This window comes from Artibeus jamaicensis, unplaced genomic scaffold (genome assembly GCF_021234435.1).
Source record: "Artibeus jamaicensis isolate MK-2021 breed Jamaican fruit bat unplaced genomic scaffold, CSHL_Jam_final contig_484, whole genome shotgun sequence".
Classification (NCBI taxonomy): Eukaryota; Metazoa; Chordata; class Mammalia; order Chiroptera; family Phyllostomidae; genus Artibeus; species Artibeus jamaicensis.
The window spans coordinates 7909304-8031199 of NW_026521859.1; the positions used below are offsets into that span (position 1 = coordinate 7909304).

The 121896-nt window shown below is 41.1% G+C and overlaps 1 protein-coding gene, 1 non-coding gene and 1 pseudogene across 7 annotated transcripts; 1 reads left to right on the forward strand and 2 right to left on the reverse strand.

The window, feature by feature from the left end:
* Positions 1-50909: 50909 nt before the first annotated feature.
* On the reverse strand, positions 50910-61179 carry LOC119047209 (40S ribosomal protein S5-like; annotated as a pseudogene).
* Positions 61180-64237: 3058 nt separating this feature from the next.
* ADGRF1 (adhesion G protein-coupled receptor F1) lies at positions 64238-112280 on the forward strand. 6 transcript variants are annotated; one of them, XM_037142552.2, is made up of 16 exons: positions 64238-64637; positions 66117-66164; positions 74480-74572; positions 76118-76175; positions 77228-77377; positions 78020-78193; positions 79837-79937; positions 80772-80830; positions 86120-86271; positions 87427-87590; positions 89209-89397; positions 92005-93378; positions 94967-95008; positions 96015-96074; positions 100867-100924; positions 111007-112280. In XM_037142552.2, exons 3-16 carry the CDS (start codon positions 74504-74506, stop codon positions 111087-111089), a joined length of 2733 nt encoding a protein of 910 aa, XP_036998447.2. In that variant the 5' UTR covers positions 64238-64637; positions 66117-66164; positions 74480-74503; the 3' UTR covers positions 111090-112280. The 6 variants fall into 6 exon arrangements, with proteins under 6 accessions (XP_036998447.2, XP_036998446.2, XP_036998448.2 ...); XM_037142551.2 differs by lacking the exon at positions 66117-66164; XM_037142553.2 differs by lacking the exons at positions 66117-66164; positions 111007-112280 and adding an exon at positions 102171-103493.
* Positions 112281-117140: 4860 nt separating this feature from the next.
* Positions 117141-117211, reverse strand: LOC119047225 (small nucleolar RNA SNORD56). The gene has a single exon (XR_005082106.1). It is a non-coding gene; the product is annotated as a small nucleolar RNA SNORD56 (small nucleolar RNA).
* Between the last annotated feature and the right edge of the window lie 4685 nt (positions 117212-121896).

A 121896-nucleotide genomic window follows, 5' to 3' on the forward strand; every position in this document is an offset into this window, starting at 1 on the left:
ATGGCAACACATACAAACCCCAAACCATAAGCAGACAAAATGGGACCGTGTGAACAAAACTTGGATTCATAATTCCACTTGTTCAAATGAGGCTCACATGTGCTCACAAGCAAGTTGAGCATCTTAACTCCTGCCAACTGATACAGCAAGTGGTCCTGACTGGCCCCAGATGTCATGGAGCCCATGTGGCACAGAGCCCATTTGGCATGAAGCCCAGGGGGCAGGGATAACCTACCAACTGGTACCACAAATGGCTCTAACCGGACCCAAGTGACACAAAGCCCAACTGGCATGAAGCCCAAGTGGCATGAAGCCAAGTGGCATGAAGCCCAAAGTCAGGGATGGCTGGCTAATCAAAACTTTGCCAGCAGCTGTCCATGATCTCTCAGCTGCAGCAATTTATAAAAGTTAGCAGTGTCCAAGCCATTAATTTCTCATGGCCAGCTCATCAAAATCTTCTGGCAGCTGCCAGTGGCACGAAGCCCAAGCAGTAGGGATAGAGGACCCCTGCTGTGCAGGCCCGTTGGACTTACTCATCCTTGGGGTCTGTCTACTACCCAGAAACCTGTTTCCTTTCCTGAGCCACGCATTTCAGGAGGCTGGCACCTTGAGAAGGAGTACAGGGAAATCTCCCAAGAAAAGCTCTTAGCTGCTGCTGGGAAATCCCCACGGTCCTGCTCCCTGGGTTGTCATGCCACAGGCAGCTGGGACCTGAGGCCAGGCCCTCTGGGACTTACCAAGGTCCATGACCTCTTGGCTGGCTTGCCAAAACCTGAAACTGAACAAATGGGTTCAGCTGCCTGCTGCTACAAAAGCCAAACTTGTGAGACTGGTGCTGGTGCAAGAGGAAAGAAGTTTTTTCAGGTTCCACACCTGTGAGAATGGTGAACTTCCATCTCAAAGATTATCTCCTCTCTCTGCTCAAGCCCATGGTTCTTAAAGGGATATGGAGAGGAGGGCTTCTTCTTCTTCTTCTTTTAAAAAAAAAAAATCCATCTATCTTGCTAGCTTTGGGGCCCTATTCACTGATCTTTCTAGCTTTCAGCAACCTCAGTATAAGAACTTCCCCTTGTGCCACCTTGGCCAATGGGGGAGACTCCTGGGCCCTCCCTGACTGTCTTCAGTATCAGGGTTAGTGGGGAGGGACAGACTGTAAGACCCACCATCAGTCTGGAGCCTGGAGATGCCACAGCCCTCAGTCCATCTCCCGGTGGTGGACATGGTACCTGTACATTCAGGGGAGCCCATTGGAGTTTGCATCCCTAGATTCTGGCATGACTGCATCCTCTGCATAGCCCCTGTGCAGCCAGCCCATCAAAATGACTGTCTATGGTAAAATGAGAAGTCTGTTCTTCATCAGGTTATTTAAACAGCCAGATTTCCTCGTGTTCTTCCATTTCCTAGGATATTGTATTCATTAGCATGGTCAAAACTGGCTCATTCCACATACTCACATATTCCAGCCCAGAGGAAGTGGGGGAGAAGAAGCAGAGGACAAGCAAATACCTTTTTTAAAAATATATCCCGGAAGTTGGCACATTGGTCAAAACTTAGTCACAAGGCCATATTTAGGTTCAAGAAAACATGAGGGGACATGTGCTCAGCTAAAACGCAGAGGAGATCAGAGTCCTAGTCCTAAAAGGATGACTGGGTTCATGGGAGACAATTTTTAGTTCTTGCCACAGCCTCAGTGGAACTCAACAGAGCGTGAGATGTAAGGGTTTTTTTAGCAGCATATTTTCCAAATTTACAGCAACTAAACATGCTACCTGTTCCTTCAGCCTGAAATATCCTCCCCACTCATCTCATTTTTGGCAAATTCCTCCTTCTCCTTCAGATCTCAATCTAGATGTCACTTTCTTAACTCTAAAGATAGTTACGCTACTTCCTAAGGTGTCCATTAGCATTTTTGACAACTAAAATCATGCCCTTACTTCACTGTAGTGCAGTTGCTGGTTTGTCTTTCTTGTTTATTGGCCTGTAGATTGTGTCAGAGCTGGAACTGAGTTATATTCACCAATGTATTTCTAGCACTTGGCACAGTGCTTGGAGCTGACAAAGAATGATCATAGAGAGTGTGTTTATAGCAAAGATCTAACAAAGATCAGCACATATCTGCTGGATTACCAAAAATAGAAATGATAGCAGATGTTAGGTACTACTGGTCAGTCCTGTGCCACTGTCTATTATAAGTCGGTTCTCACAACATATGAGGTTGGTCCTATTCTCATTCCTGTTTCATAAATAAGAAGATGAGACAACAGAGAGATTAAGAATAATTCTTAACATGGGATTTGCACTCAGGCAGTCTAAGGTCAGAGTCTATGTTCCCACCCACTGTGTTATATGGCTCATTTGATAATAGATCATAATAAACCACTAATCCTAAACACCATCAGGATTCTATCGAAAGGGGTTGAATTCAACACTCTGTGCTTTGACAAACAGGTTTTCTTTTCCCATAATGGTTTGTATTTTAGGGTTAATTAAGAGAAGAAATGTGGGACTTGGAAGAACCTCTATAATCTTTCTGTCCAGTGTGTATATATGAGAGTGACCAGCTCATTCTTTTTCGCCTGGAACTTCCCTAATTTTAGTATGGAATGTCCCACGTCCCAAACAACTTCTTAGTCCCCGGCAAGTGGGGATGGTTAGTAACCATAGTGTGAGGTTTCTGTGCATAAATCTGAAGCATTCCTGCTATACCCAGGCCAGGTGGACCCCAGAAAAGAGGAGAAGACACCTGCATTAGGTTCTCTACCGAGCCCTATGCCCCCTTTCTGCGCCTGTGTTTAACTTTCTTACTGATCTTCCCAGGGCAGGTGGCTCCTGATGCCCTGCCTGTAAGAGGACCTCGCCATAAGCCCACTGGCCTGGGAAGGCCATAAAAAGGCTGGAATACACATCAGCTTCAGCAAGTCAAATCTTGGGATTGCAAACAAGCCTGTTTCTTCTATGGAAACTAGAAGAGATAAGGGTGTGGGTTAAGCTGGAGATTGTTCCACTGAGGAAGTGTGGTTATCCTTCAGGAATCCATAGCTAGGAAGAAACTCAATTTAATTCACTTGAGAAATTTATTAGGTGAATATCAACGTATTTACAAAGGTTTCCTTCTTCTTCTTTTATCATCATGCCAAATATTCTACTCAATTACTCCAGTTCTTTAGCTTATGTTCAATGAGAAATAACATTTTAAGAGAAAAATGGTATTTCAAATGGCCTCTTTTTATTACTCTGTTTATACCAAGGACATCTTAGGCAACCATAAAATAATCAGAAATTTCATTGAGTAATTACAATGTCACCACACTGTTAAAGTTTGAGTAGGAACCTCCTCTAGCCAACTGTCAACATCCACTTTATAGATTCTCAGCTCTCCCTTTAGCCTTAGTCTTTGATCTGGGGCTAGAAAGTTATTCTGTAATGAACCCAAGTGGGAGCCTAAAGTTAAATACTTTATTATTTTTGTATTCCACTTGTTAACATAGACATTTTTCTATAATGAAATAGCTATTTATATACTTCTTCAACTCAATGAAGTTCATTAAACAGGCATTAGGAAAATAGTTTATAAAACTTTTCATTATTTATATAGTAAAATGGTTTATTTTCTAAGTAAATAAAGTATACATTAACAATATAATCCTGAAGAAGCCAGTTGACAAGAAAGAAAATAATATTATATGCCACAGTGACGTTGGTTTCTCACCACCTCCAGTTCAATACTTTTGTCCAACATTTGAGAGGAATTTTAAGTGGCCTGATTATGAATTTGGTAATGATACAAAGCTGGGAAGATTGGCTAACAAAAAGTCAGAATCCAGATTCAAAGTAGTTTCATTAAGCTCTATTGACAGGTGTCTACAATTTATGTAATATAATTCAACTAGGGAAAAATTTCACCTTTAATTAGATAAAAACTACATAAGACAAAACAACTAAATAAGAATAACAAAAACTTTTTGGGGGAAAAAGATAAGTTGAAATCAACTGATGAAGAGACAGTACCAGTGGGCCATATTGCTGCTTACAATCCAGTGTGCCGTCATGTGGTGTTATGGGGACATGTGGCCGGTACAAGGTGGCTGAGAGGCCTGCCGCTTTTTTTAGATCATCCTGGATTTAGAGAGTTAAAAAAAAATTCTAGATGCTACATTTTCAGAGGCACGCTGGCAAGCTAAAATGTATTCAAGGGAGACTGAGTGTTAAGGATTTGGGGACCAATCATGTATGAGATGTTTGATGGAACTGGGGCTGTTCTGCTCAAAAACAGGCTTTGGGGAGATTCGGAAACTAGTTTCAACTATTGAGATTAGTTGAGAATTCAGGTTTGACTTTGGGAGAGGGAGTATCGTTAGTTTTTCTATAAACTCCCTCATAATTTCCCTTTTCTTTGGAGACTACACTGGAAGTAGAAGAAGGATATTTGACTTTATGTGTAAATCTTAAGAAAATTTTGGTGTTCTCCTGTAGTATTTCCTTCCTATTCTTCTAATTATTTCCTATGACAAATCATAGCTTCCATAGCAGAGCAGTCTCCCCAACCTCATCTTCAGAAATAGTTTTATTTGTCTAATGAGTTCATTCTTCCTGGATTTAGAATTAAGTTCTAAATGCTTTAAAAAAAAATGACTCCTTGCTGAAGGAACCAACAAATCTGCTCTCATTTCATTCCCACACCCTCAAAATTCTTCAACTTCTTGACTTGCTTATACTATGCTTCAGTCATCCCAGCTCAAAACCAAAAAGTCACCTTTAAAGGATTTATAAAATAATCTTTGTTTATTGATGAAAAAAGTGGGAGAGGGAGAGAGAGAGATCAATTTGCTGTTCCACATATTCGTGCACTCACTGAGCCCTGCCCTGCAGATGGAACCTGCAACCTTGGTATAGCTGGACAATGCTCTAACCAGCTGAACTATCTGGCCAGGGCTACACAAAGAGAACATTAACTCATCTTCTGCCTCATACCTATGATATCATAAAGCTCCAAGTTCTGAGATGCAAGCAGCTTTCTTTGATCACACAGTGGCCTGGGCAACCCAGGAATATTGCCTGGAAACTTGTGCTTTCTGTAGTATGTGGCCACGGTTTATGTATTAGCGAAGGCTCTTATTACAAGGAGATCAGAGATTGTGCATGTGAGAGGGAGGCTGGGGAAAATTTGACAGGGAGCGCCTTTCTTCTGATTCTATGTCAGAATGTCCTACTCTGTTTGTTATCTATAAAAGCTTGGTCCTGGAAAGGGTCTGGAAGATGTGTCAGGAAAGTCAAACTCACAAAGTCATGAGTGTGTCTCATGATCTGAGTGTAGTTCCTTTGAGGTAGGGGGTGGCCTGGATGATCCCCAGAGTCCTTCCCAGTCTGAGAGATGTGACTGTGAAGCCCTGGCATAGAGACCAGCTGCAGATGTGACAGGAAATTGTAGGACATGGGAATTCAGCATGAGACAAAAATGTCTTGTTTTGCTGTTCTCAGACTCCTGGGTCCCCAGGGCTTAAGGCCAAATGTTCTGAAAAAGAATGTTGTGGTATGTGTCTGCAGCTCTAATTACTCAGATTGGGGCTTAAATAATCAGTTTTTAATATTTATATTGTGAAAACTTTTTCTAGATAAGTCTGTTGGGGTTAGAGAGTAGCCAGATGTCACTCTTTGCTTTATGTGTCCCTCTGAGGGCTGAGGTTCAGCCCAAGATATTTGAAAATTGCATAAAATTGGCCTCAGAGATATCCAAAGTTTTCTTCCTCCTCATTATAGGTGGTCTACCTTGAGCATATCAGCTAAAAAGTTATCTTTTCAACAGTCTTGCTGAATTTGGAGCTGATCTTCGTACCTCCTTAAGGGCCTATAAGAAGTTCCCAGACACTAAGAAGCCTGGCAGGAAATTCTGGGAGTTGGGGACATGTGTAATCTCTTGCTCCCAGTTCATGTGCTCCCAGCTTGTGATTCAAGGACATAAGGTCAAAGTTGTGGAGCCTAGGGAAGTCTGGGTAATGTGAAATGCAAACTGCAGCCCCATCTTCCTCATCCTGCCTCAGATTATCTGCTCTTGATAACGATGTTGCAGGAAACTTTCCCCAAAATGTGGGGAATCTTCAGAGATGCTTCTCCATTCAGCCTCATTCCATCACTGACAGTATGCTTTTCAGGAATTGTCAAGAAGAGCAGGTGAACTTCTATGACCCTTTTGGCCCTGGGGAATCTATTTGGAGTAACTGGCTAATCACAGCTGAAGACTTTGCGGATCCATTATAGGACGTTTGCTAAGTCACATCCTCTTAGAGGTCTTTCCCGTAGCTTCTGGTCACAGGACTGGCTGTTCTTTGGTGGGAAATCCTTGGTGAGACTAGAAGTGAAGTTTGCCTTTGTTAAGCTGCTGGAGTCCTCTTTCTCTACCCAGGACTACATAGGTCCTGGTTTTTGTGGGCCTCTTTTTTTTTTTGCCACTTCTGTTTAATCATATATTCTTTTAAAACATATTTATTAATAACATTATTTAGTTCCTAATAGACACAGATATTACTGAAGCTGGAAAAGCTGGCATTCATGCTGCTTGTCACACAAGAACCAATAAGCAGTGACAAGGATTGAATCTTTATGGGTGTTTTATTCAGATGGCTGATGATCTGAGAAGACAGTGGGTTATGTACCCTGAAAGACCGTCTTACATCTCATCTCAAGCCAACCTTAGGACTGCTCTTCTGGCACTCAACATCTAGCTATTACTCTGTGTATAGCTTTAGAAATTCCAGGACCTGTGAGCCACAGTTTAATATAGGCGGTTAATGAATGCTTTCCATGTTGAGTGTCCTCATGTAAATGTTTCATGACTGGCTCTACTAAATGTTTAGAAATAGTATAACTTTTTTCTTATTCTTTCTCTCCTATTGGGACCTTCTTTATCAAAAACCCCAATTCTTAGTTTTCTCTAAGTCTGTAGTTGAATATTCAGGGTCAAATTGTGACAAGTCTACAACAGGAACCAAAGGCCTATAAATGTTCCTTTAGCAGCCTCTTTCACTGTTTGGTCAGCCAGACCGTTGCCTTAACCACTGCAATGTCCTCTTTCTGATGTCTGGAGTAGTGAATAACTGCCACTTGTAAAGGCAGCTGGACAGCTTCTAATACTTTTAAATTTTCTGCTGCATGCTTAATTGTCTTTTTATTAGAGGTTCATAGTCCTCTTCCCTTCCAGATGGAACCATATGCGTGCAAAATTAGAAAAGTCTACCTCGAGTCAGTGTATACACTCTCTTTTCGTGCAAAAATTCCAGCGCTCTCATCAATGCAATCAGTTCAGCTTTCTGAGCAGTGGTTCCCGACAGTAAGACTGTGGCCTCTGCTATTCCTTCAAGAGTCACAGCTGCATACCCAGCCATTCTGTTTCCTTTGTTCATATAACTGCTTCCATTTGCAGATAGAGCCCAGTCTGCCTCCTCCAAGAAACGGTTCTCTAAATCAACTTTTTGGCCAACCCAATGCTATATTATCAGACTCATTTTTCTGATAAAAAAGCTAAGGCTTCAGTAGGGTGAAGCACCTTTATAGAGTCACACAGCTACAAAATAACAAAGGGAGGAAGTACCAGAACACAGGTTATCTTCCATTTAGGTGCTGCCCTACAAATCATGTTGTCTTGATCTTGCTTTTAATACTTAGTTCCGAAGACACCAGCTACAGTGAATTCTTCTACACAAGTTCCTTGCAATTTTGAGACAGAAATTTTAATTTTTCTTTTTTAATTTTAATTTTTTTCTTAGGCAATTTTTTTATATCATTCATCTCAAAATTCATGAAAAAAAGGTATGGAATTCAGCAAATTAGAAGGAAGAAAGGGATGAAGGAAGGAAGGAAGGAAGGAAGGCAGGAAAGAAGGAAGAAGGAAGGAGGAAATGGGCCTTGGCTGGTGTGGCTCAGTGGACTGAATGCCAGCCTGAGAACCAAAGGGTTGCCAGTTTGATTACCAGTCAGGGCAAAACATGCCTGGGTTGCAGGCCAGGTCCCCGGTTGGGAGTGTGTGAGAGGCAACCAATGGATGTCTCTGACACAACGATGTTTCTCTCCCACTCTCTCCCTCTTTTCCCTCATTTCTAAAGACAAATAGATAAAATCTTAAAAAAAAGAATAAAAGGAAGGAAGAAAGGAATGGAGGGATGAAGGAGGGGAGAAAGGAAGGGAGGAAGGTAAGGGAGAGAGTCAACTTTAAACCACTAATATTTTGAATCCTTTTTTTTTTTGTAGTATTTAGCTAAGGCACACTGTTTGAAGGATAAAAAGAACCAAGTAAAAATCTAAAAACTTGAATCTTTATTTGAAACTCAAATACCTTCCCTAACCTGGCTGAGCATATACAGCTTGTTTAGAAATTCCAAAGAAGGCAAAGCTCAACAGGTTACAGGGACTAAGATTAGAAAACATGTATGAAATAGAAGTCTGGGGGTCTGGAATTATGCAAGCTAGTATCATCTGGCTAGGGACTGTGAGCTGCTGAATGTACTGAAAACACAAGTGTGGCTCTGGAATGCAGGTGGATTCCTGAAGCTGGAGTTTGCATTGGAGTCTTGGCATTTCTTCCTCGGATCTCACAGTTCTGATCGTCACACGGGCAAGAACAGGGGATATCGGTTGTTTTGCTCAGTGACAGAGGGAATCATAATTTAGAAGGTTCCAGTGTGTAGTTAGAGAGAGAAGAGTCAGGACAGGACAGAAAATCTTAAAATACTTGATGATAAATCATTGGCATCCAGCCCTTTAGCAGTTTTCATTAGCAATGTTGTTTGGGGGTTGGGTGGAAGTAAGAACTGGTAGGACTGCCTGTTTTTTTTCTTTTATAGTTTGCACAATATTTCGTCTTTGAGAAACTTCCACATTTTGGTGTAGACCTCCATGGACAATTTTGGCATCTGGTTATCTTCTATAATTTGCTTTATGAAATTTCCTTTAAAAAACACAACAATCTGTTCCTTAAATTTTCTGCAACTATAAATTCAATTACACCTAAAACAATTTTTGAGAGCTCTTTAGTTTCCACCATTCTAGTAGGAAATTAAGCAAAAAATTTAAAAAGCATACAAGTTTTTAAAAAGATTTTATTTATTTATTTTTAGAAATAGGGGAAGGGAAGGAGAAAGAGAGGGAGAGAAACATTGATCGGTTGCCTGAAACACTGGTCAAGAATACCCCCAACTGGGAACCTGTCCTGGAGATCTTTTGGTTTGCAGAACAATGCCAATCCGCTGAGCCACATCAGTCAGGGCACAATTTTATTTTGACTTCAAAAGATACAATTAAGAATGCAAGACATAAAACAAATAATAATTGAATGTGTTATAGGTCTCAAAATTCAAAGAACTGTTGAGATAAGAGACACTATGCATCAGAAATTCCAATTTGATGGCCCCATGGTGCATGTTTTTCAAACTGTGAATTTCTGCCCTTTAGTGGGTTGTAAAATTAATTGAGTAGGTAATGTTGTGGACAAAAATGGGCCACATACTAAACCTGATGAGTTCGGAGAAGGACAGCATGGGGACCTTAAAAACTCAGAGACTGAAAGTAACCACATAGGATGGCCTGAAATTAAAAGTTTCTAACTAAAAGTGGTTCATGTCCTAGGGCAGTATTTTTTCCTAATGAAGGTCAACTTTCATCTTAACAGAGCCTTTCTGTTGTCTTCTTGCATCTAAGGTAACATACCTGTCTTGGCAGGGATGCTCAGTAGGTTGGAGCTTCAACCCTACATCAAAAGACTGAGCATTTGATCCCTGGCCCAGGTCAGGGCACTTACCTAGGTTGTGGATTTGATCCCTGGTCAAGGTGTGTAGGACAAGCAGCCAATCCATGTTTTTCTCTCACATTGATGTTTCTTTCTCTCTCTCTTTCCCTTCCTCTCTCTCTAAAATTAATTTAAAAAAACCATAACCTTGGTTGAAGATTAAAAAAAAAAGAAAGAAAGATAACATACCTTTGGAAAGTCAAAGTAATCCCCTCCCCACCCCTCAAAGCACAATGACCACACCAGGCCAGAAATCACAAATCCCCTCATTGTTATTATTATCGTGTTAATTTTTACTAACTATCCTATACTCACAAATGTAAAAGAAGTATGTGTCTATAGGCTTACTTTTAGCCAACCCCAAAGATCCCCCCACTTTGCTTTTTCCGGCCTCCCTAATCTATTACCAGTGAATTTCCTGTAACCCCTTTTTATATCTTCCCCTTTGATTCTGTTGTATAAAATCAGTGGTAAAACACCTATTTTTTGGAGCGTTTTCTCAATCTATTGAGATTTTGCTTCCTGGCCATTGTCGTCAATTTGGCTCAAATAAACTCATAAAAATTCTTACAGGTTTGGACAATTCTTACATTGACAATATCCACCATTTAAAAATATAGTAGAAAATATTAAAGTGCTCTACATGTAGGAAGATTATGCATTATTTCCTGAACAATTGCTTTCAGTTATAAGCCTACATGCAGGTATACATGATGGGTTCATTATAAAATGTAGTCCTTCTTATGGACTCAGTTAAGCAAGTTTCAAAGTTGCCTCCAATAGCCAAAGTAATCTAAAACCCAGATATTTATTACCACCACTTATCAAATGCCTAACAACTTCCAGGCCTGTTAATAGCAATGTTTAACAAACTTCTCAGGGAGTTATGATGACAGGACTCTTAATATGTGAGGTTGGCCAGAAGTCTCCTCTGTAATTACAGCTAACACTTACTGAACACCATTCATGTGTTAGGCATTGTGCTAAATGTTTTTCATACATTATTCAATCTACTTCTCATAACAACCCTATGAGCTGGCTACTATTACTCTTTCTGCTTTTCATACAATAAACTTGAAATCACAAGAGTAAAGTAAAGCAGAGTAAGTAAAGATCACTCAGCTGGTAGAACCCAGCTTTGTAGTTTGGCTACAAAGACAAAATATTTCACCACCAGACTATACTATTTTTCAAGAACAAATCCTTAATGGAAAGCCTGGTGATTTGTGGAACCTCATTTTGCTGTCTACCTGTTTGGAAATGTTCCTCAGTGAACAGCACTAGGATAATTCAACCCCTTTGATCCCTGCAGTAGATCGCTAAGGGATGTTGCTGTAGTTAGGGGTGTAGAAGGTGAGGTGATACTAGAAAGAGTTGACTCCCGACCTCATTCTAAGGAACCTTTTCCCTCCATTCCCTATGGACTCTGTCCAGACAGGCCCAGATTCTTAGATTTTGAATAGTGGGATTCCTTCCACCAAGAACAAAGTTTTCTCCCTACCAGAAAACAACAACAGTCCAAATTTGGGAGTTTCTGGAACTAGAATAAATTTCTTTGGGTTAGAGATCAGCAAATTTTTCTACAAAGGACCAGGTAGTAAATATTTTAGGATTTGAAAACCATATAGACTCTGACACAACTATTTAATTTAGCCACTGTACTGGGCAAATGATATGGCCAACACATAAAACAAATGAGTGTGACTGGATTTAGCCCCTGGGTTGCTGACTCTTCTCTTATGGCCAGGTCAGGGAAGAAGCATAATTTTGTTCCTTTTTTTCATTTTAAATTCACCTGGAACATTTTCACTGTGCCCTTATCTTGCAATATTCAACAGCCCCCTACCAGCCATTCTGCAACAAGTCCTAGTAATCTTCAGTGTATGGAATATATCTGGGTTTTGTTCAAGAGATACTCACGTCTTTGTAGGTTCACCTGTCACTGGATGTGTAAATGTGGGGGACGCTGCCCATTCAGTTCCAAAAAAGGACCCCTGTGGGGCACTGTGTCCTTAGGATTTCATCCTCATTTACTCAAGAACAGAGCTTCAGAATAGTCCTCACCAAACAAAATCAACATCTTCTACAAATAACTGGTAGTAAAAATGATTGCTCATACTCACTGGTAAAGTCCGTGTTAAATGAAGCCTGTGCTCTCACACAGAAAGTGTCCTTCAACTTGGAGAGTCCTTTGCACCTCAAAGCCCACAAACACCAGGGGGCTGCTGTTACATTTTTACTGTCTGTGATCCCATGCCTTTAACTTTCAATTAGCTTCCAATTAAAAAGAGAATAGCTATCCTAATATAGTGTTAAGCTTACAAATAAGAATTAAAAATTTAGGTAATGTGTCCTAATGGTTTTCTAAAATTACGTGCATTTATCTTTTTCCTTTTCTCCTTCCTTCCTTCCTTCCTTCCTTCCTTCCTTCCTTCCTTCCTTCCTTCCTTCCTTCCTCCCTCCCTCCCTTCCTTCCTTCCTTTCTTCCTTCCTCTTTGCCCCTTTCTTTTTTGTACTAACATATTAATAATCTTCTACTACTTTCTAAAATGATCTAGCCCAGGAACCAGAGGGTCCTTTTCCCACCTAATTAGAGGATAGGTGTGGGAATATGACCTTGAGGGAATAAAAAGTAAGTTAAATTGCTCTGCCAGGACAGGAAACACAGAACAGCTGGGAGAAAGATCTGGGCACGGGGAGGTTGTTCCCAGGGGAAATGAAGTTGAGTAGAGCTGAGAAGGAGACCGAGGCCAGGAGACATATTGAGGTGGGAGCAATGATGGTGAGAGCTCTGGGTGAGCAAGGTGAGACCCCTCTTCCCTCTCCTCTTTAGAATCTTCAGGAACATTTTCAGGTTAATGCATTGTGGGGTTGACTTTTTATTCTTAGAGTATATAAAGAAGTAAGTTAGTGCAGTGTGAAGACAGTTCTCTCTACCATGAGACAGTCCATATGTGCTTTCTTATCATTCTTTCTGCCCCCCCCCACCATAAGGTATGTGTACTCACGAAAACATTTTTCTTATACAGGTATGTAACAAATGACAATACATGTGAAAATCTTAACAGTTGTTAATCCTTCATGTAGAATCACCAATCGTTTTTATTTTTAATGCCCCCCTTTTCTTGGTATTGTCTGAATTTTGTATGACACATGTATTAATTTTATCAGAGAAGTTAAAGCAAATGGGCCTTTATCAGGTATTTTTATCTTAGTATTCATATAGATGGAGAAGAGAGGGAGAAAGACTTCTGAGAACACTGAGCATATGAGAAGAGTTACGTGGGGACAGCAGAAGGGGACACTGTGGATTCAGAAACTCCCCGTACTCCGATTCTGCTGGGGAAGGTTGGGGAGGAACAGCAGAAAAGTGTAAATATAGCACCGCGTTTCCTTTTTGAAACTCCTCATGGGAAAAGGCAGGGAGTGGGCGCAGAGAGGTGTCAGGCTGCCGAGGCTTTCCCACGTTCTGTGTTCAGGGGAAAAAAGATTGCTTTACATATTAGAAGGCAGAAAAGTGGATATTTAAAATAAGCCCCTTTTGCATTTTTGTTTTACCTTCTTTAAAAATGCCATTAACATACTGCCACATCCCCTAGCCTGTGCTGATTTTCGGTAGTCAAATTCTCTAACCCTCACACTGGCATTTTACAAAGGGTTTGATTCATGGTATGTTTTCTCTTTGAGAAGAGGAGATATTACATGAGAAGACATTCGGAGAAAAGTAGACAGACAGAGGGCCTGGGGTCCTTCACCCAGTTCGGCGAACATTTGGTAAGTGCTTACTTGAGGCTAGCCACTGTTCAGGGGAGGGCAGATCAAGGCCTGAGGTGGAAACCCAATCCTTTGGGAGCATCGTATAATCCAGTGGTTCTCATCCTTAGGAGCATGTTAGAATCACCTGAAGGTCTATTGAAAAACACTGACGCCAGAGCGCTACCCCAGACTACCTGATCAGAATTTTAGGGGTAGGGTCTGAGCATCAGTACTTTAAAAAATCACACCTGGTGACTCGAATATGCAGCAGAGACTGAGCACGTCAGCATAAAAGTAAAGGCGGGGCAGGCAGGTGGTTGCGACTAACATGCTGTGTGCCGTGAGAGGAATGTGTGTGTCCCACGTGGTCATGGCCGAGGAGAAAGATTAATTTTGCCCGGGGAAAGGATGTTCCATGAAAGAGTCACAGAAGAAGGGACATTCAAGCTAAATCTTAAAGGTCAAATAGGAGTTTGTCAACTCAGATAAAGGGGGTGGGGTCTTTGTCATTCACGCAAAGACATCAGCATGGAGGTATGAAATGTGGGGTGCATCCTGGAGCTATGTAGGGAGGGATGAGCAGTGTCTTAGTTTGCTGGGGCTGCAGTGACATAATAGCACAACTGGGTGGCTTAAACAATGAAAGCTTCTTGTCTCAGGTGCAGTAAGCATGCGCATGCATGGATGAAGGTGCAGAGAAGGGGGAGAAGGGGCCCACGGGCAGTGGATTATTCTCTGGCACTATAGGCCTAAGATGCGGGCCGTGAAAGAAAGACTTGATAAGACCTGGAGACCAACTGACATGCCAGGTGGGAGTGGGAAAGGAGAACTGGATCAAGAAGAAGCTCAGAATAGTAGTGGTTTTGTGTGTGTGTGTGCGTGTGCACGTGTGTGTGTGTTTAAACAGAAATGGAGAAGTCCATCTCTCAGGGAGAAGAATGAGTTCAGTTTCAGGTTTGGTGAATATGAAGAGACAGAGGACATCCAAGTGGAAACAGAAGCAGACAACCTAGAGTTAGGGCTGGAGACCTAGGGAGGCAGCCAACCACCAAGGGAGAATGGCTGGAACTTTGAGGTGTTCACAGCCCAGAAGCAACCATAACAATGACACAAAGGGGAAAGGGCACTCCTCCATTTCATTTTTCTTACCCTCACCCTTAAACTTACCCTCTCCTGCCTGGTCAGTGCACAGGGACCAGTTCTGGAGGCCAGAGGTAAATGGCATCTTGGCTTCTCCTGGGCCAGCTAGGATGGCTGTGACCACCGAGGCACTGGCTCTCCTGAAGGCTACAGTGGACTCTGCAAGTTGGGAACCAGTATAGCTGGGCTCTCACCTGTGCTGTTATTGGGGGACTGGAAGTTTGGGCTGCCACCAAAAGCATGGCCATTTAGTTACCCCAAAATCTACTCCAATATTCTGCTGGGCCTCTAAGAGAAGACGAATATGGCCTCTGGAAGTGCTGGGTTCCCCATGGGGGCAGAATCACTCTGAGGCTTTCTTGGGAGTTTTCTATAAATACTGTCATTTTACTGTTCCCCTTTTTTCCCCCGGTGGATTTAGCCTAAAGCCTGTGCTCCACAATTTGGGACATTAGGCCATAGAACAAACAAACCCTGAATGACATGTGATACTGAATTAGCTATTGGGAGACCCCAGTTCTAATTCTGGCTTGGTTTCTGAGACATTCAGCAGGTCACTCAAGACACTGATGATGAAAGCAGTAGATGATGTCATCTGTAAAGCTCCTGGAAGCTCCAAAAGTCCACAGTTTTGTGTCAGGACTGGAGCTCAGAGCAAGGATTTTTAGCACATGCTGAATACCTAGGTGAGACCAGCGGACTCATCTGAAAGCAGTGTATTTTGTGAGAATGTTGCAATGAGTTGGTTTGCTTTTTATCCTTTCTTGCCTCTTTTGGCCCTAAAGCTGGTTTTCTTCCCTGCTGTCTTCTGCCACTTAATGTTTACTCAGAGAACTGTAATCAACAAAAATTGCTCAATGCAAGCAGTTTTGGCCTCATTGACTTCTTAGCAATTAAACCAAACAGTTGCTCTAAGGCTATGTTTGCCCTTCCCAGCCACTGAGTGGCACCACGGACAGGCTTCTCCTGCACCATTGGGCCCCATCCAGCAGTTCACACAGATAACAAGCTGTCCTTTGCCTTGGCAATGGAGGTTTTCCAGTTACAGAACGAAAGGAAGGCATGGTCCATTTTGTTATTATTTCTTAATGAAAATGTTTTGAATCACTTGTTTTATGACTTCTCTTCCAGAGCTGGGTGTGAGTTGGGGGCGTTGATGTGAAGTTAAGAGAAGGCCCTATAGGGCAAGCAAGGCCTTTGCTAGTCATGGGGAAACTTTTTTTTTTTTTTTTTTTTTTTTTTAGCAGCAAATAGGTTTTATTTGCTTGACAAATTCTGGGCATCCAAGGGACAATCGTTTCATGTTCCCCTGCTTGAATTTTGGTTCTTGAGATATGAACATGACATCAGAGAATAATAGACCCATGTTTTGTAGAAGGAAGTACAACACTGAGTGAAATAATGTGCCAAGAACATCTTACAGTTTGTGATAAAAGAGATAAGATTAGAACCTCAGGGGCCCAAACTGGACTCAAGATGCCGTACTTTTTCACATGTGAACACATGCATTTGGAATCTTGTAGAAGATGCTGAGAACCTGGCCATACCCTGGTTTTTAGCATGGTTTTCCTCCTAATTTTTCATACTTCCTCACTGTATAAAGCAAAGGAGTGTCTCAAGAGATAGTACCAGAGTAACTGAGTCAGGGTGTTTCAGGGTGCAAGTACTTCCAAAGTCCAGAAATAATACTATATTTTTAAAACACTGAATTCCATTTTTCCTATTTCTCCTAGACAGTAGATGGTTTCACATCTCCACAGCACTCCAACAAAACACAAGCCATGAAAGAGATTGGACCTAATTGTGAGCCTATGGACAACATACCTTCAACATGCGTAAAGTTGTAAGAGGAAGACAAGGAAATACCGTGTTTCTTAATCCTGAGGTCAGATAGAAATTTGAGAACGCACAGCATTCATCGCTCTGTTCTTAGACAGGAGTACACGTAACTTTGCTACATCGTGCCAACTGTGGAGGTCACAGGACTGGTTATTCCATAATTCCCTCGAAGGGCTTTGTGAGTAACCTTCTTTGTCATTTTTTTCTTTACCTGTCTTAAATCTCATTTTCTCTAATCAGAGCTGTATAGTCTCCAAAAACTAACAAATATTTGAAAAACAAGATCTAATCATTCATCAGGCTTATTTCTAAGTTAAAGAGCACACATTCTTAATCTTTTTATAAATCTTCAAAAGTATTTTTAGACATCAGTTTATGGCTAATTCCTAGAAATTTCTCATTGCACAACATCCTTCAGATTGTGAAGATTCCTGTCAGATCAGCTTCTGCATAACTCAGGGCATAAGGATACATTTGTATGGAAGCCCCAAGTGGCCCCCGCCCTCGTCAGAGAGGTCTTTGTTTGGCAGCTGCACCTTTGGGATCCAGCATCCTGATAGCAGCCAGCCACAGTCAGTCATGGATGTGACAGAAGAGCCATAAAGAGCAGGCAAAGGACCCAACAAATGCATCAGACCTGCGCTTAGTTATAAAAGAAGCAAGTTGCTCTCTCTCCTTTCTTGGTTCCTAGGCAGCCATTGGGTTTAGAGTATAAAATCAGCAATGATTTTCATAATAATAATCAGGAGTCATTTGGAAAAGATGCTATTCACAGAGGGTATGAGCCATACACTCTGTTTCAAGAGTCGGAGAAGTGTTTTTCTTAAACTAGAATGCATTTCAACCAAATTTATTCAAGTAAATTTAGTCTTGGCATACAGAGAGGTAAATCGGATAGAAATTTTTACCTGTATATACTGTCAGAAAAATGTGAGCCAAGAGATTTTTACGTTAGCAACTCAAACAATAGGGATAGTGGGGCACTAAGGGGAAGAACAAGTCTCTTTAGGCAAATAGGAACTGCTGAGAAGGTATGAGGACCAGGTAGAGGGTAGAAAGGACCTGTCCGGCTACAGGCTTTTCATTTGCATGGAAATATATTTTGAACACTGAGTTTGTAAAGTACAGCAACCTCTGGGTTAAAAACGGCACCCTGAGTGCTTGGACTGCGTGTAATAGTGTGGAGTAGGGGAAGTTCTGATTGGGGTTTTGTATCGCCAATGGCCTTGATGGATGTCTACATCTGCTTCCTGGCTTGTAGCAAAGATACCCTGTCTGGTGCCAGGTACACCAGGCCTTGAAGCGCAGGTGAGGAGATATTCCAGGAAAGCCACTAGTTTGAAAATTTACCTATATTCAGCAACTAACCTAGCTTGGCTGAGCAATCCATCTTCCTCTGTCAGGACCACTTTTTGTTTGTTTAGATCTTAGGTATTGGTTCCTGGAGGTCACAGACTTGAGCAGATCTAAGCTTTGTAATGTTCTGCAAATGTTCTTAGTAAATTATTGATTCGACCTTCATTCGAATATCTATTGAGTGCCAACTATATATGCCAGGCAATGCTTTAGACCTGAAAAAAATAGACCAAAATTTCTGTCTGTGTAGAAATCAGCTTTATGGAGGATATACATATTTTTGTATGTGCTGTATTATTATTTTTTGTCTTTAACTAAAATGAAATGGAAAGCAGGGAAATGTGAAACAAGAAGAGCAAACTGGCGAGGAAAGGGGACCCCGTGGCAGCAGGGGCCCCAGCAGCAACCTCTCCTCTGATCTGGTTCTGCAGCAGAAATGCAGAGGGTGAGGTCCGGGAATCCATATTTTCAAAAAGCTCCCTAAGTGATTCTGATGTGGCCAAAACAGAACTCTTCCCAAATTTATGTTTGGAAATCACTGGTTCTCTTGATATTTGTATCTGTCAGCATTCCAGCAGAAAACAAAAGGAACATTCACTTGGATAAATTGAGGAGTTTACAAAATGATGATCTACAAATGTGTGGTCAGGCTGCTGGGAACCCCCAAAAGATGGTGCAGAACCTTGAGGTTGGTCACAGGGGGCAATCACTGACATCACTAGGCTTGAAGGAGTGGGACCTCCAAACCTAGATGGAGGAGAGGGCTGGATGGGGAGGGCCTCTTCACAGGAGCTGTGGCTGACGATGGAAAGAAGCAGCAAGCTGGTCGCACCAAATCCAGTTGAAACCCACAGGGCCAGGAATCGCATGGACCACACAGGCCAGGCTCCAAGGGTACGAAGACAGGTGAAGAAAAAGGTGGATGGGGAAAGGGGGGGAGCCCATGAAGGTATTCAGTCCATGGCCTTCTTCAGCTGCAGGAACGCGTGAAAATATAGTGGTTTTCAAAACTAATCTAAAACTATATTCCGAACATTTTATGGCAAAATTGTTTTCATGAGCTGTCTGACTCTTAGACCCTTATTAACTGTACTTGGTACCCCCCAAGACAACAGAATGCCAGGTTTTTTTCTTGCTTTTGTTTTTTTGACAGCAGTTAATATTTATTAAGTCATCATATTCCATGTACTGTTATAATTGTATTTTAATTTATAGAACAGCATTTTAAAGTAGGAATTATTTTACAGAAAAGAAAATTGATGCACAGAGAGGCTAAGAAATTTACCTTGGGTCACACAGGGTGTAAACTTAAAAACCATGACTTGAGGTCAGATCTGTCTTATATCAATGCACATGCTGTTCACCTTTATGCTTTTTTTTTCAGCCTCTCCAGGAAAAAGTAGATTCCAGTCACTCCCAGTAACTTGTAAGGCTATGCTCTAATTTTGTCAAGAACAAGAAACCACAATTTCTTATATTCTTGAATATTCTTGAAGATGCTCTCATATTCATTCATTATTTATTGGTATTTGTGTTTGTCAAATATTACCTATCTTTCCATCTATACTCAGGAAGCAACTTGGGCTTCGTGCATGGACTGAAGCACTAGGCTCAGGGCTGAAGCACTAGGTTCATGGCTCAGGGCTGAAGCACTAGGTTGGTGCACTTCTCTGAGTTCTGCTGGTTCTTCTGTGTTCAGAACAGAGCTAGGATGACCATCTGCTCCAGTGCGTCCTGGACTGAGGGGTTTTCCAGGTTGTGGGACCTTCAGTGCTAAAACTGGACAGCCCCAGACAAATCAGGATGGTTGGTAAATGAGAGTTTTGTTTTTTTAAGGTAGTTGTAGTTTTGTAATGAGAGCCTCAGAATAAATGTAAAAAACACATTTTTATTTCTTTTTACTTATTTTTTGTTGTTGTTGTTGTTATAAAATGGTCACAGTGATGCCAAATATAGCATAGGGATACAGTCAATAATGTTGTAATATGTATGTATGGTTGTCAGATGGCACTTGAACTATCAGGGGTATCACTTTGTACGTTATAAAATTTTCTAACCACTATGCATACACCAGAAACTAATACCAAATAATACTGAATGTCAAGTGTAATTGAAAAATAAAATTAAAAAAGAATGAAAAAATAGCAAAACATTTTTTAAAAACCCACATTAAAAAAATTAGTCTAATTTTGTCCCCCACATTTTCACTCTTTTCAGGTTCTGGTTAGATTCGTCCCTGCAGTATCAACTCTAGTTTTTGACCTTTCCTAAGACAAATAAGCTGAAGCACAGAAGTCACATGGTGGGACAGGGACAGGGTGTTTAAAGAAGGTTCAGCCCAGACAAGTCATTTTGGTGGCCAAAAGTGCCAAGTGGTGAGGATGTGGGTCATCCTCAATATAGCCCAGATGCCTGTGTCTTACACTTTCAGTCCTAGACATGTGATACTTGGCCACAAGCACATAGAGCTTATTGGATGATGCTGTCATCACTTGTTTATCACTTGTCTCCCTTGGTAGACAGATCACTGAGGACAAGGGCCCAGCAGTGTCAGGATTTAGAACTGGTCCTGTGACTTCCAGCCAAGATGAAGGCATAGGTAGATAATATACTTTGCCTCCTTGCACAACCAAAAAAAAGGACAACAAGAAGTTTAAAAAAAAAAACAACCAGAACTTCCAGGAAATCAAACTGTATGGAAGCCCGATAACCTAGGACTTAAAGAAACATTCATCCAGACCAGTAGAAGGGGCAGAGATGGGCAGCCAGGTCACAGAGGACCTGAGGCAAGGAGGCAGCTAGAGGACCAGGTGAGTGAGGCAGCGGCAGATGGACCACATGGTCCTACATATGTGTGTGGATAAACTGGGAAAAACAACGGGGAAACAAGATAGACCACGCAACCCAAGTTTCCAGAAAATGGAACATAAAGCCTCAAAACCTCTGGCTGTAAAATCTGTCTGGGTTATGGTGGCAGGAGAAACTCTCATCTTCACAGGAGAGTTCGTTGGGGAGACCCACAGGGTCCTAGAATGTACACAAACCCACCCACCTGGGAATCAGCACCATAAGGGCTCAATTTGCTTGTGGATAGTGGGGAAAGTGACTGAAAGCTGTCGAGACCTGAGCAAGTGGCATTGTTCTCTCTCAGACCCCTCCCCCACATACATTGCCATAGCAGCAATGCATGTTGCTACACCCTGGCAAATACCTAATGTGCCACCCCTTACAATGTAACATGTACACAGAGACAAATATGGCTCAAACGAAAAAAATAGATCAAAACTGCAGAAAAATAAGTAATCGGTGAAGAGATAGCCAACCTATCAGATGCATAGTTCAAAACACTGGTAATCAGGATGCTCACAGAATTGGTTGAGTATGGTTGCAAAGTAGAGGAAAAAGTAAAGGCTATGAAAAGTGAAATAAAGGAAAATGCACAGGGAACCAACAGCGAAGGGAAGAAAACTGGGACTGAAATCAACAGTTTGGACCAGAAGGAAGAAATAAACATTCAGCCAGAACAGAGTGAAGAAACAAGAATTCAAAAAAATTAGGAGAGGCTTAGGAACCTCCAGGACAACTTTAAATGTCCCCGCATCCAAATCAGAGGGGTGCCATAAGGAAAAGAACAAGAGCAAGAAATAGAAAACTTATTTGAAAAAATAATGAAGGAGAACGTCCCCAATCTGGCAAAGGAAATAGACTTCCAGAAAGTTGAGGAAGCTCAGAGAGTCCCAGAGAAGTTGGACCCAAGGAAGCACACACCAAGGAACATTATAATTATATTACCCAAAATTGAAGATAAGGAGAGAATCTAAAAAGCAGCAAGAAAAAAGGAGACAGTCATCTATGGAAGAGTTCACACAAAACTATCAGTTTCTTACTCAAAGGAACCTTACAGGAAAGAAGGGGCTGGAAAGAAATGTCTGAAGTAGTGAAAGGCAAGGACCTACACCCAAGATTACTCTATCTGGCAAAGCTATTGTTTAGAATGGGAGGGCAGATAAAGTACTTCCTAGATAAGGTCAAGTTAAAAGAGTTCATCATCACCAAGCCCTTATTATATGAAATGTTAAAGAGATTTATTTAAGAAAAAGAAGATCAAAACTACGAACAGTAAAATGACAACAAGCACAACTGTTAACAGCCAAACCTAAAAACAAACTAAGCAAACAACTAGAACAGCAACAGAATCACAGAAATGGAGATCATATGCAGGGTTATCAGCAGGGAGGGGTTGGGGGAAAATGGGGGCAAAGGTAGAGGGAATAAGAAGCATAAATGGTAGGTAGAAAATAGACAGGAGGAAGTTAAGAATAGTGTAGGAAATGTAGAAGCCAAAGAACTTATATGTATGACCCATGGACATAAGGCGGGGAAGCAGGGAATGCTGGTGGGAAGGCGGTGCAGGGTGAAGGGGAATAAAGGAGAGAGAAAAAAATGGGACAACTGTGATAGCACAATCAATAAAATATACTTAAAAAAAAGAAGAAAGAAAGAAAGAGAAAGAAAAAGAAAGAAAGAAAGAAAGAGAGAAAGAAAGAAAGAAAGAAAGAAAGAAAGAAAGAAAGAAAGAAAGAAAGAAAGAAAGAAAGAAAGAAAGAAAGAAAGAAAGAAAGAGCAGGGCCTGCCCCATGGCAGCCATTCAGTGACATGTTGCGGTCATCTGGAATACAAGGGGGAGGTAATGATACTCAAGATTTGTTTCTAAACTCCCTCTGTTCATCACAGAACTTACAAAGCACTTGAAGTAGGGACCATCATCCTTGAAACATATAAGGCGCTTCAGGTAGGGAAAAAAGAGCAAGATGCCTCATATTACTGGAGTATTTCCTGCTATGTATGGTTTCCAATCTCATTCCCCCAAGATGGATCTGTCCTGGGGATTCTGCCAACTTTCCCTAACACCGCAGGCATCTGGGTACAGAGGCAAAGACAGCCCAGGGCCACTGGCTTAGCTGGCTTTCTGACTCTCCCATGGCCTTCCTCTCCCTGCTTGTTTGGGGGATACCAGACAATGAAAAAAACATTTATTTTTTTTAAGAGGGCAAGAGTTGAGTTCATTTAAGTGACTGAGGCTTTTCTAGGAAAACTTGCAAAAATTTGGCCATCCCGTATGGTATTATTAAAGGTTGAAAGAGGAAGGATGGCGGAGAAGGAACTAATCATTACAAAGCACTTATTTTGTGTCAGGCACAGTGCTAGCTTTTTACATGTCCAAAAGAATTTATTCCATGACAAAAAATTAGGAAATTAATGATCATTTCCATTTACAGTTCTTGCTAAGATGTGGTTGTGTAAGTTATCCAAAGTCACAGAGCTAGTAAGGGGCAGAGGTGGGATCTGAAACCAGGTCTGCTGAACTCTCAAACAGCCTTGAAGCATTACAGCTGCCTCCTGGTGGCCCTGACGATCTCTGGACTGGCTCCTGGGCCACCAGGTCTCTTCCAGTTTCTGATCTCTATACATGACCAGGAAATGTCGGGTGATTGCCAGAGAGAGCCTACCAGACACATGGAGCTGATAATGGAGACTAAAAGGAAGACAGAGAGCAGCAGAAATCATGGGTTTGGGACCTCCTTATATTATCTGGGGGGAAGACACACAATTTATAAGTGTAAGTCTCTGGTTTAATTTCACCAGGCTCAATCATTCACAGAGGACAGACAGCTGCTGAGAATCTCTTTCCTGCAAGGTAAACAGCACGAGACCTGCAGGGCTGCTCTTGCTATTTGGATGCAGTCTTTTGAAATCAGTGCCCTCTGGAGGTTGAAGTCAGAGAAGCAAATGTAGGAGAAAGAAAGGACAGAAAAATTTCCACCTCCGTTTCTTCTTGTCGAAGTCCCTGCCTCAAAGAACATTAGAACCAAGGCGGGCGACATTGGAGGACCATTTTTTCTTTTTAAATGTGATCTCGTGCGTGAAATATCATGGCACCACTGCGCTAGTGATAAGAAACTCACATGGTTCCTCAAATCTATGCCCATGGTTTTGGTGTCCCATGGTGAATCTTCAGGCACTATTTTAACTCACTAATTTTCCTAAAAAGAGGATCACTATCCTTTGGTTTTCTTTAAGTCCTTGACTGAGTTTATTTTAAATGACTGACCTGTCCCCTAAACAGATTGGCCCTCAGTAGAAGGAGCTGCTTCAGGTGAGAGCCAGCAGCAAAGGAAGGGAGTGGGAGCCCAGTCCCAGCACCGTGAGCCAGTGAAACCTGTGCCTGTGGTTCGGGCTGAAAGGCAGGGGAGGGAACCCGCATCACCAAACCGCTTCCCTTTTCTTCCCAGCAAGAGTGATTTGGGAAGCTGAGACTTAACATCAGGTCTAGGAAGCCTCTGTTACTAGTCTGGCCCTGACTTCGGTGCCTGTTTGGATAGCTGTGCTTGGATTTTGCTCCTAAGTCTCAATTGCCATCTTGTAGCCATAATACTGATGAGTGGATCTCTGTCTTCCTCCTGTGTCTGAGGCCTTGGCTTGCTAACTGAAGCAAACACTTGGTGTCCCCACCCATATCCTCTCAGCCAATGTCATTTCCGAGCTCAGCAGTTCTCCTTGCAAACACCAGCACCTGTGTCCACTTGCCTGAGGGCTTTCTCTGAGGCAGGAACCCACTCTGGCCCTGGGTTGCCAGGGAGTTGATGTTTACTTCTCTAGCAGCCTTTAACCCACAACTAATGGGAAGTTCAACAAACATTGCCTGCAAAAGTAAGGACAATGGGAAACCCAGGATGTTTGTAAGTTCAGGCTCAGAAGCAATGCTTGGAAGCCGTGTTTCTTTAGAATGCCCACAGTGTTTTAAAGCACTTCAAAATCCAATGCCAATGTCAGGCAATAGTCCTCTAAAAATCATTGGTATGGTATTGGGCAAGATGGTATAGTCTTCCTGGAAATCTAGTTTCAAGCCTGGTGGGCTCAGCAGACTATAGTCTCTTCCATTCAATCCTCAGAATAGGTTTGTATTGGTTATCTCTTGCCATGCAAAATATTATCCCCAACTTGGTGCTTAAAACAATAGTCGTTTATTATCTCTCACAGCTAGCATGAGTCACAAATTCAGGAGTGACTTTCCTAGGATTCTCAGCATCTCTCAGTAGGTTGTAGTCACATGTTGGCCAGTGCTGCAATCATTGGAAGGCTTGGCTGGGGCTGAGGATCCACTTCCAAGGATGCTTGTTTACATGCCTGGCTATAGGTGAGATGCCCCAACTGCCCTTCATGTGAGCCTTTCTGCAGAGATCCTTGAGTGTCCTTAGGGTGTGTGGCTTACTTTCCCCTACCAGAGAGCAGTCCAAGAGGTCAAGGTGGAAGCTGCAATTCCTTTTCTTACATAGCCTCCAAAGTCACGTTTCTGTTCTATGCTATTGCTCACACAAATCAACCCTGGTTCAGTGTGGAGGGGACACCCAACAGCAGGAAGAGCGTGAGCTGAGGATCACTAGGGACCACCTCAGAGGCCGGTTACCACAGATTGCTAAGGAAAAGCTCATTCTGTATAGGTTTTAGGTGAGAAGAACACTAGATTCAAATTACATTGGAAAGTTGTCTGTTGGATGGGCAACTGGAAATATAGGTTTGGCAGAAGTAACACCTGCTTGAGTGTGGTTGGTAGGGTAATAATATGGGTGTAATAACTTATAGGTTTAATCTGAACATTTCACCTAAAATGTCATATGGTATGTTTGAGTGTGATATTGTGATGTTACAGAATTATATGCTTATGATTTTGTAATAAAAGATCTTCTAGTAAAAAGGCGTGTTACTTGTGCTAGACCCTGTATTTAAAATGATTTTCTTATTCTATACTTTCCCATAAAGCTATTTATCACAATGATCCATAACTTTTTTGTCCAATATTCTCTAACCCACAGTAAAGCTTTGTGCTGATATCCAGGAGAAAACTTCTTAGAAACATGTATGTTGGTCACAATTGAGTGAAACAGAGAGTTTTGCTTCTGCTGAGGCCAAGTCAGCTCTCCGATGACTGGCTCTCTTCTAAAACCCTAAAACCCATAGCCTCCCAGAGATGTAAGTCAGGATTTTGCACCCAAGTGTCAGGCTGGGGCATGGTCTGGGCACTGCTACCTGCGGGTGTTTTTCTGGGCTGGGATGTGGCTGCACAGTGGAGCCCTTTGTTGGGCTCAGGGCGGAGGGAGTCCGCTGGACTGATGGTTTCAGGGCTCATTTCCTGAGCGGGAAGGTTCCACCACCTGGTGATTGGATCTCTCCAAAACAAACAGGCCTCAGGCCTCTAGGGCTTGAGCTCAGTGCTGAGCCCCTTGTACTGGGGAACAGAGACAAACCATGAAGTCTTCATCTGTGACATCAAATACCAGTGCTTCCAAGAAGTTTTTATATTTATTAAGTTCCTGCTACCACAAGTCAAGTCCCTACTGCAGAATCAGGGGAAGCAGGATTGAAAACCTGAGAAGTCAGCATTGAAAGAAACCAGGGAATATGAAATGACAGAGTTGGTGCGCTGAGATTTATTCTATATTTTAAATCTTCACCTGAGGAGATTTCATTATTGACTTTAGAAAGGGATTAAGAGATTCATCCATGTGAGACAGAAACATCAATCAATTGCCTCCTGTATGCTTTCTAACTGGGGATCAAACCTGCAAACTTGGTACGTGCCCTGACAGGAGATGGAGCCCGAAGTCTTTTGGTGTACAGGATGACGCTCTAACCAACGAGCCACTCAGCCAGGGCACACTGAGCTTTATTTCCCAGTCTTGGGAGTAGCTCGAAAACTCCCCTTTTATCTTATGGGAAATAGTCCTTTTAGCCATTCAAACCCAGCAATAACAACAATAGGAAGAAAACCAACAGTGCCATGGGACTTTGCTTCCTGATATAAAACGTTAAAGTACATTATCTTTTACCTTTCTTACAATAACTTTTTGAGGTTGATATTACTTGCTTCTGGCCGTTCTATCTAAAACACGAGCCCTCTTTCTTGGGCTTTCCTGCTTTCTTCCTTTCATCGTAGAGCTTGCTGCTGTCTGACATTACATCCCTTGTCGACATATGTGTTTAGTTTCTTATCATCTGTCTCCCTTTCTAACAGGTAAGGGCCATAAGAGCAGGGATTTGTTGGGTTTTGCTCTTTGCCACATTCCCAGAACCTAGTAAACGCTCCATAAATATTTGCTGAAAAATAACTTTTGTATTGAGTCAGCTATGAGAGGTTAACTATGTGCCTGCAGGCCTTTTGAGTCCCAATTTGATGCAGTTTTCATTATGATGTGCTGCCCTGCTGTTTTCTGTATTAAGAGCCCCAAAGCCCAGATTTTGGAAACTGAGGCCACAGGGTTGTAAAGCTGAATGATGGAAGAGCTCACATTACAACCCAAGTCTTCTGGTAATTAGCTACTTGGCCTGGTTTTGCTGCCATGGACAACCTACGGATTTTGCTCCAGTTTGTCAAGTCAGTGCTTCTGTGAGAAACTGTCCTTTTGCTTTTTTTCATTGCGGTGGTTGGCCTCTCGGTTTGTGGTTCTACGAATGCACTTCGCCTGTAACTCAGCATTTCTACGTTCCACCCTTATGCCCACTGCACCTGCACTATCAGCAGGGCGTACAAAGCAGTAGCCTGCCAGCAGTTACACATAGCTGCTCAGATGTACATATCTAAGTTTCTACGGGAGTAGAGCTTATGACTAAAGCTGTAGCAAATCATCATTTGAATCGGTATAGGGGTTAAGTCCCATGAAAGTTCAAAACAGATCTCGTTTGTCTTATTTATGTATTTTCAGGGTCACCTGATAATTCCTTACCCATCTGTGTTTGGCTTGACCTAGGTTTTCTTCTTCATCCACCACCTGGCTTCCTTCCTTGCCTCTTTTGCCTTTGTCTCTCCTGAGAGCCCAGAGCAGCTGTCAGGATTGAACGCGCCCAGTAAACACCCAGAAGCTTTGATTGCCAAGTTGAGGAAGACACAGCAGTCATTCACTTATGGTCATTTGCTTATAATGCCAAGAACAACCGAAATACGTCAGCTGGGAGTCGACCCTCACGAGCAAACAGACTGGTCCAGCTTGTATCTCTGAAATAGCTCATTGGAGGGGGTCTGCTATTGAGATGAAACACATGTTTACACCCAAACGACTCAGTTTGGCATGTTCCTCCTGAAAACAGCGTTGGAGCCCACGAGTCTTTGGCACTCTTGTGGACCCACCTTGTCCGTCCCAGCTGGGTGACCGCCTCTTCAAGCCCTCCCTTCACTCTGCACCTTGGGGCTACACAACACCAGCCCTGCCTTAGAAACTGCTTGCAAATGGCAGCAATCAGGCAGAAAACAAACAGGGACTTCTTGTCCCCTGAATACATTGCATCAAGAAATTGTACAGTGTAATTTTTTTCCAATAATTTGTCACATTTCTATGCTATTTTTTTTCTTTTGGAAAGATAGCCTGAAGGGTAAAGAGTCAATCGAAAGAGACTGTGTCTTGGAATGTGGGTTCAAATCCTAGATTAGCCGTTTACTGATTGTGAGCCCGCTGAATTGGCTAACTTTTCAAACTAGCCTTCTTTTTGTTTTGTTTTCATGTGTAAATCAGGTGCAATAGCTATCTAACAGAGTAGTTGTTAGTGTTTGCATAATGTGAGCATAGAAACGGACAGTGCCCAGCAGGTAGCAGGGTCTTCCTACATGACAGGGAATATCAGTATTATTATTTGTTAAGTGTCTGCTGTGTGGTTTAGGATTAGGGCAGCCGCAGTCTAACCAGAGGCACAGGAGAGGAAGGTGGGGGGAAAACTTTTATCAGCGTCAGTTTTTCTGCTTCTTGGACAAGTCTACCCGACTGGGCCTTAGGTCTCACATCTTATAAAATAGGCAAATGTGCCATTCTCCCCCTCACTTAAAGACCAGTGAGTGAGTGTTTTGGAGAGAACACCGGAACAGACTCTGTAGAGTAGTCCCTCCTTGTCTGCAGAGGACATGCAGATAGTACTGAACCCCATAGACACCATATATTTTTCTATACATATGTGACTATCATGGGGTTTGATCTATAAATTAGGCACAGTAAGAGATTTAACAACAATAAAATAAAACAATTAGGGCAATATACTGTAATACAAGTTGTAGTCTCTCTCCCCCATCCTCTCTCAAAATGTCTTACTGCGTTACACCTATAAGGTAGGTGTGTTGCACAGACAGACGATTCACGTCCTGGGTGGGACAGAGCAGGACGACTCACAAGTTTATAACGCTACTTCGTTGCAGTTTAAAACTTATGAATTGTTTATTTCTGAAATTTTCCATTTAATATTTTTGGACCGCGGTTGACCACAGGTAACAGAAAGTGCCGGAAGAGAAACTGTGGATAAGGGCGGACTGCCGTGCTAGGTTTTTCCTGAACCGTAACCGCACTTCTCACAACCCTGGCTTTTTGCTCAGGATGTATCTACGGGAAAGCTGAACCCCAGGGAGGTTAAGTAATTTGGACAAACTCGTGAATGGCAGGGCTGGAATCTGAACCTGGATTTTTCAACATTTGTTTATAGACCATTTATAAGATGAGATATTATATTAAAACTTAATAAATAGTGTGTTGTCATTTCTGTCAAGTGCCAATTATGTTATAAATACAGGGCCAGATGATTGGGATACATAGAAAATAAGAAACAATTCCTAACATCGAGGGACTGAGAATCTCTGAGGGTTCTTGTGTTCTTTGGCACATAAAGTTGCATTTCTATGATAGCGATAATATTCTGGTTTTAAAAAAAGACACTTAAAAATGTAATTAGTGTTTCATTTGGAGAAGGAGAATGGAAGATGATGGGCAACCCCAAAGTGTTGCACAGATCACATGAAATAATGACTAAAAATAAGCTTGAGAAACAAAAGGCCTGCTTTAGAAAGGGGCGTTGTTGTTATTGTTTATTATTACTGAATTTATTATTATTCGACAGCAGTGCTTCATCTAAGGGCTGCAGTTTTTGCAGAGAGACTGACAGGTCACATGTACACTCGAAGGCAGTCAGTAAGATATGCTGAGTAAGGGCTAGAATGAGAGGAGCCACTGGAGTTCAGAGAAACTTGTACCCAAAGTAACATTTGCAGTTTGCACGAAACTCCGAGGTTTCTAAATCAAGGCAGAAGACTCTAGAAGTGATTCGTCCTTTGTGTTCTCAGTATACACCTGAAGTGTTTGAAGGGTCCTTAAATCATCTGGTCTATCATGGAAGGGTGGGGTTGGGTCATTACCTTTACAACAAGAAATTTTAAGTTTCCTGATATGTTCAGAATCAGATAGGAAGGGTTAGGTAGAGACAAGGTATTTCCAAGTTTGGTTAATGGAAATCAAAAGAAACCAGAGTTTAGAACCAGTCGCTCCCTTTCTTTACTGGCAATATGACTTCAAACAAGTTGCGCTGAACAGTTCAGAGCCTCATTTTTCCCATCTGTAAAAGGGTGAAGAACAGAACATCGATGAGAGTATTGGGTTGGCGTGGGGGAGAAGTGAAATAGCACGAGCAAGGGTATACTTGGGAGAGAACTGTTTCTTCTTACCTATCTCTGTGAGATGTGGTCATGAATTTAACCCCTTCTTTTCCCAGCTGAAGCCAATAAAGTGACCACATTTTGCAGAAAGGAAGGAAGGAAGGATTTTCTATTTCTCTTAACTGGAATGAAAGTGTAAACTGTTTGAAAGGAAGGGCTGATGGACTTTATCTTTGTATTCTCAGTAAGTGTCACAGGGCCTAAAATTTAGAAGACCCTCCAAAAATATTTACGAGGCTGAAAATATCACCAGATTGTTAATAAAACTTCAAATTATCCCCTCCCACCTCCCCCTCCCATCTTGACATTAGAAGAAATATCAGATCGATAGAGTTGAGGGAGTTCAGGACTGGTCAGGAAGCATCTATCGGGCCAACTCTTATATAGGTAAAAACTATGAACTCTGAACAAAACATATCTAAAAACCCCAAATTTCTTGAAAGGACTAGAGAGTGAACAAAAGCTCCCAAATACTGGAAAATAACTGATGTATGTATCCTGGACACTGAGTACATCCTCCCTTCTTTTCTTTTTTTTATACATTTTCAGCCTGAGGGTAGGCCCCAATCTCTGGCTCGTGGGGGTGGATAAAGCCACTAAAAAATGATATCTTACTGGCTTGAAGAACCAAAAGACAATTCAGGGCAACCCAAACTGTTGGAAAGGGGAAGGAAAATCCTGAAAAGAAAAAAACCAGAGACAGAAAGTCCCAGATTCTTTCTAAACTCTGCTTAAATCTCTGAATGATTTCTGAATCATACATAAAAAATTAACAAAAAAATCAATATTTTTCAGAGGAACATAATGGAATCCAAAGCTTGTATAAATTATTTTTTCATAATGTCTGGGATATAATTCATAATGAATTGATATGTAAAGAAAGAGAAACACATCATCTATACAAAAAAATTATAATACTATAACAGATTTTATAATGTATAAGTAGTAATATGTGAGTATATTAGGACTATAGCATAAATGATGTGGATAGCTATATATCACTTGTAGTGGTACAATATTAACTCTAAACTGTCTGTGAAATAGTAAGATTGTATATTATAATTCGCAGAGCAAACATTAAAACCATAATGCAGTAGGTACGACTAAAAAGTTAATAAATACATTGTAACGGAATGCCAAATCATCTTCATTTGATTCAGATATAGATCCCACTACAGATTTTCAGGTTCACCCACAGCAGTCTCAGATTATAGTCACAGAACAGAGGGTAGCCACTCCAGATGTGAGCATCCCAAACGGCTCCCCAGTGACCCCTCTGGCCTTAATGAGAACAAGAAGAAAGGAAACAGAATTCAGAAGGGACTTCCCTAATTTAGGGATGGGAGAAAGAGTGGGGAGATAAGTAAACAGAAATGGGCCAAGTCCCTGGAGTGGAAGCATGGGAAATAATTGAGAAGCTCAGGGGCCTGTGTGTTAGACATACTTCCTGCATCTCACTGCCCCAGCCCTGAGAAGAGGCTGGTAAGGCTGAGGGTTGGGAGTGCCTGCCACAACCAACCACATCCAGCACTTTGGACTAATTTGGGTAAACAAGTGGTTAAGCATGTTGCTAACTACACTTCCCAGATATTGCAGAAGGAAGGAAAAGAGCAAAACAACACTCCTGTCCCTTTTCAACCCAGTGTTTTGCACTAGTATTGGTGTGTCACAACACAAGGGAAGTTGTGTAACGAACTGCCGTCAATCCTGGTGTTTCACCTGCCACCTACTCCCCGAGGGAGTCAGTGTTGACTAAGTCAAAAGCAAGAGCTGTGAGGGAATGGAGGTGCCTGAAAAGTCCCTTCTGTCAGCCCCAAATCCACATTATTTTTTTATGAATAAAAACTTGCAAAGACTGAAGAAATTTTAGGGATACTTTAGGGATGCAAATTAAGTTGGGAACCCCAAATCATCTATGTACATGATGGAAATGACTTCATGCAGTTTTCTGGCATCTGCATACCTGACTCAGTCTTAAAGGTAAAGTTCTGTTTCAGCACCCACGGAAGGAGAGATTTCTAGGGGGAGTAAGAACATATCACTTTCCAAGAGGAATTGTGATTTGAGGGAGCACACCTAATTTGGAGCTGGGTGAGGGACAAGGGCTGAGATAAGTAATAAAATAGCAATCGGGGCCTTCAGGGTTTTGAAGGATGAACAAGAGGTAAAACACTGGCTGGCTCTCTGAGCTATTATTGTATCTGTGGCTTCTATAAATGACTAGAGGGTCTGGGAAACTCTACTGTAGCAGCAGCAGCACTGGGAATAGGGGCCAGTGGGTGAGGCATGAAATTTAAGGGAGTGCCCCAAAATACTCAGTAACCTAGAATTTTTTAGATAAAAAATCCACATGTGCCCTGGCAGGGTGGCTCAGTTTGCTGGAGCATTGTCCTGCACACCAAGTGTTTTGGGTTTGATTCCTGGTTGGCGCACATGCCTAGGTTATGGGTTCGATTGATGTTTCTCTACCACATACATTTTTTTCTTTCTCTTTTCCTCTCCCTTCTCCTCTCTCTTCTAAAAAGTCAATAAACATATCCTCGGGAGAGGATTAGCACAATGAAAAATTCATGATGAATAAAATGTAAAAATTTCACATAAAAGCAAGCTCTTGCCATTGGCTTACAACCCCGTGCTATTGTGCGGAGGGACAGCTGCTTCCCCATCAGTCCTTGGTTCTGGGGGCTGCTCTGCCATGTAGCCCCTGGAGGACTGGGTGTATGAGGGGTGACAACAGTGGGCCAACATTCTAGACATCACAGGAGTTACATACAGATAAGTTTGTTTGTTTTTAATGGTAGACTCTTCACGATGTTTCCACTTGGTTCAAAATCTGGGAGGCTGCTTTGGTAAGTGTACCAAGGTACATATGTTTATCCTCTATCTCAGGCTCCAATAAGGCTCAGCCCAGCATGCTGCTGAGTAGGAAGTGCTGTGTGAGTCAGGCGGAGTAGGGGAAAGCCAGGAACACATACTGAAAGCTTATTTCATAGAGGGGCTTTTGAGAATTCAGGGTGAGTTAATTCACAACTAGGATCTGAGGCATAACTGGTTGCAAATTCAAATAAGAATAAGGGTCTGGAACAAAGGAAACAGCAGGACTGGGTGTGGTGATGGAACCCAAATAGTGGAGAGACATTTGATCCAGGGGCTACTAATCTGAGTCCTCCCACTAACTTCCCATGTAATCTGGCTAATCAAATTCTTTCTCAGCTTCTGTTCCCACTCCAGTAAAATGAAGTGGTTCTCAGACTTGTTCTCTCCAGGAGCCCTTTCTCCCAACACGTCTCATGTGGAAGCCATAGGTAGAAGTACCGCTGATTTGGTTGAACTTGGAGTATGAAACCAAGACCTGATCCCTTGCAGGTGCCCCTCTGGAAACCTCCTCCACAATCACAGGGCTCCTCAGAGCACAATTTGAAAACTGGATTAGGAACCCTCTGATGTCAGTTTTAGTTCTGGCATTCTATTCTAGCCCAGAAGAAAGCCCTGCCTGTATTTGTATGTTGACAATTCGACAATGAAGTGTTTACTCATGTCCAAAAGCCGGAGGAGCCTCCAGCCTTTGGATTGCACTTTTGGGTGTGCCCTGTTCTGTTTCCGGGCCCTTCTAGCCTGCAGGGCCCATGGAATTAGCAGAAGCATCAAAAGGATTTAGTCAGCCTTACTTACTATGACCAGTGCAATTATACAGTGGAATGAGGCGCACCGCCAGAATTTTAACGTGAAGCAGGCACCACTGGGGAACATTGACAAACGACCAGGGATTGTCTATATGTGGCCAGGAGCCAGTGGCAGCCAGCTGGGCCTCGCTTCCTGATGAATGTGACAGTTCAAGACCTGTGAATATTCTGGGACATGGTGGTATGCACAACAACAACGATGTCTTCTTCATCTTTATTAGGGTTATTGGCCTCTCAGTTATGGTGGCTGTTATTCAATTGTTATGGATCTTTAAGGACCTAAGAGCCTGTTCTTAAAACACAGGTGGAAGCAAAAAGCCAAGCAATAGGAGCAATAGAAAGGGTAGGGACTCCAGGGTCTGACAGGTCCAAGGTGGAACCCCAGTCTGCATCTTCACTCATCCAGTGATCTCAGTCTGGGTTTTAAACTTGTCTGAGCGTCAAGTTTCTTAGCTACACAATGGAAATTGCCTGGCAGAGCAGCTGTGAGGACCAGACATGTGATCATGTGAATGAAACGCAGGTAGCAGGTACTCAGTCAGCGTTCCTTTCCTTACTTTTTCTGCAACTCTCATGTCTTATAAGAAATAGATAAAAAAAAAGTTTTATCCTTAAGTTAGCATTGAGGTCTCTTCTGTGAGATTACATTCATTATTCTTTCTTTTTCCATTTTCTGAGCTTTTTATAGTAAACCTGTATCAGAATATTTGAAATAGTCTAATCTCTGAACAAAATTGGGATTTAGAAGCAGAACGAGGCTCATATATGTTCAACGAAGGGTTAATTTTTCTAACATATAAATGGCTCCCAGGAACTAATAAAAAGGCCAATCATCAAATAGAATTATGAGTAAAGAAAACGAATAGGCAGTCAGAAGACAGGAAATGCAAATATCTCTTAAACATGTAAAATGTTGTTCATCATTCCAAATATATTTAAATATATAAATGTAAATTCAAATTACACAAGATAACATTTTTTTACCAATCTGATCTGCAAAAATACTGAAGTGTGGAACATGTTCTGTGTGCAAGGCTCTATGGAGAGCAATCCAATATGTTTAAATGTATCACAGATATATCCGTATCTGTGAACTGATGTGGAAAGATCTCTAAGGTATAAAGTAATAGAGATAAGGTGTGTAAAAGAGTGTGGAAAGTTAACTACCTTATCTTTTGTAAAAAGGAGACAGAAAGGAATATCCGTATTTGTTTTTGCTTGATATGTAATACATTTGGGAAATTATGCTAAGAAAAGTGATGGGAACTTGCAGATGACAGAGGGTGGAATATGTATATTGCTCTATACATATTTTGTACTTTATTCTTTTAAATGTAGTCCTGATTTTAAAATACTTCTAATAAAAAATAAAGTATCCTTGAAAAGAAAAGGTAGAGAATTTTGTGGAGGCAATAATGACTGCTGTAGCATATACTAATTTCTAATCAGGTAAAAACAATAAAAATTTTTTTAAGGTAACCATCTTCCAACATAGGGAACTTTATTTTTGGCTAGAGTGGGTAGAGCAATCTTTTAATCTGTTACAATTCAGATTCTGTTTGAGAGTTTAAGCATTATTTTACCAATGCCAGATTCTATCAGAGCATCTTATTTATTTACTCACTTATTTATTTTTTTATCCTCATCCAAGGACATTTTTTTTTCATTGCTTTTAGAGAAAGAGGAAGGGAGAAAGGAAAGGAGGGAGAGAGGAACATCAATGTGAGAGAAAAGCATCATTTGGTTGCCTCCTGCACCCACTTGGCCCAGGGATCAAACCTACAACCCAAGTATGTGCCCCAACTGGGAATCAAACCTGCAACCCTTTGATTATGGGATGATGCTTCAACCAACTGAGTCACATTGGCCAGGGTAGTGCATTATTTTTAGAATATGGTTGTTCTAAATCTGTGCACTCCATATAACACATAAATACTCATAAGACTTCCTATCATTATTAAAATTAATAATGAATTCATAACTCCATCACCCAAAGATAGTGGTGGCTTCAGAATTTCTGTGTAAAAAGAGCTTAAGGACAGCAAACTAGTTGAAAGATGACAACTAGGGAGAGGTGTTAAAGTTTCATTTGCAAAAATTTTATTTAAATTGAGATTTGTGCTTCTTGAAGATCAAGGGTAGAACACTGAAGTAGACATTAGTGCCCAAGGCAGACCGTACTTTCCAAAGATGGTTCCACAATGTATCCCAGCCCACACTCTCTCACTACGACATGTCATTGTTCCCTGGTCCATTGATGGTGGTTTCTGTGTCCCCCTGCCTGTTACGGATTGAGTCATTCCCCCCGGCCCCCACCAATTCGGATGTTGAAGTCCTAACACCCAGTACCTCAGAATGTAACCTTATTGGAGACACAGTCTTCAGAGAGGTGATTAATTTAAAATAAATTCTTTAGGATGGGCCCTGACCTCAGATGACTTACAAGAAAAGGGAATGTTGACACAAGCACACACACACACACACACACACACACACACACACACACAGCCATGGGAGGGCGCTGTGAGAAGGGTCACCTGCAACCAAGGAAAGAGACCGTAGGAGGAAACAACCGGCCAGCATCTTGATCCTGGACTTCCAGCCTCCAGAACTGTGAGACAATGAATGTTTGTTGTTTAAGCCATTCAGTTTACAGTATTTTGTTACGGGAACAATCTAATGCATCTCCCATTTCAGTTCAGACTGCTATAACAAATTACCGTAGACGGGGTAGCTTAAATAACAGACTTTGTTTTTTCACACTTTTAGAGACTGAGAAGTCCAAGACCAGGGTGCCAGTATTGTGGGGTTCTGATGAGAGCTCTCTTCCCAGCTTGCAGACAGCTGCCTTTTTTATGTATTCTCACATAAGGATATGTGTGGGAGAGAGAGAGAGAGAGAGAGAGAGAGAGACATTGGCATTCTTCTAATAAGGCACTAATCCCATTATAGGGCTCCATCCTCTTGATATCATCTAAACCCAAGTCTCTTCCAAAGCCCCCACCTCCAAACATTATCACACTGGGGATTGAGGCTTCAATGTTCAGCCCATGGTACGTCCCTTTAAACTAGAGTGGACCTCAATGAGCACCTCAGTGAATAGATGAATAGAATATGGCAGAACTGATAATTTGTGATTTGCAAGGCCAGGTCATAAAAATGCCAAGTCTTTCTTCTCCTGAAATGCTTGCTGTTGGAATCCAGAGCCATGGGGAAGCCCAGTAGTTCCACGGAGAAGCCAGGTGTAGGTGTGCTAGCGGACAGCCACCACCAACGGCCAGCTACGAGTCTTCAGATGGTTCCGGAACCTAGTCAAGGCACCCTTTGTTTTTAAGCTACTCCATGTAACACATAAACAAACTACCCAGATAAACCTTGCTCAAATTGTACATTACAAAGGAAAATGATTGTTACTGTTTCTCACCACCAAGTTTGGAGTGGCTCATTAGGTAGAGCCTGAATTCCTTTTACCAAGTCAGGGTGTCCATCCTGCAGCTGCTGTGAGTGTGGGCTGCTAATAGATGGCTCACAGCTGCTCCCTGCCCTGGGCTGGCTGGAGTCACAAGGGATGCTGTGTCCACCACCCGGCCCAAGGGCAGCCTGCAGCCAATGACTGATGGACATAAAAATATGGGTTCCTTTCCCAGAGCAGAATCAACTCTGGTACAATTCACAGCCCTGTGCTCCCATGAGCTTAGGCTAAAGCTACGTCCCCAGTGAGACCACATCCTTATCTAGCTCTTTTCCTGCTACACCCCCCTCTCACAGTTTCTTTCTCCTGATAACTCCCTGTGCTGGAATCCCTGTCTCAAGCTCTGCATGTAGGTGGCTGACCTGGAGCAGGCACTAATGAAAGTTGGGGGCAGTGTCAGGGAAAAAATTTCCCAAGTCATCTCTTAATGTCTCTACTACCTGGAGATATCTGTGTTAATATTCTGGTGTACATAAAATTATCTGATGCTTATAGACCACTTAGTACATTTCCTGCAAAATAGTAAGCAGTCCATAAGTATTAGGCATTATTATCACATCCCCCAGTACTTCTTTCTATATTTAATAATTATATCTAGTTATTGAGCACATACTGTATATCAGGTACTGTTCTAACACAGCTCATGTAGCACTCACTTGGTCCTCACAACAATTCTGTGTAGTGGGCACTATCATTACAAATGAGACAACTGAGGCTTGGAGGAGTTAAATAACTGATCCAAGGATACAGAGCTGTAGAGGTTCAGAACAAGTCACCCCAAGATGTGCCTCTGTGGTATGCATATTATTTTGAGCTAAAGGCAACCAAGACCCTGCAGGCTTAAGATAATGCTTCTTACCCATCCCTTTGACTACTTAGAAAAATACAAATTAGGTTATCAGAGATAACCTTATGTTGGCCCACCTACAATGGCAGGGTAAACTCCTCACTACTGGACATCTGCTCTTCTTACACCCTGCAGTGACCCACTGAAGGCCCAAGGTGCCTTGCCTCATACTTAGCTCAGAATGTCATACATACTTCATTTTCCTTTTCTGTCTCTGACCTGCTCATGTGTGTGGGTGTTCTGTGTGCATGACATTAAATTTGATTGTCTCCTGTCAACCTTTCTCATGTAGATTTGATTATTCAACCAGTCAAAAAGAACCAGAAGAGGGAAGGGAGATTTTTTTCCCTTTCCTTATAGAGAAAATAAGGGACAGATCTGGAAAAATTATGTGTATATCTACATTATATTTTAATCATCATTTAGCCTCTTTGTAGCAGATTGGTTTAGTGTGGGGCTGGATACTTTGCTGCACTCTGAAGAGCTGTGAGTTTGCACAGCAATGCACTCCAGCCTCTTCCCTGTCCTGGGAATCTTCAGTGGGTCTTTCTTCCTGGAATGACCTCACCTCTTTCCTCTAATTAGAGGAATCCCAACCATTGTTGAAAAGCACATCAAATCTTTTCTCCCCAATGTAGTTTTCCCTGGTCTCTACTGCACTTGTTCATCTCTTCTACAATGAACTCCTACAGCATTTATTGAACTTACAAATCACTTCTGCTCCTAACCCTGACCCTGATGTGTTCCCTATCAGTAGAGCCTGTGTTTACTGATGGGTCTGTTTCCCTCTGCCAGACTGCAAGCTTTTTAAGGCTAGGTCTAAGCCTTATTTATTTGTTATTTATCCAGTATCTTGTATAGTACCTGGCACAAAGGAGATATTTTTTAAAAATTGTTGATTGAATCAATCAATCCGCCAACTGTTTCATGGGTGTGTGTATTTTCTGTCTTTTGCCTGGATTGTGAAGTCCTTGAAGCCCATTCCTGGTTTTTAGTTTCTTTTGTGACCCTAATGTTTAGAAAATGGTAGGTCCAAGGACAAGTTTTCATGGAGCTGCACTGAAATTCTCTGCCCTAAAGCACTGCTCAAAAATTGGTCTTGCTCTGGGAAAAGCACAGCTTTCTGTCAAAGGGGAGCAGTCCCATGTGAAATCCTACACAGAATCGGAGGAATTTTTAATCTCTGAGTTTGTTGCATGGTTGGTCCTACATGTGCTGTTTCCATAACTCTGCGTGTGACCAAATGTCCTTGACTTGACCTTGTGGGAATATGTAAACCACAAGACTCAAGGAGGGACGTGTGTGGGAGGAGAGGATCACGTGATGTGGAGCAAACTTTATTTGCAATGCCCTGACTCAGGAGTGATTTCTGGGAAGTGGCAAGAGGTGACCCCACAAAGAGCCTTGCTGGCTTCTACAAAGACAAGTCTTTTTATGGGGATGGCACTCTGCCAGCCTGACAAGAAGTGGAAAACAAAGGGAGAGCTGGCTCCAGGTCCCATCCTGACTAGTACCAACTTTTTTTCAGGCTAGGTTTTAGCATAAAGCTTCTCTTTCAGGAGCTGAAAATTTAGCTAAAGGAATACTGGTATGCCCTTTTGTACTAGAAGAACAAATTCATTTATTTCTATAAATAAAAACTAATTTTATATTATATATATAACTAATATATTAAGAAGCTTGTAATTAAGAGTATCCCAATGCATACTTTTTCAATGTGAACTATCTGACTTCCCCTTGCTCAGTTTATCTATTTTGTAAACATACATGATCCATATTGGAGTTCGTTCAAAGAAATACATATTTATCTTCAAAGAATAGGAAAAATGCTGCGACATGCAAGAAGTTTAGGGAACCCCTTGCTTTTATGTTTTTAAGAATATTTTAATAATTGTTTTAATATTTACTCTCAAAGGGGGCACCCAGATAGCTTCAAGTTCAACCTCAAGGTCACTATGTGTACTCGCTGCTTTAAGCCAGAAAGGACGAGGGATCCTTGGGTTGGGGTCAGTGTTGGGATAGGGTAGGGAGAAATTCTGGGCATCCACAGCTGTAGGAAGTGCTTGTTCTTTCTTAATTTTGTTTACTTAGGAAGAGAAAAAAGGAGTCCACATGTCTCTTTGAAGCCCTGTGGGACTGTTTTCACAGTGAGCACACAGAAAGCCTGTGATTGTTCCTGGAATGCTGGGCTCACCATTTATTGTCCTTGGATTTAATGCCTGCTTTGCATTAGGGATAAAGATCTATTCATTCTTGTGCCCCCAAATAAATAAATAAATAAATAGCCCTATTGTCTTCCCGCCCAAACTGTTCCAGGACCATCTTTTTTTTTCCCCCTGAGGCTGACAAGTGCAGATAGCATCTGTATGGTGACTGTGGTCTGGTCACCAAAGGAAATGTTGTGCCTTTTTGTCAGAACTTTTCCACCACAATATGGTTACACAGAGCAGACCTGTCTGCCCAGAACCAGGAACCCTGCTCGCTTCACAGGGAGTCTTAACAACCTCTACAGTGGCAGCCCCGGAGTCACCGTAATTCTCCACTGTAAGGAGCTGTGTCCCTGGAATAGACAGGGTGCTGGTGTGACCTTGGTGTCTGCTAACTCGATCCATAGGAAGAAATGAGTGTAGCTATTTGGCATGCTGTGACATGCTTCATCCCAGAACATTCCTGAATCATTTACAAGAATATAGGACAATTTAATTAAAATGAGCACAGAAGTTGGAAAAATAAAGGGCAAAAGAAGTTCCAAGTAAGTTGGTTATCTCTTGAGAGAAAAGTCACCTCCAGGGACTGCAGCCTGAACAAATTCCTTTTCCATCCTAAACAGAATGTTCTTACTCTTTAGGGGGTTTCCTTCCAACCTTCATGACAATAGTCATGCCGTAGGTTCCACATCTGCCCTCCTGAACCCCCCTCCCCCCCGCAAGCCTTATCTGCCGCAGGCTTCTCTGGCCTCCAACCCACCAGAGGAGGTTGAGGACCCCCCACCCATTCTTCCCTCTTTTCCTCCAGTTTCAGACAAAGCCAGCCTTTCTCTAGTTGACCGCTGGACCCTTCTTGTGTGTTCTGCATCCAAATGTCTCCCCCAGGATCTCATTCCAAGTTATTTCTGTTCTGTATTGGGTCCTCCTTATTTTTATCAACTGGCTTAATTGTCACTTCCAATAAAAATGCTCGGGTCTCTCTAATCTTGAATAAACACCCTCCCTTAACCTGAGTCTTTCTCCCTTTTTTCCCCAATACTTCCCTTCTCTTCCTAGATAAGATCCTTTGAAGGATTCTTTATATTTGACATCTTCAGTTCAATCGAAACTCTGCATGCTACACTTTTTAAATTATTTATTTATTTATTTATTTATTTATTTATTTTTAGAGAGAGGGGAGGGGAGGGAGAAAGAGAGGGAGAGAAACATCAGTGTGTGGTTGTGTCTCACATGGGACTCACTGGGGGCCTGGCCTGCAACCTGAGCATGTGCCCTGACTGGGAATCGAACTGGCGACCCTTTGATTCACAGCCCGTGTTCAGTCCACTGAACTACACCAGCCAGGGAGCATGCTACACTTTTTATGACTGTGACTTCCTCTTTAATCCCTCTAGCAAGTGCTTTTAATGCTTTTTAATATTTTGAAGATAAAGTTGCAGTTTGGGGTTAGAGAACACTTTAGTGATTTGAATTTATACGTTTTGCAAATGGATTTGTGCTTGACTTTTATGTACTAACAACACAATGAATTTGGATGTGTACTCTGCTAGTTTACCTTTGGCAAGCACAACTCGCTGTTTAGTCACCGTGAGGACCATATTCTCAGGCCCACGTATGTAGAATATTCACCTAAAGGGACAGAGAAATAAGAGAGATCATTATTATTTGATGTTCTAAAAGTTCTTTGGCCATTGTTTTTTGTTGCTGCTACAACAAATTACTGCAAGTCTAGCAACTTGCATGGGTCTGGTTGGGTTAAATTCAAGGCGTTGACAGAGCTGTGGTTCTTAAAGGGAGGTCCTGGGGAAGAACCCACTTCCAAACTTACCTATGTTGTTGGTAGAATTCCGTTTCTCATGGCCACAGCCTTGGCGCTCAGCCAGAGGCTGGTGTGACAGTCTCTCTCTCGTACCTCGGTCTGCTCTCACTTCCTGTTCCACTGCGTCTCTCTTGCTTCTTAATCTGGCGAATGTTCTCTGATTGTAAGCATTTGTGTGATTAGATTGAGCCCACCCAGATAATTCGTGATACTCTCCCTATTTTAAGGTCAACTGTAAAACCGACCTTAAATGGAATTACCACTGCAAAGTTTCTTTGGTCATGTAAAAAGTAATGTACTCACAGTTTCTGGGGATTAGGGCATGGACACCTTCTGGGTGGGTGTAATTCTGCTAATCCCTGTAGTCAATTGAAAGAAAAATAGGACTCAGGTATGCCAGCTCTCAGCATTAGTGTCTGCTAATCTCTGTGGGCGTAGCTAAATAACCCCTTCAAGTTCTTTCTGCTCAAGGATTCTTAAATTTGTCCTTCTGATGTCTTCTGCCATCTCCCAGAATGACCTGCCATTAATCCCAAAGCTAAAATAAATAAATAAATAAATAAATAAAATTAAAAAGACTCTATTCTAAATACAAAGACTTTCTTCTCTGTGGCTTCCTTCCACTTTTACCTGTCCCCTGTCTTCCAGAGTATTTCTGACAGTTTAGGGAATCTGGTCATCCAGCATTTGACCATAGATTGGAAGCAAGGAAGAGGAGAAAGGGTTAGAGAGGATGAAACGGAAGGGATGGGAAAGGGGAAGAGGAAATGGAGAATGACTGGGAAGAGGGGGAGGAATAAAGGATGAAGGAAGGAGAGACAAGTCACAGTACCAGGAGGCAGGGATACAGGAGGCTCAGCTCGTTGTAAGGGTGCTCTTCTATTTGCAAAACTACCTGCATGGCCATCGGGAGGCACAGACACATGAGTGCACACAGGGCTCATGCTACCCCTTATGTGGCCTTTGTAACAACTGGAAAAGGCAGTCCCTCTGGGCAGATGTGGCACATGGCTTGGAAAGTGGAGAATGGGCTGGATTATTCAGACTGGGCTGTATTAGCCCTGACTGGCCAGATGCCCTTAAGAAGGCACAACCTGATAATGGCCTCCACGTATACCTACCTTCCCACTGTGTGGTAGAGACAGCACTGGCCTTGGGCTGCTGGTCACTCCCACCAAGGTCCTCTCCTACAATATCTAGGGGAGACCTGGAGGCAGACGGACCTTGCCTGGTTACATATTGGGTCAGGAATCTTAGATCAGAACTCTTTAATCGGAAATCTCCACCTCTTCTCCAGTTAAAAGATGTCTGCAGTCCCCTATTCTGTCTGTTTCTCATTTCTCCTTGAGATTAGTCACCAGGCCAGTACTAAAGGAAGTGGAGAAACTGGCCGTCTCATCCAGAACCCTCCCCATTTACAAGAAGTCTAAATGGCAGGGGCTATCCGGTCCTTGCTGGTTAATTCCTTTGAGACAGCGGCCAGAGGGAGGGGTGGGAGTCCAGGGAGGAAGGAAGAACACTGTTGTTGTTTAACACTGCCTGGCTCTGCAGATGACAGCCTGTAGGCCTTTGGCTGAAGATAGCACAGGAAGGGGCAGCCAGAGCCAAATTTCAATCATTCTTCATCAGTGTTGACATCAGTGAGCCCCGGGCACTGCCCTGCTGGCAGCCTGGATACTAGTAGCTATTGGATCATGACCTGATTGCAGAGAAAATCCAGATTTTGGAGGGAGTGGAGGGAAATAAGAACAACATGTCCTGTTCACCTGGAGGGAATGGAGGCCACTGGAATGGCCAGATATACAGGTGACCTGGGCTCAGGATGATGGACCTCCCCACTCCCAGGGCCACGTGTGCCAGCAGAATCTCAAAGCTGGAGTTGGAAGAGGTCTTATATTAGGATAAGGCGCATTTCTCTGACTTTAACTAGGGAAAATAGGGTCCAGCCCACTTTACAGATACACAACCAAGGCCTGGCCGTACCTTAGGTTATACAGTTAGAAAGTAGATTGATGGAAAAGGAGGTTAAGGTAGACATGCAGTCTCTGGTTCTCTCTGGTCTGCTTTTTGGGACACTCTGGCAATCCAGCCAGCCTGGACTGGCGTGAGCAACACTGTGGAAACAGTGCTTGCCCATCTGCCTCTGACCCACCTCAGCCCACCCACGTGCCACCACCTCCTTTTCAGGAGTTACTAGAGTCTAATGCCTGTAATCTAACACCGAAGTGTGAGGTGTTGATTATTTCAAGGAAGTCATTCTCAGAAGAGCTGAAACAGTCAGGGAGGAAGTAGCCCTGGGGCAGAGACCTGGATTTGAGCTTTAAAATCTTCCTAGGATTTGATGAGATGGAGATGAGGGAAATGGACATTCCAGGAAGATACTTTTTTTTTTTTTTTTAAAGAAAGCTCTCTACATACAGTTTCCCATTTAATATTCACAGCAAACCTATGAGGGAGGCATGCATTGGTCTAGGTTTATGGATGAGGTTTGAGAAGTGAAATACCTTTTTCAGTATCATCAGCTGATTAAGTGGAATTGGATCCAAACCTAACTAGTTCCTTTAGCTCTTATTCTTAATTCCTACACTATGCTGCTTCTCATGGTGGAACAGGAGAGCCAAAGGGTGTTTGGAGAAGAAATGGTAAATAGAGTTTGACTGGCAGAGTTGGTGCAATTAGTATACATTTCCTGTGGTCAAATGTGGGTTAAATGCTCAATATTCCTTGTGCATCTGCTGATCTAACACTTAGCCATTACATTAATATTAGACAAAAATTTTCTGTAATACTATAAATGGGACCTCCCAAATTCTGTTTTATATGATGTGGGGTTAAGTCATTTGGGAGCTAATGAATGACCTAAAAAAGTCTGCTTATCACTAGTCCTCTTAGACCCAAATTCTTGTTATTCTAGTTGAGAAAGTTTTACTATTGTTTATTGTCTCCTATACTAATCTGTATGTTCCTTGAGGATGGGAATTGCTAGTACCTAGCTCAGTTAAGTCCATCAGTAATAGAAGAAACTCTCTCCAGTTTCCTAGTCTACTCCATTGGACCTCAAGTTCAGTTAATTAAATCAAATTATTTTGTGGGAATCATTTCACTATATATGTATAACAAATCATCACACTCTACACCTTAAACTCACAGTGTTATATGTCAATTATATTTCAACAAAGCTGGAAAAAAATGAAAAATGAAAAATTTATTTTTAGCCTTATCACTTTGAACAAACTCACAAAGAAGCTAGACTTTAAGGCTTCCATTGTGTCCATTTCAAATAGTTGAAGTCCTTTTAATATTCTAAAGCGATAATTTAAATTTATATTCTGAAATGCAAATTAAACCTTTGAGATGACATTTCTTTTAACCAGTAGGTCCAAAAACTTTTACACATTGGGCAGGTGGTGGTGGTGGGGGACTTATTCTTTGAAAAGTCCCAAGACTTCTTATAAAGTTTGCTTTAAACCATATACTTAAGCTGATTTCTAAATGTGAAATTTAGATTTCTAAAGGTTAGAGAGGTAATAAGGCATAATTTAAAGATAGATTAACAGACCTGATTTCCAGAGTCAGTTTTTTCACTAATTACGTGACCCTGGGTGAGCTGACTAACTTTCAAAGCCTTAGCTTCATCACATACAAAATTGGGGGAGGGAAAACCTCATCAATTACTCCATAGGTAGTTCTTGTGAAAATTAATTGAGAAAATGCATGCAAAGTTCCTGGCAATACTATATATTCATAAATGTCAAGTTAAGAGGTGAAATAAATGATTGGAACTGTCTCATGTATTTTCATTCAAGGCTATTTGTGTCTCCTAGGAAGGAGTAGGTAGCAAAGCTGATGAGTGAGTGGAAAAAATTTGTGGCGTATTTGCTGTGGGACAGTGGAATGGAAAAGCTGTGTCAGCAGGTTGAATTTCAATGAGTTGGTGGCAAAATTGCACAGGTATTGTTATGCCTGAAGAAAATTCACTGGCAGCCTTTTCCCATAGTGAAAGGCGGATCTTCACATTTTCTCTGAAGGGCAGTTCTCCTTGTTTCTTAGTATAGAAACTTGTTTTGTGAATCATAACACCCCTTTCCAAAGACCACCCAAAATAGTCTACCGTTAGCAAAAATCTCCTTTTCTTTTTTTTGGATTTTCTATCTTGTAGTTAGTATGCAAGCCAACACCTGAAAGTGCCCTAATGACTAGAAGAACTTATGTAAGTGACTCTCAGTGTAGTCCCCATCCTAAGTGTTCACTCAACAGCTGCTGCCCTTGGAGACCTCATGGGGCGTTAGGTCATGTAAACACAGCCATGATGTTGGTTGTGTGAGTCTGAGGGTCCAGACATTGTTTTAGCTAGTTAGGGTTGTTGGGGGCTGTTGGACTTAGTATGGGGCTCTTCATGTGTTGTATGGCCAACTGCCTGACATCCACCAAGGACTAGGAGTTATCTGTGGGATTTGGGTAGCCAAGATGATCTAGGTGAAGTTCTAGAAATTTTTCACACTATTGAGAAAGAATGTCAGGCTTTTGATTCACTGGTAGCCTCTCTGTAATGCCTAACACCTCATTGATTTTTCTCTGTGGTTGATTAAATAGATGGGTTTCAAAAATAGTACAGTTTTATGATTTCTAAAGACAGTGGCGAGAATGATGTGGAGTCCTGAAGAGCAGCATGAAAAAAAATCTAGAACCATAGATTAGACAACTGTGGGCTGGACACTCTATGGCTAGTCAGCTTGGTGTCATGGGTAATTTAGGTGTAAAGTTTATTGGGCCACCCAGTACCCAGATATTTGGTTAGACATTATTCTGTGTGTGTCTGTGGGGTGTTTTGGATGAGACTAACATTTGAATTCATAAACTGAATAAAGCCGATTGCCCTCCCTAATGTGAGTGGCCCTCATCCAATCAGTTAAAGGCCAAAAACAGAACAAAAAAGCTGTGCAATTGAGTGCTCTGTGCAATTGAGTGCTCAGGGACACTGGTGTTTCCTGACCTTCAGATGCAGACTAAAATATCAGCTCTCCTGGTTCTTAGGCCTTCAGCCTGAAACTTACACATTGGCTCCCCTGGGTCTTTAGTTTGCCAGTTGAGGGTCTTAGGACATCTCAGTCTCCATAACCACATAAGCCAATTCCTCATAGTAAATCTCTAGCTCTATACAGATGAGATTGAGCACGTGCAGGGTGATATGGCTGTAGACTCTATCTCTATACATATGTGCATGTATCTTATTGATCTTATTTCTCTGAAGAACCCTGGCTAATACACTTTGTGGATTAAGCATATTGGTATGCTCAGACATTTGATGGGCCACTTAATTTGCTTTCCCACATTTAAGTATCTTACTCCAACCCTGACTATAAGTTGCTGTTCTGCGAGAGAACTTAAAGAAAAAAATACAGATTTAAAAAGTTAAAATTTACACCTCCCTTGAAATCCACTACATTGAAGTAGATTTTTATTTAAAAGTTTTTATGAAAAGGTTTTATGTATGGCAAATTACAAATTAGGTATCTAGCTTGCAAAATGAATGTGCTTGATCAAATTTATGAATAAAGGCTTACAGAATATGTGAAAAAAGTACTAAGTTTGATACTATCATACATAAGAGTCTGCTCTGAGGTCTGAAAATTAAAGCTAAGTCAAATTAAAGAAAGTTTTTAAAGAGAGATTAGAATAATTTACACGAGATGCTGGTACATGGTGAAGAAAAAGTAAGTTCAGCAAAGGGTTAAATATTTAATATGTGATAGCAATGTGATGGTTTATTAAGTAAGATAACCAGGAATACCAAACGTAGAACCCTAATCTCTGGCATTTGACATCACAGGACACACTGGCTGTCCCATTACGTGTCCCTTTGTGCCAATTATGAAAGTGAGAAAGGACCAGCAAGTGCGACACACCTTAAGCTTTTAATTATGTCTTTGTGGTAGTACGGTTATTCTTCTTATGTGGTTTTATTGAATGTAAGCAGGTACTAGGCATTAAAAATGTTTGTTGTAATATTTAATATTGTTCTCATTCAAACAATTCTATTATTGCTGTTTCCCATGAAAAAAATGTCAGCTCCTTACATCTGGTACCTTGTTGGGCCTCTGACAGTACTTAACTTAGTGCTAGAATGTACTTGTGGAATAGAATTGAGGTTATCATCTGCTAAAACAGCACTGAGGCACTATAACCCAAAGCAGTGAGCAATAGAGAACCTGTAGGAAGAGTACAGATTAAATCCAAGGAACTTCATACATTGCATTTGTACAACATTGTTCTTCCATAGAGCATAATGTCCTTACAGGCTCAGGCATCTCGATAAGAATAGTAGTACTACTACTCTTAGTAGTACTAGAAATAGTGCTACTACTACTACTACCTCCAGAGTAGTAGTCCACTGTATGGCTATATCTCAATTTGTTTTTCCTGCTGATGGGCATTTGGGTTCTTTCCAGATTTGGGCTATTATGAATAAATCTGCTATGAATATTGCATATACCTCTATGTGTGGATATATTATTTTTATCTCCTCTGGGAGAATATCTAGAAGTACAGTTGCTCGGTCACATGGTGTTTAATTTTATAAGAAATTGTCAAACTGCTCTCTACAGTGGCTGTACCATTTTACATCTCCACCAACAATGTAGGAATGTTCTAGTTGCTCAGCATCCATGCCAGCATGCCATATTGTTAGTCTGGAAGTTCTTGGCTACATAAGCAGAAGGCTATGCCATGTGATTAAAAATCTATAAACTAAGTACACACACATATCTTTAGAAATTTTGCTTGATCAGAATCCTAAGTATATGTATTAATAACGCATGGGTAATATTATACCTTACAGAAGTTGGCCTCTAAGTTCATTAGTCACAATTCTATACTGGATGTTTCTTGAAAAATATATATTTTTTGGTGTTACTCATTTTATTGTTTGTCCTTCTTTATCAATTATCAGTAGCAATGCTTACTCATACACTGAACATACGAGGTCTGTCCAGAAAAAGTCCAGTCATTGTTAATATAACGAGAACACTTTGCATGTCAGTTAGGTAACCTGGCAGTGAAGGAGAGTGGACTGGAATGCACATGTGTGAACAATGATGACTTCACTGTACTAGTCGGGGTGGGGAGCGGTAGATACTGTTGAGTGAGCATGTGTACTGTGTGGACCTTGCATTCAAAATGACTGTGTAAGTAGAGCAATGAATCTGCATCCAATTTTGTGTTAAGCTTGAATATTCTTCCATGAAAACTATTTGGCTATTTGGGTAATTCAAAAGGCCACAGCTATGAGCAACTGGCGATTGGCAGCTTCACCATGACGATACACCCACTTGCACATGACTTTTTTGTGAAATATTAAATCAACCAGGTGACTCAGTCCCTCTACAGCCCAGATTTGGCACCATGCAACTTCTGGCTTCCCCCAAAACTAAACTCACCGTTGAAAGGGAAGAGATTTCAGACTGTTGATGAGATTTGAGTAAATATGATGGGGCACCTGATGGTGATTGGGAGAACTGTGTGAAGTCCCAAGGTGCCTTCTTTAAAGGGGACTGAGGCGTCACTGTCCTATTTACAATGTTTCCCGTATCTTGTATCTTCTTCAATAAGTGTCTCTTTTTCATAGCACATGGCTGGATACTTTCTGCACAGGCTTTGTATATTTTTAAGGAAAGGATCTCATTCCTCATCATTTTTAGTACCCTGCCCTCAGTGTGTCCTTGCAAGGCAGAAGGACTGCCTTGGCTAGGAAGAGGTGGAAGAGAAAGGAAAAGAAAGGGCATAACAAAGATAGAGTGATAATTGAGTGTGATCTGACCCTGTTTAAATTTCATCTATGGGCAGGAAAATGGAAGCTGCTTATAAATACACACTATACCTCAAAGCTACACAGAAGGGTCAGAAACAATGGTGAGTAGCCAGAGCAGAAAAGTTAGTGCTAGAATGAGGGTATTTTATTTATCTCTCTCCTCCTCTCCCTGTCCCCATCCCGCTCCCTTTCTTTATGAAAGAAATTTATTCCTTTTTAAAGGGATATCCTTTCCCATTTGTCCTAGAAGCTCCTCTTTGCAAATTCATGGTAAACTTATAATAAAGGAACATCAACCTAAGTGAAAATGTTTCTCAGCACCTGGTTCAATTTTATGTGTAAACGATACGTGTGATCTTTGCAGTGATGCCTCACAGCTCCTGAGAGTAACTGGGAACCCTCTTCTGTGTTCTTTAGTAGCTTTGGAAAGATTACTCATAGTGATCTTGTACATTAGTTAAGATTATTCCTTAATATTTTATCCCCAAATTTATTGATACATTTAACACAATCTCAAAAAAATATATAACAATACATTTTTGGTGTGTAAGGCTGGGAAGGAAGAACCAGACAAGCTGATTTTACAGTTTATATGAAAATACTAATGAACAAAAATAGAAAGAAAAGTTCTTTGTGTGTGTGTGTGTGTGTGGTTCCATCTCGAATGGTAAACAGGTTTATTGGGATCTCAGTGGTTGGACTTGGTCACATGCTGCAGCTCGTCTTTCTTCTTGATCGTGCAGCCGTTGGAGGAGCCCTTGGCCACATTGATGAGCTCATCTGCTAGGCACTGGGCCACAGTACTGATACTCCAGAAGGCAGCCTCCCCAGTCACCCGTGCCCAGCAACCAGATTGCTATATTCGCATGGTGCAGAGGAGATGCCTGTACATCCTGTTGCCTCATTGTTCTGGCTCTCCCAAATATGGGTGGATTCCTCCCAGGGCCACTGCCGACCATGGCATTCACCGGGACCTGCAGGGGTTCTCTCCGGTGAACAGATGGATGATCTCGAGGGCATGCTTGATGAGGTCCACAGATGAGTGTTTCCTGCCATTGCTGTGGCCGTGCATCATCAAGGAGTTGGTGAGGAGCTCCGCAAAGCGGCACAGCGCTTTGTTGAAGTGCTTGGCTGTGTAGCACCCTGGGTGCTATGGGCTGGTAGTTAGCATATTTCTCTTTCACCACAATGTCATCTCTTACAAGGAAATGTCATTGATTAGCACTTCATCTGTGTTTCACTTCCAGAAGAGCTTGATGTCAGGGGTCTCATCCACCGCAGGTGCAGTGTCTCCCACTCGGTCCTCCTGAGCTTGCCACTGGGGCTTCTCGGTCACAGCGCATGGGTCACGCAGGGCCCAGACACAGACAAGAAGAGCAGAAAGGAAAGTTCTTAAAAGGAAGAATGATGAGGGATAATTATTATATTGTAAGTGAAAATGTATTCTGTTGCTACAGCAAATAGTGTCGAGCTGGTTCTTGAATAGACACAGATAAATGGAAAGAACACCATCTGTAAACAGACCCAACTAAACATGGGAATTTAATATTTAATAAAGATGACATTTCAAACCAGTGAGGAAAAAATTAATTATTCAATCAATCAGTGTTGGAACAGTTAGGTAGAAAACTGGAAAAAAAACCCCAACAACCTTTATTAGCATGCTTTTGTTGCCATTGGCTAGTTTAGACTCTGTATAGCAAGAAAAAGATGGCTGGTTCTCAGGAGTAAAAAGGGAAAAATAAAGAACAAAAATTCCAGGATCTGCCAGACAGAAGATATAAGTAACCCCTGTCTACAACTGGTAAATTATAAAACTGAGATGGCCTTTGAGTAATTAAGGTCAATTACAACTAAGCCTCATGACAAGTTAGACAAAACTGCTCACTGCAAAGAGACCGGAGGCATGGCTGTCCTACCAAAGCCAGGGACCTGCCTGGAAAAGAACTGGGAATATAACTTTCAGCCCATAGAGTTAACTAGAATAAAATAGGTAAAAAGTCAACTATGTTTTTAAGATAATTGTGCTGTCAAGAGGGCCACTAATACTAAAATGAATTTTAGTTTCTTTGTCTAAAGCTACCACTCGTTCAACGTATTATCTATTACCCGAGTTCTCCAAATGTCTCACTGCATTGCAGAGGTTGCCTCCATTCTAGTGTCCTCTAACAGGGTTCTTGCTGCCCATTGGCCTGACCAGAAGCAAATGCCACATGTTTTCATATTTCCCTTACAGAAGATTTGTCTGCTCTTGGTATCAATCTCTGCACGAGTCAGCTTAAGCTAAGGTACAGGTAGCCAAAATTTCAGAATTTCAATTGCTTAAAACAAAAAAGTTTATGTTCTGCACATATAACATGCATAATTTTAGACAGCTACAACTCACACACCTATTGATGGACTTTTACATGGCCTCCAGTCTTCACATATTGCTAATAATTCTGCATCGGATATATTTGTATAGATGACATTTTGTACATGAATGAGTATATCTGTTGGTTATATATTTAGAAAATAGAATTGCTAGGTCAAAGGATATGCACATTTTAAAATTTGATAGAGACTGACTAGCTGTATGTGAGAGTACTTCCTCCTACCTGCAACAATATTATTAACCCCTTTGACAATTCTCCACTTGAAAGGTGAAAAATAATATTTTATCCATTTGTATTCTTCATTTTTCAAGTTATACTAGATGTTTTCTTGCTTTATATAGATGCTAGAAGAATTTTATCCTTTTTTGTTGTTGTTTATTCATATCCTTTGTCCATATGTCCCTTTGGTTGTGAAGGTAAGCTTTATTTAATACTTCATGACACACAGTCTCTATTTGGAGAACTGCAAAATAGGGCAAAAGACAAGTCCCTTTTATACGCTAAAGAATAAAGAACAAGGAAGAGAAAAATAACAAACTATCTGATATGGCTGGGGCCGCATAGCTGACCATATTTGGGGCGAGAAGGAACAAGGAAATAAGCACAGAGCCAGGACTGGCTTGGTGTTTGGGAACTGGCTGACTGGCCGTACTGCATTTCTGATCAAGGGGAGCATTTACAGGGACAGTAAAGGTATCTAAGAAGTTTCTGTTGGCTGACATGGCACCAAAGCCTAGAAAGTTATTCCAAAAATAGTGTCTTTTTCTTATTGATGTGCAAATTCAATTTTCATATTTAGGAAAATAATCATGAATGACATAAATGGAAAATATTTTTCCAGGTAATTATTTGTATTTGGATATTGATTGCATTTTTTTACCACGAAGAATTTTTCCTGATTTTTATGTAGTCAATTATTTTTGTTGCAATTCTGACCAATTTCTTTCTTTTTATAATGTCTGGGTTATGGTCTTACTTTAGAAAGACTTTGTTATTAAATTAACAAATTATTTATGGAATGCAACAGCAACAACTTCCTTGTTGTTTTCTCATATCTTTATAGTTTTATATTTTATTTTTAAATTTATAATTCAGATGAAATTAATATTGGTGAGGGAGGGATACATATTTATACAATTTTTAACTGGTAACAGTGAATGCCTTTGCAGATGATGATTTGTTGGCTGTGGAACAAGAGTAGGAGGAGACTAAGTTTTCTTTCTTTTTTAAAAAATTACATTTTATTGATTATGCTATTACAGTTGTCTTGATTTTTTTCCGCTTTGCCCCCCATCCACCCAGTATCACCCACTCCCTCAGGCACTCCCCCACCATTGTTCCTGTTCATGATTCATGTGTATAAGTTGTTCGGCTATTCCATTTCCTATACTGTACTTTACATCTCCATGGCTGTTCTCTAACTGACTATTTGCACTTTAAAAATATATATATTTTATTGATTATACTATTACAGTTGTCCAATTTTCCCCCCTTCACTCCCTTCCACCCTGCATGCCCTCTCCCAACCACATTCCTTGCCTTAGTTCATCTCCATGTGTCATACTTATAAGTTCTTGGCTTCTATATTTCCCATACTATTCTGACCTTCCCCCTGTCTATTTTCTACCTACCATCTATACTACTTATTCTCTGTACCATTTCCCCCTCTCTGCTTCTCCCACTCCCCTGTTGATAACCCTCCATGTGATCTCCATTTCTGTGGTTCTGTTCCTGTTCTAGTTGTTTGCTTAGTTTGCTTTTGTTTTAGGTGTGGTTGTTGATAATTGTGAGTTTTCTGTCATTTTACTGTACATGTTTTTTATATTATTTTTCCTAGATAAGTCCCTTTAACATTTCATATAATAAGGGCTTGGTGATGATGAACTTGACCTTGTCTGAGAAGTTATTTATCTGCCCTTCCATTCTAAATGAAAGTTTTGCTGGATAGAGCAATCTTGGATGTAGGTCCTTCCCTTTCATGACTTGGAATACTTCTTTCCAGCCCCTTCTTGCCTGTAAGGTCTCTTTTCAGTGGTGTTTGGAGGCTTTATTTCCTCGAGCTGGGACCCTGGGTTGCGTGGTCCATCTTGCTCCCCAGTTTCACCTGGTTTATCTGTGCACAAATGTGGGACCGCCTAGTCCACCAGGCACCTTGTACACTGTCCCCCTCCACAATCCGCTGCCTCACTGGGTCTGCCCACTGCTGCCTTGCACACCTGGGGTCCACCAGCCACCCTGCCTCAAGCCCTCTTCACCCTGGCTCCCTGACTCTGCCCCTTCTATTGGTCTGAATGAATGTGTCTACTTTAATTCCTTGGTTGTCAGACTTCCATACAGTTCAATTTTCTGTCAGTACTGGTTGTTTTTTTGTTTCTAAATTGTTGTTGTCCTTATTTTGGTTGTGCAAGGAGGCAGTGTGTCTACCTACACCTCCATCTTGGCCAGAGGTCCTATTTGTACTTTTTAATCCCCTCGCCTCTTTACCCATTCCCCCATGTCCCCCTCCCAACTGGTCACCATCCCAATGTTCTCCATATCTATGATTCTGTTTCCATTCTACTTGTTTGCTTAGTTTGTTGATAGTCATGTATTTATTGTCATTTTAATGTTAATAGTTTTGATCTCCTTAATTTTCTTAAATTTAAGTTCCTTTGACCTTTTGTATAATAATGGTTTAGTGATGATGAACTCCTTTAGTTTTGTCTTGTCTGAGAAAGCTCTTTATGTGCCCTTTGATTCTAAATAATAGCTTTGCTGGGTAGAACAATCTCGGTTGTAGGTTCCTGCTTTTCAACACTTTGAATATTTTTTGCCAGTCCCCTCTAGCCTGCAAAGTTTCTTTTTAGAAATCAGCTGGTGGTCTTATGGGAGCTCCCCTGTAGGTAACTAACTTCTCTTCTCTTGCTGCTTTTAATATTCTCTCTTTATCTTTAACCTTTTGCATTTGAATTATGATGTGTCTTGAAGTGGGCCTCTTTGCATCCATCTTGTCTGGGACTCTCTGTGCTTTCTGGACTTGCATGTCTATTTTCTTTGCCAAATTAGGGAAGTTTCCTTTCATTATTTTTTCAAATAGATTTTCAATTTCTTGCTCTTTCTCTTCTCCTTCTGGCACCCCAATAGTGCAAATGTTGGTCCTCTTGAAGTTGTCCTAGAGGCTGTTTATCCTATCCTTGTATTTTTGGGATTTTTTTCTTCTTATTTTTTCTGTTGGTTGTTTTCAGTTCCTTATGTTCCATATCATTGATTCAATTCTTCATCCACTCTCTTGTTGTTTCCCTATAAATTGTTCTTTATTTCAATTAGTCTATCCTTTGTTTCTGATTGGATATTTTTTATGCTGTTGAAGTCCTCACTGAGTTCCTTGAGCATCCTTATAACCAGTGTTTTGAACTCTGCATCTGATAGATTGCTTATCTCCATTTTGTTTATCTCTTTTCTGGAGTTTTGATCTGTTCTTTCATTTGGGCCATGTTTCTTTATCTCTTCATTTTGGCAGCCTCCCTTTGTTTGTTTCTATGTATCAGGTAGAGCTGGTTTGACTCCATGTCTTGGTAGCATGGCCTAATGTAGTAAGTGTCCTGTAGGGTCCAGTAGCACAGCCTCCCCTGTCACCCAAGCTGGGTACTCAAGGTGCACCCTTTGTGTGGGCTGAGTATACCCTCCTGTTATAGTTGAGCCTTAGTTTCTGTTGGCAGACCAATGGGAGGGATTTATTCTGGCCAGTCAGCTATAAGGATTGTCTGTGACCACTGACCACCAACCTCTGCCCTCCATGGAGGATCAGTTGTGCATGAAAAGGGTGGTGGTACACTGACATGGTCTGTAGCTGTCTATTGGGTGCACTGGCCCTGGGGTTTCCCAGGTGGTGCAGGCCCAGGTCAGCCCCCACTTGTGTTTGCCCTAGGGCCACCCTGCCTGAGCTATAGAGCAATCTGAGATGGTTGCTACATGTGCTGGGCTTGGAGATTTCCAGCAAAGCCAAGCTGTGTATCTAGGCTGGCTGCTGCTAGTGCTGAGTCCAGGGTTCACTGAGGCCAGCACTTGTTTGATAGGATTCGGGAAGTTGTGTAGCATGAGCCAACACCAGCCATTCATGTGGAAAATCAGGTTGGGTGGGCCCATAAATTGGGTCGGATGGAATCTCTGGTGAACTTCGAGGTGAGTCAAACAGTGTTAGCCAGGTTGGTGGAGTCTCAAATATGGTAGTAGCTTGCTGGCTCTTTGGATGAAGGGTTTAGAAAAGGGACAATGGCCTTTGCTCGCCTTGATGGCAGATACTTCAGTTCCTTTCTTTATGTCACGAGTGCCTTTCAAGCTGCTACCCTGGTGCTGGAGCTCAGAGGAAGTGAGTCTGAGTAGGTGAGTCTGCGTGTAGGTTCTTTAAGGGGAACTTCGTGGGGCTCCAGCAGTTTCTTCACCAACTCAAACTCTACTCATTTTTGTAGTCAGAATTTGTAGGAACTTATCTTCCTGGCACTGGAAGTCTGGGCTGGGGGGCCTGGTGATGGGCTGGGACTCCACACTCCTGAGATATCCCTCATGAATTTTTATCCATCACACATGGGTGAGGCACCAACCTGTTTGCATTTGTGTCCCTCCTACCAGTCTAGATGGATGTAGTTTCTTTAATTTCATAGTTGTGAAATTCATTCAAGTCTATTTCTGATGGTTCTGAGTGATGGTTATTCTATATTTTAGTGTGGTTGTGCTATATATCTGTCTGCCTATACCGCCATCTTGACTGTTAGTTCTTCTAAGTTTTGAATAAATATATTTTTGTAATTTTGAGTTTTGTACCCTGTTCCTGTGAAATCTACCCCAAATTTATTGAAATAAGTAAACTTTGGGCAAGAATATGGAAACTCTTGTCAGATCCTTCCATTTTTCAAAGGAAGCCGAAATCTGGATTTTCATGTGAAATCCCCTGATGTTTAAATGTCAGGAACTAATTCAGAGTTTTGAAAACACTGCGTGGGCCAAGAAAAACACATCTGCATGCCAGATGGGACTCACAGGGTGCCTGTTTGAGACCTGTGGTTTGGACATTTCTTCCTCTCAATCTCAAAGATTCATTTATATGCCTTTGCTATGGGCTGCTATATGATAATGTGGTCAGCTCTTATCACAATGTATTTTAACTGACTGTTGGTGGCCTAGTCTTTCTATTAAACTATAAGATCCTTGAAGATAGTATTTATAGATTTTTGATGTCTCCAGACCTAGCAGTCTTGTACCTAATAGACATTTAATGAGAATGTTTGTTGAGGAAATGAGTGAATGAATGAATGAATGAATTATATTGAAAGTTGAATCCTTACCAAATAAATAGACAAAGTAGCTCAGGGTCTGGGCAGTTACCTGGTTTAGACCACTGGGGGATTTGGCAGGTAGGGTGAGTGATTTAGTCAACAGTTGGCTTCTCCCACATTGTGAATCTTGGCCACTAGATGTCTCCCTTTGCTTAAAGGACATTCTGAGTCCCTGGGGTTCATTGGTGGTTTGCTAAAAAGAAACAATACTTAAGCAAAAAAAAGTCTTAATCTCAGGCCACATCTTCAGATGTTTGTCCTCATGAGGAAGTTGAGTACAGCAACCATGTCAAAGAAAAAGTGCCCAGGGACAGAATCAAATTTATTTTGTTCTGGGAAAGCTTCTCATCCACAGGAACGTACCCCTGGGGCACCAAGTGACACAGTCTGCTGGGTTTTAGCCTCTTAGCCAGCAGACTTATGACTGTCCTTCAGAAGCCTTGTTTGTGTTACTTTTTGTTGCTGCTTTAGGCCAGCTCTGGAGAAATGCATCTCCCTGGTAAGGCACTGGGACTCTAGAGCCTGTGTAGTAAAAGCAGGTGTATCAGATGAACTTCTCCACTAAGGCTGCCCCGATCCCATGTGAATTCTGTGCATCATTTGAATGTTGAGAATGTGTTTACTTGCCTCTGGTTTTGAATTTCATGCTACCCCAGGAGGGTCTCAGGAGCTTGGAGAGGTGGGCTATTTGGTGCTTCTATATTTCTTATTTTAAAGACAGGAGGAATGAAAAAAAGGATCATTACTTTTATAGCCCACAGCTTTCTCTTCTCATTATCTCTGACATTTAAATACTGTGAATTCTGAAGTGATTAAAGGCAATGGATAGAATCCTGCCTGGCTCTGCTAAATTGATCCAGGGTATTGAATTGAGTGACATTTGAAGTTTACTTGTGGGATGAAATGGAAATGCAGATTCTATAGGTTTTTGGTGGCTCTCCAAATTATTATGAAAAGTTCAGGTGATGATAATGCTATGCCTTGTTAGTACCTGAGTCACAGCCTTGCCTTTGCCTTTTGTTTGGTTGTTTTGCATGGGCTGAATATTTCTATTTGTCTTTCTCCTCTGTCTTAGAGAAGCAATAGAGCATAGGTTAAGAACACAGACTCTAAAGTCAGGCTGTGCTGGTGCCCTGGTTCATTATTTACTTTGCTATTCTGACCTTAATTTCCCCATCTGGGGATGGGGATGACAGTTGTCCCTCTCATCCCCACTTTACAGATGTCTCACAGGTTGCTAGGAGTGTAGAGGTGCATGGGAACTTCTCAGAACAGTGCTTGGAACACAGTCAGTGCTCAGTAAATGTGAGCTGATACTAAGTGCTTGGTAGTTCATCTCTTTCTCCGACTCGCTGTCCAGGCCAGTTGTCATGTTTATGCATGGTTACATTCATCTCTGATAGGGATCAGAAAAGATTTCCTACAGTTTTGTGAAATCTTCCTTTGTTCATTTGCATGTCCTTTATTTTATTTTATTTTATTTTTTAGTGGGCTTTTTAAAAATATATTTTATTAATTATGCCATTACAGTTGTTCTATTTCCCCCCTTTATTCCCCTCCACCCTGCAAACCCCTCCCCCACCATTCCTTCCCCTTTAGTTTATGACCACGTGCCTCATGTTCTTTAGATTCTATATTTCCCATACTATTCTTGCCCTGCCCCCTATCTATTTTCTACCTACCATCTATGCTACTTATTTTCTGTACCTTCTCCCCCCTTCTCCTTATCCCACTCCCCTGTTGCTAACCCTCCATGTGATCTTCATTTCTATGGTTCTGCTTCTGATCTAGCTGTCCTCTTAGTTTGCTTTTGCTTTAGGTGTGGTTCTTAATAACTGTGAGTTTGCTGTCCTTTCACTGTTCATCTTTTTTATCTTCTTTTTCTTAGGTAAGTCCCTTTAACATTTCATATAATAAGGGCTTGGTGATGATAAACTCCTTGAATTTGATCTTATCTGAGAAGCACTTTATCTGCCCTTCCATTCTAAATGAAAGCTTTGCCGGATAGATCAATCTTGGTTGTAGGTCTTTGGTTTTCATGACTTGGAATACTTCTTTCTAGCCCCTTCTAGCCTGTAAGGTCTCTTTTGAGAAATCCACTGACAGTCTGGTGGGAATTTCTTTGTAGGTGACAATCCCCTTATCTCTTGCTGCTTCTAAGATTCTCTCCTTCATTTTAATCTTGGCTAATGTAATGATGATGTGCCTTGGTGTATTTCTTCTTGGGTCCAACTTCTTTGGGACTCTCTGAGCTTCCTGGATTTCCTGGAATTCTATTGCCTTTGCCAGATTGGGGAAGTTCTCCTTTATTATTTGTTAAAATAAGGTTTCCACTCGTGACTGTTCCTCTTCCCCTTCTGGTACTCCTAAAATCCGGATGTTGGAATGTTTAAAGATGTCCTGAAGGTTCCTAAGCCTCTCCTCATTTTTTGAATTCTTGTTTCTTCATCCTTTTCTTCAAAAAATGACAGAAAAGGTCATTTTTTTCCTCCTTCTGGTTCACTCCTTTGATTTGAGTCCCAGTTTCCTTTCCATCACTATTGGTTTCCTGTTCATTTCCATTCATTTCAATTAGTTTAGCCTTCATATGTCTCTCTAATTTGTGACTAAAATCAACCAGTTCTGTGAGCATCCTGATCACCAGTGTTTTGAACTGTGCATCTGAAAGACTGGCTATTTCTTCATCGCTTAGATTTATTGGCTCTGGGGCTCTGAATTCTTCTTGAGCCATGTTTTTATCTGTTTGTGCCTGTTATATGTGAAGAGAGGCGCCTTAGGTGTTCACCAGGGCCGGGCCACCCAGGTTGCTGTATGTGGGGGCAGGGTCAGAGAGGGACAATGGCAGTTCCCTCTGCCGCTTCCTACCACTGGGGCCTGCGTGGCCCGTCTCACTGCTAGCTCCTTCACTGGTTTATCTGCGCGTGAATCTGTGACCATGGTCAGCCCTCAGTGGGTCCACCGCCTTGCACCCTCAGTGGGTCTGCCGTCTTATGCCCTCAGTGGGTCCGCCTGCTTCTCCACACTTGGTATCTGGCCACGGCTGCTGGCACACCTGGGTTGCTCACCCAGTTCGGTCTGGTGGATCTTTCCAGCCTGACCCTGGTCTGCTGCTGGCTCTGCCCCTCTTAATGGTTTGGCTGAAGGGTTTATTGTTGTCAGACTTCCGTGTAGTTCAATTGTCTGTGGTTTGGCTACGTTTTTATTGCTAAAACTTTGTTGTTTTTAAACTTGGTTGTGTGAGAGGGTGCAGTGCTTCCACCTACACCTCCATCTTGGCGGAAGTTCCTCTGCATGTCCTTTATTTTAATGCCAAATAGCAATACAAATATTATGCAATGCCATCACTTCTCACTCCCCTAAAAGAGTTTCTATGTTACATTGACAAAGCTTTGCCCTCAAATATTCTAATTATTTTCCATCTACCTCTTTAAGTGCAAGTTAAGCCCTATGCGTTAAGAGACTATATCAGTTTTGATTGTCTTACATCAGTTAGGAAAATCTCCCTATAATTTGTTTTGTAGTTAATTCTTTCCCTCTTTACTCTTCCTTTCAAGTTTCTTAAAATTTTGACCTGAAACACTTTTTTATTGCATTTATCCATTTCACAGCTATGGAATAAAGCCATCTGAACCAGTTCAGAGCCTATCACCCTCAAATCACCATATCATTCAGGGTGGACTTTTGTTTTTGCAGCCCCTGGAATAGAGCTTCTCTAAGGCCAAGCTCAAAGAATGCCCAGCATTTCTGAGGATAGACAGTGCCACCTAGGGTCCCTCTGCCCAGGTGGGTTCATGTCCTCCCCAGGCCCACCTGCTGATCTGTCTAATCCAGACATTGCCTGACAACCAGTAGTCTCTCAGGGACGCTTGGCTGACATGAGAAGATTGAGAGAACTAGTTCCAATAACATATTTATGTTTGCATTTTTCTTACTTCTTGGGACTCAGGTTTGTTGCTGTTTATTCCTGTGACTCTACTCTTTGCTGGGAAGTCAAGCGATCAGAACTTTAAGGAATCCAACACAAACAGATGAAGTTGGAAGGTTTAAAGCTCTTCCTTAGCCCCAGACCTTCCTTCTTGTTCTTCTGTGGTATCTGTCAGATGCTGGGCCTGGCCTCACTGAGGAAGCTCTGTGGTCAGGATCACCATAGAAAGAGATGGGAAGTAGGCCAGATGGACCAAAACATGTGGATTTAGCTGCCTTCGTGTGCTCAGGTGAGCACTGTTCCCCCGCTTTACAGGTTAGTGTGTAGGAGGTTTTGTGGCAGAAGGAGCTTCACAATCTCACTTGAGGAGCAAGCGATGCTTCGTTAGCTCTGCCATGGCAGGAAGTTAGCTCTGTTTGGGCTCATTGCAAAATATCACAATGTTGCCACATGCTCAAACCAATGCTGCTTCCCTTTACTCTCTGTCCCCTGCAGTGACTGGGGAGTCCCAAAACCTAACCAGGAAGCATTAAAAAATTCAGCTTTGCGTGCATTAACAGATTATTAGGAGGAAACTAGGGGTGAGTAAGCAGCTTATAGGTGAGTCACCAGTATTACAAAAGCACACCTTATTTGTGAAACAACCTAAATATTGGACATACTATGATCTCTTTCTATTAAATATGGAATTAGCAAACTGTTAAATGCATTCACTTGTTTGGATTTAGGTTGTTACCCCCAACCAGTATACTCATTGAAAGCATTGATGTTTACTGGTTGGTTGTTCATTTTCTAGTAGCTGCTAAAGTTTTTTCAGTTTAATAAGAAACTGGAGGGATCCCTTTGGTTCTGAGGGCCATATGCCAGTTCCTAGGACACTGCTGGGCTTCCCAACACAGTGAGCTGGAGGTAAGTGACAGAGCTGCTGTCCGAGTTTCAAGCCCTGACCACCATAAACTCCACACCGATTAGCCATTTGGTCGGTCCCACTACTGCCTTTCTCCCCCTCCCCTGGGCCCCACCCCATTCCACAGCCACTTTTCTCCCTAAGTAACTAGTAAATTATTAGTCACGTTTTATAAACACATACCCACTAAGGTGTCAGTGACTTTTGTGTTCCCACAGGAACCTGCATTTTAATAGAAACGACAGGAAAGGGGCAGCACTGAACTGAAGAGATGGCATCCAATCCTAGGACTTTAAGCATTGGATCCACCAAATGAGAGTATATAGTTCAAGAAGCCCTTGGCCCTTTGTACTGAATGGAAATTTGGTCTCCACTTTCAACTGGTAGCCTCTGAAAGCAGGCAAAATCAAGCAGAAAAGGCACATGAGAAGAATGGAGTTTACTTGACTAAGCTATGGGATCAACTGTCTTCTGCCCAGGCTGGTTGATGGACAAAGGTGCAGTGGTTGATACCCATGAACAATTAGGCTTTGTCAAGTAGAGTTCGTTCTCTTGAAAACTTCCCACTGGACCAGATACAGACCTGACTGTGAAGAGTTATGATACAGACAAAATGGCCCAGCTGGTGCTGGAAACAAGAGGGTTGGGTTGTGTTTAAGGCTGCTTGGCATTCAAGGACTTCAGCGTGAAATTACAGGCTCCAGTCTTATTAGCAGTTCACTCTAAAGAAAGGAATTTCTATTAGAATTTTGTGCTCCAAGGACCATTTTCTCCTTCTTGAGAAGATGGATGCCTCCTCTTACCTGATAAGAACAATGTAGCTGATTGGCTTCCCCTTTTCTTTGACTGCTAGGAAGCTCCATTCCTAGAGTTAAGTTGCAAACACACAAAACACTATGGATAACTCACAGGTCTTTACGTGCATTCTTTTTCTTCACTGACTCTCCACTTTCATAGTTTAGTTTCCCTTTTTGTAATTTGTTATTTACCTAGAACTTTTACAGTTTGTGTTCCTTTATTTCTATTCTAATATAATTTTATTTTATGCATTAGCTTGTAAGCCACCTCAAGTCATTTCCAGAGATGGAGTGCTAATTTTCAAATTGGACAACTCCTTAGAAAGGACAGCACTTTTATTAAAGAAGTTACTCAGGTTTAGCTTGAGGTTTTCTAAGGACAAAGAACACACGGAAAACATTCATACTGGGCAAGTGTGCACGCTACTGCTCCCCTTTGCTGGCCTTCATCCCATATGAGCCCACCAGGAAGTCTGAGGTTCCTTTGTCTGGGAAAGTAGCAGGTTGATTCTTCAGCTTTGAGTGAGGAAGTTGGAAAAGGAAAAATAATATCTACCCCTACCCCCACCCTAGTGGAACTGCCTTCCTCTCCTGTTTGGAATCATGGATTAAGGGCTGCATTCCTTATGCTTTATGGGGTGTGACCCCAGGTATTGAGAGGCTTGTCATGAGACTCAACGAAATGGCATTTTGTAGAAAACTGATTGAGGACAGAAGTGTTCCTCATTCTCCTAGAGCATTTTCCTCCTGTGGTTTCAGAAATCTCTCTATGTCTGCTGGGAGAATCACCAAGTCTTGGGCTCTGAGCTGCTTCCTCTTACCAGGCTGATATTGACTCAAAGGGGGGGGGAGTCAGAGAAAGTATGCATTTCTCTTTTCCTTGTTGAAGGGGGTGTGTCCTGGGGCTGTTGGCCTGCAAGGGCATCAGCCCATGCACTAGGAATTTCTCATGAATCAGAGGACCTGTGAGCATTACAGAGAGCTGCTGTGGTTCAGATATTAAGATCGTCTTTCCAAACAGCTCAAGAAGTTATTGAGCCACAGGTACACTGGAGAAAGAGTTCCCTCAGACTGTGATGTGAAGAGAGGAAAATCACCAGGTAAGCCCAATAGATGTGATTTGATTCCTCAGAGTGTATATTACTAGCATAGGTACTACCTGCTAATCTGAGATATTTTTCCTCCTCATGGGGAAGACTCTGATTTCAAGATCTCGTTTCCTGAAGGTTAAATAAAGAAAGAGAGAGTAGAATAAGCAATGAGCAGAGACAACGATCTCTTGGTACCTGTATAAATTGAGGTATTTGGTGAGACTCAGACTCTAGCTTTTCGAACTCAAAGCTCAGCCTTCTTTCTATCCATTATAACACAGCACCCCCTATTCTTTGGATGTGTCTAGAAGGCAGAGCCACTGAGATAAAGAAGGACATTACTTGTTAAAATATCTTCAGTTCTCAGGCTGGTGACAGCTGTAAGAGACGAGGGGGGAGATAGGGACTGATAGAAAGAAGGTAAAGGGATTAGCCAAAGAACATACATGAGGGATCAATGGACGTGGACAACAGTGTGGGGACTGACCATGGGAGTGGGGGCAGGCTGGGTGGAGTGGAACAAAGGGGGTAAAATGGGACAACTGTAATAGCATAAACCAAAAAATGTGAAAAAATAAAAATAAAATATTAATCTGAAGGCTTCCACTAATTAGAAAAATATTAACCTTAGCAATCTCTTCAGAAATATGCCTGAGGGAATTAAGTTTGTTTTCACTTTAGGATGAATTTATTTAAGCTTTTATGAAACCAGTATACGTCTGGGAAGTATTTTCCAATTTAACTCCCTCCCTGGACTCTGAAAATCCCAAAATTGACCCTTATAACCATTTTCCTTGACTATTCCCTTCAAATAAATATGAAGCAATGCACTATAGTTTTTGACTGGCAGCCCTTGGAAATTAATAATTTTTCTTTTTTTTAAATGAAAAATCTATTTATGTAAACCTAACATCTTATGTAATCCACTCATGACATAAAGTAAATGATGGGAAGTTACTTAAGGTCAAGGTGGAAGAGAAGGGGAGAAAGGAAGACTGGCTTTTCCATAGAGATACCCATTAAACTAAACCCAATAACAACACACATAGGCTCGAGATCACAGACATAAGAAAACAAAAACTAGATAAAAATACATTTGACAATTTGTCAGAATATTAATGCAAACCTTTTATTATGTTCCTTGTTCTATAATAAAACCACTACTAATTATTTACAACCAAGACCAAAATTAAAAACAACTTTACAATTATGGCTACATAATACTTTATTTGGTTAAAACCATTAACAAGTAGGATAACTTTAAGCAAATTATTTTACTTTTCTTCCTGTGGTTAATTAATTTGCAACAGGCATGAAGAGATAAAATGGGAATGTATACATGTTGAGCCTTAGAGGCTTGACTTGCAAAAACTCCTATTTTGTGCACAAGCACGGTTGATGTTGAGCTGTTGCTGACAAGCCTCATAGCTATGTATGCCTTGCTTCTGAAAATAGATGGTAAATTCTTTAATTTTTCTTTTTAAACAGGAGCGGGGTCCACATGACCAAGTTTATCTCTTGCTCTGCTGAGTGAGGGTAGGGAAAGCACCATACTTTTGTCCTCTGATGTCATTCATTTCACAGTTAGATAAGTGCAAATATTGTCCTAGAAAGAAAGTGGACATATGCATTAAAACTAGTGTTCCTACTCAGTGTCAGCTGGAAAACTGAGCTCTGACAAGCTAAGAATGAAAATCCATAAGAACTAGTAAGTGTGAAAGAATTAATAAGTGTTGGCATGTCAAAGAATTATAACAAATCCCTTGTGCACAGTAGAACAAATGAGATACAAAGAGGTGAGCAGCAGCAATGAGATATGTAGCCTTACAACTGTGCAAAACATACCTCAGTCACGTTGATGAGGGTTATTAGTTCCTTGTGGGCCTCTGGGTCCTCAGTACCAATGTCAGTTTCAATCTCCAGAGGCTCACAAACTTTAGAAACTCTAGAGTTTTGATTTTGTTTTTGTTTAAGTAAAGCCTTTTAAACTAAAAGGCTTTAAATGAAATCTTCAGGATAATTCGCTTCTTCTCATAATATAAAAATTTTAAAAATCCGAGTTCCTTCATTGTTTAAGGATAAAAAAGCATTAACTATACATCTGTGGTGTTAGAACAGCCTGTCAAAATGGAACAGGCTCATACCTTCTAAGTTCTGGGTGAAGAGACTTTGTACTGAGCAGATTGTATTTTCCATGAAAACCTTTCACACTTAAGTTTGTATTTTAGCCAAATTTTGTTTGAAGACTTCCTTATGCTTAAACTCTTAGAGAATCAGGCTAATTCTTCCTAATAAGGAACTTGGTACATCTCTTAGAAAAAGAACATTCTCCTATGTTTTTGACCAAGAAACCAATTAAGCAAGTAACTAGCAAAAGAAGTGGCACAGATAACAGCAGAAATACAAAAAAGTTTTTTGAATCAGAATTTTATTATATGACAAAGTGGCCTTTAAAATGAATTAAAAAGCATCAAGATGTTCTTGATAAAGAAAGGTTCAGTAAAGAAACATAGTTGGAATAACTGGTTATTCATTGGGATAAAATGAAAGGTAAACCCTTATTTCATACCAAAACCTGAAATAACTACAGAAAGATTGAAAATTTAAATGCATTAAACAAAACAACAACTAAAAGAAGTGTCAAAAGAAAATATGAAAGAATATTTTTACCGTTTTGTTATAGAAAATTTTTTTTGAAAAATTTAATTTATTTTTAGAAAGAGAGGAAGGGCTGGAGAAAGGGAAGGAGAGAGACATCAATGTGTGGTTGCCTCTCACACGCCTCCTACTGGGGACCTGGCCCACAACTCAGACATATGTTTGGTTCACAGGCTGGCCCTCCATCCACTGAGCCACCAGCCAGGAAAAAATTTTTTAATTCACATAGAAAAATTGACAGATGTGATTTTATAAATATTTCAAGCTTTTGCGCAGAGCGAGACAACATTCTCCAAGTAATATTCCAAGAGAAATACTAGATTTAGAGGAGAAAGAAATTTAGGGAATAAATTCAAGTTTTTCCTTTCTATTTTCTGCAGGTGTAAAAAGGAAAGAATTCCTATGTAATTTACAAGATTGCCAAAATAGTAGAACCAAGACACATGAAAGCATTTTGTAAATTAGAAAGAATTATTCTTATTTCTTCTTATTATATAACTATCACCACTCTCGAGTTGCTGTTCAGTTATTTTTTTCCTGCAAACAGTTCAAAAGGAAGCTCAAATTCTCTGGGTTTTATCCACTCTAAGTAAGCAAAGTAGGTAAGGAAGATGAAAACTAAGCCTGACCTGGGAATTCCAGGAAGGCCAGGTCTGCAGTGCTAAGCTAAAGGCTTGGCTGGAAGAAAGAGCTTGGCACCTTTTCTGAAATGTCAGTAGTTATCCTTTAGGGCTTGGCAATAACTTCTGCTCTATTGAACCATGATTGACAGGAGAAAATCTTTAGCTATCAGGTGTTGGAACAGTGTCAACCCTCAAAGTTGACAGTCAGGCTTTTTAGAAAGGAGCTGAGCCAGACTTGTCCTCTGTTGAGACATAAACTAAACTCTACTAGGACACTAGAAGTAATGGGCAATTAGCTAACAACAAAAATCATCCTGGGTCACTCCTAAGCTACAAAGCACAGACTAAATAGATTTTTTAGGGGCAGGAAGAACAGACGGCTGTGCTGGGCTACCAGCACGAGCAGCAGGAGAAATGCACTCGAGCTGAAGTTCTAATGAGTGACAGGACACACAGACTTGTAAAATATGTATCTCAGGTTTTGGATTAAAAAGGATCAGATGAGGAGGTAGGGTCACAGGGAAACATCAGATAGTTTAAGGGACCCTGGAACCAAAAGATTCCAGCAACCAACACTTGTTTGCAAAAGTGAGTCTGGATCACTACTTTGGGGGTTTTCTCAGTGGGTGGAGCTACAACGAAGGACCAGCCTGCAAAACTCTGGGCCTGATGCAGAGGCTGGGGAATTGGAAGCTCTCGTTATATAGCAGTTGAACAAATTAAAGCTGAGCAAATTGGTGAAGTGTCCTGAGGAAGGGATGAGTGAGCTAAGTCATTCCTTTGGTCTCTTTCAGCCTTAAAATTCTTGAATTTTAAAAGATCATACCTGTATTCTCAAAGCAAGGACTTAATTCTTAGTAGGTTCTTAGATTATCTCAAAATGTGTTCAAATATTAGATAACCATATCCTCACAGATACAGAGAACAACAGGCTGACAATTGCCAGAAGGGAAGGGCTTTGAGGGCTGCATAAAATAGGTAAAGGGATTAAGCAAAAAAACAAAAACCCAAAACAAAGAACAAACCTCATGAACACAGACAGCAGCATGATAATACCAGAAGGGAAGGGGGGTGGGAGGAGGCAGAAGAGGGTAACTGGGGGACAAATGGTGATGGATGGAGACTCGGCTTGGGGCAGAGAACACACAATACAATATACAGATGATATATGATAGAATTGTACACCGGAAACCTGTATACTTTCATTAACCAATGTTATCCCAATAAATCCAATAAAAATACCCCAGAAAAAAAGAATGATAATAACCAATTTGAAGAGAAAACAGGAGTAAAGCCCAGGAAAACTTTTAATCTGGTCGGGCTTAGATTTGATGGCTGACCAACACTAATGAAAAGAATGATTAAATAATATATGAAGAGAAACAAAAATGGGCATATAATAATAGAATCTGAATGTGAATGGATTTGAGCTCTCCTTGTTTTATAGAGGAGGAAACTAAGTCCAGTGAGTCTTTTTTTTTTTTTTTTTAACTTTCACAAGCTCTAACAGATAAAGGACAGACAGATTTGGGGTGAGGGTCTAATTCACCTGGGTCTCTTTCTGCTCTGTTTATTTTACATAAACATACTAAAAGCATGCTAAAACATAAAATATGTATGTAAAATTTTATTGTGCACAAATGTTTATATGCACACTCACTGAGATTTTAAATAGCTTTTCATTATAGTCTTTCCAGAAGAAGTTTGTCTAGCTCATAATATTTACCAAACTTCCCAAAATTTTTTCAGATGTAAAATTGCTTATCTTTTCTGCTTTCCATCTATATTTCCACCCGTCTTCTCTGCCTACTTACAAAAAATTCTTATCAAAGGCAAATGGCCTGAAGATTTCTGTATAAAGACAGATCCCAATGTAAAGGTTACCAAAACTTAGTAACAGGTAAAATAAAACCAAGATTTTACAGGTCATCTGCCTCTGAAACAATCAGCTCTATCTGAGTCACGATTTCTTTCAGATCCTAGCTGGAGACCTGCTCTTCCCATTAGTGTATGTGTGTGTGTTATACACATTTGCACATGTGAGTTCAGGACAGAGAGGAAGGAGACAACTCTACTGGAAATCTTCTATTTATAGAGGAAGAAACATGATCCCATAAATATTGATGCCCAGGAAGTCACCCAAGAGTTCAACTGTGCCTAAGATTAGATTGTTGCTAAAAACGCTGGAAAGTGTAGGTGTGAACCATTCCAACTAAGCACCACTGTTGATAAGGAGACTGCTGTTGACATAAATAAGTGATATTTGGAGTCCATAAATGCACAACTGGAAGAAGGGGGAGATAACGTCAGCCATCTCCAGGGACTTAATACCAAATTCTAATGATTGTTCTCTGTAAACTGAAGGACAGGGATTATCAGGAGTGAATTTACTTGAATGAATTCAAGGAAGTGGGGGCGGGGGTTGGTCCTGCCAGGGCCAAGCCTTCCCAGGAAGCCAGTGCCAACTCAGCTGCAGATCAGCCATCACTGGCCTGGGGCTGCCTCGGGTGAGGTGTCGTGTAAACATGCTTACCCTGATGACTACAACAGCTCCTGTCCATGGCAAGGACACATAGATTCTGATAATTAAAAAAAAAAATTAAGGCCCAGCTTGAAAGGGAAATGCTGAAAATACCATGGGGTTTGCATCAGCCCAGAAGCAGTTTTTATTTGATAAATTAATTTGACTCAGAATTGAAGCCAAATTCTGATACAATCCAACAAGTTTCTGATAAAAACTGGTGGGGAGGTTGAAATGCTAGTAATGCTAATATTAATAGCTATCAGGTATTGTGCTGAGTACTTTATATGAACTTCATAAAAACACCAAATAATTCTGGAGGATGACTAGTATAACATTACAAAATTATTTGTTATGTATCTGAAAATCAGTCTCCCACCCCTATCCCAGAGGGAACCATAGGCAACAAGGAAGTGAAGAAAAAGTATTGATTAGTTCAGCCTTCGGTCCCAAACTCCAAATGAGAATTCAACTCATTGGATCAACTTAGGCGTAGAACTCTTTTCTCCTATCCAAGAACCAGCCTAAAATCACAACTCTCAAAGCTACCCGGAGGTCAGCATCATTTGGGTAGCTTAAGTGATGCATAAGGCTGGGCCTGGGCTAGGATTTAGTGGGTTTGGGGTGGGATGGGGCACCTGTATTTTCTAATGAGCTCTTAAATGTCTTCTTTTCTCTTCCTCCTTTCCTTCTTCTGCCTCCTCCTGGTCTATCCTTTCTGCTTCCCAAAAGTGATGGCTATTTGTCTCTAGAGCAGTATTTTTCAAATAGTTTTGACAAGGCCCCATAGAATTAAATACACATTTACACAAACACACACACAATAAAACATGCACATATCATGAAATAGTTTAGCTATTCATGATAGGCCTACAGAGCTGTACCTGGGAATCACTGGTCTGAAACCCTGGTTGTGAATTAAAGTTTCCAGTTTCTGCCCATTCTGAAGACACAGCCCAAAATATACCCTCCGGTGTGGGAGGAAGAGGGCCTAAGAGGCTGAGAGAGTGAGAGAGTTTCCTCACAATGCCCAGAGCTGTCGCCGGGCCTTCCTGAGTCGGGTTTGCAGCCTCAGGCCTGGACTGCATGTGGGAGAAAGATTTTTCAGAGAGGAAGAGATCAAGGGGAAGAGCCACAGGAGGGTCAGGCATCCCATTTGGAAGCAGGCCCTGGCAGAGAGGACAGATCACAGCTACGTGCACTGAGATTGCTTCACCCTCCAAAAGCTCCAGCACCGAGACGATGGCCCAAACAGTACCCAAAAATTCACATGAAAAATTTTCCCTGAAAGTGGAAGAAATGTGGGCAAGGGGCTGGGAAGAGTGCAAGCTCCCTCTGCAATGTGGCTGCACTCCAAGAAAGTATTGGGAAATCAATTTAGTTGAATGTGATAATTTACCAAAAAACCCACAAAGAAACAAAAAAAAAACAAATAGAAAATATACAAAGGCACGTCTCAAAGAGTTAAGCTCTGTTTAATAAAACTGTTCAGTTATTTTATGTATATATACACACAGATTTTATGATATGTGTATATATACACATATATAAAGATGTGTTATGTCCATGTGTGTATACATATACACACAACACACACATACATATATACATGTTTTATTACATGTATATGTAACTATATATTTCTTCCTATGGGGCCTGGTCAAAAGTGTTGGAAAAATACTGCTCTAGAGACCAATAGCTGTCACTTTTGGAAAGCAGAGCGTAGGCTGGAGGAAACAGGACACAGAGCCGTTAAGTTTGGGGAGGCAGCCCCAGGAGAACGAGCTCTGGAGCACAGACTGCTGCCCAAAGGAAGTTAAAGCAACAGATTCAGGAGGAGTCTTGGCCAGCAGGGAGGGAGGCGGGGCATGAGTGGACTGTTGGCTTTAAGGGAGAAGGTAAATACAGGTGATATGTGTCCCTCTGCCCATTTTCCATGCTTCCCTAGAAAGCCCCAGAAAAGGTCTCTGCTGACATGTAGGCCATGTCTCTGAAAGTCAGTACCCATTCTCTCATGTTTTCCTCTTTTCTTGTAAATCAGAAAGCAAGGTGCGAAGCAGCTTTATACTAAGTTTAAAGCACTCCCAGGAAGCAAGGTCAGGGCTGGAACAGAGGGTCCAACACTGTTTCATACTGTCAATCAAAGCCATTTACTCTAGTGGTGGTTTCTTGAGTTTGGCAATTACAGTTTTTCATCTTTTCCTGTGGGGATGTGAAAGGAACGTTGAGAAGCCACAGGGAAATGATTCTTCATGTCCAATAAAACTTTTTGTAAAGTCATGTAAAAAAACTCACATAACATAAAACGTAGCATCTTAACCATTTTTAAGTGTACAGGTTCATTGGTGTTAAGTATATTCACATTGTGGTGCAACAGATTTCTAGCACTTTTTCATCTGGCAAAAACGAAACTCATACACAACAACTCCCCGTTTACCTCCCCAAGGCCCTGACAAACAACACTCTACAACACTTCCAGTTTCTATTAGTTTGACCTGTTTAGATACTTTGTACAAGGGGAATCATATAGTATTTGTCTTTTTGTGATTTGCTTATTTCACTTAACAGGATGTCCTCAAGGTTCGTCCGTATTGTAGCATGTGACAGGTCTAATTTTTAAGCCTGATTAATAGTCCATGCCTAATGAAGCCTTTGGCAGTGATGGAGGAGTTTTTGTCTACGCGGCCCACCACAGTAGCCACTGGCCTCATGTGGCTATGGAGCACTCGAGATGTGGCTAGACAAACCAAGAAACTAAATTTTTAATTTCACTTTCTTTTTTTGTTGTTTTGTTTTTTAAATTGAAACTTTAAAAAAAAGATGTTTATTTATTTATTTTTAGAGGGGAAGAGAAAGAGAAAGAAAGGGAGAGAAACATCAATGTGTGGTTGCCTCTCATGTGACCCTCACTGGGGACCCAGCCTGCAACCAAGGCATGTGCCCTGACTGGGAATTGAACCAGTGACCCTTTGGTTTGCAGGCCTGCACTCAATCCACTGAACTACACCACCCAGGGCTAATTTCACTTTTCTAAAATTAAAATTAAAATTTAGATTGCCACATGTGTCTAGTGACAACTATGTTAGACACAACGAGATTTTTTCATTCACACAAAATAACTTGGGGATAAGTGACTAATTTTGTGGCCATGACTATGTGATGAGTTTTGTCTAAATTATTCTGAAATAACCATAAACTTAAGGACAGTTTTTTTGCAAATTACATTAACTATAAAGAAGGAAATTGGCTGGATTGACTCATGATGATTTTTATGCTTACACATCCAGATTCTATCCTTATATTAATGGTTCAAAGGGTCCTTGGTTATCTTAATATTTTAGTTTTTTTCTGAGATGAAAAAGAAGCCTCAGTATAATATAAAAGGCTGGATATTAAATATACTTAGTCACATAGTTAAGCAAGTCATGATTTTACAATAATATAACCTATGCTAATGTCTATCCACTGTGCTGCACACCTGGAACTAATACAAAAAAAAGCATTGCAAGCAAACCGTAATCGAAAAATAAAAATATTTATAAATATTTTAGATTTGTAAACATGTGACACAGATAAATAGTAATTTTTATGTTTTTAGAATTATGAATTGAGTTTTATTGTCTTATTTTGGTTTATCTCTATTTTCTGTTTTTATTTTTTACAGTAAGTACTTATTACTTTGCAATAAACAACAAAATCATTCTTTTGAAAAAAAAAGAAAAAATACAAATTCACCCAGGGGAAAAAAAAGTTTGTGTTTTGTCAAATTTGATCACCCAGCAGAGAGTGCTTAAGAAATTTTTTAGTAACTTTGTAAAGACAGAAATGTACTACTTTTCAACAGGAGTGGCCATCACAGTGTCTCAAACTAGGTAGATGAAATGGAAAAGTAATTAAACACTTGGGGCTTGTGATCGGCTAAGTTAGGCACTAACATTGAGTATGCTTAAAAATTTTAGTTTGAACCACTTGTTTTTGTGCCTCAGCTTTGCATGGTACCCCACTGTCTGGTCACAGACTGTGAACCCAGCTTTTTGTGTTTGGTGCAGGAACAGCAGAGGGACCTGCTAAAGATGAGAGTTCAAGTGCTGTGGCTCATCTTTTTCTTCCGGGTCACTGAGGGCAGTGATGGCTTCCTGGGGGTAAGTTGGCTTATGTCCTGTTTTTCCTGCATACGATCTCTCCTTTCTTCTCTAGTACTTCTAGAATCCATCACTCTCTAGGCAACTGAAACTACATATGTAATAGGCAGGGAATCACAAGTTCTGGGTTCTTGTCTCAAGGTTAGCACCATTAGCTGTGTGGCCTTGGAGTTTAGCTGACCTAACTGCAAATCAAGGATCTTGTACTAAACCATCTTGGAAATCTCTTCTAGCTCAACACATTCACTCCTATAGCATCTCTGATGGAGAACAAGCATAAAGGTTGGCATTAGCAATCCTCGGACTGTCTGATCCTGATCTATATGTACTTTCTTGATGCTTTTACCTAAGGTCATGGTTTCAATGTTCTCCATAGACTGATGACTTCCAAATTTACATTTTCATCTCAGACTTCTCTCTTGAACTCCACACTCACATGCATACTACCTACTTGGTATTCCGGGTTGAGTGCCCAACAGGTGCCTCAACTTCATATGTCTCACATGAAACTCTTTATTTTTCTTCTCACCAAACCTACTCCTCATTTTCTGACCTAGCAAGTGGTATTGCCATCTCTCCAGCTACTTAGGCACAACATTTAGTTTTATGCTCGATTCTTCTCATAATCTGTAGCTAAATCATTGGCTCTTCTTTTATTTCTTTGTTTTGGCTTTATCTTTAAAATGTGTCCAGAATTTAAATGCTTCTCACCATTCCAGGGCTACTACTTTGATCCACACTTTCATTATCTTTCACAGATATTATTTCAATGATTCATGAAATAATGCTCTCATTGCTTCTGTGCTTGTCTATTCCCAATATGGCTGCAGGACAGAGCTTTCTAAAAAATAAAATATAGACCTGACTAGTGTGGCTCTGTGGGTTGGGTATCATCCCACAAACCCAAACATCACTGGTTCGATCCCCAGTAAGGGCACATGCTGGGTTGTGGGCCAGGTCCCTGGTTGGGGGGCGTGTGAGAAGCAACAGATCAATGTTTCTCTCACATATCGGTGTTTCTCTCTTTCTCTTCCTCCCTTCCTTACCACTCTCTCTAAAAATAAATAAAAAAATTTTTAATCTTTAAAAAGTAAATAAGTAAAGTACAGCACATCTTTCCTCTGGTCAGAACTCTCCAGTGGGTTGCCATCTCACTGAAGTGAAAGCTAAGCCCTTGCCACAGCCTGTAAAGATCTGCACAGCCTGCCTCCCCAGAGGTACTCTCTGACCTCACTTCTGGCCTCCTCCCCTCACCTATTCCACTCAGCTACTCTGGCCTCCTCGCTCTGTCTCCACAGGCTGGGCATGTTCTTATTCCAGGGCCTTTGCATGTGCTGTCCCCTTGGCCTAGAAAATTCTTTGTCCAGGGATTCTCACTCGTCTACCTCCTTGAGGTTTGTGTTCAAAACTCGCCATAGTAAGACCTCTTGCCACTGCTCCACCATCCCTGAGCTGGATTTTAGATGCCTGATTTCAATTCATCTGGGAAATCCAACAGGGCGTTACAAAGCCCTGCCATAGTTATTCTTTTTGTCTTCTTACCAGAGAAATGATGGCATCAGAACAAGAAGAGGACTCGTTGTGAATAAGAAAAAGCACCCAGGTGAGAATGGGGTTCAAACCCAGTAGTGCATCTGACTGGCTGTATGATCTTTGGTATATTATTCAACACCCCAAATCAGCGAAATGAGAATAACAATAATTCCGACTAGTAAAACATTTGTGAGGGTTAAACAATATAATGAAGGCATAGTATTCTCCACCATATCTGTCAAGTAGCTGCTCCATAGTCTTCCTCTCCTCCTTTATCTTGTTCCCAACAATGTAATTAATGGGCACAGCCTTCAGTCTGTGGTCTGGTATTTCATTCGTGTGTCTGATGTTTCAATCACTGAAGGTGTTTTCTCTTGGAAACAGTGATGCACACAGATGGTCCTTAGGTTCCTGGGTCAGTTTACAAGCCTTTCTTTGGTGAATTTGCTGAACAGTGGTGTGCCAATAGTGCCATAGAACTTAGCCCCATTCATGGCTATAGTTCTTTAGGAAAATAAAAAAAATTAATTTGGAATGCCATGAATACCTTTTCTCTGATAGTAATAACATGGCTAGTATTTATTGATTTGTTACTATGTGCCATGCATCATTTTAAATGCATTGGATGAATTAAACCCTCACACTGACCCTTTGAGTTAGATACAATGGTCATCTTACAGAGTGTGAAATTGAGGTACACAGCCAGGAGGTAGCAGGCATGCTTCAGGCCAGAGGGCAGGGGAAGGTGAAGAGAAGGGTGGTGAGGGCTGTCTTACCTCTTCTCCCTTCAGCCTTGACACGTGAAACTCTCCTCTGGATGTGTCCTGAGGAAGTGTGTCAAGTCAGGAGGGTGAGGCAGGGGTGGGTCAGAGAGTGTGGGAACAGCTGGCCTGACAGAAACAACAGGGTGAACATATGTCAGGCACATGTGGGACAGTCTGCATATGCTTGTCATAGACACTCATTTTTAGTCAATGTCTGGATGGGCAGAAGTCAGTGACAGGCAGTATGGCATCATCCACGACCTCCAGGCTGAATCTGATGACTGCCCCATGGCCCCTTTCTCTGCAGTATTTCCCTCCTAGACTGAGAAGGAGGCTTCTGACTATCTTCTCCCTTTAGACCCAGCGCAGGAATATGAGCTGCTTCTTCAGGTGGCTTATAGAAATTCCAAGGAGAAAAGAGAGTTGAGGGATGTTTTGAATCTTCTGAAGCCTCCGTCATTGTGGCTGCATGGGCCAATGAAGATTATCGGAGCAAAGGCAACCACCCGTAAGTCAGCTTTCTGGGGACTGAGAGTGGAAATGGGGAAGGTGGGCATGTCAGTTGGGGTAGGGTAGGTTATGTTGTGAAAACAATCGTCTCTGCACCATCTGTGGCTTACAAGAATAAATGTTTTGTTTCTTCGTGCTACATGTCCATTACAGATTGCAGAGGGGCTGAGTTTTCGGTGGTCCCTTGGGGACCCAGGCTGATGAATCAGACACCATCTCAGATATCCCCACTTAGAGACAAAAAGGGAAAAAAGGAGCGCTGGAAGGCTTGACATTGGCAGTTCACTTTTCTAACTCAGGAGTGACACACACTAATTCTGCACATGACTTACCGGTGAGAACTGGTTTTATGGCCCCAGTCAGCCTCAGAGGCCAGGTTATGCAGTCCTGGAAGAGAGCACGTGATACCTGGCAAACAGCGCTAATGACCAGGGAAGTTTAATGATTTGTTGAAAGCAAGGGTTCTCAAAAAGTGTGGTGCCCAGTCCAGCAGCAACAGCAGCAGCATCAGGGCTCCTTCCTTCCAGCTTTTGATGAGAACTCCCTGATTCAGAGTCTAAGTCAGAACCGAGGATCAGAATTCAGCAGTAGTCAAATTATTTACCAGGCCCCATGAAACCAAGCTCTATTTTTTGTGCAGACTGCAGCAACCAGAACGGGTTCCTACAGTGTGCCTGTGAAGATGGCTATTCCTGGTTTCCTCCTTCCTGCCTCGATCCTCACAAATGCTATCTTCACACGACAGGATCACTCCAGAGTTGCGACTGTCATCTCAGTAACCTCACCCAGAGTGTCGATTTCTGTGAGAGAACGAGTAAGCACATGAGGATACCAGGAGGGGAGCCCTGGGCTGGGGCCTCTCCCACCCCAACATGTGACAGAAGGGGGGACTCTAGCTCTTTGTCTGTATGTTTCTCTGTCTCCCTGAGCAGAGCTAGTGTTTGCAGGGAGGGTGAAGGGCAGAGATGACATACTGTGCTAGGTTTGGCTGGGCACAGAGAGAGCTGTGCTAGTGCCTAAAATTCAGAAATGCAAGTTGATCTTTGGGCACCACTTCAACCTAGCTCCAGCTCAGCTCTGCATAGCTACGCTTCTTTTGAGATTTAACAAGATTCACTGAAATCCCAGGTTGGGAAACTGCTTGAGTAAATGCAGTTTTTCTTCCTACCTCATTTCAACTCTTTCATCAACATCAATTTTCAGAACAGAGAAGTCCAGCAGTATAAAAGCAAGGAGGAATGCATAGCGGTTGTATTGAAGGCAATGCTCTAAATTGCCAACAAATATGTGTACTGAATGCAACGCCAAAACAAAAGTCAAAACTATAGCCTTAGTAACCAGTGGAAGCTGAGGGAGCTCCTGTCGACTTAGGTTTATGTTCGATGAATGATGTGGTGAGCTCAATGGCATGGGCTCAGGGCTTGAAAGACTTGAAGTTTTCCAGAAACTAGTCCAGTTATCCCGAAACTCTGGATTTTGGTAGAGCTGAGCAAAGAGTAAGGGAGGACCATCAATAGCCCAGTTTTTGAGGGTGGCCCTGGCTCCCCTTCCTTCCCAGGACTGCCGCAATTCAGGTTAAGGCAACATGTATTTATAAGTATCATCTTTATAGTCAGAGCTGGACAAATTCTGGGAGGTCACAGTGAGCCATTTCTCTTGCTGTCGATGAATTAGCAGGCTACGTGGAAAGGCCAGGATGTTAACACAAGAAAGAAGAGCATGTAATTTCTTCAGCTGTGTGGATGAAAGCTACCATTTGAAAGGTGGTCCATGTCTGGTCCATCTTCTAGAGATACAAAGATGGAGCAGACAGGAATAACACCGATAAGGAGCCTTCCAGAGTAGAATGGGGACACACATCCATGAAACATGGTCACAAATAGTTGTGTAAGTACAAGAAGCTGTAAGGCAGCTATTGCAGGAATTTAAAGGAGGGAGAGACTCTGTCTGGAGTCAGGGAAGGCTTTGGAAAGGAGGTGCTTTTACCAGGCCCTGAGTGAAGGATTGAGAAGACATGCCACACTAAGATGGGGAATGATCTGCCCCAGTGCAGAAAGACCCCAGGGACAGGTAACAAGGGGTGTGTTGGAGTTAACGAGTAGTGATTTTTTTGTTTGTTTTTAAAATTTTTTAATAGGGTGATGTTTAAGCTCTGTGAATAGATGAGGATATATTTCAGTGTTAAGACTGCTTTTTAAAGTCATGCATGAGTGGCCACAGGTTTTCTACTTCCAAGGTCATCTGGGTTCCAGCACTTTCCCATAATGTTCCAAACCACAGCTAAGAATTCTTGTTGTGTGCTTTCTTTATCGCTTTAGGTGGACATTTGTTACATAAATACATCAAAAGACCAATGATGTGGAATAGATGGGTTCCAAACTGTACTTCTGTAATTTTATGCTATAATAGAATGAAATGAGTAATTTTTATATCTACATATTTTTTTATTTCCCATAGAAGTTTGGGGCACTTTCAAAATTAATGAAAGATTTACAAAAGACCTTTTGAATTCATCTTCTGCGGTATACTCCAAATATACCACTGGAATTGAAATTCAAGTAAGCACCTTCTACTTATGGCATAAAAAATTGTTGGCTAAACATACGTTCAGATGTTTTCAATTCAACATGTTTATTCAATACATATTCTCCATTATTCCTTTTCATTGGGCTATTACATAGTAGCTAATCGCGCTGCCCACAACTGATGCACTTTGAACATTTTCTCTCTGGGAGAGTTTAACAGTTGAATCCTGTTCATTTCTTTTGTGTTCAGTTTTGTTCATTTACTTGAATAATATTGAGCCAAGGCTTCTTGATTATTTTCTGTTTTTATATTTGTCCAAAGAAATTTTTCATGATCTAAGCTCGAGGGTCAGCATCTGGAATTGGTTCTGTAAAGAACCCGCTCTCCTTAGAGGCTGAAGAGGATTCCTGGGCAAAATCCTGGGCTTCCTCGTGAAGTCACATAGAACTGGACTGGAGCACCTCAGCCTGGGAGGGTGGGCCAGGTGAGGGTCTAGCTGAAGACGTGCACAGAGGCTTGGCAGATAGATTCCGTTTAGGCATCTATAAAAAGGCTTGTTTGTGGGGAGGATAAAATAACTTTTGGATAAATTTATTACTTTATCTGGCATTCAATTCATCTTGGAGTCTAAGCAGTTTATTTTTCATTTTTTAATCAGCAACCTCAAAAATAAATTATTTGCGTGTACGTTCTTAATGGTTATTTTATAATGTACAACTACCTCCTGCTGTATCTCTTTTCCTTTCCTGAGTGCTTCTGCTGGTTTATTTATTGTCTGCATCCATGTTTCGCTCAATTTTTTTCTTGTGTGGGAACAAAGATCAACATATTGCCCCCTTCTCTCTCTTTTTTTTTTTTTTTGTAAGCTTAAAGAAACATACAAAAGAATTCGAGGCTTTGAGTCAGTTCGCGTCACTCAGTTTCGGTAAGTAACACAATGCTTAAATCCAGGGCACTCCCAGGTTTTGTGCACCAGCCCCACAGAATGTGCCTCGTGCTGTTGCCAAGTGTCTCTGACAGAAAATAGGTCAGATGTAGTGGGATTCTTACCAAAACTGGACAAAAGTCTCATGCTTTAAAAAGTGTGAAAAGGAAAGCCTATATTCTCATATAAATGGGTTTAGAAACTTAAAATATTAAATGGCATTCTCAAAGCTCTGGATCAGAGAATAGAATAGAAAACCCCCAGTAGTGGGGCAGAAGTTAGAAGGAAGCAGGAGACCCTAGTTTGGAAGGAGTGAGGGGTGGGGATGAGGGTGGTGGGGGGATGGACTTTCTTCTTCCATGACCACAGCGGGCATCCTGTGCAATTGGGAGCCAGAGGGAGGCTTCAGATCAAATAGGGTAGCTTTGTGTACATACCATGTATATGCCATAGTCCAAAAGCCCACAGTCATTGTCTACAGCAAATAAAGAGATATTTAGTAAATCATCCTTTTGTTTATACTTTAATTCCAAAGTTACTTGGTTAGTTAACCATGTGTGTGTTGATTACCAACTATTTATAGTCTGCTTGAAAGAGGGAATGGCTTAAAAGTCAGAGAACTTGACTTCCTATATGATTTTTTTCACACTTAACTTGAACAACAACTACAGGAAATTTTTAGCATCATTTGCTATAAATATGTTGTCCTGGATATTATCCTTTAGTTACTCATGACCTTATAATTTCTTTATAATCAAGGCCCACATGTATAATTTTCTTTAAAATCCAATGATGGGAAAAACACAACTTCTTTTCTTAAATTGAGTCTATATAATTAATCATTTTCCTCTTAGACTTTACTGTCATTAAACTCATAGACAAAATGAAAACTCAATCACAGTAATTTTTATATTCCATACTCATATTTTTCTTTTTTTTAAAACTTTTTTATTGATTATGCCATTACATTTGTTCTATTCCCCCCCTCCATTCCCCTCCACCCTGCATATCCCTCCCCCACCATTTCCCCCTTTAGTTCATGAACACGTGTCTCAAATTCTTTAGATTCTGTATTTCCCCTACTATTCTTACCCTCCCCCTATTTTCTATCTACTGTCTATGCTACTTATTTTCTGTACCTTCTCCCCGCTTCTCCTCCTCCCACTCCCCTGTTGCTAACCCTCCATGTGATCTTCATTTCTATGGTTCTGCTCCTGATCTAGCTGTCCTCTAAGTTTGCTTTTGTTTTAGGTGTGGTTGTTACTAACTGTGAGTTTGCTGTCCTTTCACAGTTCATCTTTTTTATCTTCTTTTTCTTAGGTAAGTCCCTTTAACATTTCATATAATAAGGGCTTGGTGATGATGAACTCCTTGAATTTGATCTTATCTGAGAAGCACTTTATCTGTCCTTCCATTCTAAATGAAAACTTTGCTGGGTAGAGCAATCTTGGATGTAGGTCTTTGGTTTTCATGACTTGGAATACCTCTTTCCAGCCCCTTCTTGCCTGTAAGGTCTCTTTTGAGAAATCAGCTGACAGTCTGATGGGAACTCCTTTGTAGGTGACAGTCCCCTTATCTCTTGCTGCTTCTAGGATTCTCTCCTTCATTTTAATCTTGGCTAATGTAATGATGATATGTCTTGGTGTGTTCCTTCTTGGGTCCAACTTCTTTGGGACTCTCTAAGCTTCCTGGATTTCCTGGAAGTCTATTTCCTCTGCTAGAATGGGGAAGTTATCCTTTATTATTTGTTCAAATAAGGTTTCCACTCGTGACTCTTCCCCTTCTGGTACCCCTATAATTCGAATGTTGGAACGTTTAAAGATGTCCTGGAGGTTCCTAAGCTTCTCATCATTTTTCTGAATTCTTATTTCTTCATTCTTTTCTGTTTGATCATTTTTATCTTCCTCTGGTCCACTCCCTTGATTTGAGTCCCAAACTCCTTTTCATTACTATTGGTTTCCTTTGTATTACCATTCATTTCAATTAGTTTAGCCTTCATATGTTTCTCTAATTTGTGACTAAAATCAACCAGTTCTGTAAGGATCCTGATAACCAGTGTTTTGAACTGTGCATCTGAAAGACTGGCTATTTCTTCATCACTTAGATCGATCGGTTCTGGGGCTCTGAGTTGTCCTAGAGCCATTTTTGGTCTATTCGTGCCGTTAAGTAAGCGGAGCGAACGGAGCCTTAGTTGTTTACCAGACGGGGCGACCCAGGTCGCTGGTTTGTGACGCTGTGTGTGGGGGCGGGGTCAGAGAGGGAGCAATGGCGGTCCTCTCCGCTAGCCTGGTCCGTCCAGTCACACCACTCGCCCCGGGCCTGTTTATCCAATCGGAATTGTGCGAGCCTGCTGCCCCGCGCCGGCTCCCCTCCTCACTGGTTTATCTGCACGCAGATGCGCGACTGACCGCAGACAGCCCGCCGCGCCGCACCTCTTCCCTGTGTGCTCCTGTAGCTAGCCCGCGGTCTGCGCCTTCGGCTGCTCGCGCACCACCCGTTCGGGGATTTTTTCTTGCCAACCTGCTCCGCTGCTGGCTTCGCTCCTCTTACCGGTTTAGCTGAGCATTTCGTTGTCTTCGGACTCCGTATTGTCGATTTTTTGTGTGGCTTGGTTGTGTTTATTGTTGTTAAAAATAGTTGTTCTTAGATTTGGTTGTGCACAGAGGCAAGGTGGTTCCACCTACACCTCCATCTTGGCGGAAGTCCTCCATACTCATATTTTTCTTTTCTGTGGTCCTGGTTTTCCATTTATACTTTTAATGTGTATTCCATCATATATATTTTATAAGCTATCTCCAATAATTTGTAGTAAAAATCACTGTTAGGATAAGCAGTAAGTCTATAAAATGCAACTATGTAGGGTTTTCAATTTACTATATGATTTAATTTCACACTGTCTCATTTATCTGTCGAACAGGACTGTTAATACTTGTGGAACCTGATTTATCCTCATTAAATCAAATGAAATAAGTAGGCAGGAAAATACTAGCTCAGTTGATTAGAGCATTGTTGTAATACATCAAGGTTGTGGGTTTGTTCGCTGGTCAGGGCACATACAAGAAACAACCAATGAATGTGTAAATATTCACATTCATTGTGAACAACAAATTGGTGTTTCTCTCTCGTTCTCTCTTTCTCCCTCCCTCTGTCTAAAATAAGTAAGTTTTTTTCTCTTTAAAACAAAGGATATAATAAAAGGGCCATATCAATGCAAAGATATTATGACTATCATTACATAAAAAGGCATTTGGATTTATTTATACATTGTGAGTGGTAACTCAATGTTGTGATTAAGAATTTGAACTTTGGGGTGTCAGAAATTCTAATCCAATCAATTAATTATTAATAATTACCTGACTCAACTTCTCTTTGGGACTCAGCTCCCTTATCTCCAAAATGGGGACAATACAGTGTTTATCTCATGAAGTTACTACAGAATTAACTTAATTAATGTATGTAATCTCACTCGCTTTCATGACTTCAAACACTCTTTCTAAGCTGATGGTTTCTAAGTGTATTACTCAAGCTTGGCCTCTCTCCTAAACTTTGGACCCAGATGTCCAACTGCCTATCATCATCTCCACTAGATGTGCTAGTAGGCACGCCAAACGTAATGTGTCAAAAATGGTGGTCCTCCAGCTGGTCTCCTCATAACCTTAAACCTACTTCTCCCATCTTGGTTACAGTGGTGCCATTTTCCCAGTTGCACAGACCCAAAGCTTGGAGTCATCCTGAAACTTTTTATGGAGGTATAAATTACATCCAGTGGTGTGTTCTGACCTTAAATATACAGATTAGTAAACTCTCACCAATGCTTGTAGAAGCTACCTTCTATCAAGACAAAACTTTTCCATCCCTCCTAAAGTTCCCTTGTGTCTCCTTCCAGCCAATCTCCATGCCCACCCCTACCCCTACCAGAAACTACCACTAATCTTATTTCAGCCAAGATGGGCTAGTTTTGCCTCATGTAGAACCTCACATAAATGGAATCACCCAGTGCACAGTATTTGGGCATCTGGCTTCTTTCATTCAGCATAATGTCTTTGAGATTCACCCTGTTTTGTTTTTTTTTTTGAGTATCAGCGCTTCCTTCCTTTCATTGCCCAGTAGCACCCCAGTTATGAAGTACTACAATGGGTCCATTCCTTGCAGTCATCCTTGACTAGTGTCTTTCTCCCCTACCTGAAATCTGCTCCATTAGCAGTTCCTACATCTTCAAACACAACAGGAATCCAGCAACTTCTCCTACATGCACTGCTACCCAACTAGTTCTTGATATCATCTCCTCTCTCCTAACTAGTCTTTCTGCTTCCCTTCTTGCCTTCATTCAGTCTATTTTCTACACATCAGCCAGTGTAATGATCTTAAACAACAAATCTGATTGTGTCACTGACTTTTAATAAAGAATAAAACATTTTAATAAAAAATAACATTCAAACTCTAGGGCCCTCTGTGATCCAGTTCCTGGCAACCCCTCTAACATTATCTCCTACCCATCACCCTTTTGCCCGTTATTTTTTGTTTTGACTTTTGACTTAAATTGATATATTCAATTCTTAATTTATTTTCACCTGGGGTTCTTAAAATCCACATTGAAACCTTCAGTCATTGAGAAAGAATCCCAATTCTTTTTTTAAATTTATATTTAGAGAGAGAGGAAGGGAAGGAAAGAAACACCAATGTGTCATTGCCTCTAGTGTGCATCCAAGTGTAGACTCCGCCTGCAACCCAGGCATGTGCCCTGACTGGGAATCAAACCAGCAATAGTTTGGTTCACAGCCCAAGCTCAATCCACTGAGCTACGCCAGCCAGGGCAATCCCAATTCTTGACTTGACATCTAGTCTTTAAATCTTTCAAGCTCATAGATATTTTCCTGCCTTGGGCCCTTCCATGTGCTGGCATGTTGCCCCAACAGTCTTTGCACTACTAGCCTTTTCTTCTCATTATTCAGGCCTCAGCTGCAAAGACCTTCTGCACAGAGAGGCCTTTCCTGACCAGTCTTATTTAAAGAGGGCCTCACATCTACATGCTATTCTTATCATTGTACCCGACTCCCATAACACTTAACAAAACACAATATATGTATTATATAACTGTATAAATACTTATACGCAGTGGTTACTTGTTTCTTATTTGCCTTGCCTTCTCTGGCAGAATGTAAATTGCATGAAAGCAGGGGCCAAATATGTTTGATATATGTTTACGGATCAAATGCCATGCACACACTGAGTAGGCTCTGACTGACTGAATGAATGAATCTCACTTTTCTTTCTGTGTAATCATCACAGAGATGGAAGCATCATTGTTGGGTATGAAGTTGTTGGCTCCAGCAGTGCATCTGAGCTGCTGCCAGCCATTGAGCGGGTGGCTGAGAAGGCTGAGGAAGGCCTTCAGAAGCTGTTTCCACTAGAAGACGACTCTTTCAGAGTATTCAGAGAAGGTAACCCTAAATTTCCACCCTCTGTTTAGCTTTAGGGAGTCCTTTAGTTGGTAGCTCATTTGTGTCTTTAGGAAGTAGATTGGACAAGTTTCTGATACAGAATTATTTTAAGACTGACTTTCAGTAAAAATGGGCCACTGTTTACCATGAAATTCAATTTCAGCTGACTAATTTGGACCCTCGCTAATCAGTGATCTGATCTCCACTATAAATGTTGTGGAAGATTGATTTCACTGCAGCCTACGATGGAAATGACTCAGCAATAGTTTACTGGTACACATGTTGAAATATCCCTGGGGCTGGCAATATTCCTGAGTAATAGTCCAGAAGCCAAGGAAAGAATGCATATATCTTCACATCTTTAACACTCACACAGACACACAAACCCACAGAGACACAAAGACACACACACCGCTTCCTTTCTTCAGGTATCTTTTTTTCCTCTGTTTCTTCTTTACATTCAGTCTTAAACCTCTCATCAAAATTTGTGCCACTTTCAACAGCACTTATTCAACAAATATTTACTAAGTGTTTAAAGTATCTAGGCACTTAGGACACAGCAGTAGGGGAAACACGGGAAAAAGCACAGCTTTGGGGGTCTTCCATTCAAGGTCCCCTCCCAGTCCCGATCATGGGAAGACTGTATTATTAAAGGCCAGCTGCAAGAGTAACTAGTGTTTTGGTCACAATGTGGAAGCTTTTAAAGGGGTACAATGTAGGACATGCCACCCCCAAATGGTAACTGTCCATCTTTTAACCATATTGTTACTGATTTGTTCCATAGTGTTTGGAAGACTTTCTGGTTTTCTCCCACTCCCTTAAAGAGTAAAAATATTTCCTGGGAGGGGTTACACCCTGTCTTATTTTCACCGAATATTAACACACACTAGTTGATAGCCCACTAAAGGTAGGATTATTGGCACGGATCAGACATCCGGAGGGAGAAGGGCCAGCCTCACAGAGAGTAGGGCATGAGGAAGGAGAAGAGGATGCTGAAAGGCATGGAGCTGAGTATCAAAGTTAAGCTTTTCCTACTCTTGAATTTTGCTGGGTATTGCATCTGGAATATGATTTCTAAAGCATAGCTTTATGATTTATAGAGAATGCCAGGATATTCACAGACATTTTTTTTCTCTCTGCTTCATTCTTTTCCAGTTCAGTGTAACAGCATTGTTTTTGGATTTGGGTTTAAAAATGATGAATATACCCTTCCCTGTAGCAGTGGCTACACTGGGAACATCACAGCCAAGTGCCAGCCTTCTGGGTGGCAGGTCATTAGGGAGACCTGCGTGCTCGCTCAGCTGGAAGAACTGAAGAAGGTAAAGCATTTTCACCGTGTAGACTTGCCCTGGTTTTGTGTTTCACCGTGGGTACCTCCCGCTGAGCACGGCTAGATGGAGAATAATATACATCTATTTGTCTCATTTATAAATGTGCAGAAAGCAAGGGAGACATCAGACCCTTGTAAACTCAAGAAGTGTGGGCATGAGTGACAGAGTTGAAGTGGCAGCTGAGAAGCTCAGACAGTGTCCGAGCTGATGGTTTTGGCAGGGAGAGGTGCTGCAGTTGACTGAAGCCTTGCTGAAGAAGTCTGTAATAGATGGTGGAAGTCCAGGAAGCCTGGGAATCAAAGACCCATGTGAGTCAAAAGTTACAGACTTAGTACAAATGAGAATGTACACATATCAGAAACCAGGGCAGGCTGTGGGGTCAGCCAGAGGTGAGCCACATAGAATGATAAAACTGCAGTGGATCTTAAGCGTCATCTGTCTTATCAAACTCCTGTTACAGATTAGGAGATGAAGGACTAAATGGCTAACAGTTGGTCCCTCTGATAGCAATAGTGTTGGAGTAGAAACATGGTCATTTGATTCCCTGTCCAGTGCTGTGACCTTCACACAATGTTCTCTTTGGAAGGTTCAAGGACTTAAGACGAGGCAGGTAGATAGGAACACATGGTGAGGAATTAGAACCCAAGTTGTAGAAAAAACTAGTTCACAGTACTGTTCTGCAAATAGAGCTCCCTGTTAGGCAGACTTCTGTCCCAGCCAGAGTCTCTGCTATTGCAGTACAGAACATCACAATGGTATTCATTAAAAGACTGTGGAATGTTCACTTCTCCCTCTTTGGACCTCAGTTTTCTCACCTGTAAACTGGGCAGGGAGATTGGACCAGACGGATTCTGTGGTCCATCCTTGCTCTTGCCTTCTTTGCCTCAGTTATGCACATGGACCGTGTCTATTGAGGGCATGAGGGTGAGGGCAGGCAGATCCTAGGTACCCTAGGCAAAGAACAGCATTGTCAGCCAAGAAGAGCAGAAAGGAAACCATATAGGATCTGGGTTCCTTGATCAACTTGTTTTGACTGGAAAGGCATTTCCCTTTTTGACAGCCTTCCAAGCTGTCCCAGAGTGGAGGAAGCAGATGGGCACTTCAAGGAAGAAGTAAAATTCCAAACCCAGTGACAAAGTGGAGTCAATCTCCACACATGTCCCTCTATCTTCCCATCCTCAAGCATTTCTCAGAATAGCAGTGTGAATATAACAGGGTTTAGTGCCACTTTCTAGCTGGGTGCTGTTTGGAAAGTCACTGAATCTCACCGAACATCAGTCTTCATATAATCAGGACAATAACTTACATGAAAATGCCTTTAAACAAATCTCGTCAAGTTTCCAGTTCCTTAATGGCATCTGCTTCAAAGGGTGGTGTGAGGATTAAATCAAGGAATTCCTTGATTTAATAGTGTAAAACATGTAACGCAGAGAGTACCAGCTCTGAAACACAGAAAGCCCTCAGTAACAGCTATTGTTATCATCGTTACGTAGTATTTCACATTGTAATGTTACAAATGTTAGTGATGTGGCCAAGCAACCCCGCTTACATCTGATGGACCACAAGCATATGTATTTCTTAAAGAACTGGACCATCTTTTTCCTAGAATTTCAGTGTGATCACAAGCAATGCCACTGAGACAGCCATGTCATCCGTGGTGCAAAATCTCTCAGTCATCATTCAGCAAAACCCACCAACCACAGCTGGGAATCTGGCTTCAGTGGTGTCGATTCTGGGCAATGTCTCCTCTCTGTCACTGGCGCGCCACTTCAGGGTGTCCAATTCTACAATGGAGGTATGGCCTGCTCGTGCTTGAAGGGCCCACTTTATTTATTACTGCTACTATTTAATATTTTGTTTTAATTATTTAATTATAATTGACATTCAATATTATATTAGTTTCAGGTATACAGCATACTGTTTAGACATTTATATAACTTACAAAGTGATTTTCCTGATAAGTCTAGTACCCATCTAACACCGTATCATAATGTCGTTATCATAATATTATTAACTATATTCCCTATGTTGTACTTTATGTACCTGTGACTATTTTGTAACTGCCAATTTCTACTTCTTAATCCCTTCACCTTTTTTATCTACTCCCACAAATCCCTCCCACCTGGCAACCCTCAGTTTGTTCTCTGTATCTATGAGTTTGTTTCTGTTTTGTTTGTGAATTTATTTTGTTTTTTAAATTCCACAAATAAGTGAAGTCATATGGTATTTGTCTTTCTCTGTCTGACTTATTGCACTGAGCATAACACCTTCTAAGTCCATCCATGTTGTTGCAAATGGTAATATTTCATTCTTTTTTATGGCCAAGTAGCATTCCATTTTATATGTGTGCCACATCTTCTTTATCCAACAGTCTCTTGTTGGACACTTAGGCTGCTTCCATGACTTGACTATTGTGATTAGTGCCACAGTGAACATAGGGCTGCATACATCTTTTGAATCAGTGTTTTGGCTTTCCTCAGATATATACTCAGAAGAGGGATTGCCGGGTCATATGGTAGTTCTAGAGTTAATTTTTGAGGAACGTCCATGCTGCTTTCCACAGTGGCTGCACCAGTCTGCAGTCCATCAACAGTGCATGAGGGTTTTGAAGGGCCCGCTTTAATGCTTTACCTCATGGGGGAATGACAAAAGCCTGAGTTGGGGGAAACTTTTGAAAAAGACTGAAGAGCCATGCAACAGTCTTTACATGAATTTTTTTTTACTGCATCCTCTGCATGTACGAAGAACTCATGAAATCTATTCTGCAAGTTCAAAGGAACAGGAGCATCCTCTGGGGAGGCTGGCTAGACAGCAAGCTGGCTTAGAGAAAGGGATGAGGCTCTGCACCCGATGACGCTGTGTGACACAGCTGCCAACTCTTTTATATCTGTTTGCAGCCTACAATTGTTCTGTCCTGGGGCCACAAACTCTGACTTTAGCCATGTATATTTTTTAAGGCTTCCTTTGTTTTGACTGGGAAATTTATACTTTGGTTAGAATCTTTTAAAATTAATTTAAAATTATAGGAATAAGAATTGGTCACTAAAAGAGATGCAAATAAGCAAATGGAAAAAAATCTGTAATCTGGTCACTCTAGAATAGACACTGCCTGCATTTTAAATATTCCATCAGTGCAGGTGCTCAACAAACATTTATTAAGTAAAATGTCCTCTGAAACATTTTGGATGTATGCATTTTATGTTAAAGTACATGATATTTTGCCCTGGCCATTGTGGCTCAGTTGGTTGGGTGTGGTCCCACAAAACGAAAGGTTGCGGGTTTGGTCTCCAGTCAGGGCACATGCTTAGGCCGTGGGTTCAGTTCCTGGTTGGGTTACATATATGAGGCAACAGACTGATGTTTCTCTGTCACATTAATGTTTTTTCCCTCTCTTTCTCCTTCCCATCCTCTCTCTTAAAAGTATGTAATATTTTGCCAAATTGAATTATATAATGTCAGACATGACATTAAATATGATCAGTTATGCTCCCTGGATCAAATAAAAGATGCTCAGATTATTTTTAAGAGTTTAACCACGTGTTGTTTGCAAGAGATCAACTAAAACAAAATGACATAAAAAGGCTAAAAATTAATTAAAGAGCAAAATAGAGAGGAAGACACAAACCAAAAGGAGGCAGAGGTTCCTGAAGGTAGTAGAAGAAACGAACTATGGGATTCTGGTCCAGAAGCCACGGAGGGCTCAGTTAGGGTAGCGCAGGGTCAAAGTGACAGACATTTGCAGCCGAATGCCTGGGAACCAGGCTCCTGAGAGGGTAGAGGATTGTGAGGGATACAGGGATTGTTTTCAAGCACTGGTTTGGAAAAGGAATCTCTCAAACTAAGACTGATTCTTAAATCAATACTTCAATACTTCCTTGTTGCTTGCCTGCAGTTTTTTAAAGGTTTTTACTTATATTCTCTCCTCTATTAAACAAAAATAATAAATACACATGAATTAAAACTTGAAAGTCCATGACATGACTTTAGAATTCCTGATGTTAGCAAAAACCAGCCTAACATGGGAAAGTCATAAGCAGTAACGTGCCCCTGTGAGCCAAAGAACACTGCAGCCGTGTTTGCTGCCACAGGAGCCGGAAGCGCACACTGCGGCAGCCCAGTCCTGGGCTTCTTCCTCATCCATGCTCACACCCCTGTGTGCACATGAGCGCCCTGGCGTGATCACCCAGGAACTTACATGATCCTGTTGACCCAAGTTTCTTAACCCAAAGCTTCCACTGTGCAGAGCAACTGAGCTGAATTCCACTGATGAGTTTTAACATGATCCTCAACTGAGCCAATTCTCAAGGCAATTTTCTTGTGCTTAGTACGAATGACTACCCACAGTTAGTCTTCTTACCCATTTACTCAAAATACAAACTGACTGTTCATTCTTGCATTTCAGGATGTCATCAGTATAGCTGACTACATCCTTAATTCAACATCCATAACCAACTGGACAGTTTTACTGCAGGAAGAAAAGCTCATCAGCTCACAGTTACTAGAGACGTTGGAAAACCTCAGCGTTCTGGTGCCTCCAGCAGCTCTGCCTCTGAATTTTTCTCGGGAATTCATTAACTGGAAAGGGATTCCAGTGTCTGAAAGCCAACAGAAGACAGGTTACAGCTACCAGACTGACATGTTCCCCCCAAATTCCTCCATTCCCGTCAGAGGCAGAGTGTTAATTGGGTCAGACCAATTCCAGCGGTCCCTTCCAGAAACTATTATCAGCATGGCCTCACTGACCCTGGGGGACATTCTACCCATTACCCAAACTGGAAATGCCCAGGTCAATGGGCCCGTGATCTCCACGGTTATCCAAAACTATTCCCTAAATGAAGTTTTCCTGAGTTTTTCTAAGATAGAGTCAAACCTGAGCCAGCCTCATTGTGTGTTTTGGGATTTCAGTCATTTGCAGTGGAATGATGCAGGCTGCCACCTAGTGAATGAAACTTCAGATATGGTGATGTGCAGGTGTACTCACCTGACCTCGTTCTCCATGCTGATGTCACCTTTTGTCCCCCCCACCATCATCCCGGTTGTGAAATGGATCACCTTTTTGGGGCTGGGCATCTCCATTGGAAGCCTCATCTTATGCCTAACCATCGAGGCTGTGTTTTGGAAGGAGGTCAAGAAAAACCAAACCTCGCACACACGTCATATTTGCATGGTGAACATAGACCTGTGCCTCCTGATTGCTGATGTTTGGTTTATTGTTGTTACCACTGTGGACACCACAGTCAACCCTTCTGGAGTCTGCATAGCTGCAGTGTTCTTGACATACTTTTTTTACCTCTCCCTGTTCTTTTGGATGCTCATGCTTGGCATCCTGCTGGCTTATCGGATCATCCTCGTGTTCCATCACATGACCATGCCTTTGATGATGGCTATCGGGTTCGGCCTGGGCTATGGGTGTCCTCTTATTATATCTGTCATCACCATTCTGGTCATACAACCTAACAATGGCTACAAAAAGAAAGGCACGTGTTGGCTCAACTGGTCCGATGGGAGCAAGTCCCTCTTGCCGCTTGCTGTTCCTGCACTGACTATCGTGGCTGTGAATTTGGTTGTGGTGCTCTTAGTTCTCACAAAGCTCTGGAGGCCAGCTGTTGGAGAGAGACTGAGTCAGGACCACAGGGCCACTATCATCCGCGTGGGGAAGAGCCTCCTTGTTCTGACCCCTCTGCTGGGGCTCACCTGGGGCTTTGGCATAGGAGTAATGGTGGACAGCCAGAGTGTGGCATGGCATGTTATTTTTGCATTGCTCAATGCATTCCAGGTGAGGACAATAAGAATAACCTATTATCATACCATCAGCTAACTGGAATAATTATAGAGAACTGAGGTTGGTAAGACAACTCCAGAGGCTATCTTATTTCCCTGCCTCCAGTGGGACTGTAACCAAAACTGCCTGGCAATAGGGAATGGAAAAAAAAAAACAGATGCATTTTCCCAACAGTTATTGTCATACTGAGGCAGAATATTAGCCTTCTTCAGTAATCCATTCTAAGGTTTTAAATCTGCTAGACCTCACATAGCTAATGTTCATCTCTCTCGCTGCTGATTCAGTCCTCCTTCTCTAGTGCAGACTTATGTAAAAGTGCACACGGAAAGGGAAATAGATCAAGAGGACTTGTTGACTCTGAATGGTGCAAAGGTAGTCCTCAAAGTGCAATAGAGCAGAAGCTGGTATTGGCCAGCGTTGCTTTTGTAAATAAAGTTTTATGGGAACAGAGCCACACCCATTTCTTTATGTTGATCTGTGGCTGCCTTTCTTACACCAGCAGAATGGAGCAGTTGCAACGGAGACTGTGTGACCTTTAAAACCTAAATATTTATTATCTGGCTCTTTACAGAAAAGTTTGCCAATCCCTGCTGCAAAGAATGGGTCTTACGTCCCACAATCAGAGAGGGCTTGGAGAGTAGGTAGACAGAGTAATCTAGGTTTTGCTGCATCTGCAAGAGAGCCATCAATCCTGGTTCAGTGACGGTTTGCTGGGTCACCTCTGCACAGTGACTCAGGGGACTGACCAGTGATTAAACCTTTGAGCTTGGGACTTCAATAGGTCTGGGCTCAAATATGTCACATTATAAACCATGTGACCTTTCACTTTAACAAATTACTTAATCTTTCATTATGTTAGACAGGGATAATGCTATTACTTGCATCAGAGTAAGTATAAGGATTAAATAAGATAATTCAGCATTTCCCACAGTGCCTGACACATAGTAAATGTTTAGTAGTTGTCTCCTAAAAGTACCTGGTTGTTCACCCACATCGGCTTACCAGGGAAGGTTCACACGGTAACACAGATGGCAACTAAGGACAGCACACACCTAATGGGGACAGGTTTGGGGAGCTTCTGTTGAGGGCAAGCCCATGGTGATACACTGTTTGAACAGGCACAAACTGAGGGTGCTTTGCCTGGGAGGGGGATTTTAAGGTCCAAGAAAGCCTCTGTCAAGGGTTCTCCAAGGGCTGGAAAGGGTGCCTCTGTCATCAGAGATGCTTAGTAAATGTTTATTTAATGCCTATCCTGAAGAAAATCTAAGATATAGAAGTGAATGGAATTTATTTGTTTTGGGTTTAGAATGACACAAAGGGGAAAATGAAGTTCTGTGCACATTTGAAACGTTATTCACTTGACAACTTATTTATGTATTCAATGAAAAAAATTTTTGAGTACTTTGTGTAATGCCAGGCACTGTAGAGGTCACATGGTGTGATTGCCTTCGAGGAACTCACAGCCCAGTAGGGAGATGACAAGAAAAGAACTCCAATGTTGGGCAATAGAACAGAATAGTGTTGCATATGAAGGCTTTCTTCTCTGAAAAAGATAAAACATGCGATTTATTCCTTTTTTAAGGGTTTTTTCATCTTATGTTTTGGAATGCTCTTGGATAGTAAGGTATGTGATTTATTTCTCCCTTTATTCCCTAACCCAGGCATCTAACCCTTCCCATTCTGTTCTGAGGCCCCTTTTCATACAGAAGAGGCTAGATGATGAGTGCCTTTGGAATAAAGTTCTATAATTTTACAAAAGGCAATCTCAGTCAGGAGACAAAGGAACTAACCATTACTGTTGGTAATAAGCTATACAGAACTAATCACAACCTATAATGTGACTTTATAGAGTGAAAATGAAAAGTTTTTATTTAATTTTTCTATATTATATTATGGTTTGGCAATAATTAATGAACAAAAGTACTTTCCATAGGGGTGAGTTGCTTTTTCCCTTTAATTTATTCATTTACTTAGGATAATATCTACTGAAAGATAGAGATACTTCTACAGTTCTACAGTTTTATATAGTAAATAGCTTCTACAGTTAAATTTCTAAAAAGGACAAACAGTGTAAGTAAAACATAATAGAAAACATTTAAATAAATTCATTTTATTATTTTTCCCCTCACTGAGCAATTCTGTTGAGAGAGGTAAAGGCAATAAGCTAATAGATATAGGCTTTTAAAAAATCAGAATGTAAGAATATTTTATAATTAGCACAATTGTTGCACATGCACAAAACCCCTGTTAACAAAGAAGCAATTTGCTGTTCTTCATTGGCCTGAATAATTCTCTTGTCTGTACAAATCACATGCTTAGGAAACTTTTCACTTCAAAGATAAACTTTAATTTGGCAATTATTGCCAATTACTAATGTCTAGAATCTGAATTATTATGGCTTTTGGTACTGCTGTTTTTCATTTATTTCTAAATTTGTTTATACATTAAAAAAAAAAAAGAAGTAAAGGAAATAAAAGACAAAATCCTTTCATCAGATACCCATACTTACAGTCTATTAACTTCCTGGAAACTCTACTGTTAAATAACAGTTTCAGTCTGCAGTTTTTCTCTGGATTTGCCTTTGAATGATGAAATATGTTTATCTCAGTATTTCTTTGTTGCTTTTGCAGTTGCGACATCTGCTTTTCAACAACTTGTCTTCTTTAAGCTATTTGAAGCAGCCATTAAAGGTAATTATCTCATGCTGCCATGCATCCAATGCACAAACTTCCAGTTTTCCATTTCTATTTTTATACAATTCCATAGAAAAACCACTTTTTCTACCCCCCTTGGGTTTCTGTCACCATTATATTCTGGTTATCTGTCATGGTTCCCAGCACATGGTCAATACTCAGCAAAGAGTTGAGTGTGTGAGGGAGAGAATGAATACATGAATGAGAAGGCATGGAAAGCTTCAAGGGCACTCAACATCCGAGTCTGTGGGTGCTTTGTGAGCAAATACCTTTGAACAATATCATTTGCTTTAGTGTGACTTGTCGCCCAAGGGCTAGAGTTGGTAAGGCCCCTTTCTCTGCCTGACTTTTTGACTCTCCTATAGACCATTTTTTCTTCTCCAGAAAACTTCTAATGTATAAAACACAGTCTCTGAATTTTCTCTCATAAGCTGGTATAACTGGCTTTGTCCCATGCAATTTTAGCTTTTAAGTCTGCAAGCTGTCATCTGTATGAAAACAAAGGAATCCTGTTTCATTGTTCTCCACAAAAGTGCAATTCATATAAGAAGAATATAGTTAGAAATGAAAATACTTGCATTCGTAGTTTATATATAAATTTTTTTACTTTAATCTTTTATTCTTTTTTAAAAATTTTATTCAGTTATTTTTCAAGTACAGTTTTTTTTGTCTATTTCTCCCATCCCAGCCTCCCCCGCCCCTTGCTCCCCACCTCCCTCCCATTTCCACCCCCCTTAGTTCTCCTCCCTGTGTCCTTCCTATTTGTTTCTCCAAATTCCTCCCCCTTTTTCCCCTTAACTTCCCTTCCCTCTCCCCTCTGGTCACTGTCCCCTTGTTCTCTATTTCAGTGTCTTTGTGTTTTTTTTTTTTCTGCTTGCTTGTTTGTTTTGTTGTTTAGCTTCCTGTTAAAGGTGAGATCATATGGTATTTGTCTTTCAACACCTGGCCTATTTCACTCAGCATAATGCTTTCCAGTTCCATCCATGTTGTTGCAAAGGGTAGTAGCTCCTTCTTTCTCTCTGCTGCATAGAATTCCATTGTGTATATGTACCACAATTTTTTGATCCATTCATTTACTGATGGGCACCTAGGTTGCTTCTAACTCTTGGCTATTGTAAATTGTGCTGCTATGAACATTGTGGTGCATAGGTTCTTTGATATTGATGTTTTAGGATTCTTAGGGTATAATCCTAGCAGTGAAATTGTTGGGTCAAAAGGCAGGTCGATTTTTATTTTTCTGAGAAAATTCCATACTGTTTTCCATAATGGTTGTACCAGTCTGCAATCCCACCAACAGTGAACTAAGGACCCCTTTTCCCCACAACCTCTCCAACATTCGTTGTTTGTTTTTTTGTTTATGATAGCCATCCTGACCAGTGTAAAGTGGTATCTCATCGTGGTTTTAATTTGCATCTCTCTGATAGCTAACGATATTGAGCATCTCTTCATGTGTCTCTGGATGTTCTGTATGTCCTCCTTGGAGAAGTGTCTGTTCAAGTCCTTTTCCCATTTTTTAATTGGGTTGGGTGTCTTCTTAGAGTGGAGTCGTGTAAGTTCTTCATATATTTTGGAGATTAAACCTTTGTCTGAGGTATCATTGGCAAATATGTTTTCCCATACAGTTGGTTGCCTTGCTAATTTAATACTGTTTTCTTTAGCCACGCAGAAGCTTTTTATTTTGATGAGATCCCATTTGTTTATTCTTTCCTTTATATTCCTTGCTCTAGGGGACATATCAGTAAAAAAGCTGCTGCATGAAATATCTGAGATTTTCTTGCCGATGTTCTGTTCTAGGACTTTAATGGTGTCACAGCTTATATTTAAGTCTTTTATCCATCTTGAATTTATTACCATATACCAAAATAAATTCAAGATCATAGTTTATATTTTTTATGTTAATTCAGACTTTCCTCTTTCAGCAAAACAATGAGGAATTGTAGAAAAGTTTCTAAAGTAAAGATTTCTGTTGGATAAAAGTCTACTAACTTAAGTACATGATAACCTACATGGATGTCTAGGCATTTTTACAGTAGACAATATAACCTTTTGAAATAAAGAACAGTGAGAAAATCAACCTTTGATGTTAAAAAATTTTCCTGAGTGTGCATTTCATAGTAGACAGACAACACGGCTCTAACTGAGGGATCAGTAGCCCGTGACCCTGCAGACCTTCCCTGTATTTCTTTTTTCTTCTCTTGTTTGTATTATTATTGTTGTTGTTAAGTTAAAATTATTTGGTTAATAACATTGTATAGGTTTCAAGCGTACAATTCTATAATACATCATCTGTGTATTGCATTGTGTGCCCACTCCCCAAAGGGGCTCCATATATGTGATGGAGGGATACTAGACTTTGGGTGGTGCGCCCTCTATTTCTGACTCAGTAACCATCTGGCAGCACAACCTTAGGAAAATCAGTTCCTTTTGGTTTCAATTTTCTCAACTGTTAAAATGAAGTATTGAACTAGTTACTCAAAGCAGAAGTTCTACCATTCCATAATTTTGAGTTTCTGTCTTGAACTAAAATTCCTTGAACCAGAAAATGTGAAACAAATGAATAGTTCACTACTCTTAAGAAAAGGAGCAAGCAACAGCTTACGCGACTGCATTAAAGGAAAACCTCACTGAGTAAAGTGAGACAGGACGCCCTTCACCCCACAAAGCAGGCTGTCAAAATGTTTCTCACTGGAAGATCAAAGAGAGAAAAACACCCCACAGTACACAAAACCAAAAGCAACGAAGCATGACAATGTCTTTTCTCCCTGTTTCTAATGTAGTCTTGACACTTTTCAAGAAGGACACAGTGGTCAGTGAGGGGTCTTCATCTTCTGGATGTGCCCCCTGTCCCCAACTGTGTTTTCAAACCAAATGATAAAAAAGGCTTTTTATTTGGGGGTTATGTGGCCCTTTTGCTTTAAAAGTTCATTTGGCAGAAGAAAAGATGAGTATTTGTAACTTCCTGAGGAACTTGGCATGAACAAGAAGGAGCCCAGAGTACAGTGGTTGAGGAATGATGAGAAGAAGTAGGAGAGCTAACCCTGGGCATGAATGCTCCCTCCTGTCAAGATTCTCTGTTGTGAGAGAAAAGAGCAAGGTAGTGACCAGATGCAGACACAGGACCAGAGGGACAGGGTAGAGCAGAGTTGCCAGAGTGCGAGCAAGTTCATGTGTTGGGAGAGAGGGAGGATAGTTGATGGTAGAGGGTTCCTGGGAAGTCAGGTTGAATGGCCAAACTGCAGGTGGGGAAATCCACCTCTTCACTGGACACAGGAAGTTTCAGGCTGGTGCAGACAGAGTAACATGTGCATTGGGGACATGATGTAGGACAATTCAGGCCTGGATACTTTTTTTTTTTTTTTTAAGTAGGAGACAAGGCCATTCGCTGAGTAATGGGCAAAGGGGTGGTGAAGCAGGGATCTTGAAAACAGCAGTGAACATTTGGAGAGCTGGCTGAAGGGAATGAAAACAGAAACCAATAATGTTCTCAGCAAATATCAGCCCTCAAGCCACCATAAAACTCTGTGGGGACCCATGATGAGGTTTCTCTTGAAATACTCCCCCTGCTTCTTCTTGGTCTTCCTTTGTCTCTAGCCACATTCTCTATAATCCTGAACCAAGAGGCAGACAAGTGACCCCTATAGACTTCCCCTCCACAAAGAAGGGTTTATTTATTCTTATTTCCAATGACTCATGTCCTGCTTTCAAGCAATAGCTTAAATGCATGTAAATGTACATGTCTAAGAGGCTGCTTTTCCCAGACCATATTGAGTCCTTGAGTGTGTTGCAATCCAAGACTTCTTTCCAAATGGGGCAAGATGCAGTTTAAACAGCAATGATCATGACCTTGGAATTGTTCTTTAGGGTTTTAGTAGTATATGTTTATGAACCCTGAATTCTAGAAAATCAATTCTTTGCTTTGGAACTTTTTTAGACATTTCTCATTCCTGCCTCTTTGATAATTTTTTTTCAGAGCTTGATGTAGGGTAGCTACCTTTATATTTCAGTGAAAATTAAGAGGCTATCACTAGGCCACCTACTGCATATAATAAGAACTCATTTCTCCTATTCTGATTTAGCTTCCTCACGACATGAACTGTAGCAAGAAACAAAGCTTATTTCTTTCAGTATTTGTGGTGTCTAAAATAGTGTCTGGCACAAAACAGCATTCAGTATGAGATGTTTAAATTAAATTAGCAATTAATTATCGAGTGAGAACAGGACAGAATACATATACCTTAACACTTTTATCTTTCCCAAGTAAGTGCATGCTGCTTATTTTACATATTGTATTTCATTTTGATAACTTAGTTTTCAAAATTTTAAATTCTGTTTTGCCTTTGCACCAATGACAAAAGAACTATTCACAAAGACATTTGAGTACTGAGAGGAGGCAGAATAAAGCAAAGCTTTCCTGGAGATCATTTCTACTAGAAATGTTGTTTTTGCATCGTGGGTTCTTCAAGTGATGAATGTGTGAACCAAGAAGTGTAATCACAGGCATGAAAAAGGGATAATATCTCCTTTACAACTGTTTTTTTAGTTTGTTGTTAGAAGTTGAAGAATAGAAACAAGATTCACAAGATTCACTTAGAAATAAGTTCTTAGACCTTTTCAATTGATTAAAACAGAAGAAAGAATAGGAAACTGAGTACTCTAATTTCTTGAAAGGAGAACAGCACACTATGTAGATAGAATGAAGGATTGTTGATGACATCGGGAAGTCAGGAAATGTGCACTGTCACCAATAAGATACTATTCATGTTCAATGACTTGCTTTTCTTTTGTGCAGCAAAATTCACCAGAATTATCTGCTATACCGAAGTCTTTCAACCTATTGCGACATAAAGGTGAGTCATAATAAACCAAAGGATATAAAAGGTAGGAAGAGAGACTATAAATACATCATATAAGGAAAACTCAATGACAACTTTTTAAAAATTCATGTGATAAATGTGAGAGAATCAGCCAGCTGTGAGTCTGGAGTTCATCTGAGTGGTGCTCAAGGATAACACAGTAATGTTGGATTTGACACTCACGGAGATCAGCGAGTATCACCTTTAATATGATCACAAATTACTAGCATTTTCTCAATTAGACGGTATATAAATCTGTCACATTGATCATTGAGGCCATGGGATGTGGTTAGACTAACATCACTGTGTCCTTACTAGAGAGTCATTCCTTTGTGCCAGCTGCTGAGTAGTGGGTATGGGCCAGGAGCTTGTGCCCTACTGTTGGGTGTAACCTTCCCGCTAAACTGTTCCTGGGAAAGGAGGAGCCACCATCTGCTCTGGGGGAAAGAGAACTGTCCCCTCTGCCTATGACATGCTTTGTTCCTGTGCTCATACATTGGCTGTTGCCAACATCAATGATATTCGTCTACTGGGAGACTGATATGTAAGCATTGTAAGTAGTTGCTGTATTCCAGAAGGGTGCATGCAGCGTGGAGGCTGAAGAAGAGAGTGCGTTACAAGTTAAGTTGAAGTCATACTTGAGAGTTCCATTTCATGTTAAATCACACTAATACATTATTAAGGTAGGGAAACAGGCAACTCACTTTGAATTCCAATAAAAATTATTTGAATACCAGGTAAAGTTCAAGTGTCTGAACTTGGAAAAAACACTTTCCTCCCCAAATGAGTAATGTGCTCATCTACAAAGCCTCAAGTCCTGTTATCACGGCCACCAACCAGCCAGAGTGCTTTTCGCAAACCTCTTTACCTTTTTGGATGCTGTTCATCATCAGTAAAATGAAAAAAAAACAAAAACAAAAACAAAAACAAAACTAAGAGATTACTAAGGGTCCTTTCAGCGATAACATTCTGAGATCTCAAACCTACTTTATGTCATTATCCAGCAATATCTGAAAAAATATGTTGCTTCTCTTCTCAAGTGAGAGTTGTCTGACAAATAAATGCAAGTTTCTGTGAATTAATGAAATGCTGTTCCTGTTGACAAGCTACATTCTAGATGTTTCCCTACTGTTTTTTTAAATGTCCAGAATTCTATGAAATTGCATATGCCTTTCAATTTTGTCTCATGCTTGATTCCAACATAGTAGCCAGAATTCTAATCTTCTTTTTCCTCTCTTAGGCACTTATGCATTTTCTCATACTGGAGAGTCCTCAAATGACATCAGGCTAACTCAGTTTTTATCAACTGAATAAACCACAAAATCAAGAGAAAAATTTTTCTGGAGCAAGTTGACATTTAGAGCTAAATGTCAGTGATGAAATTAGCTCAATATTAGATGAAATTTTATGATTTAAAAGTTGTGAATAAAAGAAAATTTTCAGTGGATTCATCTCTGCCCTCTTTATCTTCAGTTAAATGAAGAGATGGATTTTCATGTGGTTTGATTAAAAAGAATTGCTACATATATGTAGAAGAGTAGGTTTCAGCAGAAATTATATCAGTTGTACCAGCCTGTCGCTGCCGCAAACTGTGGTCTCCTTTTTCATAAAACAGCATTATTCATATGGCATTTCCAATCATCTGAATCAGAGTAAGAAAATTGCATGAAATTGCCTTAGAAAAATTGAGGGACCATGTTCACTTTCTTATCAAAAAGTCATTGCTGTAAATTTTCTAAGAAAAAGTCATTTCCCTCCCCAATTTCCTAGTTGGATCTTATACTTATTTTTGCCTTTTGTTTTAGTTACTTAACTTTAAAAGTTAATCAGAAATAAAGTGAAAACTTCCATTTCATATCTAATGCAGCATTTCTGAGTCTACAAGGCAGTTTCGTCTGGTCCCCAATCCAGTGACATGAGTGTGCCAGTAGACCCCAAGCAGAGAGGAAGAAGTGGAGGCTTGGAGAAGTGGAGGGACTTGTCAAACAGTATAAAGGCAATAACAGGTTATTGGGGACTTTTGGTTTCTAGTCCATGTCTACTGCCCCATAATTGCCTTGAAAATTAGCTGCAATCCTAATAAAGCTTTATGAGGCTACACACGAAGTTCATTACTCCCAGAATTCTGTGGGTAAGTGGCAAAGTGAGGGAGAGTTTGGTTGTTGGCTTCCAGGGAGGGGCCCTAAAACATTCTGGATTTCTCTCCTAATACATCATAGGTACTCTCTGGGAGTTATTTACATGCATCATCAATGCTACTTTCAGGTGAGATATAGAGCAGCAGGTGAAGAGACACTGTGTGAAGTGACATTTTATTTCCATATTTCTATCCCTTTTGGTTCACCTGAGTATCAGCCCTGACTACAGTGCATAGAGCAGCCAAAGCCTTTGATTCCTCTTTGTTTTCAGAGTATCCTAGAGATTTGCACTGGTAGTTTTTAAGGCAAGAGTTGATTTCTCTCACCAATAAGTGTGATGATGATGATGCTGCTGGTGATGATGGTAATGGTAGTGATGGTGTCATGGTGTTGATGATAATGGTAAGATGTCAAAGAAGAATCAACACTTATAGTGCTCACTATGTGCCAGGGAATGAATATATATATATATATATATATATATATATATATATATATAGTATATGTTGTATTCTTTTTAAAAAACCTTAATTGATTTTAGAGAGAGAAAAGGAAAGAGAAACATTAATTTGTTGTTCCATTAATTTATGCATTTATTGGTTGACTCTTGTATGTGCTTTGAATGGGAATTAAACCTGCAACCTGGGCATATCATGATGATTCTCCAACAGACTGAGTCACCTAGCCAGGGCTAGCATATGTTAATTGATTTAATTGTCACAATAAGTTTGTGTGGTGAGGGATATTATTTTACAGCTGCAAAAACTAAGCACAGAGAGCTTACATGATGTGGGGAGGGTGAGATGGAGGGAAGTGGCTATGCTGGGATAATAGTTATGGATGTGAAATTACAATAAGAAGAGGGTAATGTAAGTCAGGCTAGAAAAAAATTGCATTATTTATTTAATTGTAATTAGGATCCTAGACTCTCTGGTCTGTAAGGGATCTCAGCATCACCTAGTCAGTCTTTTTACATGAAGTCCTGGTGTCCTAAACCTCAGTAGCCTGTGAAGTCATGTGCAGTATTAAGGGCTATCTATAGTAGTGTATTGGTTACCTTGGACTTCCATAACAGAATACCACAGACTGTGCAGTTTAAAGAGAAATTTATCTCATCACAGTTCTGGAGGTTAGAAGTCCAAGATCAAGGTGCTGTTAGGGTAGTTTTCTGTGAGACACTCATCCAGTCTCAGATGTCCTAACATGGCCTCTTTTCAGTTCACATTCAAATAGAGCTTTCTGGTGTCCCTTCCTCTTCTTATAAGGACACCAATTCTATAAGATGAGGGCCTCACCCTATGATCTCATTTAACCTTGATTACCTCCATAATTGCACTATCTCCAAATACAGTAACATTGGAAGTTAGGGCTTCAACATATCAGTTATGCAGGGACAAGATTCAGTTCATAACAAGTAGCTAGAATGCATGCTTGCCTGTTTAATTGAAATTACGGTCTTTCAACGTGTCCTCCCAGTTATTTCTTGAGGTTTCTAAGGGAATGGTGAAGGATACTCTCTCAGGGACAGTGACTACAGTTTTCCAGGACTACTGCATATGGTCTCTCGGACTGTGCATTCAAGAGGATGCCATTCTTACACTTTGCACAACAAGTGGTCCCACCTAAAGCAGTCCAGGCCATAATCTGCACCATCGTTTGTGGCAGCCTTGACTGGGCCCATTCACCTTGACCTCCCTCTCTTGTTCTGGCTCTCACACATCCACAGTTGCTGTTTACAGGCTGACCTTGGGGAATTTTCACTCCCATGCCTACCTATCATGGAAAGGCCAATGCTCATGCCAAGAGTACTGATCCCAGGTATTTCTAAAGCTCCCAGTTCTCATGGCATCAGAATGGTTCTGAGTAGCTTCCTTTCAGTCTCTTCATCAGGATGAGCCCACAGTCAACAGTCAGGCTAGAGTAGTCACATGTGAATGCCAGCTGTTAGTAAGAGTAAGCCCATGAAGGTTAGACGGTTCCTGTCCCACATACTTTCACCCTTCTTCTACTGACAAGAAGGAGGAGCTATAGATGCCTTTTCATGATGCCCAAACAGGAGGAAGGGGGCAGAGCATGTGGATTTGTGCCAAACATTTGCTAATCAGTCCATGCTCTCTGTCACAGCACATCCTACTCAGGGCAGTGTACCTGGATTAAATTCCATGAAAACATTGAACGTTAGCACACATGTTCAAATAGGACATAAGACATATTTCTGAATGGGCTATTACAGAAACTTAAGAGTATCTGATAACCTCTTGCCCTGAACAGCCTTCATAAAGTGCAAATAAAGAGAGCAAGGGAACTTCTAGTTAATGGTAGTGGATTGAATAAGTGTGCAAACAGTAAATTAAAATGTAAGGTTCCATGAGGCACCAAGAAGCAGCACACATGAAGTGCCAAAGTAAAGTGTTCCAAGTAATTAAATAGGGACCAGTGGGTTCCATACTCTACAAAGACATGTAAGTCAAAATGGAATTTTATGAGAAGAATTTCCTTATAGAAAACTTATTTGTGAGTCTCCTAATTCCATCTATCCCAAAAGTGAGATAAGGAGGGATGCTTGTCTTCTGACCTTAAGCCCAGTAAGAGACGATGTCTTAGCCTTCTGAGGGACAACAACAGTTAGGGTGCATGGCTGACTGGGGTCTGATTCTTGCCTGGAACAGTGGCCACAGATCTACAGGTAGATCCCTGAATGGGCTCTGTGCTGAGACCCACCTACATGCTTAGAGTTTGTCAGAGCAAACGTGTGTGTGTGTGTTTCCCATTGACCATGGGGAGACAAGCAAGAGAGAGACAATACATGGCTGTTTTGGGTACTGTCTAATAAGGCCATCCAAAGTAATGAAAAGATCTTAGAAGCAAGAAGCTATAGGAGAAATGAGATTAGGGGATAAAGAAGGAGTCACAAGTGACCACTTAGAATACAGATGAATTTGCATTTGTTAAAGGAATTGCAGGTGAGAGAGTTCAGGGATACGGGAATTTCTGAGGAGTTCTTAAATAAAGCCTCTTTTGTTATCCAGTTATTATCCAGAGCCCTGACACCATATGAAGGTTACATTCCATAAGACATACCTCCTTTCCCTGGATTTGGGGGTAGGGAGGTCAAAACCTCAGTTCCCAAGATGGGATGGAAGGAGAGGGAAAAAGCTAAGCAAAAATGTCCACCAGCAAGTGGAGATGTGATATTGTGAGCAGCCAACCCAAAGCAGGACTCAGTTGGGGGAGAAGAGAAATTTAATGTTAAATTATTTCTAGTTTTCATGTTTACATGAGATTGGATATCCTAATTATCAAACTGAGAACATGTTAGTATTTAAATTGACCAAAATACTACTATTACCTGAGCACATTTGTCTCATAGCTAGAATAGATCTGGCTCTCCACATTGAATAAATTTTATACAAATGATGACAGTCAAGATAAACATGTGTTTGATCACATACAACATGCTATGTTTTCTAACCCACTGATTACACCTGTATTCACTTCAGACTCCTCCCAAAGTATTAACAAAAAAAGAAAGTAATAAAAAAACATTTAGTAGTGTGTTAAAACATTCATGTGTTAAAAAATTACAATAAACTTAGCTGCTTAAAACAACACGCATTTATTATTGTATGGTTTCCATGGATCGGAAATCCAGACACGGCTAATTGAGTCCTTTGCTCAGGATCTCACAAGACTGTAATCACTGTGCTCTTCAGGCTGCATTTTCATCTGGAAGCTCAACTGGGAAAGAATGGAATTCCAGCTCATTCAGGTTGTTGGCAGAACTCATTTCCTTGCAGTAGTGGGAATGGGAAACTTGGATTTTTGCTAACTATTGGTTAGAGATTACCCTGAGACCCTCGAAGCCACCTACACTTCCCCGTCACATAGGATTCTTCAACACGACCATTTATGCCATTAAGCCTGCAAGAAGAATCTCTTACTACAGGCTGCTTTTAAGGGAGTCTTGTATAATGTAAGGTGATTGGGGGAGTAATACACTGTAACTTTTGTCAACTTCTATTGTTAGAAGTAAGTCACAGGTCCTGGCCACAGTCAAGGGGATGATAGATGAAAATAGACAGTTATAATCTGAATATTTGTGTCCCCCCACATTGATATGCTAAAATTCTGACCCCCATGGTCAGGATTTTATGGACTGGTAGTAGGTGAAGTCTTTGGCAAGTACTTAGGTCATGAGGGTGAAGCCCTCATGAATGGGATTGATTCTCTTATAAATGAGACCCTGCAGAGGTCCCTAGCCCCTTCTGACATGTGAGGACACAGCAGGAAGGCGGCAGTCTGCTTCTCTGAAGAGAACACTCACCATGCTGACACTGCGGTCTTGAACTTGCAGCCTCCAGAATTGTGAGAAATAAATATCTATTTATAAGGCACCCAGTCTATGGTGGTTTTTTATAACAGTCTAAACTAACTAAGACAACATCATTGTAAAATTTCAGGGCATGGCATAAGAAAAGAAAACCCAAAAATTATCAGAAAGAAAAAATAGGTTTTACATAAAGAGTCAAAATCAGAATATTATCAGAACTTTTCACAGTAATTGTGTAAGCTAGATAACAGTGGGGGATGCCTTCAAAATATTACAAAAAAAAATGGTGGCCACCTAGAAGCAATTAAGTGTGAAGAAGAATCAAGATATTGTCAGACAAAAATTCTTGATAAGTTTTCTTCCAATGAGTTATTTCCCAAAAGATCTTGGGGAATAAATTCCACCGGAAGCGGCAATAACCCAGAAAGAGGAAGGCTTGGGTCCCCAAAACAAAAGACATAATAGCAGAGAGAGCTGGGGGAACCTACAGGATGGGAGTACAATGAGTTGCTATCCACAAAACAGCTATGGGGAGGGTCCAGACTGGACCTGCAGATGAGATTGCTTCAGAAGATGAAAAAGATCGGGTATGTAATGTATTTGAGTGCTGTTTAAAGAGCTTTACAAACCTGGGGTGGGTTGGAGAGGAATTTTTGATAAGAACACAAAAATCCAAGAAAAAAATTAAAAAGTGTTAGATTAACAGAAACAAAATGTGCAGAAAAGAGAAAGCAATGAAACATCCCACGTTGCTCAGCTCTGAATGGAGTATACAGTGTACCAATAATGTAAAATGACTTTGATATAACCAAATGATATGTTGGGAAAGTGGAGAATAGGAAGTATACTTTATGGGATGGCAAAAGAGGTCTAAATCTTCATTCTTTGTTTTTGGAAATCAAAACTGAGAAGCCAAGAAGTAGCATTGTGATCATATTGTTTAGCAATACAGAAATAAATATCAAAAGAATAAACTAAATGAGTCAAAAGATATCATCTCTGAGAAGAAGGGAATTATAGAATTATTTGACTCTAAAAATCATATTCATGTAACTGGTTAAGTATAAGTAAACATGTGTGTCTGTGGGTGCATGTGTGTGCTCATATGGGTATAGATTGGAGAGAGCATGGGATATCCTAAAGTTGGAAGTCCCCTTGATTCATTTGCTTGCACTTGGAAGCTGCAATGCCCTCTGAGCTTCTGTGGCCCCAGGTAGCTGCTTCAGGTCTTTAACAGGCCCCTGAGAGCTCCAGTTTGAGATGTCAGGTAGCCACTGGGTACGCTAATCTACTGGTCAAGGGAAGATCTGGGCTAGAGATACACTCTTAGGGTTATCGCAATCCTTACAATAGACTATGACAAGAGTTATGGGATATTGCTCCCCTGATTACCTTACACAAGGCTGTCTTCAGAGCAGGCTGGAGCAAGCGACTCCTCTTGCAGCTGTAATGTCATAAGTGGCCATGTCGGAAAATCCCATGTGGCAGGGAAGCCTAGGTGGTGTCGTGGGTCTCAGGGAGAACTCTAACCAATAGTTAGCAAAAATCCAAGGTTCTCAATCCCACGACTGAAAAAAAAAATAGAGTTCTGCCAATATTCTGAATGAGCTGTATGTGAATTCTTCCCCAGTTGAGCTTCTAGATGGAAAAGGTGGTGCTTAAAGCCATGGGACTAGATTTCATGTATTGGACACAGGGAGAGAAGGGGCTCCAAGCACTGAATCAGGGCTCCCAGTCATCATGAGGTAGGAAGAGGAGGAGGATCCCGTAGAGGGGAATGAGAAGGAGCAGCCCATGAAGCAGGTTGGAAACTAGGAGAACGTGCTGTCCTAGATGCTAAGAAGAACCTTTTAGGGAGGATTTCAGCATAGAACCTCAGTTAAATACTGCTGAGGGTCAGGAGAGGTCAGGTACCTGACCTGCCCATCTCAATTTGAAATGTGAAGATCATTGACATAGGAATAATAGGAACTCAGAGTAAGAAATCTCACTGTTGCAATGTTTCACAATAGAATGGAATCTGGTTTAGACTTTTGCCTGGCCTTATATCTGATAAGCTCTTCTAGAGCTATTCTAGAGAGATTAATTTCACGTTTTTCTCATGCTTCCAAAACAAATAAAACATAATCATTTGGTAGCACCTAAAATGTTTTTCATACTGACACAGATTTCCACAACAGCCCCAAATCTGTTTTCTTTAGAATGATTCTTTTTTTTTAATGTTTTTTTAAATATTAAATTTTATTTACTTTTCAAGTACATTTTTTTTATCTATTTCTCCCATCCCACCCCACCCCCCCCGCCCGGTCTCCCCCCCTCCCTCCCATCCCCCCCCCCCCCAGTCCTCATCTCTGTGTCTTTCATACTTGTTCCTCAAAATCCCTCCCCCATTTTCCCCTTAAGTTCCCTTCCCTCTCCCCTCTGGTCGCTGCCCACTTGTTCTCTATTTCAGTGTCTTTGTTTTTATTCTGTTTGCTTGTTTGTTTTATTCTTTAGCTTCCTGTCAAAGGTGAGATCATATGGTATTTGTCCTTCAATGCCTGGCCTATTTCACTCAGCATAATGCTTTCCAGTTCCATCCATGTTGTTGCAAAAGGTAGTAGCTCCTTCTTGAATGATTCTTAAATGAAAGACAATTACCTTTCGTTCAGAAGGCAGCAGGACTCTGCTGTACTTCCCTTTATCGAACTTCAGGGGGCAGCCTCTGACCAAGAAATAAGTCCCAGGCAAATTGCTGCCAGCTGAAACACACCTGAGACCCACTAGGGAATTTGGCGGTTTGAAACGCATTTTAATCCAACGGCAGTAATTAGGAACAATTTACAGTGTTCCTGCTGTGTTTTGTGTAGTAAGAAAGATTAGGGAGTTAAGACCATAATAGCTGTTTCAGAACAGCAGATAAGACCTCCGTTTCCTGGGTTATTTATGCCCAGGGTGCAGGTGAGCAGAAAGGGCTGTTTCTAAGCAAAGCAGGAATTAGCCATGGTTAGTACAGAATTCTCACCTGCCAGAAAGCCAGTTAATCCAACTACGTGGTGCTAAATAGGTTGGGAGCACTCTGGAAGTTTTTTTTTTTTAAGATTCATCTCTTCCTTTCAGAGGAAATAACTTGGCAAATGTTATACAGTTGCGTCAGACATGAGCCACTTCAACGGTTGAGTTACCGAAACTCTTCAGGGATCCTTTTTTGTACCCAAGGTTTTAGGAATGAAGAGAACAGTGCGAAAAACATAGACCTGTGACTGCATGTAAGGCAGAGATTTAGTGGCTCATCAAAGGTGGTCAGGAAGGATCAGGGCTGCTTGCAGTTTGCTCCTCGGCCCCCATTATATGAGCCCCATTGTTCACTGATTACCACAAATTTTCCCAGCACTGGTCTGCATTTCAGCTGGCTTAATCCTAACCCGTGTGCCTTAATGGCCTCCTGTGGCACCAATGTGGAGGGTTCTCTCCAGGATGGAGTCCTTGGGCAGCCTGGCCTCTGCCTTGCTTCAGTCATTCCTCTGCTTCTCAGTTTCCCATCAGCAAAGCCACAGACCTGCATTCATTAGATAAACTCGGAGATCTCTTCCAGACCTGACTTTCTCCGATTCTGTGTCTCTTCATAGGTAAACACCCTGGGAGAAGAGAAATTTATCACCAAAGAGTACCAGCCCAAGTAGATTTGGCAAGACCTTATCTTGCTGGGTAGGAATCATAGATAAAGCATTGCCAACAGCTACATTGATGCCAGCCAGATGGGAGGCAACACCCCTTTGGAATTCTGATCTGATGCTTGAAACCAGAGCCAAGGAGCACCCCAGTGTGATGTGTTGCCAAAAGACATATTGCTTTTATGGATAAGTTTCCTGGTTCTTAGATCTTAGCCATGCTGCCCAAGAGGGCATGGGCAAGGCAGCTGGGAATTCCATGACAACATGAGCTGGGCACTGCCAAGGACAATGCTTTATGGAATGAAAGCTTCTCCTGGCACTGGTGATAGTGAGATTTTGTTTTTCTGAAGTCAGCTGGGCAGGGAAGCCAGCCCCATCTGTTCTCTATTTCACCTGATTGAGGAAAATATTAAACAGCTCCTTTCCCCATCAATTTAAAGAGAAATAAAACGGTTGCATTCATGGAATCACTCCCAGAATCCATGTTGATAATTGTTTAACATAGTCCACTCGGCACCACATGAGGTGCTCATGCCCTGCTTTCTCTTAGAGTAAGGCCAACATTCTCTAAGGGTATCCCCCACCCCCAACCAGCAGTGTCAGCCTGACATGGAACTTGTTAGAAATGCCAGTTCTCGGGCCCCAAGCCAGACCTCCTAGATCAGAAACGCAGGAGTGAGTGAGGCCCAGGGATTCATTTCAACAAGCCCTCCAGGTGACTCTGATGCAGTGATTTTCAATCAGTGTGCTGCCAGACTTTGTTTATGTATTTCTATTGATCTGAGAGAGAGAGAGAGAGAGAGAGAATGATTTGTTGTTCCATTTATTTATGCATTAATTGGTTGATTCTTGTATGTGCCCTGACTGGGGATTGAACCTGAAACTTTGGCATATCAGGATGATGCTCTAACCAACTGAACTTCCCGGCCAGGAAGAATTTTTAAAATATGCAGTTCCTGACTGTTTAGTCAGGGGCACTGACCCCTTTTCCCTTAGATTGTCAAATAAAAAAACAACAGCCAACACAATAATAGCCATCCAATGTGAATGAATCAAAATTATTTATATATATTTTTTCTCAGATCGACAAAAATTAGCTTATGTGTGCCATGAGATGAAAATGCTTGAAAATTGCCACTCTAATGCGTGCTCACATTTGGGAAACCACTGACTTGGAGAACTCAGAGAGGGGCCGGTCCAGATTGAGGGTGGGGAATTCAGCTCGCAGGCCTTGGGGCCTGCCCTTCTGTGGGAGGGTAAAGAGGGGTGGGAGTGAGGAGTTTTTTCATTTCATTTTCTATTGTCAACACTTCTGTAAGCCTCAGGAACCAAGAAAGTCTATGGGAAGGTTCAAAGTGTTCAGAGAAGTGTTCAAAGCTGGGTGAGTATTCCGGGCAGTGTAACTGCTAAGAAAACGGGTTTGAGGCCTCGGCTCCAACACTTGCTAAATGTGTTCAGCTGGCTGCATTACCAAGCCTTAGTCACTTCATCTGCCAGCAAAGGTAAGAGCTGCTTACAAAGTCATTGTTGGGAGAACATGAGAGAAGCCCAAATATTCCTAGCATACTGCCTGGTAAGCATCCAACAAATGGTGGCCAATAATAATATTCACAATGTTAATAATGAGGCATGAATTCTGTAGGACATTTTTGGTGGAAACATGCAGTCTTCAGGGGCCACAGACAAGGGTTCAAATGTCAGTTCTGCTACTGACCACCTCGGAGGGGCTATGTTTTCCCCTCAATTTGTGAAAGAATGATGACAATCACCTTGCAGGCTCGTTGGGAGGCTCAAATGGAGAAGTAAATAGAGCAGCTTGTTTAGTGCCTGAATTTTATAGGTGTTCAAAGTTGTTTCTTTTCTCTTCCTCTTTTTCAGTGGGAAAAGACACCCACATTTTCAGGAGTATGAAGGTTCATGTGTCAGGGAGTTGAATGAAGCAGAACGTATTGGGCTATTTTATCCAGGTGGCTTAGGAAATGCCTGTTAAAAGGTTAGGGAATGACTATAAAGGGCTCTGAAGGAGAAAGGAACACTTTAATGTACTTCTTTTCTTTTTTTGATCACTATCCTATAGAAAAGTTTAAGGACACTTGACAAACAGAAAGAAAAATAGCCCAGGCGAAATACCGATCAGTGACACACCAAAAGAAACTTTTGTTTTTTTCCCTATTAATATAAAATGGACTTTAAAGTATATCAAAAAACGTTGCTATATCATCTACCCAGGGCATTTCCAACTGTACAGGACTCTCAGGTGCCTAAATTTTAATCCCTTTCTGGCCCCTCTCTTCCTCTGCCTTTTGTTTTTTTACTTTAAGGAAGGCCAGCGCCCTGCCTGAGATGTCTTTTTCCGGGCGGTCTTCCTCCCTCTCCGGCCCCTCCACCCGCGTGTTTACATTTCCTCATCCTGGCCTTGCAGCTGCTGGGAGGGCTTGTGGAGTCCTGTAATATACATTTGATTGAGTGTTTGAATGAGCCAAAGTTTACATTCCAAGTAGAAGCACAAGAGGTATAGGAGGTGTGACTATGAGGTCGTGAGACTGACTCTTTGTTTCTCAGGAAGGAACTTTAAGTTTTATTTATTTATTCATTTGAGGAAGTTTAGTAGAGTGGCCAGACGTGTAGAATCTGGACCCCACACTTGCGTGGCAGCCCTGACAGTTTGTCTAATTCCTCTGGCAAGTGACTGAGTTCCTCCAAGGCTTCCATGTCCTCAATGGTGAAATTGAGACTGATGGTTTCTGCCCACAGGGTTGTTGTGAAAATTAAATAAAATAGTGCATGGGGAAAAATTCCTAGAACATAGTATGTGCTCAGTATATCTTAGCTATTGTTACTTTTCACTTTTATTGTATTATAAACATAAAAGTATATAAGATAGGAAATAAAAATTCCCTATTTGTTATACTTTCATCTCCTCAGTTTCCCTCTCTCAATAAATAATCTTCATTAAACATTTAAAATATATCTTTCAAGACATTGTCTTTCCACATAAATGGGACCCACTTTATACATGTATGTACTCTCCCTTGTAAACCTATATTTGATGTTTATTTCAAAAATTTACAAAAGAAATTTGGAAATTTTTTCTGAGATTGAACCAGGTATGAACTGCAGGAACTCAAAACTTTAGTGCATTACACCTAATTTTCAAAATAAAAACTGCCTTGTTTACAGCCCGACTTCTATACACACACACACAAGTGGGTCTGGATGAATTCTATTTTCTCAAAAAATTCACACATCTCTCAAAGCTTCTGATACTGTCATCATAGCCAATATTCAGAAGACGCTGAAGGTGGTCCTGAAGGTCGCTAGATCAGAGTTAATTCTGCATACACATACTCTCTGCCCCCACCTCCCTGCCAGCTCAGTATGGCTGGAAAGTCCTAAATCTCAGCATTAAGTCTGGGATTCTCCCTTCAGTGCAGACAGTCGAAGCAGCCTCACATGTAAAAATACACAGCACAGATATGGGCAAATGAGAAACTATGTTCAGAATCTGACATTATCTGCACTTTGCTGTAGGGATCAGCACCTTCTACGGCCAAGAGGCGAGACTTCACTACTGAATTTCAGCTCTGTCTTTGCAAAGGCTTCTTCCTGATAAATATAAGTACCACATAATATGTGGTTCCTACATAGGCTTAGTTATCTTACAACTTTCCCAGGAGGAGGGATAGTAGCAAGGAGTCTAGGAGTTAGCATCTGTATACATCACTTTTGACTTTAAGACACAGTCCTGGTTCTTGGTTAAATGTTGGGGTAGTTACAGTAATCTTTTCCTTGTGCCACAACTGACTAAATGCTCATGTTTATTATCTCTATCTTGTTCAGGAAGAGTCTACTCAAGGCACATCTTATTGAAAACCAATGCCTTTTAGGTTCAACAAGCCTTTTATCACAGATCTTCTGTGTCTCAGCTACAGGCCTCAGTACTAGATTCTTTACACAGAGGATGTCACTGAGTCTTTTTATTATAATTACCCTCTCAGTTCTACTGAGGTGGAAACAGAGGCCAAGTTTACCTTGAAAGAAACAAAAGTGAGTAAAACCAGGTGTTTCTCACTCCAAAGCCCATGTTATTCCTGCTCCCAAAACAGCTCAAGATCCAAGAATCACTGAAAGGCTGGTGGGGGAGGGATTACCAAGATGCCTCCTGGTATCTATCACAGTACTCTAATTTCTTCCTCTCCACCTGTTAACTTAGCCCTACCAGGAAATGGCATTATTTAGCCACTAAAATACAGGTTATGGAGTTCATGGTTGACAGGTCTATTGGGTCTGCCTATGTCCTTCACAGGTGGTGTAGCTATTTCAGGCATCATAGGCTCCCATCTTGGCTTTCCCAACCTTGACTCCCACAATCTATGGACAGACAAAAATGTCAGGAACATCAAACAACTTCCTAAAAATGTGAGTACACACCCTCAGGAAACCAGGCTTCCAGGCTGAATTTCTTGAATGGGAAGATAACTGTTGTTCTTTCTACCACACTCAAGTCAAAAGTCAGATTACAGAGAGGCTGCTAAGAAATCCGCCATTTTCATTCTCAGTGCATCTGCAGGGTACGTGGGGGGGGGGGGAGGAAAGACCTATCCAATAAACAAACAAGTTAAAAGAAACAAAACTTTTATTGGATGTTGCAAAGCATGAGGGCGTGAAAGGAAGAAAAAAAGTAAAAATTGAGAGGAAAAAAGTAAAAATTGAGAGAAAAAAATTATATTTCTATTGTTACTGAAGGCACATCGTGGAGAAATTACAAAGAGTTTTATATTCCTAGAAGGAAAACAAAGTGCAGACAGTAAGAATTACTTTCGGAAGGACATTGAGCTTCCTTTTTTCCTGAAGAGCTTTTGAGAACACATAAGGGAAAAAGAGATATGTACTGAGGAGAATCTCTTTAGTTTATTTTACTTGTCTGAAGTAAAACTTCAAGATGGAAGGGCTGGAAAGCATGAGAGAAAAGTGCCACTTTCAGAAAAAACTTAAATATCACAGTTACCCCTAATTATGGGATAAAGAATAGAACATACGCTGCTTTTTATTTTCATCATATGAAATGACATCTCGACTCATTCCATTTTTTTCTTAGTTGGAACATTTTCTCCTCCTGAATATGTACTATAATTCCTGGGACAGTTCCTTTCTTTGTTTTAGTTGAAACTAAATCAAGGGTTTGACTAGATTTGAGGCCATTATGCACAATAAACTCTACCACACCTAGTCATCTTCAGAGTGCACAGATGAGGCAGGAAAAATAAATACCTGGCTTGTTTGTAAAGGGCTGAACACATTTGTGACCTTTAACACTGGTAGTCATGCAAACTTTGGAATGAGCGATCACACTTCACGTCTCTCGGCCTGGGCAGGGAGAGGCTGGGCTTAGAAAAGCACATTGCCCTCACACACTTCTGAAGGGAAGAAAACATTCCTTGAGTTCTTTCACCTTTACGCTAATGGGGAAATGGGCTTGTATTTTCAGCAAACACCACTGGAGACCAACTTATTCAGGAAAACAAAGAAACTTTCTTAAAAGTTACCAATTAATTTGCGAACTACTTCTAAGTCATCAGTTGTTAACAAACATTTTCTTCTTCATGCAACTTGAAACATGGATATGGCTCTGCTCAACACAATTTTGCCTTCTAAATATAGCATTAGCTCGGCAGATCTCTGAAATGGTTCAGCCGGGAAGTGTATGAGCCTGGGTCTCACATGGGGCCTTTCCAAGATTCATTCACCTACCAAACAAAAATCTGTTTGGTGCCTCCCAGTGAGCCAGAGCACATTTAATGTGCTCTGAGTTATTATTATGTCCAAAACAACATGGTGCTGTGGAGGATGGAAAGAAAGTTGAAAACACAACATATGTCCTTGAGGGGTTCATTTTCTCTTAAATGAACCAAGAAAGACTAAAAATGATCAATAATTTTGATATTAAAAATTACATGTTGTAATTCTTGGCTTCAGTTATTATAAATTGCTTGTGTGGATATATGTGTGTAGACGTGCACCCATTAGTGTGTGTGGTGTGTACTAACTTTGGTTTATGAGAGGAAAGTTCAGCTCTGTAATATTTTTTTTCACTCAGACCCAAAGTCTCAACACTCTCTAGGTGAACTGCTGTTGACAAAAACTGTTACCATCATTGTAGAGCTCTGCAATATTTTAGGGAATTCTTATATTATTTTAAAATTGTCCACAGGAGGGCTAGACGACTGAGTAAAAGCTAAAAAAGATTCAGTTGATCATCCAGTTGTTGAAAATGTGAAGAAGAAACCACCAGAAGATTAACCTGTATTTTCTTAAAAGTTACCAATTAATTTGCGAACTACTTCTAAGTCATCAGTTGTTAACAAACATTTTCCTCTTCATGCAACTTGAAACATGGGTATGACTCTGCTCAACACAATTTTGCCTTCTACATCATTCACTTGTACTTCTGGTGTAAGATAAAAGTAGCTCTGGGTGGGATAGAGAAAGTGTGGTTGGAGGCAATGGGGACACTAAGGCCCATTCATTTAATATGATTTTGTATGTGATCTGTCCAGAATAAGACCAGCCATTGTTAATATAATGAGAATATTTGTGTGACATCAGTATAATCTGGCAGCCAAGGGGAATAGACTGAAGTGTGCATGTGTGAACAGTGACAACTTCACTGTACTAGTCAGTGAGGGCAGTAGACCCTGCAGAGTGAGCATGTATACCGTGTGGATGTCACACTCAAAATGAATGAGAAAGTAGAGCAAAAAATCTGCATCAAATTTTGCATTAAGCTTGAAAAGTCCTCTGCAGAAACTATTCAGATAATTCAGAAGGCTGCAGCTATGGGCAACTGGTGATTGGCAGCTTCATCACAATAATGTGCCTGTTCGTGAATCAGGCCTCGTCCAGTGTTTTTTGGCAAAACATCAAATCACCCAGGTGACTCTCAGCCTACTGTGACTCCTGGCTTTTCCCAAAACTAAAATCACCTTTGAAAAGGAAGAGACTTCAGATCCTTGATGAGATTCAGGAAAATACGACAGGGCAGCTGATGGTGACTGGGAGAACTGTGTGAGGTCCCAAGGTGCCTACTTTGAAGAGAACGGAGGCATCATTGTCCTACTTCCTTTTCAATGAAGGTTTCTCTTTTTCATATTACATGACTGGATACCTTCTGGACAGACCATGCATAGAGTTCAACACACCATGATCCAGAGCCACTCACAGTCTCCCTGTTTTTCTTTTAAACAGACTAATGAGCACTTCAAGTAGCTTTTTGGTATTTCCCCTTCTCACTTCTCTCCATTGTTTTCCAAGCCGTTTAGGATAAGCCAAAATAAAATGCATTTTCTTCTTGGTGGTTGTTTGGTCTGTAGACCTGCATGTGTGTACACTGCCTCACTTGAAGATAGACGGATCTCCTCCACGCCCCTGAGCTTTGAATGGAGCAAAAAGGTGGGGTTTGTTTTTTCACTTAGTAATAACAATGCTGACTTATGGAGAACTTGAGAAAATACTTAAAGCTGCATCAACAACATCTGACTTATACGTTATACAGAGCAGCTGTGAATGTCATTAAAATGAAGCCAAAGTCAACTTTTATGGGTCCCAGGACCAAAGAACATTGGGGGTTGAGAGAGATTCAGTGTCCAAGGGGATGGGGGGGGGTAACATTTTATTTTCCTGAGATATGTGGCTGATTTTGTTTCTGTGCTTTTATAATTTTTTTCTGATGTTAGTGTTTTCCACTTTGTGTATATACCTGTATATATTTAAAATATTTATAATTTATTTCATTCAATCAATCAATCATTTATTTTGATGGAAACAAGATCATGTTTTATTTTGGCCTTGTTCATTTTGCTTTACGACTATTGGCAAAGCCAGAAATGGTTCCAGGTAAATACTGCAAAATCACTAAAGTTTAAGTGTGGAAACGTTGGAATGTCTGTCCTGATATCCTAATGTCTTGAATAGCAATGTAATGGGCCTTTTGAGTATGAGAGTTGAAAAGGGAGCAAGTGGTCAAATTCCGAAGTAAATAGAAGAAAAAAAGATAATTGGGATTCTGAATCCATAAGATGACAGACAGATGCCCGAGTCCGAATCCTAGTACCACACCCTGGGATCTCTCTGTGGCCCGGAAGGACCCAAGGAGGAAGGAGAGTTCTGTGGTGAATGCTCTATCCTATGGCTCCAGCTAGAATAAAACTCTCTATTGATTTTATAAGTTTCTAGGTAGGAACATGCTGGAGCACTTTGGATCTTCATGGGTGAGAGGACACTTTTGTCATATATGGTAGCTTACCCTTTACATGTTTCTTTCTGTCACCAGATTCCCAGTGCTCTGAGTATAAGACCACATGGCTCACTCATCTGTATGGCCCTATTTCTACTCTTTCTAGCACAAACTCTATTAAGTTTATTCAGTGAAATTAGGAAAGGAAGAATACATTTAATAAGCAGAGATACAAGAAGATTCTTACTGAGAAACTATTCTTTCTACAACTGACTTTCAAAGGTGAATTTTAATTATTTGATGTTAAACCTCACTACAAGGCCTGCTTTGGCGATTAGGTAATAGGAAGGAAGGAGAAGCCTCTGTTATTCTGTAAGAAAATGCAGAACCTGAATAAGAGAATAAAAAAGTGCACTTCATGGAAAATAATCTGGACAATTAAGAACATCATTAAAGCAGAAGAACGTAAATATATTGTTAGCTAAAAGATGTCACACACACATGCACACACTCATAATTTTAAAAAGATAGATAAAACTTTGTTCTATTGAACAAATTTTCCCATGACATAAGTCAGTTTCAAAACAATTTTAATGAGCTGCATGTTCTTCCATCATTGTATTGTAGTAAATATATTTAACCAATCTCTCACTTGGGGAGCTCTGTAGTAAATGATTAATCTTACTCAAAGAAGTTTGGCCCTTGCCTTTGGCTACTGGGAGGTTACTCTCTTGGCTTTTGGGACATCCTGCCTGATAAAGTGTCTTTATTTACCTTAGCGTCTTGTGCCACACTAGACAGTCAGACGATGGGATTGACGGAGGGGCTTTGGGCCACACAGCATCTCCTCTACCTCCAGAGGGGTGTACGATGTGACATACAGGCACACGGGCAGCCAACCGGGTCTGTGTGATTGAACCCCAGTACAAATCTGGACACCCAAGAACCGGTAGCCTTCTCAGGTCGGTGATACTCTGTGCATATTGTCACACATTGTTGCCAGGGGACTTCGTGTTACCCATGACTCTGCTAGTTAAGGACAACGAATGCTCCACATCTAGAATTTTCTGGGACTCTGCCCTATGCGTATCTTCCCTCGCCCCATTTTAACTTGCGTTCTTTCATTTCATAAATGATAATTAACAGTATAAAAGTTTTCAGTGAGCTCTCTGAGTATTTCCAGTGAATTATCAAACCCAAGGGTATCCTTGCAAATCTCCAAGCTCTGCAGTGGGCATCAGCGTCACAGGAGCATTAATTAATTTCCCTTTATTCTCAGTTGTAAATGACTTTTAAATAAAATATAGCATTTTGTAGAATAAAGAACAATCTACGTTAAGTGTACATTATTCATAATAAGTATTAAACATGCTTAAATGTGTTAAAGTATGGCTCATAGGATGAAAAAATAAGGCAAATTATTTAAATTTTTATAATGTAAATAATACAGTAACATAGAGTATGCACATCTGTATGTATCTTTGATCATTTCCTTTTATTAAATTAATTGAAGTAGGATTAATGAAGGCCTGGACATCAAGCTTGAAAGGTGTGCAACATTTGTGTGTGTAGCATGAGATAAGGGCAATGAGGGAAGAGCCTTCTAGGTGGGCCAAAGGGAAGAGGCAAATGCACGGAGGTGGGGGGGTGGTAGATACACTTTTTTGGAGGTCAGTGAAAATGATCTGGGATGAACAAAATGAAATCTCGGACAGGTAAGTATTTGGGGAAATGGATTATGGAGGTAAGTTTCATTATGAAGGTAAAATCATCCAAGATACATACAGGCCTGCAGAGTAGGAGATATTAAGATTCTCGGGCCTTCTATAATGCGAGATGCCATCCCACTTCGTTCCACAAAGGATTTGAAAGAGGTGAGACCCCTATAAAAGTTTGAAGTTAAAAGTCAGTCATTCCAGAGCATCCAGAGCACAGGTGGCAAACACAAGGCCCGTGGGCCGAATCCGCCCTCCACCTTGTTTTATCCAGCCCACCACCTTGTTTCTACCTGGCGGCAGTGCTGAGCTCTCACTTAACTGTTAAGGAGTAGTTGCATTTATACTGTCCTAAAATTACATTTGGCCCTTTGAAGGCAACCATGGGGCTGGTGTGGCCCCCAGTGAAAATGAGTTCGACACCCCTGATCCAGAGGAAATAGGTGGCAAGCAGATCATGTGTCATATGGGCAGTGTTAACTTGGAGACTTCTTAGTATAAAAGTACTTACTAAGAATTCAAAAAATTTATAATTCTTACACACAATTCAAAACAATGCTAGGCTTTCTTCTGACAAATAATAGTAAGAAAATGTTTCTAAAACTTTGCTGTTAGGTATATTAACACTTTTATCCTCACCTGAGGACATTTATTTCATTGTTTTTAGAGAGAAAGGAAGAAAGAGGGGAAGAGAGAGAAACATCGATGCAAGAGAGAAGCATCAATTGGTTGCCTCTCGAATATGCTTGGAACAGGGATAGTAAGTGTCTGAACCTGGGGTTGCATGTGCCTGAGCCGGGACTGGGGATCAAACCTCACAGCCTTTCAGTTAGGGGACAAAACTCCAACCAACTGAGCCACACCTGCCAGGGCTGTGTTAACACTTTTAATGGAAGC

Excerpts from the sequence above, each read along its gene's own strand:
- ADGRF1 (XM_037142552.2), top strand. The coding sequence starts at position 74,504 with ATGAGAGTTCAAGTGCTGTGGCTCATCTTTTTCTTCCGGGTCACTGAG. Across the intron at positions 93,379-94,966 it reads CATTGCTCAATGCATTCCAG|GGTTTTTTCATCTTATGTTT; the intron begins GTGAGGACAATA and ends TCCTTTTTTAAG. Across the intron at positions 95,009-96,014 it reads GAATGCTCTTGGATAGTAAG|TTGCGACATCTGCTTTTCAA; the intron begins GTATGTGATTTA and ends TTGCTTTTGCAG.